General features: G+C 35.1%; 4 protein-coding genes, 1 long non-coding RNA gene and 2 pseudogenes across 6 annotated transcripts; 5 read left to right on the top strand and 2 right to left on the bottom strand.

Annotated features, from left to right (window-relative positions):
* Positions 1 to 3,550: 3,550 nt before the first annotated feature.
* On the top strand, positions 3,551 to 23,997 carry LOC138331289 (PHD finger protein 12-like). The gene is made up of 15 exons (XM_069278811.1): positions 3,551 to 4,112; positions 4,580 to 4,761; positions 10,422 to 10,500; positions 10,863 to 11,109; positions 11,550 to 11,664; positions 12,212 to 12,344; positions 13,224 to 13,394; positions 13,912 to 14,043; positions 14,343 to 15,147; positions 15,592 to 15,681; positions 16,135 to 16,269; positions 17,060 to 17,155; positions 17,697 to 17,779; positions 19,557 to 19,769; positions 20,314 to 23,997. Exons 1-15 carry the CDS (start codon positions 4,065 to 4,067, stop codon positions 20,536 to 20,538), a joined length of 2,754 nt encoding a protein of 917 aa, XP_069134912.1. The 5' UTR covers positions 3,551 to 4,064; the 3' UTR covers positions 20,539 to 23,997.
* A 3,866-nt stretch (positions 23,998 to 27,863) lies between these two features.
* Positions 27,864 to 81,342, bottom strand: LOC138331288 (uncharacterized). Of its 2 annotated transcripts, none has more exons than XM_069278808.1 (5): positions 81,171 to 81,342; positions 77,270 to 78,440; positions 39,328 to 42,513; positions 35,723 to 35,755; positions 27,864 to 34,460 (listed from the first exon to the last, which is right to left on the bottom strand). In XM_069278808.1, exons 1-5 carry the CDS (start codon positions 81,306 to 81,308, stop codon positions 34,423 to 34,425), a joined length of 4,566 nt encoding a protein of 1,521 aa, XP_069134909.1. In that variant the 5' UTR covers positions 81,309 to 81,342; the 3' UTR covers positions 27,864 to 34,422. The 2 variants fall into 2 exon arrangements, with proteins under 2 accessions (XP_069134909.1, XP_069134911.1); XM_069278810.1 differs by lacking the exon at positions 81,171 to 81,342 and adding an exon at positions 80,685 to 80,859.
* Positions 81,343 to 99,587: 18,245 nt separating this feature from the next.
* LOC138331286 (CDP-diacylglycerol--inositol 3-phosphatidyltransferase-like) lies at positions 99,588 to 108,759 on the top strand. The gene is made up of 6 exons (XM_069278806.1): positions 99,588 to 99,950; positions 105,172 to 105,306; positions 105,514 to 105,667; positions 106,159 to 106,240; positions 106,687 to 106,768; positions 107,229 to 108,759. The coding sequence occupies exons 1-6, from the start codon at positions 99,911 to 99,913 to the stop codon at positions 107,387 to 107,389; spliced, it is 654 nt and encodes a 217-aa protein (XP_069134907.1). The 5' UTR covers positions 99,588 to 99,910; the 3' UTR covers positions 107,390 to 108,759.
* Positions 108,760 to 109,203: 444 nt separating this feature from the next.
* LOC138331284 (uncharacterized) lies at positions 109,204 to 112,823 on the top strand. The gene is made up of 2 exons (XR_011209679.1): positions 109,204 to 112,134; positions 112,227 to 112,823. It is a non-coding gene; the product is annotated as an uncharacterized lncRNA (long non-coding RNA).
* Positions 112,824 to 115,868: 3,045 nt separating this feature from the next.
* Positions 115,869 to 123,025, bottom strand: LOC138331367 (protein AMN1 homolog; annotated as a pseudogene).
* Positions 123,026 to 134,819: 11,794 nt separating this feature from the next.
* On the top strand, positions 134,820 to 141,164 carry LOC138331282 (mesenchyme-specific cell surface glycoprotein-like). The gene is made up of 9 exons (XM_069278804.1): positions 134,820 to 135,041; positions 135,725 to 135,923; positions 136,522 to 136,651; positions 136,960 to 137,074; positions 137,438 to 137,620; positions 137,986 to 138,057; positions 138,540 to 138,775; positions 139,342 to 139,562; positions 140,326 to 141,164. Exons 1-9 carry the CDS (start codon positions 134,876 to 134,878, stop codon positions 140,474 to 140,476), a joined length of 1,473 nt encoding a protein of 490 aa, XP_069134905.1. The 5' UTR covers positions 134,820 to 134,875; the 3' UTR covers positions 140,477 to 141,164.
* A 2,402-nt stretch (positions 141,165 to 143,566) lies between these two features.
* Positions 143,567 to 144,179, top strand: part of LOC138331365 (mesenchyme-specific cell surface glycoprotein-like) — a 4,713-nt pseudogene continuing 4,100 nt past the window's right edge.

The following is a 144,179-nucleotide window of genomic DNA, read 5'->3' as shown; positions in this document are numbered from 1 at the left end:
CGAGATTGAACCACCAATGTAAACCTAAACTTCAATGCACCCATAAGGTACAAGGAAGGTGTCTAGGTGTTTGTAAAAGTGACGCAAGTAGTTTAACTTCTAGAGACACTGAGGGCCTTGTTTGACAACCCAATGAAACAACCGCATTGATAAATGGGGTTGAGACAAGAACCCTTTTGGACACAGGATCTACAGTGTTCACCTTTAGCCTTTAGTCACAGTTTTTATGAGATGTTTATTCAGGACCAGTCTATACAACCATTGAAGGATGTCCTACACGTAGAGTGTAGATGGAGAGACCTTGCCTCGTTATAGCTACATCGGAGCTAACATCTCTCCATCTGTCACAGGAACCCACAACAATGACTATCGGTGTTTATTCTTCGTGGTACCTGACAGCGGATACAACTCATTGGTATTCATACTAGTAGGCACTAGCACTTGAACATCATCAAGGAGGAGCTTCAATTAAGAAACTAAGGGGTATAGATTTCTTCAGGCAGCTGGTTTAAAACCCCACGGAACTCGGCGTTCCGTTGTATGCTTCTAAGGGACTGTGAGTTTGAGCATCCTAACAACAGTTAGCACTTGTTAGGTCAGCGGAGGCCAAGCGAACAACAGTCATGCCTCACATCATGATGGCCTTACAGGGATTTAATGGACAAGAAACTCCCTTACATGCCGGTCTGCGCCATACTACAGCCTACACCAGACTCGATCATTACTGAGGACTCGGACATCAAACCCGCCCTTGTACCATATATAACAAGGAGGCCAAGGCACTTGCACCAGTACAGATATCTAACCTCAGAACTTGTAGAGTGACTATATCTCCCGAGGCATGTCTATGTGAGCTGCAACCAGTGACGGTAGAGACCATCCAGAACACTTCTGAAGAACACATGGACTTGAGGTATCTAGAGGAGAACTTGAGGTATCTAGAGGAGAATTATGTATGGACAGCACAGAGGTAGCTGATGAAGGGGAAGTAACTCATCTGTAAATTCCATGATGTCTTTTCGAAAGACGATCTGGACATTAGGCATCCCAGGCTATTCATACACTTGATAGAGGTAACGGATGGATTATACATTTCAGACAGCGACACCGAAGGATACCGCCATTAATGATTGATGAGTTCGCAGTCATCTTCAGCACCTGGTAGTAACAGAAATTACACGGAAGTCCCATTCACCATGTACGTCCTATGTAGTCCTATGCTGCAAGAAGGATTGGAAACTAAGGATGTGTGTAGACTACAGACAATTGAACCAGAGAACAATCAAGGATACCTACGCACTTCCAAGAATTGACGATACCCTCGACTCATTAGCTGGAAACAAATACTTTATTTTACTTGATATGAAATCCTGGGAAGATGCCATCGGGTGGAAACAGACGACTCGGAGCGTAAGGCGATAGTACCATTCACAATTGGAGCGCTCGGGTTTAATGAATTCAACAAACTACCATTTGAACTAGCCAACTCACCAGTGACATATCATCGACTTCTGGAGGAATGTCTGGGCAACCCTCCAACTCACGTATTGTTTTATTTACTTCGACGACTTGATAATCTTTTCCGACACTTATGGGGAAGCTCCTGCTGAGAGTGGAGAAAGTACTACAGCGGATACAAGAGTCCAACTTGAAGCTATTTCCGATGAAATGTGTTTTCTCATGCCGAGAGTCAAACATGTCGGACACATTGTCTGAGCAGATTGAGTAGGGCCGGGCCCTGACAAAGTGGAAAAAGGTAAAGAATACCATGGCTACAATTATTTCCAAATGTTCCTTATTGCTCTATAGTTTTATGGTGAGCGAGGTGCCATTGATTTTTATGAAACGTATACACGAAGAGAAATCATTACGTGTAAAAAGTAGCAAGTGATACAATCTACACCATCCAATTTCGGAAAAAAATCACTATATCATTCAACTCGAGCAAATTTCTTAGCTTTAATTAAAATGGGACCGTTGCTTCGGTTTTGGCCATATGGTTTCTTTTGTTAGTTTAGGTATTTAATTAAAATAATTCCCAGTAGGTCTTAGAACAAATAATCTCGAATTTTGTTGCACATAATATCCTAAAAGATATAAAATAATATTCTCGTTTAAAACATTCAAATGCGTTGACCAAGGAGACTCTATATCAATGGTGTATGATGACGTAAGAAAAAATTCCGTCCATTATCTATGTTTACAGTAAAAATTAATTTCGCCGTTTTGCCGTCTGGTGCAGTGATATTAAACTTTCGAGCAGCAATGTTAAAACGACAGATAGGAAACTTAAAGGCCCATTACCTTTCCGGAGCAAAAAATATAAAGGTTTCTTAAAAAAAAATCATTAATAACATCAGAAAATGCGTACCGATGACCTAAAATAAGGTTACGACACACCAAAACATATGCAAGATTTCCTGCGTAATATATGAAAACAATGGAGAGTCAATTCGCTGTTTTGCCGTCTGGCGCAGTGATAGTCAATACTACCGCCCGGTATTAGGACGACGTCACGGCGGGAAACATAATACGACCCCCGCGTTATGAAAATAAACATTTTATTTATTTTAATCAAATCGTTCAGAAAGGTGATGATAAATATAGTATTAACGGTTAAGTTAATAATTCTTAAGACTCTACAAAATTATCGATTTTGTTTTACATTCCCATTTTAAAAATTTAAAGCCGTTTCGGAACGGTAGTGGGCCTTTGATAGACCGCATTATGAAAATTAACATTTAATACGTATTAATCAAATTGTTCAGAAGATAGTGATAAGTGTAGTATAATTAACGGTGAGCTAATAAGTTTTGCGACTCTACAAAATTATCAATCTCGTTTTACATTCCCATATTAAAAACTAAAAGGTACATATACATGTACATGTATAAAGCCTTTAAACTTTCGGACTCAGGTCACCAATTAAACTTGAAATAAAGGAACAGTTAAACTTAAAGTTTTGGGTTAGAGAGGAGCATATCTCCCCGATACCAATTAATTTGTGCGGAGGTCGGAGAAGTGTCAGTTTTGAAAGACTGTTGTTTGACTATGGTAAGGAAACTGAATGAGAGGGATGCTGATCAAGGGAAGCAACTCTTTCACCTGATCTCTGTTTTTTTAGCAATTAATTTCATTTAAAAATGTTGTGAGTGGAATTTTTTGGCCAAAAAGTCAAAATAAACACGACAGTTCACAAATTAAGTGCATTTTATATCCTTGTGATAAAAGAACCTGGATTATTCTGCAGGTGCAAATGGTAGAAAATTAAATTTCACTCATTTTTTTTTTTTTTTTTTTTTTTTTGAAAAAGCGTATATCTCCATTGTAATGAAAATGATGATGTTTCCATAGGTTTATAAAGAGTGAACCAGAAATATGCATAGCGTGTTCATAATTACATCAGTTACCTAGGTCTAACAGTTAAAACATGTTTCTGGTTGAACTGTTAATTATTATTTTCCTATAATATGAATGTATTAGGTAAATAACAATTGATGAGAGGCGCTCATAAATCTAGCTTAACACATATTTGGAATATAATTAACATGAAAACATTTTATGTTTTGGATATAAAGAAGTAAAATGGTTTGCTTTTCTTGTTGCTACCATGTACTTTGTGCATTGCAACTGGAGTGATGAGAAAAACTAGTTGTGTTATCGAACGCACCGACCAAATCAGCAATGGCCTTCACCTTCATGACTTCCGTTGATGCGAACTGCGCATGTGTATGTTGTACTTTCCCGGATCAACGCATGCGCATATGTAATGGCCGACATTTTGCGCCAACTTTCTGCTTTCTGAAGAAGATATATTCAAGAATTTCCTTTTTATTCCACAAAAAACGGGTTTGATGCAAATTTCTTGATAAAGAGTGTTTAGAAAATATATTTTTCAATATGAATATATATATTATGTAAATGTCTCTAATGAATTTTGTCCTTAAATCGATTGTAATTTAGCCATATTCTCTCGGTCGCCGAGAAAAGAAGAATGGTTTTCGAGTAAAATATTCGGTTTACTCCAATATCGTGCTAGTAGCAGATATCAATAACACTTCATCATGACTACGGTCGAATATGACTTAGATACATCTGGCGGATTGATGGAGGTGAGTTATTTGATGTGATGATACGTATTTTGTCGATGATTAAGTTTTGTAGCATGGTCGATTTTGGTGAACAAACCGAAGAACGAGTAAAAACTGTCATGGCTGCTGTTTAGCCGCAATCTAAACATAGTAACGCATTTAAGTAATTTGTCCATATTTCACTACTATGAGTCTTTAATGAATGCAACATTCATTGGTGTTTGACCCTGGTAATTGTAAATCCCTTACAAAAGTTGATTCTTATGGATGTACAATTTTCGCAAGTTTTGGTCTCCCTTTTTTGTCTACCTCTAAAACTGTCTTATGAAGTTAACAACAGTCTGCAATATAAGGTGTGCGTCATGTTTGTTAAATTCTTGGTGAAACATAACTTCACTATTGAATGACAAATATTTACACATTTCATATACAAAAGAACTGATTATTTTTCCCAAATTCATATGGCCATGAAATATTTTGTGTTGTAGCAAATCCAGAAGCTGGTGTCACCGCCCATCAGTGAGGAAGCTCTTCGTAGACAAAAACGTAGAGATCGTGAATACCGCCGTCCTGGACGGGCTATAAACCACGACTGTTGTGACAGCTGTAAAGAAGGCGGAGACTTGCTTTGTTGTGACCGTTGTCCAGCAGCCTTCCATCTTCAATGCCAGTAAGGATGTTAAAAATTTGAGCATCATTTGTTATCAATATTGTGCACTAACCACTTACGTGTCAGTCTTATTCCTTTCAGCCAAATGAAATGTTTAGTGGGGAATCTGCAGATTTGTCTTAGAGACATCTTGAATGAAGTATCTTGAAAACTTTTCACCTATGTGTCCGTGAAAATTTTTCAAGATTTTTTTCAAGTATTTTCATAGCTACTATTGTAGCAGAAACGATATTGCACTTCTGATGACTTTTTGGAAAGATTCCCCTTTGCTTCATGATGTAGCTTTTGAACAGCGGACGTAAGATTTCTGACAGATAGTTGTCTGCAGAGCTACAATTCTATCTAATTGACCATAGTGTTGAAAATAATACAATTGATATGTATCAACTACATTTGTAAATATATTCGAGATGCTCCACCACCGACAGTGCATAAATGATATTCATCATTTGAGCAATAATTGGTGTTTAATCTTATATAATTTTTTATATATATCTCTAATTAACACAAAAAATAATATGAAATAATGTATTTTGGTGCATGCGCAATCTGTACTTATAGGATACAGTGCCATGGAATTTTTTCGGGATGCAATTTATTATTTTTCATAATTTTAACGTGAAATAAAATAAGAAGCTCAAACATTTCAATGGTGGTAATGGTGTAAAATAAGTAACTTTTGTAACTGAAGAAAACTTGATAAATTGCCTACTCCTGTTTTTGATAGAGAAAAAATACCACTTGTCAGCGGCGGAGCACCTTTAATATCCAACATTTCTAACATAAACTGATCATTTATTTTCCCACCTTCATGTCTGAATTATGTTTGTAAACACATATCAATGGCTCAGTCACATCTCCAAAGCATCACACTTGGCTGACATGATAGTTTTCATTAGAAAGTCTCGTGCTCCAAACAACGGCAAGTTTACCATATATATACATGTTTCTAATGAATTTAGCCCTTAAATCAATTGTAATTGATCCATATTCATAAAACCATGCAGCAATGCATTTACTGGGTCTTAAATGTGTTTAGAGAATTATACCAGTATTGTTGATTGATGGAGCAAATCAGCTTGATTATATTTCAGAAACTAGCCTAATGCCATCTTGTTTATATTCAACGTCATGCAAATTTTTGAATCATTTCAACATTATACATGTAGTTACAAGCATTTGTCAAACATCGGAATCGAATGAAAACGAAACGGATAGATGGCTTCATAATATTGGAAAGGAAAATAAATACAACTTAATGGTTTTGTTTTAGTTACAGGATGTTTTAATTACGGTATTTGACCCAATAATCGCCCAGGGCGCTTTAAAAAAGTGATAAAAATGAAAAGGTGCTAATAAGTCAAAATTATTGCAAATTTATACCGTTTTATGTAGTTTTGGTCCTTATTTATGCCTGGGAAATTGAAATTGAGGCCTCAAAAAGGGGGAGGGGCGCTTATTGGGTCGAATACGCTTATTGGGTCGAATACGGTATATCTAATTACTGAAATTATGATAATAAGAAAAAATATCTTTAAAAACCGCTACAGGTAGACTGTAACAGGGTACAATATGTTTTTGTGGTGCATTGCAATACCCCAATATACTTGTTAACTGTTGAAGCCCTATTAGGCCAAAAAAAAAGGGAAAAAAATGTCTGTTTAGGGTTACATAGGCAAAAAAATAGGGTCAGTCGGTCGGGAGGATTTTTTTAGTGTCTTTCACTCTAAAATGATGGCCGGAACTGGAGTCTGAGATCAAAATCCTGACTTAATTTTTTTTCGTAATAGAGTGGGGAAAAAATTAGGGTCGGGGGTAAAAAAAAATAGGGTCAGTCGGGTAACCCTAAACAGACATTTTTTTTTTTGCCTCAGTAGATGGTGTTATTCTAGCTGTAGAAAAGAAGTTTTATCTTTGTCATCAGTATTTCATCAGATAATGCATTTGAATTTTATATCAAGACATCAGTTAATCAGATTGCTTGATCATGTCAATCCTTGCAGGTTTGACTAATGTTAAGTTGCAGAAAAATTATACAGTATTTGCTGTAATTAGCACCCAGGGTGCTTAAAAATTGTTACAAAGTGGGAGGGGGGATATAATGGAGCCTAAATTAAGTTATGGACATAAAAAAAATCTCCAAAAAAGTCAGCTGCATACCATTTATTCTGACACATTAATCTTGTCATAATAAACATGCATATGCCTTCTTTTCTTTGATTCAAGTAAAGTCAGCTGCATACTATAAGTATTTCTTTACTTAGTGTCACTAGGCCCCTGAAGTAACCTGAACATCACTAGACCCCTGGAGTAGCCTCAATGTCACTAGGCCCCTGAAGTAGCCTCAATGTCACTAGGCCCCTGAAGTAACTTCAATGTCACAAGGCCCCTAAAGTAACCTCAATGTCACTAGACCCCGGAAGTAACCTCAATGTCACTAGGCCCCTAAAGTAACCTCAATATCACTAGTCCCCTAAAGTTGCTTGATGTCACTAGACCCCTAAAGTAACCTCAATGTCACTAGGTCCCTAAAGTAACCTCAATGTCACTAGGCCCCTAAAGTAACCTCAATGTCACTAGAACCCTAAATAAGTCCCAATGTCACTAGATCCCTGAAGTAACCTGAATATCACTAGGTCCCTAAAGTAGCCTCAATGTTACTAGACCCCTAAATAAGTCCCAATGCCACTAGACCCCTGAAGTAACCTGAATATCATTAGGTCCCTAAAGTAGCCTCAATGTTACTAGACCCCTATAATGGCCTTAATGCATGGCAGGGCTTTTTCTGAAGGCTTTTTGGTGCCATGAATGGGAGAGCCCATCAAAATTATTTCATATTTTAGCCATTTTACCAAAATTGCAGTTTACTGACCATGAAAAAATTGTTCCAAATCTCAGATTTTTTTTTTCCAAAATGAGAAAAATTTAAGGTCCTATTCCAAACCAGTGAAAAAAATGTCCTGCACAGATAAATCCTAATAATAAGGAATAAGGAAGTGTACACAATATTTATCTAGACACCTAACCTAGAAATTATATGCAAATCAAGTTTATATAATAACTAAGTTAAATATTAAAATTTTGGCTGTCAATATATTGAAGCTTTGATTAAATGACGACTTTAAAAAGATTTCATATGAAATTATCACAAATGTAAGATACTTTTTATCACAAAACTACAACAACCTAGCTACATTCCAATGAAAATGTGTTATTAATAAAAATAATTTTGTCATGACATAATCAATTTCTAGCCAATGAAATGCACTCAGGCAGACATCGCACAATTTGAAAAAAATGGTCGGACATTGGGACTGGCAAGGACTGTGAGTAACCCGGACCGAACAAGATTTTGCCGGACCAAACATTAGTGTGAATTTTTTAAGTAAAGATAATTTCCTGCTATTAGTATCCAGGCAGCTGTTTTCATGATTATCTAATGAAGTTTACATTTTTGCCAGGTTCGGTACCTGCGTAATACTTCAGAGATGCCATTTTTACCGACTTCCGGTTCTCAATAATTGCCGGACAGTCAGTCCGGACCGGATTTTAAAATAGGCGGTGCGAGTCAAATTTTGCCGGACATGTCCGTCGGACCGGCAAATTTCGCAATGTCTGACTCAAGGTTATGTTACACTAGTAACATCCAAATATTATAATTTACCCTTAACTTCAAAGAAAAAGAAAACTTTTAACACAAATATTATAATTTACCCTTAACTTCAAAGAAAAAGAAAAACTTTTAACACAAACATTATAATTTACCCTTAACTTCAAAGAAAAAGAAAAACTTTTAACATAAATATTACAATTTACCCTTAACTTCAAAGAAAAAGAAAAACTTTTAACACAAATATTATAATTTACCCTTAACTTCAAAGAAAAAGAAAAACTTTTAGCACAAATATTATAATTTACCCTTAACTTCAAAGAAAAACTTTTAACACATTCAAGATGGTTTCCTTAACCTATTCTAGCTAATAACTAGGCTGTAAGATGTTTGTAGGATAGAGAAAGGAATGCTGTTGTACATGTGTAGCTCTGTTCCCACAGCTTAATCAGCATGTATCTCTGAGTTTCAAATTTTAATCCCATGTAGGACTGTTTTTAAGTACTGACTACAAGTTGATGGTTTATCCCTAGGTACTCTGGCTTTCTTTACCATCTAAACCATTCACACCTTAAAGTGATCTTCTACAACTAAGAAATAATGACAACCTGCATCTATGTCATGATATGGGTGGGTGAAATAGAAGCGGGAGTGTTGAGGTAGAGAAATTTATGGAAGATTTTTTAGGGCATTAAACCTTTGCTGTTAATTAAAGGAATGATTTTTAGGTCATCTGACATGAAGGGTCAGGATGACCTATAGTCATGTTTCGTCCGTCGTTGTCCGCTGTGCGCCATGCATTAACATTTCACATTTTGAACTTCTTCAAGTTCTACCGGTGTGATTTGGCTGAAACTTGCATGAAATGATCCTGACATGGTCCCGACAAAGTGTTGTTATTTTTCGGGTCGATCCGAAATCCAAGATGGCCCCACAGCTGCCATCTTGAAAACACATTTTGAACTTCTCAAGTTCTACCGGTGCGATTTGGCTGAAACTTGCATGGAATGATCCTGTCAAGGTCCCGACAAAGTGTTGTTATTTGTCAAGTTGATCCAAAATCCAATTTCTTTTCAATTCTTTTCAAGTATTACCAGTGCTATTTGGCTGAAACTTGCATGAAATGATCCTGATAAGATCTTAACTAAGTGTTATTACATCTCTGGTTGATCCCAAATCAAAGATGGCAATTAACCATGACACTACATACATCTAATTAATTTCCTATATGATAATTGTCAAGGTAGTCAGATGACCGCCCTTGGGCCTCTTGTTATTTTTTGTTGTGTACTTGTGTGTAAACTGCATTTGTTGCACAGATATTTTAACATGACGCGCATCAATGTTCCAATAAAATAAATAAGAATTTTCAACTTTATACGATCGCGACTGATGTAACAGTCGGTCAAATGATGAAATTCCGGAACAGCTGGCTCCAATTTGGCGGGAAATATTGTCAAGTTCATAAAGTACACAAAATATAGTTCGACAATAACACTATCATTTTCATTCTTTTGATGCAATATATCTCAAATAATTTATTTTCTGAAATATAATTTAAGATATTCATTACATTCAAATTGTTTAATTGAAGATCTAAAAAATACAGAAACAATATAAGCAAAGTCAGTGTTCCGGTGTATGTATTCATGAGCGACAACCGACTGCTTTTACACAAGTGTACATGATTTCACAGTTGGTAAGGTTACATAGCATAGAAAAAAGGAAATGTAAATATAGGGCATAAAATAAAAACAAACAAATCAACAGTTCCCATAGAAGTGGCAAAGGTGTTAAGTAAAGAGTTCAGAAAATTACAGTATATTGGCCAGTTGCTACCTTAGTTAATTTAACGACACCATCACATTAACTCATTCACCCTTGAACAAACTCTTGAACTCGTCTCACTCTATGTTTAGAACAGTTCATTATTAGATTTTAGGGGTGAATGAGTTACTTACAATAATATTTCACTGAAAATCAATGTTGGCTTCTTTCAATTTTCCTACAGAAAGTATCTACATGTAAGACTAATTTTGTGTCTTTTCAGTGATCCTCCCTTAGAGGAAGACGACATTCCACCTGGAGAGTGGATATGCCATAGGTGTAGGGTGGCTCCTACCATAGATGTAAGTGAAAATCAAGTTTTGTTAAAACCTGGTTAACTTAAGTTCAGTATAGATTTTCTGAAATAAAGTTTCATGACTAAAAAAAAAACACCAACAAATCTGCAGATAAAAGTAATCAAAAGATAAAGTTTTATGCCCAAAAAAGTCTTTTTCAACCTCTTCCATGATAACTGTTTAATTCTTCAAGCTGACATTGCAATGTAAATCATACAATTGAGATTAAAATTAAAATAAAGAAGTTCCACATTTCAAAAACTGTTCACTTTCTCCTGTTGTGTCCAAGGAAAAGGCAGCAATATTTTGCTGAGTTGATTTCTAAAGGCACTGTAGTAGCCCTGTAACTATTTGTGGTGTTCCTCCAGTCAAAGGATGATGACACAGCCTCCACAAAAAGTAGCAGCAGCAGTACAAACGGCCGTGTGGGGCCGGGTCGACCCCCAAAGACACAGTCTCTTCCCATGGCCCCTACCTTACCCCCGTTTGAGGAGATGGACTTTGATAAGGAAGATCTACAAAACCCTCTAAGGACCTTGGCCAAGGCAGCTAAGCTTATGAACCCCGTACAGTTTGAACTTCCTAAAGATATTGCCTGTACTACATCATTACCAGGTTAGTAGTAACAAATATAAGTGTGCATGGGCCTGAGACCCAAGTATTTAATTTTTTTTGGCCTAATTGAAAGGATAAAAAATTTGTAAACTACCATAAAGCCAGTTGTTTTCCTTGGTTAAAGATTTAGTGATTTTGACTCTATGGCGAGATTTTCACAAATTAATAATTTGCAATTCATGAGATTAGATCTAATAATAGTACATTCCTCTGAATATCGCAGTTGTGTCTGATGATTGGGAACATAATATTAAGAGGATTTTTCACTGTGCATGTCTATATATAACTAAATTTTATCTTATAATTTCTTTTAGTGTGCACATTGATGTTGAAATATGAAGTATGGAATGAAGGGGGTGAGGGAGGGGGATAAGGCATCAGTTGTATGCATATTGGTAAATTTTGAAGCTTAAATAAATTTTTCCTGGCGATTGGCACAGGCTCCAGTAAACGTAAATGGTGGGGTCGAGATAGAAGCTCACAGAAAAAGCTGGCTCATGAGCTGGATAATGGAATGGTACCTCTCCCTGCTAAAGTCTGCTTTTACTGCAGTAGGTAAGTATAAGATTGTGGTGTGAGGATAAAGGGCACGGAATCGGAAAGTTAAGGTAGATCTTAGAAAATGTGCAATGCACTTCCCATCATTTTCTGACCTAAGAGCTCTGACAAAGCCACTAGATTGGTATTCTGTGATTCATATTACAGAGTTAACTCCCTTGCAGGTAGGTTTCTATTGTGACGTCATTATGGATTTTCACATTAAGTTAGTATGACGTTATGCTTGCTAACAAATGACTTGACAACCAATATCTACCTGCAAGGGCAGATAACCCTGTAATATACAAATACAGAATTAACTGACAACTGTCCAACTGGCGACACGTTCAGTGACAGATATTAAGTGGTTTTCATTTTGTCTTCTATGATTGTGGAACTGTTGGAGAAAAGTTAAATCAGTTTAAAATCAGAGAAATCAGATAAAAAATGATTTATGTCTGTGGGTAGAATTGTAAAATGTTTTTGTCTAAATGGCCAGATAAATATTGAACATTAGGATGATGATTTTACTTGTTCAGCTGTAAGGCATTATTTGTGTTTGTAGGAGCTGTCGAGTTGGCCCATTGTTACAATGCGACTTTTGCCCGCTGGTGTATCATATGGACTGTCTCAACCCTCCACTGACATCTCTACCCACCGGTCGATGGATGTGTTCAAACCACCCAGAACATATCTCGGTAAGTACCAGGGATGTGATTCTTCCTCTGTTTAACAATACTTATGAGAAACAAATCCTATCAGTTGTGATTTGAAACAGCATAAAATGACACTTTTAAACACCACAGGAAGGGGTCATTTAGAAAAAAAGAGATTTCCTCCTTCTGCTCGTAGGTTCTATCACAGTTTTGTCTCTGGCTTGCTACTATTTGTTATTCCCCTCTTCACTGTATACTGTAGAACATTCTTTCGCGGTTTGGAGTTTTGGTATAATTTTGTGGAAATACAATCTGATTATAATACAGATCCTTATTATCACTCCGTTTGATAAGAGGACCTGAGAAAATCCCATTAGGGGTCATGTCCAGGTGACCTTTGAAAATGGCCAATCAAATTGCTACTTGCAAAATTTTGACAGTGAATTTCAGGGGATGAAATTGTTTGAAAAATCTGTCGGAATTATTTTGGTTTACGTAGTCATCTCGCCCAATGAGCACAACAAAGCTTATTGTGTATGTTTTCTGCGACGAAATATTGTTTTCAATTGATATAGCTAGGTGTAGAAAAAGGATTTGGTATGAATTCCACATGGTATAAAGGTCATCTGGACGTGACCCCCTATGGGATTTTGTCAGATCCTCTATTTAACGGAGTGGTTATAAGGATTTGTATTTTAATCAGATTGGTGGAAATAATTCTTTGTGGTTTGTTGTTAAAACAATAGTGACTATGTTATCTAAAACAAAATTTGTTGTTATATATGTGGTCCAACAACAACTACGTAAACAACGAAAATTTCTACAGAAGGAATATTTTGTGTCCTGCAGTATTATCTGTCTAGTTTATAGCCTGTAACACATTATCTAAGTATGTAACTTGTCTGAACAATTGTTTTACAGGACCAGAAGTTATTACAGTCAGTCAGTTTATCAGAGAGGGTGAAATTGTGGGACTCGTTTAGCGGTCACATTAACCAGCATAGTATCAAAGTCAACTTCCTTAATAAGATTCACAGACAAAGTCCGCCATTCAGGATAAAATTACGACACCCTCGCCGAAAATCCATTGCTGTAAGTATCCAACTGTGGCCCTTAATGGTTAATTTGCTTTCTAGGTAACAAAAGTTTCTCTATTTCTATAAAATGAAAGAAATAGCGAGTTTTTTAAACTAAAGCTTCAAAGTGTTTGGTTTTTGAAGTACAACAGGTATCTTTTTTTGAAGTAAAACAGGTATCAATTCTGAATTGAAACTGACTTAGAAGAAATGGTATACACCAAATAAGTTTCCATTGCTCTGTGAAAAAAAGAATTGTTGAAACTCAGAAACTAGAATCTCTGTTGTATTCCTGTTGAAACTCCAAAGAGAAGAAGGTAGACTTTTCAAAAGAGAAGTACATCATAGATGTAAACATATGAGACGTTTTGTAATCAAATTTACATTGAGATGAACTTTTAATGGAGTTGACAAAAATTTAATTTACCAGAAGCCATTAAATTCTAATGGAGTTTTAATTAATTTGACAAATCTTTTTAATTGATTTGACAAATCTTTTTAATGGAGTTTTGATTTACTTGACAAATGTGTAGATACCAGAAGCCATTAAACATCACTACAGAAACCCACCCCCTTTACTGCCACGGGTGACGGAGAGCTTATCCCAGGAAGCTCCCCTCACCATGGAGGGTAAACCAACAGCCACTCTGGAGGAACAGGAAGAAGTGAGTATAGACTCTTGAAAAAGACTAAAAAATATCCAAGTATTTTTCAAATTATAGATTTTTGTTTCATACTTTACGTCTAATGACAAAGTATTCAAGGAGTTCTCTACCCTTGTGTGGTAGGTATTGGTACAGGTTTGACTGTAGTTGTTTAGTTCGAATTTAACTCATTCACCCCTGAAATTCTGAAATGGAATGATCTAGTCTTTGATTTAGAAGAGGCTAAATATGTCTACAGGTGTGAATGAGTTAATAAGAAAATTCTTTGTTTTGAGTGCTGATATTATTGACTTTTGTAGTGGCTGACAGCAGTGGTTTCCTTGCAAACAAGTATAGCAAAACACCTGGCACAGCAACAGATCCAAAAATCATCTGATGGCAGTTCTCGTCTCAGTGAAACGTCAAAACCAGAAAAACCTACAGCCTCAGTTCAACCTGTGGTTCAGCGCGACTCATCTGAACAAGAAACTTCGTCATCAGTAGCACAGTCCTGTGATATAGACAAGTTATCTGCCCTTGATGGTGATAGGACTTTATTAAATGGCCCCGTCCCTCAGGACGGTGTATCTAACGGACCTTTAGATGTAAATAAAGGGGGCGCCATCTCATTGTTGAACCCCCCTGGTTTCTCGTCGAGTGTAGGATCTGGTTCCAATTCTTCATCACTTAATGGAGATGTAGAAATGACAGACGTTTCCAATGTAAAAACATCCGAGTCTCCATCTGTGATCAAATCTCGTAGTAACAGTACAGACAGTCCGAGTATTGTGCGTGTCAACTGGTCGTCAGGGGACAAACAGGGTGCAACCGTAACCACGGCGACAGGCGTGACAACTCCGTCAGGGAAGAATATCGTCATTAGTGCTATAAATAAATCCAATAATACGGTAGTGACTAAAGTGTTGGCGCCGAACAGTCAGAGCGCGAAACTAGCAGCAAACAATATGGCAGCAAAAAATCTGGGTGGTAGTAACCCGACGTCTATACTCTCTCCACAAGTCACAGGCAAGCAGATGGCTAAAGTGACCGGTATGACCATCGGCAAGACCACCACAACAGCATCAGGCAGCACCGCAAAGGTCATCACTGTGTCAGCTCCATCAGGTAAGGTCAAGGTCGTTAGTGTTAGAGCAAGTTCAAGTTCACTGATATTGAAAAAACCAAGGTCTTAAATGTCACAACAATGTCAATTTGAAGTCAAATATTTGAATGTCGACGCAATCCTTGGAACTTTGAATTTAATTTTGAAACCATTGTATAGTTCTGCGTCTTTTGTAAATATGTTTTTACCTTTTCCATGAAAGACTGAAGGGCTGCATATAACGTCGCCGCCGATGTCTACTCCCAATGTGTCGTTCAAATGTAGCTGGAGGTATTTTTGTTTGTCACACATTTCTTATAGTTGTTGTTGCTAATTAAATTCTGTAAACTAGATTTCAACAGTCCCTGTAAGACTTTAAGGCTATAGAAAGAAGAAGAAAAAGAGAAACATATAGTCAATTTTGAATGCTTGTAAATTGTTTTAAAATTATACATTTTGTGTTGCAGGTAAAGTGAGCACAGCTAATTCTCATGGATCTTCCAATGCAATTGTATCTCTGAATAACTCACTACAGCAATGTGTGGAGGGGGCTGGAGGTAAGGCAATAATTAATACAAGATGTGTATATGTCATAGCTGGTTGTTTATGATGTAGGGACAATATTTCACGATTACTGTTGAAATATTTGATCTAAAAGACGGATTAATTCAATAAACGCTTACTGTCAGATAAGAAATTCAGATTTGTTTAAAATTAGATTTTCATGTAAATTGCAACTTTACAGCACACTGAAATAACTGGTTATCCCTAGAAAAGTGATCATATTGATCGGGTGGCCTTAATTTACACAGAGGTGGTTTCTAAGTCAGATTTTGCCATATTCTGAAGTTGGAATTACAAAATATTTCTAATCAAGCAAAATTTTCAAGTTACGCAAGTTTGAGTTAATCAAATCAAAGTCAAATCAAACAAGGTTTAATATGAGTTAATATGGTTAAGATATTGATATTTCTTGTGATATGTTGATGGAAAACATTAATTTTCCACAGATAACGAACTCAGTAAGCTGGACGAGCGCCTCATACAGATCCTGGCCTGGCAGAGACTGCAGCAGCTGATGCCTCACAAACAGCAGTCAACAGCGTCTAAAAAGGGAGTGTTAAACGGTCTACTCACACAGCAAGGTAAACACCACTGAAGACACATTTAGGCTCTTCTAAATCAAAGACTAGACCAGTCCATTATGAAATTTCAGGGGTGATGCAGTAACATGGCCTGTAGGACACATGGATTTTATAGGTTCTTCTGAAAAATTAATATTTAAAAGGTCAGCAGTGTCATGAATCCATGCTACATTATCATGCGCATGCCTTTATATTTTCTGAGTTTTGGTTAGATAATTCCTTTAGTTCTTCTCAGGGTCATTATCTTAAACCATTAGAATTTGTCAGTTTACTTTCATGACCTTCTGACAAGGTATAACAATAAAAGTTGTTTGTCTAAGTCACCCATTCACATTGTACTTTATGGTAGGTATGTTTTGACCTTCATAATTCAGTGTTATAAAAAACCTGTATAATACGGTATCCTGGCTAATAATTCAGTGTTATAAAAACCTGTATAATCCAGTATCCTGGCTAATAATTCAGTGTTATAAAAACCTGTATAATACGGTATCCTGGCTAATAATTCAGTGTTATAAAAACCTGTATAATCCGGTATCCTGGCTAATAATTCAGTGTTATAAAAACCTGTATAATCCGGTATCCTGGCAATAACGACCAAATATGCTCAACTGGTTTAAACAAGTTATACTGTATAGGAGATGTTTGTTGATATTTTGTGAATTTTGTTGATGTGTTTTGTGAATGTTCGATTCCTAAGGTGACACTTGTATAGTTTAAATTGTGTATTTTCTCCTGCTGCTTGAAAATAATTGACTGAAAATTTATTTCGTGATGTTTCATTCCTAAGGTGCGGGTGAGATCAAGGCGCGTGCAGTGTTATGCCCCCTTACAGGGAAAGGCCAGCCGATTCCAATGTCTTATAGGACCCTGAATATTGGGACAGGTAAAGCAACAGCGTTATCCTAGGAACATCGTTTTATTATGTTCTTTCTCTATTCAAATCTTAATTGTTGTCGTCAATTACAGAGATATCAAAAGGATATATGGTCAAACCTGTCTATAAAGGCCTGATTGACCAAGACAAAATGATCTTTATAGCCAAGTGGTCTGTATACACAGGTTAAATTGTGTTATAATTGGCCATTTGGGAACCTGATAAAGTGGTGTTATTAAGCAGGTGGTCTTTATACAGAGGTGGTCGCTAAGGCAGATTTGACAGTATATTAATTATTGCACTTAGCATTGTGTTGAAAGTTTTATTTAAGAAATTTTGAAAAGTTTAAAAAAAATCGACATATGTTTTAGAAATTAATGATATTGATTTTTATGCTTTGAAGAGCTAAAAAATATCTGGTTTCAATAGATATGTATGTAAGTTTATTTATTTACTAAGCGACCTTGTGTCATAGTACAATAATGTTTATTTATTTACTAAACAACCTTGTGTTAAAGTACGATATTGTTTAAATGTTTGTTGGTTGCAGGGGCTGATATGGATGTGTGTTTATCCCAGTTTGGTCACTGTAATTTCATCTCACCAAAACATGCCTATATATTCTACGATGAGGTGAGTGGAAATGTTGTAGCTTAGGTCCAAAACAATTTAATTACTTGGTTTTCAGGCCAAGGCATTTATATTTGTGCCACAGCATTTCAAATTTTATCGCAAAAACAGTTGCACTAAAATCGTTTTGAATAAATAAATAAACTCCCTCCGGGACAAGTGGCTTGAGAACCATTTAATAGATTTTTGTGGCTTTAATGAAACAAAAACACAGCTATCCAGAATAGAGGGGAAAAAATTCAAATTTATTTTTTAGGTCATCTGACCCGAAGGGTCAGGATGACCTATAGTCGTCATGTTTCGTCCGTCATCGTGCGCCGTCCACCATGCGCCGTCCGCCGTTCGTTAACTTTTCACATTTTGAACTTCTTCTCAAGTTCTACTGGTGCGATTTGGCTGAAACTTGCATGAAATGATCCTGACATGGTCCCGACAAAGTGTTGTTATTTTTCGGGTCGATCCGAAATCCAAGATGGCCGCCACAGCCGCCATCTTGAAAACACATTTTGAACTTCTTCTCAAGTTCTACCGGTGGGATTTAACTAAAACTTGCATGAAATGATCCTGACATGGTCCCGACAAAGTGTTGTTATTTTTCGGGTCGATCCGAAATCCAAGATGGCCGCCACAGCCGCCATCTTGAAAACACATTTTGAACTTCTTCTCAAGTTCTACCGGTGGGATTTAACTAAAACTTGCATGAAATGATCCTGACATGGTCCAAACAAAGTGTTGTTATTACTCGGGTCGATCCAAAATCCAAGATGGCCGCCACAGCCGCCATCTTGAAAACACATTTTGAACTTCTTTTCAAGTTCTACCGGTGCGATTTAACTGAAACATGCATGAAATGATCCTGACATGGTCCCGACAAAGTGTGTTTTTTTTTCGGGTCGATCCGAAATCAAAGATGGCCACCACAGCCGCCATCTTGAAAACTTATTTTGAACTTCTTCTCAAGTTCTATCAGTGCGATTTGGCTGAAACTTGCATGAAATGATCCTGACATGGTCCCGACAAAGTGTTGTTATTTTTTGGGTCGATCCGAAATCCAAGATGGCCGCCACAGCCTCCATCATGAAAACACATTATGAACTTCTTCTCAAGTTCTGCTGGTGCAATTTGGCTGAAACTTGCATGAAATGATCCTGACATAGTCCCAACAAAGTGTTGCTATTTTTGGGGTCGAACCGAAATCCAAGATGGCCGCCACAGCCGCCATCTTGAAAACACATTTTGAACTTCTTCTCAAGTTCTACTGGTGCGATTTGGCTGAAACTTGCATGAAATGATCCTGACATGGTCCCGACAAAGTGTTGTTATTTTTCGGGTCGATCCGAAATCCAAGATGGCCGCCACAGCCACCATCTTGAAAACACATTTTGAACTTCTTCTCAAGTTCTACCGGTGCAATTTGGCTGAAACTTGTATGAAATGATCTATCTGGCTACCATGACACTATATCTAATTAATTTCCTATATGTTAAGGCCCTTGGGCCTCTTGTTTTAATTTGCCGAATTGAGTCATCTTATCTGTTTATTATTGATTGTGTGTTGGTCTGCATTGTAAATATTGTTAAAGCCAGTTCTTTTCACCTTTTAGTCATTTTGAAATTATCTGATGACTTTTGGCAACTAATCCATAAAATACTGTGAGTTACTGAAAGATACAAAATGATATTACAGACCAAAACAGTCATTTGATTTTCAGTTCAAGGAGAAGGAACATCAAATTTTGTTGAAGCTGAAATTTGATTTAAGTTTAAAATTTTATTTTCAGACGACAAAGCATTACGAGTTGCTGAACTACAGTGAGCATGGCAGTACTGTTGACAATGTTCTATATTCCTGTGACTTCTCTGACAAGGTAGCTACTACACCTCAGCCCACCGCTGTGGTAGCAGCGGTCCGCAACATCATCAGCAAGAGGAAGGAGACGACGGAGGAACGCATGGAGGATAGGCCGACCATGTGTTCTAAAGTCACAGATAACGTAAGTACAGTACACAGTACCTATATACCAGGTACTGACCGTTGGTCGGTGGTTTTTCTCTGGGTGCTCCCGTTTATCTTCCTCTACCAATAAACCTGGCACAACCTGACATGACTTTGGCACTTAATACGACAATCAGCCCAAAGTAAACAAAATAGAACAGGCCGATCATATGTTTTAAAGTCACAATTAACCTAAGTTCTCTGCAGTCTGTATACAGTATGGGTTTATTTTGTGTCGTCCTATTACAAGCCAGGGTCATTTAAGGATGTAACAGGTTGGAAATTAAATGATAAATGACTGAACTATGGTCAATACGGGACTAAAATTGGGAAAATAAATGGTCTTGAAAATTTTACAAGACATGTAAAGAATTTAGATTTATTATAAAAAAGGCAAAAAAGTTTATATTGTATGTTAAGGGACTGTAAACTGTTAACATAATTTCCTTGAAAAATTTACTGAACATTTGCACATAAAAAGAATTTAGATTTATAATAAAAAAGGTGAAAAAAAAATTATATTGTATGATGTTGTATTTTAGGGAAAGAAGCCATGCAATTGTAAGGCCAGTAGTTCTAGTCTAATCGGCGGTAGTGGTGCCGGCTGGGAAGGCACGGCTATACTTCATCACGGCAGTTATATCAAGGTTGGCTGTCTACAGTTTGTGTTCAGCATTGTCGACCATGCCACTAATGTTCCAGGACAGGACCGACGTAAAGAACCCATGTCACTCCTCAAGTCTACGCTCAAAGCATCTGCTCCGTAGGTTACATCACATCTCCGACAGCCTCAGGGAACAGACGGCAATAAGGGCGTGTACATCTCCATAAACTGCCCTTATGTAGTAATACATCATGATTAACGTTGTTTGGACGAGTAATTCTCATTGACCTGCCATTATCACCATAGACTTTATAACGATGATGTTCCTCAATTTATCTGAATCCTCCATCAACCTCTACCATTATAAATGCCACTTAATCCCGAACTATCAGTGAATTGTGTGCAATACTGCCAGGAATATAAAGATTGAAGCATTTATAATCAAACCTTTTGAGTTGTTAAGAAGAGTGGCTTTGCAGGAATTTCTTGCATTCAACCCTGTGAACATTATACTATTAATTTGAAAATTATCATAATTTGACGTAATGACCTTGAATTTTATATTAAAGATTGCAATCCTAAACCTGCAAAAGATTCTGTAAATGTTTCATTTTATGGTTGTCTAAAATATAAAGTTCTATAGTTTGCAGATATCGAAGTTACCAACCAGATTTTTTAACATTCTACTGTATGAAAAACCGTTTTCTATTTGTTATATTTGTACATTATTACATGTATTATAGTTGTATAGTACCACGGAGGTCAGTCGTCATACAATGTGATAGAATTGTAAGATATGTTTTATATATTTATCGTGTGTCACAAATCAACTCATTCAAAATGATTCATATATTAGAGTCCTTCTTCACAGTTAGGATCTACCAGTCAGCAGAAAACGTAGATTAGAATAGACATATGAAGAATTTTTCTCCACTCATTAGTTTCTTACTTATTTTATTTCTGATCTCCCATATTGTTACTATTAAAAGATTTTTATCTAAGGTTAAAAGGTCGAAACTCCATGATTTCTATACAGTAAACCAGCTTTCTTTGCAGCTATTAAATTTCGCGATTTTCCATTTTAAAACAAGTACGCAAAGGTAATTATTCGCGAATTTAACAATTGAATGAAACTTCCTATCAGTATGGACGATGAAGATAATTATTTTGCAGAGAAAAAACTTTTGAGAATTTACTTAGATTGGAAAATTCACGAAAGTAAATCGCACGCGAATGAAAGTTTGTTTACGGTATTTGTTTTATTCAAAAGTTGTTATAGAAAATTGTGTTTCATTGTTTTAGTGTAGAGTTCCAGTGGTCATCTAAGTTGTATTTGTTTGATGATTAATACACATTTAAGTTTTACCAAATATTGTCATGCATTGCTGTATGAATTGCTTGGAGTTAGTATAATTTTTGCAACATTTCAATCAGAAACTTTAATAAGTTAAGAATTTCTGGAAGAAAATGAGCAGTCCACATGTCCTGGTGAAAAAGCTAAATCTTTTAGTACGACATGTTGCTTTTAGTGAAAAAAAGAAATAATAATTATGCATGGTAAATTATAACAGAATTATAACCCTAAAATTCTATTAAACATTGAATCCTTGAAGGCAGGGCTGTAGTTTATTGAATGACTGACAAGTTCTATTTCTAAATTAATGGCTCTCTCTGCACAAGTTAAAGTCTTAATGTGTTTGAAATCATTCACCCCTGAAGATACATTTAGACTCTTCTAAATCAAAGACTGGACTAGTCTATCATGAAATTTCAGGGGTGAAGGAGTGAAAATAAAGTTGATAAAGATGGAACTGATATAAATGAAGATAGTGAATGTTTACTTCACCTGATTATAAATACTTTAATCATGTGATGATCGGACACTCAGAGGAGTCATAGACCATTGTTTGTTTGTTTGTTTGTTACTGTGATGATGTTGGATGACTGTGCCAAATTTCTCGTATCTTGTAGTTACCAAAATAAATGTGGTTTTATGTCATAGACACCTTCAATACTATTAGGGCGGTGATCACACGATTCTTTTATAGAGAAAGCATAATACCTTGGTATGATGACACCCACAGAGAATATGTAAAAGAAAACTGTAGCTCAACAGTTTATTTTTAACCACTAGAACAGAGACTAGAGTTTTGAATTTGCTGGGTTGATATTAGGTTACAATGATCTGTTTTGCATATGGTACACATACAAATGTAGTTATATTCTCTAAAATTTCTTCAAATTTCCCCCAAAATGATGTAGAAATCCCTGAAGATTAATATTCGTTGTAAAGCTTTCAGAATTATGTGAATAAACAAATTATTGTTCTGATAAGGTTTGATCAAAGGTGCCTGGATGCATCTTCATATTCCAGGGGTTACTATCACTGTCATTATATCCAACCCTGGACTATGTCATAGTAAAAATGAAGGCTCTGTGTTTGACAACAAATGAACAAGTAGTTTGGTCCTTTGATGTACATGAAAAGAATCAAATAACCATACACTCTGCGTGTAATCTTCAAAGGTAATCTTTGCAGACCTGTGATGGGTCAGTTTTTTTCTCCTGAATGCTTTAGGTTTTACTATCAAATGTTCTAGCAGTGGATATACTGACAGTTATAGTAACCCCTAGAGTATCGAGGATGCTCTGGATTATATTTCACATGTTAATGCTATTTTCGAGGGTGGGATATTTTATGGCTTTGTCTGTGTGTACATATCTGTTTACTCTGTTGTCGTTAAGAAATTACTAATTATTTAGTAGCTTTATAAAGATTTTTAAAGGGTTATCTACAATCATGTTGTATGTATTTTCTGTTTGTTGCAAGTCACATGTCAATGATGCCTTTTTCTGGCAGCTTGACTTAATAGGTTCTGCTGAATTGTGTTGAAAAATGATTGTACTGTAATATTGTCTAGTGGATGAAAAATCAAATATCACCAATCATGAAATAATATATACTGTATAGCCAGCTGTTGTCATGGGGAGGATTTTTTCGCAATTTTATAGACCATCACTTTGGTTGTGAAATTTTGATCCATGAAATATTAAAAACCAGTTGAATTATAATACACTTCAGCATCAATAGCGAAATTTTGATTGGCTGAAATTTAACATTCTCATTTTAAGCCTAAATAGCGAACATTTTGACCTGTGAATGTAACCGGCTGTATGGTATAAACTAAATAGTTTAATGTTAGAGTTGCAATGAAAGACTAATTATACTTGTGGTTTATACATCACAATTTGCATTTAAAAAAAATCATGGTATAAACTGACTTTTGAGAGATTCTTTTTCTATATTGTGAATACTTTTTAAGTTTTATAGATTTTTTTTAAAGCCTTCTCCAGAGACCTTATGAGAGGTTCTTGTACATTTTCGAGATTTTGACCATTATATCAAGTGGACTGGAGGAAATGTAGTGAACAAATCATGTAGCCACGTCATCTCTCACATTCTTTTGTAAATACCACGCAATGTAAATAGATTTGATACTAGTTTATACTGGCTGCAAACTGTTACACATGTATAGTTACGTCAGTGTTACAAGGACTGTACTAGACCCTATGGATATTTTAGACTGTAAAACATGGTTACAATAAATGATATAAGAATTTTTCCACCGACTTTAAGTTATTGTGTTGACTTCACAACAGAAATGCACAATCAGCATAAGATCATCTAACAACCGGCTGCCAAGTGAGTCAACGAGACTTTTCCGGAACTTTTTGTTTAAAGTTTTTTTCTCAATCACCTGGCCCGAAGGGCCGGTGAGCTTATGTCATGGCGCGGCGTCCGTCGTCCGTCCCGTCCGTCCCGTCCGTCAACATTTCCTTTAAATCGCTACTAGTCATAGAGTTCTGCATGGATTGTAACCAAATTTGGCCACAAGCATCCTTGGGGGAGGGGGAACAGAACTTGTATAAATTTTGGCTCTGACCCCCCGGGGGCAGGAGGGGCGGGGCCCAATAGGGGAAATAGAGGTAAATCCTTTAAATCGCTACTTGTCCTAGAGTTCTGCATGGATTGTAACCAAATTTGGCCACAAACATCCTTGGGGGAAGGGGAACAGAACTTGTATAAAGTTTGGCTCTGACCCCCCGGGGGAAGGAGGGGCGGGGCCCAATAGGGGAAATAGAGGTAAATCCTATAAATCGCTACTTGTCCTAGAGTTCTGCATGGATTGTAATCAAGTTTGGCCACAAACATCCTTGGGGGAAGGGGAACAGAACTTGTATAAAGTTTGGCTCTGACCCGCCGGGGGCAGGAGGGGTGGGGCCAATAGGGGAAATAGAGGTAAATCCTTTAAATCGTTACTAGTCATAGAGTTCTGAATGGAATGTAACCAAATTTGGCCATAAACATCCTTGGGGGAAGGGGAACAGAACTTTTATAAATTTTGGCTCTGGTCCCCCGGGGGCAGGAGGGGCGGGGCCCAATAGGGGAAATAGAGGTAAATCCTTTAAATCACTACTTGTCATAGAGTTCTACATGGATTTTAACCAAATTTGGCCACAAACATCCTTGGGGAAAGGGGAACAGAACTTGTATAAATTTTGGCTCTGGCCCCCCGGGGGCTGGAGGGGTGGGGCCCAATAGGGGAAATAGAGGTAAATCCTTTAAGTCGTTACTAGTCATAGAGATAGTGGAATGTAACCAAATTTGGCCAGAAATATCCTTGGGAGAATAAGAACTGAGTTTGTATAAATTTTGGCACTGGTCCCGGGGGGCAGGAGAGGCGGGGTCCAATAGGGGAATTATAGGTAAATCCTATAAATCGCTACTTGTCCTAGAGTTCTGCACGTATTGTAACCAAATTTGGCCACAAACACCCTGGGTGGAAGGGGAACAGAACTTGTATAAATTTTTGCTCTGACACCCTGGGGGCAGGAGAGGTGGGGCCCAATAGAGGAAATAGAGGTAAATCCTTTAAATCGCTACTAGTCATAGAGTTCTGCATGGAATGTAACCAAATTTGGCCACAAACATCCTTGGGGGAAGGGGAACAGAACTTTTATAAATTTTGGCTTTGGCCCCTGGGGGCAGGACGGGTGGGGCCCAATAGGGGAAATAGAGGTAAATCCTATAAATCGCTACTTGTCCTAGAGTTTTGCTTGGATTGTGACCAAATTTGGCCATAAACATCCTTGGGGAAGGAGAACAGAACTTTGGGCTCTGACCCCCTGGGGGCAGGAGGGGTGGGGCCCAATAGGGGACTTAGAGGTAGATATTAAAATTCCTTCAGAAAAGAAACAATGAACCTGTATTCAGAACATTATTTGGCATTATAAACCAGGTGAGCGATACAGGCCCTCTGGGCCTCTTGTTTTGTTAATCATTGGTGCACAATTTTGTACATGTATTCTCACTTTACAATATATGGTACCAAATTATGCTTTCTTACTTTACTACTGGATATTGATATAAGAAGTCACCCCGAGATATTCACTAAATTTCAAAGTTTGGCACATCAGGATTGTTTGAATATTTTATAAAATACAAAAGAAATGTTCATTCTTTAAGTTGTTTTAACTGTCTGCTAAGGACGTGTCTGGTTTAGGAGATTCTGTCTACCTCTTTGCTTCAAGATTCTCAACCGCCGACAGAGCATAACGATACTCATCAATTTAACAATAATTGGTGTTTAATTAAGGAATAGTTGTTTATTTTGTTGAGGTTATGAGGGTATAATGATAATGGAGCATGTAACCCCGGTGAAGCCGAGTTACATAAAATTTACAAGGGCTCCATTATCATTATACCCTCATAACCTCAACAAAATAAACATCTATACCTTATATTTACAGTTTTTCAAGTAAATGGATATTATTTTTTTCTAGCGGCAGTTGCATATTTTTTATTAGCTCACCTGGCCCGAAGGGCCAGTGAGCTTATGTCATGGCGCGCCGTCCGTCAACATTTCCTTTAAATCGCTACTAGTCATAGAGTTCTGCATGGATTGTAACAAAATTTGGTCACAAGCATCCTTGGGGGAGGGGGAACAGAACTTGTATAAATTTTGGCTCTGACCCCCCGGGGGCAGGAGGGGCGGGGCCCAATAGGGGAAATAGAGGTAAATCCTTTAAATCGCTACTTGTCATAGAGTTCTGCATGTATTGTAACCAAATTTGGCCACAAACACCCTGGTTGGAAGGGGAACAGAACTTGTATAAATTTTTGCTCTGACACCCTGGGGGCAGGAGGGGCGGGGCCCAATAGGGGAAATAGAGGTAAATCCTTTAAATCGCTACTAGTCATAGAGTTCTACATGGATTGTATCCAAATTTGACCACAAACATCCTTGGGGGAAGGAGAACAGTACTTTGGCTCTGACCCCTTGGGGGCAAGAGGGGTGGGGCCCAATAGGGGACTTAGAGGTTAATATTAAAATTCCTTCAGAAAAGAAACAATGAACCTGTATTCAGAACATTACTTGGCATTACAAACCAGGTGAGCGCTTGTTAAAATACCCATATTGTTTTCTCTCCTGTCATCGTCAACGAATTCGATTGAACAGCTGATTTTCAATCATATGTTCCTGCCAAAAGTGGGGTCATGACCTCACGTTGCTACGCCATCGACTATTCACGTAACAATAGAATAGCCGAGCGTGTTGTGCTAACATTATACGCTGATAATGATAATACTAGATAGCATGGTTATTGAGTCCATGTCAGTGCAAACTGTAAATATTCGTGTATATATATTCAAATTAACACAAAAAATAAAATAAAATAATTTAATTTGCTTTTGGTGCATGCGCAATCAATACTTCAATCTACATAGGACATAGTGCCACAGAAATTTTTTGCGATGCAATTAATTGTTTTCAATATTTTTGTCTTGGAGCAAAAATAAAAGCTCAAACTTTTCAGAGGTGGTAATAGTGTAAAGTAAGTAACTTTTGTAACTGAAGAAAAACAGTAATTTGTCTGTTTCTGTGTTTGATAACGAAACAATACCATTTGTTAGCGTTGGAGCATCTTTAAGATTTCAAAAGACACTCAACCGTATGATGCTAACAGGGATAGTTTCATATAATTCCATAGTTAACTATTTTATCTTTAGTCTATCTCGATTGGTATCCATAAAGATTAAAAAAAATTTTGACTTAAAGGCTTTTGTGGGAGGACCCATGCCTGGGATCCAACACATGGTGGTATATTTCTACTATCATGTTATTTTGGGTTGTCATGGTAACTTGATTATGTTGACAAGTCTAGTTATATAAACTTGTTCAAACACTTATATCAGTTAGTCAACTATCTCTTGAAAAGTGGACTTAAATTATTATGGGGAGATCCAGGATAGGCTGCTTCAATAATATAACTCAACTTTCCAAGATGATTATGTAAAATTTTATAACTTGACTTGCTGACAATGTTAACTCGACTTTGTTGACATGATCTAAAATAACACTATAGCAGAAATAATGTCACCACAGAAGTTTTATCAACATCACAAAATAAGAACAGGAAGACGTGTTAATTCAGTAAGCATTTTATTTCCAAGGTATACCGACTGCTGTTGACAATGACACAAAAACAGTAATAATATAAATATTGTGGGTATTTGGTTCATCAATATCAGTTTGTAAAATCTACAAACATTTTTATAAAATTAATCCAAAAGTGTTCTTTTTGAACTGTATTTTCGAACAAGGCTTATTTGACTACATCACAAATCGATGAAGGAAAAAAAAAATCAATAGTTAACAAGAAAACTAATAATTAGTGATTTTCTGGTTTTCAAAAATCATTTTATATATATCATATTCAGAATGGAAAGGTATATCCACCTTGGCACTAACTGATGATTAGCCCCTGAATCCTCACCGCTGGCAACTCCTATGGTATACATCAATATACAATACTCATCTCTCAAAAACATTAAAGCATTTTAAATTTGTAATACGAAATAATTAGGGAAACATTTCAATTGCTAGCCGTCAGCCAAAGCTAGAAAAATTTCAACTCTCAAAGAGGGACTCCTGCAGTGTAGGCGGCCAATGGGAATGTAGAGACTGGGAAAGGTATAGGGTACGATAAAATATGGCTAATAAACAACACAAAAATTATCAAGACAGAAAGTGAAAATAGTCTCTCGGACAAATCCTAGCACAGGGATTTGTCTCATCTGTTAACCCAGCTAATACATAATAGGTGTAAAAGCACAGGGATTTGTCTTATGTGTCAACCCAGTTCATAAATACTAGGTGTAAAAGCACAGGGATTTGTCTTATATGTCAACCTAGTTAATATATACTAGGTGTAAAAGCACAGGGATTTGTCTCATCTATCAACTCGGCTAAGTATCTGTATTGCTAGTTTAGACAATGGCACAATGTAACATGTTGGGACTTTAGGAAAGGCTGTCGTAGGGAAGCACCAATGATCGGTCAAAATGATAAAGGCACGTTTTATGACCCAAGTGGAGGCTATCGACAGCAAAAGATGTTCATACATATTAAAGACAATGAAATTATTCCACTTGATAAGATAATAAGTCAAATGTTAATTTAGACCTTTTACTGCAACGAAACTGTTTGACAGAGTAAATCGTTATACATAAGAGAACATGATATGAAAATGACGAGTTCTTTTCACTTTGTGGTGTAATGTCTGTGCATCTAATCGTAGAATAATAAAAAAAATGGATCACCTTCAAAATGAACCTACTTTAACTAAATGCTCCTCTATGTCCTAGGTAAATGCAATACATGTATTTTAAAATGCCCAATTTGAGACAGTATTTAAAAGTGTATGAAAAAAATATACAAAATTTTTTTCTTCCTACAAGCGCTAAAAGAATCATCATTTGGAATCACTAAACAAATTCAAATTGGGAAGTCCACAAAGTGATCTTCAGAAACAATTTTACCACCATCCAATCAGGAAATTGTATGATATACTCACTAAAATAATGATATTTTCTAGTTATAAATATTCAAAATTATACTTTATTCTGACATGGCTATTTTGTCCTTATCCTAATATAGAAATTCTAATGTATTTTCTGCTACAGTTTGAGTAGATGGAATGAAATAACAGTGAAATTTACAAGACACAAGAACTTTGTAGCTGTGATGGTTCGATTTTGTTTTAAAACCATCTTATCTAACTGAATGTATATTCCATAGAAGTAAAAATGAAACCTAAATGAAAATTGATACAGGAAATTTGGGACTTCGATATGAAGATGTCAATACCATTTGATAACTAATCCTGTGGAATTATTACAAATTCTACAAGTACCCCACAGACATAAAATATTGATTGAATAATTCGTTACTAGATGAAATAATTTGTAACTTGATAGAGAATAATTTGTAACTTGATAAACAAAGAAGAAATGTTTCAAGTCGCCTAAGCCATTTCATCACCACAGAATAAATCTATTATTGTCAGTATTACTGCACTAAAGAGATGTTAATGTTCGGGATAAATAAAACATGAAAATCTTTAACACTTGTTATAAGAGACAAGGACAGGCACCGATCACTGCAGGAGCCCACACACACTCAGTAGACCTTGCACACATCCACAGGAGGCCCAAGTGTTATTAAACAAATGTGTCCTTTTCATTTTCTTAGATATTTATTTTCACAAATATAGAATCCAAATATTTCAAATATGACCCGATTGATCGTAAAGACTTCATTAACTGATTGATAATGGCAGAAAAAAAACTGGTTATAAATTTGAAGCCAATTTTTACATGCTCTATGTAGGGCTTTGACTCATTCACCACTGAAATTTCATAATGGACTGGTCTAGTCTTTGATATAGAAGAGTCTAAATGTGCTTTCAGGGGTGAATGAGTTGTAAGGACAACCTAACTTTAAGGATATAAGCTTTTTAAAAAGGTCAATTCCATAAACTTGACATTTATATGAAATGTTATTTGAAAATTTCAAGTCATGACAATCTAATGAAGATAGAAAACAATCCATTTTTAAGCATATTATTAATATTTATGACAAAACGTCCCCAATTTTGAAAGTTTTCAGAAATAATTTATCTGGTTCTTCTAACAGATGAAAATGTTTTAGTGACCTCCTGTGGACAACATGATCATGTAACCATGGCAACATATTAAGGCCAATTTCTCAATATTAAAAGTGCTTTGATTGGTGGCATATATTTATATGTATATATCTCTAACACATATGATAAGATCTGACCAACTATTAAAAATTTGCTTGAAAAAATAATAAAATAGTTATCTAAATATTCAAATTTTCCAAAGACACATAAATAAATAACATTCAACCAAGTACTTCTTTGGTATTTATAAATTACGTTATGTTAACAGATTCATGTGTGTTTCTTCAAATCTTTTAAAAATATTTTGTTATGCTTTGTAGAAAATACATAATTAGGAGATTCAAGCCACTTTCAAAAAGAAATGCCCTTGGTGTTCTATCACCATGGTTACAATATCCAATCAGCACTTCAAGAAAAACAAAGGAACATAGCTTTTCGTATTGTTTTACCTCAAAAACAAATGTCTTTCTTGCAGATGATTTAACTAAACAAACAGAATTAGGAAAGTATAAAATGGAAAATAATTGCAAGTATCATCATAATTATATCATAATCATTTAACATTGTTCATATACACACAATCAAACACTCGTCACCGTGACCCAGCACTTGTACTGGGCGATAACACATTCATAGTTTTTCACAAATTACTACATTAACACTTGTACACTAGTTGTGGAACATCCTGTGCCCTTTCAACTTTAACCTCTGAACTTTGACCTTCTGTCATGACCTTGACCAGCACGGGCTTGTTCCACAACCCATACGAACACAAAACTTTTACACCTAGCTCCTTGCTAACCCCTAAATCCAATCGTTCAAAACGTTTTCCCATGTTTCCGATCTCAAAATAAATAAATTTCAATTATCTTCTTAAGTTGTTACCATTTTCTTTAATTAATCTTTTTTTAAAATACATTTCAAAATCATTAGAAGTTCTAATAATCACATCCATCTTACAAACATGAAACGAAAAAACAAAAAAGTTATCAAAATATTTTGTTGAGCAAATAAGACCTTTGAAGAATTACTTAGGTGAAAACAAACACAGGAGCCAGTTTATAAACAAATTATACGTTACGGATTAACAGCATTATATGCTAGTGTATATATAATATATATATTTTATCATTTAACAAATTTTAACAGATTTCTAATTAAACCAACACAAAATATTACATAGGGTAAAATAAAATTCTTCCTTTCAGATATGCGGTGCAAAAATATCAAAAACACATTTTCTGGGTATGAGGGAGTGTTTCTAGACTAAAATGCAGAAATTGTTTATTGTCTAAAAACAGACATTACAGCGATACGATGACCTATTTATGAAAACTGTGACAAGATCACAAAGGAATGTTGGTATCCATAAGAGAGAGTCGTCTCCCTTTGCCACAAGTTGTATACAATTACTTAATCCTTTGATATTGCTGAATTCCTAATAAACTCATTCACCTCTGAAATTCCATAATGGACTACTCTAGTCCTTGCTTTAGAAGAGTCTAAATGTTTATTGAGGGGTGAATGAGTTAAGATTAATCAGCGACTGGTTTATGCTGTCCGTGAAACTCTACTTCTTCTCTTACAAGCAATGTTTGTCTTCTTCATAATACATAAAGTCCTCGTTTTGCTTTATCTATTGGTAAAATCTACAAAATTACACCTGGTTGACTAGAGAGTTTGCTTACAAGTTTACTGCCGACGTAACTACACCTACTTTTAGGTTTACAGACAAAAGTCAATATTCTGCCAAATTCACATTTTCCATATTGTTGATATACTAACAAAACAATAGAATCAACAACCTACAAAATATTCTTTACTTATTACAGCATTTTAACCTACAGAAAGCTGTTTCTATGAGGCTTTTCAAATATCAATTCAGTCACCCCTGAAGTTTCATAATGGACTATGTTGGTAATAGAATTAGAAGAATTCAAATGTATCTTTAGGGGTGCTTGGGGTTAATAATTTAATGAAATTGAACTAAACATTTTTTCCCTTGATATCCCCCCATCCATTTTAATGTGTTGAGACTAAGTTATGAAAAGTGATGTCAACATCAACCCTGCTATGCGTTGTGACCAAAAACCCATCAAGGTGACCAATATATAAAAACTCAAACACAAGCTCGATTTTATGATCAGGAAAATAAAAAATATTTTTGAGTTTTAAGACGGTAAGGAAAATAACAAACATTCACTTGATAATAAACAATACATTTGATAAAGAAATAAACAAAATATAAAAAAAATCAACTTAAAACACTTTCTGTTTGTGGATTTTGATGTTACAAAGGGAGGTAATTGATATCAGTTTCACATCAACAAATGTTCTAAAACATTTAGTAACATGTGTCTCTCCGTAAACACTATACAAAGAGTTGTGCTAACCAACCGAAAACAGTTACGGAGTTCTAAATGGAACTAAATAAGAATCTTGAAGTCAACTAATACAATGGTTATGTTTAGAAACACAATCATTCTACGGAATATTTTTACGTTCCTTTTATATTTTCTTATAACCTGAGCTTTAATAACAACACAATGTTACAGAGATATTCTAAGTGGCTTGTTAATGTTATTTTGGCATTGAAGAATTTTGTTCCAAACAAAAGTCAGTCTCCATTGTAACAATCTTAACGATTGCTTATGTACATATTTATGTGCAGCACATTGGCACCACATTGCCTAGCAGTCATTTTTTTTTTTTTTTTTTTTTTTTTAAATTTTAAATTTCCATTCCTCTTTTCAATATCCATTTCCTCTTTTCAAATGTCCAACTGCAGAATTCATTTCACAGTCTATCAATAGTCATCTTCATATCCAAGTTTATATGTCTTCAAAATATAAAACCTTTGACACACATAGATATATAATGCCCTATCATCTATCTATGATAAGACAAGACAATCTAGAATATTAATTCTTCAAAACCAGATTTTGATAAATAAATTCATGGCACCATTTCTTCAACAAATATCTTATGTGGGCTTGTTTTTTGTTACATTACGAAAAAAAAAAATCTTATTTTTATTTTCTGTCATAATTAGCGAAATGCTCAATAAATACAGCTGCAAAAACATACAAAAATTTTCTGTTATAGATATGTTTCAGTAAGCTCCAAAGCTGATGAAACACACCTGCAATAATGTTACAAACACTATCAGAAGAAATTTTTCCAGGTAATTATTACAGCTGTTTCTTTCAGACCTGTATAAAAAAAAACAAAAAAACAGAAACTTTTACAAAGTAGACCATGTTAAATTACCCCTGTCTATACACTTTAAAACATTACCATATTTTTCTACCACTTGCACAAGAAATATCTGCTCATTCACTGACATTTGTATTTTTTAAAGCATTTTTTTTAATATAAATATTTTAATTTTGACTAATGGTAAAAACTGCATGGCAAGCAGTCGGTAAAAAATGAGACACATCACTAAGACATTGGTTGTATGTTTTCTCTGGTATATTATTATCTAACGCTTAAGCAAATCTTCCTATCCAAGCAAAAATTCAACAATTCAAAATATTTCTAGTAGCCTTCCTTCAGAAGTGCTAAAGCTTGAACATCCATAATCAATCAGCAATCTCCAACAATCCCTTCTGGTTATATCCCAATATGTACTACCTAAAATTCACATTTAATTCATCCGCTAATTATACTAATTTTAACATTATCTAATCAACAGATGGCAACAGGTCCATCAAAATAGCTTGGTGAACAAAAATACACATGTTTTCCACTCCATAACAAAAATACAATGCCTATATCAAATGCAAAATAGAGAACAGTGGCAAATAAATAGAAGGATTTATAAGGCTTGCACGTGGACACAGGCAGTAGGCAAACATAACAAGCTTATGTGTTTACAGATACATCGGGTGGTGTTGGGGAATGTGATGGGTTGTCTCCCCTCTTCCTATTCGCTGAACACTGTGTACTGTAACGTTGCCATGACAACTGGGTGGTGTGATGTGCTAATGCTGTGTTACTCAGAGCTGTTGTACACAACGACTGTGGCTGGATCTGTAAAGATATATGTTAAACAAACTCTATTATTCTTCCGGTAATGGCTGACCATATTATACCAGTAACACAGCTAACTGCTTGTCTTTTTAAGATGTCTGTTGATCCTCCTCAACCGAGATTAAAATACCAAGTAAATATGAAGTACATGTACATATATAGTTACATATTTGTATGGTATTTTATCTGTCTTAAAGATGCTCCACCGCCGACAGAACATAAATCATATACTCATCATTTGAACAATAATTGGTGTTTAATCATGGATATATATGTCTAATCAACACAAAAAATAGTATGAAATAATTCATTTTACTTTTGGTGCATGGTCAATCAGTGCTTCATTCCACTGAATTTTTTTGGTATGCAACTAATTATTTTTAATATTTTCATCTTTAAAATTAGAAGTTCGAACTTTTCAATGGTGGTAATGGTGTAAAGCAAGTAACTATTTTAACTAAGAAAAATACTAATTCATCTGCTCCTGTTTTCGATAGAAAAAAAAAACCCATTTGTTGGCAGTGGTGCTTCTTTAACTTATCGTAAATTCACCAATATTAGAACATTTACATATATATCCACACCAAAAGTTATAACACATATTTTTTTCATAATTATACATAAACTCAATCTACTTAGCCCTTAAAATCAGAAGACTTCAAATGTATCTTCAGGGATGAGTGAGTTAAACATGCAGATCACATGAATTCTTCAAAAAAAAATTCTTTTATCAAATCTTAAAAGTCACATTCCTGAACACCACATCACTATAAGTATAATCACATCACTTTAGGTTTGGATCACGTCAATTTGACAGATTAGCCGAGTTTCTCGATATTTTGCCAGGAAAGTACGTGAGATATCTGTGATCACCGAGTTAATGATAAAACTAAGCAGATCCCACAAGGATGATGAAATAATCAAACGTTTCCTCAGAAGGGTGACATCATGTTAGATATCACTCACTCATAGTGTTCACTCCCCTCTCCGGTGGAATAGACTGACCCATATCAAACTTTGGACAAGTCTAATCATGGAATTTAGGTATATCTAAAATTTACATGTCATATATCTCTCACTGATAGTCAAAGTGTTTACTACCCTCTTCAGTGGAATAGACTGACCCATGTCAGACTTTGGACAAGTCTAGCCATGGAATTTAGGTAACATTTCTACATACATAACAGAAACAAATTAACCAAGTTACTTTTTATCATGCAGTGATGATATAGGTATGATTGATGATTTTACTATAAACTTACTTTTCTCTTTGAACTGTAGAAATCTGTCCCAATCTGAAAAGAAAAAATTAAAGTGCTTGAATTGTGCATACATAATAAGTAAATAAAGGTTTATAAATACATGTGTCAACAAACTTCAGTCTACCATTTTCTCCACACACATGTGATACAAAGATAACACCTGATATTGAAAATTTGTCAATATATACCAAAATTATTGTCCAAGGTTATGAGGTGGAGAAAAGTAAGAGTACCAGAGAAGAAACCACCGACTTACAAGTCAGTACCTGGCACCTATCCAACATGGGATTTGAATTCACGACCCAGAGGTGAAGTAAATGCATGTAATATCTCTGGACATCTTAACCACTGCCCACTACGGTCCATATCAAAATGAAATTCATGAAACTAGATCTAGAATTGTCTGCAGAGTGAGACATGATGGGACAGGACAGGATGGATGAAATAAGATGGACGTGGGAAACATCCCTTGACTTCTGATATGTTGCTAGGATATCTTCAACCTTCACATGAATGACCTTGGCTAGCTCTACAACACATTGCCTGTGATTTGACATTACTTCATATATACAACATGGCCTCTATTTGGACAATGGATCAGCTGCCATCAAACCTATCAGACAATGTCATATCGAAAATGTCAAAACATCCTTTATCAAATACACAATACAAATCGTGCCCCGCATCACTTTCATGGAAGAAAGGGTTTAGTGCTCAAAATGATCGAAACATCAGCTCTGTTTGGACATGTTTGCCAATTACTTAATGATTTTTCTGTCTAGTGTTGTTTTTTTACGGGATGACAAGCTCCTCTTTGCTGTCTGCTGGCTCCATAAAATGAGAATTTTTATAATCAAGTGTCCCAATAGGCCTGTATTCAACATGTACTCATAATACAACAAGTGCAATTTCAAAACTGGTTTTATCACATACTTAAGAGCCACAATAGACCTGTATTTCACCTAGTAATGTTACCATAGAGCTTTCAAAGTTTCATATTGTAATTCTCAATCTAACCTGTCTATAAAGACCCCCCACAGGAAAAATTGCCATAATGGCCAGGTGGTCTTTATACACAGGTTGAATTGTGTTGAAAACTGGTCATTATGGACCCTATAAAAGTGATCTTATTAAGCAGGTGGTCTTTATACAGAGGTGGATGCTAACACAGCCAGGCTTTAGTGTTTTAATGAATATATGGATCCTTGGTCATACGATAAATTCTATCCTATTTTCAGTATGACAGCAGATGAATGTTGTTATGGTTATTTTGTAGCATAAAAAAAATTAAGCAGATAAAAAAAAACATTTGTTAACATTAGTTCCAGATTCACCCTTTGTGGATAAAACATCAGGACTCTTTTTTTTTTTTAACTTATTCACGCTTGAAAAAGCTTAAGCCAATGAAGTAGAATGGTAATCAAAATGCATCTTCAAGCATTTGGTGAGTATGTTCTCATATTGAATTGACACAGCAAATTAATTTTTATCTTGTGATAAAATGTACAAAATATCCAATAGTTATAATCAATTGCGACCCTGACTTTCCCTCTCGATAGCTTGATATATAGATTGGCTCTGTTGACCTTGGGTCATAGATTGAAGATTCTAATGTCGCGATGCCATTAATTGTTTAGTCCATTGAAGCCCTGTATAATATTTAATAGGCCACAGCGATTATTTTGGAAAAAGCCGACACCGTATGCAAATCATGACTGTTTATAATTATATACATCAAACTTTTAAGTAATTTATATTATTTAATTTAATACGGAAAAATCTAATTAAATTCTGTCATAAGCAGCAGTCATTCATACAATTAAATGGAAATTAAGAAAGAAACTAGCAAGAGCCCATTAGAATTTCTCACCTGGTAATTATGGTGCATAAGAGAGTTAAATAAGATTGTCTATGTATGTATGACTCAAGCTCAGGTAAATTTCAATTTAAACAAACTTTTTTTACGTTTCTTTGCAGCATGCTATATGGGGCCAGTATCGGGTATCTAGGCCATAGTTATTGACAAAAAGTCCTTTTAAGATCTTAGCCTATTTAGATTCCTTTGACTTTGAATGATACGTCATTCTTCAAAGGCAGTTATTTGAAGATTTTAGCCCTGTGACATTGAATGAAGGTCAAGGTTATCCATATGCATGTCAATGCATATGCATGTCACAAGCCCAATATCAGGTTGTTAGGCATCTTAGTTATTGACAAGAAGTTGTTTTAAAGATTTTAGCCTATTTGATCCCTGTGAACTTGAACAAAGGTCAAGGTCATTCCCTTGAACAAACCTGGTAACCATAATCGAAAAAATAAGAGATGCAACTCCTGAGCCAGGTGCAAAATAGTATATTCTAGGTTCATCTGGTGCTGCTGGTTGCCAACATGTTTCGGCTTTAAAGGCAGGCCGTCATCAGGGCACAGCTTACATGGTGTACAAATAGTACAGTAGGACAACAGAGGTCATGTGATAATAATGTATTATGACATCATAGATAAGTTGCCAAGGAAGTAATGGAGGAAATGATACAAAGCTAAATGGTGATTGGTCTAAAATCTAGGAATATGAATACAAAAAGTTTCATGAATTTTTAAAGATGAATGATACAATAGAAATAATAAATTACTTTTATGAGAATATGTGAGTAGGAATAAATTAAATATGTATAGTTCATAAATTTCATATAGTAAATGTGAGCTGTATGAGTATCTCATATAGGGCTATGTGAGCCAGCTTAAGGGCTAAGTCTGAAAAAGTATTGGTTATGGTATTTGAGTAGGAAAGGTCTTTGAAAGTTCAGAGAGGAATATCCCAGAAGAAGAAAGGGTCCTTGCATCAGAAAAAAACTGTTGGGATTCCTGTTGTTCCATCAATGGGTCTGTTATAATTATTGTTCATCTGAAGGACGGCATCAATATATGAGTGTTCGCATGTAGATAGAAAAGTTTGTTGGTACACTTAGTACCCTGGCAGCCCTTTATTCCATCATGCCACAGGCCAAATATCAGGTATCTAGGTCTCTTGTTTATCGAAATAGAAGTCATCTACACAATTCAAAAACCAAGTTGATCCCAGATCTGATATTTGGGCTGTAGCGTGTTGGTATGAGGGCTACAAAGCCTAATTTACTGCTAGTGAAAATGAATGTTAGGAATGATAATTGTGGTATTTTGTTTTGATTGATTGAATTAATGTCTTATTAACAGCAAGGGTCATTTAAGGATATGGTAGTCCCCCATATATGTATGTATGCAGCGTGTTATGTGTGAGGTGCATGTTTTAGAAGACTACAGCATTATTCACACGGTGTTTTCCCATAATAGAGTTCTATATCCCACTGAAGCATGGTAAGGATTAGAAATGTACCTGCTGCCCCTATTGCATGATCACAAAAGGTGACTAAATTTAAGATCTTATATTTGTTTCTTGTAACTTATAAGTGTGGTAGAGATTGGATTATAACCAGCAGAATTTCTTGATGAGCGTACTTACCTGCTGCCCCTACTACATGATTGTAAAAGGCGACTAAATTTAGGATCTTATATTTTCTCTCCAAACTAACTGTGGTAGAGATGGAATTATAACAAACAGAAGAACTTACCTCTGACAACATAGGACACTGCCTCAGCCATGTTGAAGCTTGTCTTGTTTACATCCTTCTCTGGAACAAACCGAAGCTGCCTGCTGACACAATCAACACTAGCACTGGGAATAACTAAATCTTTCAATTCACTAATAGAACCGCCATAGCTTACAGCAATACTGTTTGGTCTGAAGTTATTTCCCTTGGGTAAATCAGGGTCACTAGAGATCTTGTTTTCTATGGTAGAATTTGATGTCTGACAACTATGCACTGGCGTATTGCTTGTTTCTGATAATGAGGCAGATTGAACAATTTCACAGTTGTCTATTTTAGGTAGTACAATTCCATTTTTCCCGGACAGGGAATGGCTAATTTTAGAGATGTCTTTTGATAAATTTGTAACAACACTTTGTTTGCATTTCTTATTATCGAGGATTAAATTAGAAGACGTACACATTTCACTGGAAGTGTCTGCATGACTATGTTGATGTGAAGAACTTATCACAGAATTCGTATCCACATTGGGCACATCACTGTCACTAGACTGATGACTTAGAACGGAGGGGGTAGACACAAATGAAGCAGATGAAACACTTTTATCACCGACAACAACATTACACGGTTCGCCAGAGCTCCCAATGGGTTCATTATCTATATCTAACTCAAAGCCAAATGTAATTCCTAAGTTTTTCGGCACCTGGTTCAGTCGTTTATCTAAGAATATGACAGATTTGTTTTTGTGGACCTTCTTTCCGTTTCCAGTCTGATGTTTACTAGGAGGCACATGTGACTTAGTGGTTGGTTGGCCCCTACACATGGGGCTGGGTTCCTTCAGGGCCTGAACACACTCAACTTGGACATTGTCAACAACTGCCTCCACAGCAGGGGGAGCAGCACTCCCCATATCACCATTTCCACTGACAGGGGCAGGGACACCGATATTCCCTTGTAGCGGAGTGTTCTGAACGGTCGCGGAGGATGAAACCTGATGATCGGATAGTGAATTTGTCTTTTTATAGCTATGTGAAACATTGTCCATTGTAACGTCACCGAACATGACTTTATTACACACTGGAGCACTAGCAGACGGCACCAAAACTGTCTCCAGAGGGTCTTCTGACATGAAAGAAGCACTAGGACTAACTACTGAGGACGTCTCATCGCCTCGAACACTGGACTTGTCCTCACCCTCACCGGGCAAGGCCAGAAATTCCTCACTGCCAAACTTTTGACGGGAGGGCAGAACATTGTCTGTCTCCTTCAGGTTGTTTTCCGGACTGGAGCCTATGGAATGCCTCCTTTCTGTGGGACTGCCCTTCCAGTTGGCACATTTCCATTCCTTGTTGGCGTCCTCATACACCTCTTCCGGGTCTCCACTGCTGCTCACCAGCGACGTGTTACTAGGCTTGGGCGAGGCAGCCATCTTGGCATAAGAAATTGGAAGTAGCGGGCCACCCTGGGCAGCCGGGAGTGATTTGACAGATTCTATGTCACTGCTGTCGTCTTGAACCTTTAGGACGATCTCCTTACAAGGGACGTCCCCTGTGGAGTTCCGTCGACCCTCCCTGAATGTTTGACGGCCACAGTTGATGCTTGAGCTGGAACTGCTCAGAGCTGGGAATGAAGATGGGCTGAGATCACGCAGCCGTTCAGAGTCTATACTGTCGGTTGTGGACAGACTGTTACGTGGAGGAGGAGTTACTGATCGTGGCACCGGTTTACGTGGACGTTCTACACGTCCAGTTGTCCTTTGAGAGGCATGCACATTACTGTTTTTAATACTGTGATTACAAGGTTCTTTGATGGTCTGTGGCGTTGTGTGTCCAGGGCCGTTTACTGGTCGTTTCTTTTTCTTTCCGACTACAGTAAACTCTGGCTCTACGACGGGTATATCCAGGTCAGTGAAAATGTAGTTTTCATAATTTTCCTTAGTCAATACCACATTGTTTTTCACATTATCAGTTGTCGCAGCTGTAGACTTAGACGGTGTTGCCCTGACATTATCTGATTTTCCTTTCCCACCACTTTCCAAAGCCTCCATTTGGGCGGATTCCCCTTTCACCTTGGAATTTTTATTGTTTTGGTGTTTAACGTGATTTGTCGCTCCAGCAGCCATTTTATCCTCACTGGTAGCATTTTTAACCTTTTCTGTCTTTTTATTATTGAGCTGTACTGTGGCAGAATTTGCCACAGTAACACTTCCCATTTTCTTTTTGTTATTTTTCACCGATTTTTCCTCCTGTATCTTGTCATCTTGGTGTAAACTGTTTATTCTTACTTTACCTATACCGTGCACCACGTGGTTGTTTTGGGCAAGCTTTGAGAAGTCTTCGTTATTTTCACATGATATGTCGTTATTTAGTTTCTCGCAAGCTCCTATAACACTCTCCTCCGAACCTATCAATCCGTTCTCCTCTTTTGAGGTTCGTCCATAGGAATTTCCCATTGTATTCACAGTAACACTAGAATTTTGAATGAGTAGAGGAGAATCTTTTTCCTGAGTTGGATTTTCGACAATTACGCCTTCCAACTCAATATCCTCCTCCTGTTGTACGCTCGATGGTCCCTCCTCAACTTTCTCTTCCTCCTCCTCTTTACTACTCAGTGCACTGACACTTTCACTTCGTTCGCGTTCACTACTTTCTTCTATCACTTTGCTGCCAACAGAAGGCTTGTGCTTTTTGTCCCGACTCTTTTTAGCGTTTTTCTCTGACGTTTTGACAGAGTTCGTAACAGTGTCCGTGGTTGTGGATGGGTGGGCAGCAGTGACTTGGTTAATCTTTTTGCCAGCTTTTTTGGCCGCCGGCCCGCCATTGTCTTGTTCAATAAATTTGACAAGTTCACTAACTTCTTTATCCCCTACATAGTTCTCAACCTCCTCGGCACGAATAATTTTTTCTTTTTTCACCTTTTTCCGTGTCTTTTTGTGTGCGGTATCGGCAGAGCTCTGAGCGGTGGACAAGTCCTCGAGTTCCTTCACCTGTTGACCACCGAGAGGATAGTTTTCAAATTGATCAAGTTTGGTAGGAAAACAACCATTTTGGTTTTGACGAAATCTGTTCTTGCTTGGCCCTCTATCAGCAGGCTGGGGTGATTCTCTCATTTGCCTATAATTTTTTGGCAAAAAGTTGGAAACATGCTCGCTCAGACAAGGGTTGCCATTCTCATCAAAGTCAGCTTTCTTTCCCTTATCATCCAAATCATCTGGAAAATACAAAAGACAAGACAAAATTAGGATTGATATAACATTTATGGCTTTTACTAAACTTTAATAGCCAGTTGACAAATTCAGCATTGTAAAGTTTTATTGGCCACTGTAGACAAAAGTTCTCCTGGGAATAAACAAAATTTAACTGTTCTCATAAACATCATAATCATTCTGAAAATAAATCCTTTAAGCCATTTAAAGACACAGTCACCAAGATAGGATATTTAAACAAAATTTACCCTGAAATGAAAACTAACGATCTGTATAGGTATAGAGATGTCGGACAATACTGCACTGGAACCGGATACACTAGATACATGCACCAGGAAGCTTAACTCTTTCACCCCCCAAAAAGTGTTTAAGCTCTGCCAATTCTAACGCTGGAACAGTTCATTATAAAACTTAAGGGGAGATTGAGTTAATAATCCCAGACAAAACGGCCTTCAGACCTGAAGATTAATCACATATGATGTTCCATTCAAAAGGATACAAAAGTTGATACGTTTCTTTAGATTACATATCTTACAGTCTTCTTATCTCGATTTATCCCCAGAAATAAAAATGCACTGTTGGTATTGATCTGGCTTAGTGTGTCATGCCATTAAGAGATTCAACAGGATGCAGATATCAATATTTTATACTACTGTAACACACCTTTGAGAGATTCATATTTTATTGCAAAACTGAACTTTTTTAAGACAGTCCAATTTATATGTTTTTTTTTGGTTAAACAGTTATAACAGAGCGCATGATTTGATATAAACATAATCACTGCCTCTGCTAGGAATCGAACTTGGGACCTCTAGGTTACTAGTCTGCCGCTCAACCGATCTAGCTATAGAGAAAAGTTCTCTATATAGTCAAGGAATATATTGTTGCTAGTTCTGACCAGGATTACACCATAAAACATGTTTATAACAAACCCGCTTACAATAAATTCATGGTTCTAACTTCATAATTTTCATTCTCAGTCAAGGTTCCTATAGGATGTCTGTAATGTGTATACTGAATGCTTATAACCAAGAGATTTTGTTGGTCCCCATAGAATCAATATAACTACATGTATGTTTAATATAGCTCAATTATGCTAGTGTTTCCAACATGTTACTACTGTTGGGAATAACGATAAAAAGAAATAACTACCCTGTATTACCATATTTTAGTAGTTATTAGAGTGAAAAGTTATATCATATGTATATCGTAGATTTTAATCAAGACATTGTTAAATAGATTTCGTTAAATAAAACATCAACTTCCTGAATAACACTTTCTCTACGATACATTATGTCAACAATTCTATACAGTTATATAAGCAAAATTCTCCGTTAGTGTACAGTATAGTCACTATCTCATAATTATAACACCTGTTTGTCTTATTACTTACGATGAAATCAACTGACCCTTTACCGACCCTGAACAAAAGTTTCTCGACACCACATCCCGAGAACATGCCGTAGATTAGCACTCAGCGTTACAATATTACACTTGAATGTGTTAATTCATTCAATGTTGACATTTGAAGAAGTCGTCAATGTTGAGTTGAACCTTGTCCTAGTTTGTACTTTATCATGTTACCACACATGTGTGCATCTTTAATCCAGCATATTCAAGGACAACTTGTGATTGTGTAAGTGGGCAGCGTCAGATTTATAGCATTAGTCATAGAGACTCATCACCAAAAACAACCCCAGACGACATATATAGACGTGTTATCAAAACATGTGATCAGCATCGCAAATTTACATTACATAAAGATATAATTAACCAGGACAACCCCAGACCACATATATAGACTTGTCATCAAAACATGTGATCAACATCGCAAATTTACATAACATAAAGGCATTTTGACCCGGATTTGCTATCCTGGTGTTATAAACTAAAACTGTACACATAGATAGTTGTACACATTCACAATATGATGTACTCAAACAGCTGATATCGCCCCCAAAGACACATTTAGACTCTTCTAAATCAAAGACTAGACCAGTCCATTATGAAATTTCAGGGGTTAATGAGTTACCACAAGGCAACAGTCAGTGAAGAGGTAAAGGTATCTTTTCATTCTAAAATTTGCCCCCACCCTCTGTGTGTAAAGCTCCACATGGGGCAACCAGTGCTATGTACAGATAGTAGGTTGTTGATTTTTTTCTGAGTACTCTGGATTTCCTTCACCAAAAGGTTACATGGACAGCTTTGTACTTACCATGCCTGTCTATATTTCTAATTATAATGAAGTGATAGCGTACATATATAACCACTGTATAATAATCCCAAACTTTTATAACCTCCTATAAATAGTTATATGAAAACCTCACATATTTCCCTCGTATATTACACCACACAACAATGCTCCAGGGCCAATGAAGTAATCATACATAGAATTTTATTTGTCATCGTTATAAACCAATATGAAGTCCATACATCAAGTTTCCTTGTAAATGTAAATTCCACTACATACACTGGTAGTTATCTTGGTCTCGGAGCTGTTGTGGTCCGACATCCTGTTTAGTAAATCACAATAAATTGAGAAATACATTTAAAGTGTACGCCTAAAGGTGTTGATATAGTCATCTGAAACTCAACGGCCACTACTGAATGGATATACTGACAATTAGAACTACTGACCCATGCATTAACTAAAAGTGTCTATAAGGTACAATTCAACAACATTTTCATTGACATTACATGATGACCTGAATCAGAAATACTTAAATATTGGTCTGATGTCAGAGAAGTGAATAGGAGAAGATAAAGCTGACAGTCAGAAAATCTACAGCCTGACGTAATATGTCTGTTCCAATAAGACGGGGTTAAAATAAACATTGGTCCTTTCTGACATATCAAGATGGTCCTTTATAACATCAACAATTCACATCTTAACATGGTTTGTTCTCAGTGATCTAGATGTTCTACCCTTTATAGTTTTCCTGTCATATCACGACAGTACAGTGTCTCCCTCCTCTTGATCCCCACAATCACACTACACCCCTGACAGTGTCCCCCTCTTCTTGATCCTCACAATCACACTACACCCCTGACAGTGTCCCCCTCTTCTTGATCCTCACAATCACACTACACTCTTGACAGCTAGTGTCTCCCTCCTCTTGATCCTCACAATCACACTACACCCCTGACAGTGTCTCCCTCCTCTTGATCCTCACAATCACACTACACCCCTGACAGTGTCTCCCTCCTCTTGATCCTCACAATCACACTACACCCCTGACAGTGTCTCCCTCCTCTTGATCCCCACAATCACACTACACCCCTGACAGTGTCTCCCTCCTCTTGACTACACCCCTGACAGTGTCTCCCTCCTCTTGATCCTCACAATCACACTACACCCCTGACAGTGTCTCCCTCCTCTTGATCCTCACAATCACACTACACCCCTGACAGTGTCTCCCTCCTCTTGATCCTCACAATCACACTACACCCCTTACAGTGTCTCCCTCCTTGTCTCCCTCCTCTTGATCCCCACAATCACACTACACCCCTGACAGTGTCTCCCTCCTCTTGATCCTCACAATCACACTACACCCCTGACAGTGTCTCCCTCCTCTTGATCCTCACAATCACACTACACCCCTGACAGTGTCTCCCTCCTCTTGATCCTCACAATCACACTACACCCCTGACAGTGTCTCCCTCCTCTTGATCCTCACAATCACACTACACCCCTGACAGTGTCCCCCTCCTCTTGATCGAGTCCCCAGTTTTCTACCCCTATCAGTTCACTCTTGCTTTCCCTCCTTCCCTCCCCAAGTTGTCATCCCATCATCTCTTACCTACCCTCCCTAGTTTTCATCCCTCAACTTGCCATTAAAACTGAAGATACAGAATAAGTTAGGCGTTGTCATCCCATCAAAGTGCCCCAACCTTTATCCCCTGTAAGTTTCATCCCTCAATTCACCGCTACAGAACAGTTAGGACGTTGTCACCCCATAAACTTGTCCCAGCTTTTATCCACTCAAAGTCTCATCCCTCAAAAAGCTGTGACCACAGAATAAGTTAGGCGTTGTCACCCAATCATTAAGCCACAACCTATATCCCCTCTAGTTCTCATCCCTCAGCACATCACTAAAAACTGTGACTACAGAAAAACTTAGGCGTTGTCACCCCATCAATGTGCCCCAGTTATTCCTATCCTCTCCAGTTCCCATCCCTGAAATCACCACTAACAACTGAGGTCACAGAAAAAGTTCGGTGTTGTCATCCCCAGTTCTCATCCCTCAACTCACCACTAAAAGCCAAAGAAAAAATTGTTGATTTTGTGGAGGAATTTCTGATCGAGATCCATGTTGTTGTCCTAGCAGTAGGAGATCACATGTATCATGAATGTTGGTTTATGTACACAACAGTGCAGACCTACTGTGACTGAGTCAGTAGATTTCATAATCACCACAACATGATCACTGCAGTCACGTGAATTACCACCCAAAGGTTACTGCAGGAAAATACAACAGATCATACTCACAAAACTACGACAAGATCAATGTCTCGGAGAATATATCCCACCGCGATGATGTACAAATGGATCGGTGTCTCCGGGAGTATTGTGGAATGAAGATGTGTGATAGAGTTGTGGGAAATGTTCAGTGTAGACTGATAAATGTGCGACACCACCCACAGGTACTGAACACACACCGGTTTATCTCCCCATGGTCTAACAGCCATGTGTGTATATACCTGCTTTACATAGCTAGCATATATATATATATCTACCTACAGCCAGTGTATATATATATATTTATATACTTACCTGCTTGCTAGGTAGATAGTTGCTCACATATGTGGAAAATGTGTCGGAACACTGTCATGCTTCTTAAATGTACACTATATAATAGGATCTGTGGGCTGTACGAATATATCAAGTCATACAACTCAGATATCATTAACATCTCTCCCTAATACAACATTAAATATCAAATGACCACTGGACCAGTTAATGTTTTTTTACCTTACTGACCTGTAACGCTAGATGACCTAGACCTCAAGTGAACTTTAAGCTAGTGACCAGGAGTCAGGGTCACTTAATTAAAAACCTTCAGTCTGTAGGATACTAATGCTAGCCATGAGACCACAGTCACAAAAATTGCAAATCGTCCTATTACTGACAATCTGGGCCCAATTGTTCAAAAGGTGATTTGGCTTATCACAGTTTAATGACAATTTTGGAATCAAGATAAAATAATTTCTGGTAATACAAATTTTATAAAATTTCATAAGTATCTTAAGAACTCCATTCTTAACTTACTTGCTGAGCTAAGTGAAGATATAACCAAAAATGTTGCTGCATAAGAGAAATGAAAATTTCATTATAATCATATGATTATGGTATAATCATCCATTGAACAGGCCGCTTTCGAAAGAAGAACACGATATATTCCATATACCTCCAATACAGATGTAGAACTGTGTATGTGTGAAGCTTTCTTACATGAACTCCATACCTTAGTGTCCCTTACTTCAGACCTATTTCTACATACCCACTACTCCCATACATAGCCCCCAGCGGAATTAACACCTTCATACTAACAAGCCACTTGACACTAGCCAGGGGAGCTGCCCTGCAGTGACAACTGTCCATAGCTTATTTATATAGAAACACTTGATGTAATTGTCGATAAACAATATACATTTACACCCTACAGCATGCCACACAACTTATAATGAGAGCAGTGACTCAAAATAAAATTCAAATGGCCGTCATTAATCCTTCCATCACTAGTAAATTGTGAGGTTTTTTTTACAGGGAAACATGCGTTATGAGTTTCCGATCCACTAAACTGCTGAATTGGACCCAATAAGTTGCTTTTTATTGCCACAACCCATAAACTAATGAAACCTTCGTAAATAAAATGACTTATTTTTTTCTGTCTAACTAGTAATAATTTGGTGTTATCCATTAATTAGCTTGTTTTCATCTGCCCAGTATAACTCATTTAAACTTATTGCTATTTTTCTAAATATATAGTTATTGTCTGTCAAGGTTACAAACTTCATTGTCACATTCACACACTCTTTCACCCCTGAAATTTCATAATGGTCTGCTCTAGTCTTTGATTTAGAAGGGTTTAAATGTGTCTTCAGGGGTGAATGTTTTATTATTATTATTATTCTCTCAGTTGAACTGCTGCTGTAATATGGTAACATTTAAGGGTCATCTCCATCAGTGGACCAGGGATGCTGGTCCTCTCAGCTGGCTATATCACACATTGTGTTATCTACAACATGTGACCCACATCTCCCACACTCATTAGCAGTGATTGGTAAGTAATTGAATAAGATCATTAAGTTTAATTGAAAATCCAGCAAGTCTATTGATTCATTCTCAAACTGCCATCACAGAACAACGAAATCTTAGATACAGGCAACTGTGGGCCATTTCCTTAATAACCAGAAATTAATCATTTAATGCAATTTGTTTTTGTTTAAAATTTGTATAAATTTTTTCAAAAATAAGATATGAAAATACTTAATAACATGTGCCCAATAGCGCAATTTTTTTTTTTAATTTGCATAATTAAAAAAAAATAAAAAAATATGAAATAACTATAAAATGTGCATAATTTAAAAAAAAAAATAAAATATGAAATAACTATAAAATGTGTCCGATAGCGGCCCTGTGAATGGCCAGAGTTCCCCAGACTTTAGTTTATCTACATTGGTTGTATTATAATGTATCAACACTGCCTTATCAGTACAGTTTATGTCGAAGTGTGCATGTGTATTATACAGCTAATCTGATAATGTACTCTTACCCCTACCCCAAACAATATCCTACTCCAGCTGACTGAGGTTTAAAGGACGATTACAGGTCTATTTACCCTCAGTCGAGGCCGATAATGTTAGGCCTATAAGTTAGTCATGGTAATATGAATCATAGAATCATATTCTCAACTGACCACACTTAACTGTCTGCGATTTCAACATCTAACTCACTCCCCCCCCCTCCCCCCAGTAAAATGTTTAAAAAAAATATATTTCAACAGTTCTTGCTGTATATGGACCAATGCACATCAAATGGTTTGTATACATGATACATGTAGTATTTTCTACTCGGTTTACCTCACTTAACTATCTTCAGTGACCTTGAAATATACGCCAGTCTCACAAACTATGTAGCGTGTCTGTCAGCTGATATAAAGAAGAGAAATCACTAACCATGTGAAATAGTCGGGTCCAGTGTAAACCGAGTATCCATTATCAATGTGGCATGCTGGGAGATATTGAAGGAAAGATGACAACCTGTTACAATGTAAGACCTGCCTGTATAACACTAGTGTATGAGTGTGTCAGAAAAGTGTGAATAAATCCCGCCGTGTAAGGAGAATTCCGATCAATGAATCAATGAGTACTGTGCAGTTTTCTTCTTTAGAAAACAGACCGAGCCAATGGGGTCAAATGATCAAGAAAACAGTATTTTTTAGTCATCTGATCAAGGAATTGATCGAAGCACCCCCTTCTTTAATAAAACAGAGTCAAACGATCAAGAATTTCTTATATTTTTTTTTTTGAAGAATTTTTCAGGGTCATCTGAATGGATTGAAGTACCCCTGGGTTATCCACCTTGATTTCTGATCAATCGAAACATACAATAAGCAAAAACCCCTATCGGGGACAAAAGGGATCCTACAAATCAAATTTGAGAAAGATTCCTTCAGTACTTTCCAAGGAATTGCCATAACAAATATTGTTTATGGACAGATAGAGCATGGACTGCAGACGAAAAGCAATTTAAATAGCCTGCATGATGATGTTGAGCTAATAAAGGCCATGCGTTAGGCTAGACTAAATTCACTGACCTTCTGATCCCCATTTCCTGACAAATTCACACCTAAAATACCATAATGAACTTTTTCAGTCTCAGAATAATAAGAATTTGTCTTCAGGGTGAATAAACTGTCATGAACTGTCCACGTCTAATGGTCCAAGTTATTATATACCGTATTCATCATGATAAGTAATCTATGAAGAAAGAGTTGAAATTATATTAATAACCCCTTCCCCATCACATCATTGCTACCCAAGTGTATAGGTGTCAGCAATGTTTCAGAACAGAGTCCCCAGAGTAAAATCTGCAGGAGACTAATGTGAGAACTGCTCGAATAGCAACAACAACAATACCTGCCATGCAGAATTTTGTTCAGACAGTAAGGTTCTGCACTCTAACGCTACAATACGAATTCCTAGGGACCAATACAGTCACTAAATTATGGACCAGAACTGGGTACAGTTGAAGGCATAATCAGGCATATACATGTCCCTACCGTATTGTCCATGATAAATGGTGTCAGGGGATATACTAAAACATGGTAAAAGAGACCAGGCTAAACTCAATGCTGAGTTATAGATGATAGAACTTAAGATATGCCAACGTAAACTGATAAAATTGGCCCTCCCGACAGTTGAAACAATTGGCATCCTTTGAAGGGAAATTGGAGTTTGAACAATAAAGTAAAGCTGTTCTTTTGTCGAGCGTATCTGCCTGTAGAGTGTCTGCTGAATGATCAGATTATGTTAACTGTTCCTCTGATGAACATGTACAATGCTAATGGATGTTTTTAATCAAAGACCTGGGTTCAGAATCGTCTACATTTAGCTGTACATGTATTTTAGTCCTTTACTACCAGTAGTTTTTCCCATCTATAAATAAAGCAGTTTTGAATACAAAAACTTACTGATTATGTGTTAAAGTTATCCATTCAAGGTTTAAAACCAACAGGTATAAAGGGCCTGTATCACTTGGATTTACAGAATACATCTTGCGTACATCTATACACACATATGAAACTAGGCTTCTTCAAATAAATTCACATTGGATGAGTCTGTGCTTTTTCAATAAATAACCATATATATACAAATTGTAGGTCAAAATTGAATATTCTAGATTTCATGGAATGTGAAAACACTCAACTAGAAATTATTTCTCTTCTAATAGGTACAGCAACACTGAAAAAAAATCTATTTAGATTGTTCAGATACTTCAGCTAGATAGTCATCAGCTTCTATAAATGATCTTATTGGATTTTCAAAAACAATCAACAAGCTTGGCTGACATACGTATAAACATATCAACTTTTACATCTATTGTAAAGATGCCTGCAGTCAAACTATTTTTTACATGATTTGAGTTGATTTTTAGCAATTTAATTCACATGGGCAGTCAACCAGTTGCTTATAGCTAGGCTGCAAGTGCAGAAATTGACTCTATACAATTCATGAGAATTTAAAGACATTCACCCCTGAAATTTCATAATGGACCGTCCAAGCCTTTGATTTAGGAGAGTCTAAATGTGTCTTCAGGGATGAATGAGCTGAATGAAATTATTCCTACTGAGATTTTACCATCAATCAGATTTAAAGGGTTTTCTCAAAGTCTATAGCTTTATGAAAGACTTCTCCAAAAGTCCATATATCTGTATGGGCCATTACATAAGTGGGACACAGGGGAAATGGCTGGAATCCAGTAACTAGTCTGATGTATCCAACCATTGATTTGTTAACCCTGGTGACCTGAAATAGCCGTTGACTTCATCAGAAATTTAAACATGAACTAGAGAGGTAAAACTAGAAATGTCTGAGCCAATTATTTGTCTATTGGCATAAAACATGATGTCATCATCTCATTATAAAATCAGGTCTGTCAGGACATTGTAGGATATGGACATAGGAAACAATGTACCACCCCAATTAATGAATTGTATCTTACAAGTATTTAACATGGCCTGGCCTCATTATACAGGTAAGGAGATGAGGTTGGAAATAGATTTAACATGGCCTGACCTAATATTTTTACAATGTTAAGTCTTATACAGGCAGAGATTTACATGGCCTAGCCTCCTTGTACAGGTAAGAAGGTTAAGATGTAGATATTTCACTTGGTCTAGCCTTCATATCAATGCTCAGGTACGAAGATGAAGATGTATAATATATATTTCACATGGCCTGGCCTCGTTATACAGGTACCAGGTGAGAATGCAGAATAGATATTTTACATGGCCTGGCCTCTGAAGGCACATGTAAGGTGAGAATGCAGAATAGATATTTTACATGGCCTAGCCTGGCCTTGATGCACAGGTAAAGAAGGTGAGGATGTGTGTCTTTGAGTGAGGTGCGGTATTGATTTCTAGGCAACATGTGTAAGCCTGCCCACATCCAAGTCAGCCCAGCATATCAATTAAAGATAAAACCAATCCGGATCATCGACTCATGAACCAAGTATATAGTTCATTACAACACGATACATAGTGAATAAATCTTGTGACATTTCATTCAAGTTACAGTATTAAACATCAGCATCTGTCATAGTAATCTTGCTTTAATGTCCGTGAAAACAGCAAAATGATTTTCAATTAAAAACAGATTGGAAGGATAATGGAGTATTTAACACCTTACTATATAATAGGTAAAGCAACACTTGTCAATGGTTTTACTGGGTGATCCTGTCACCATACGGGTGTCACTCACGTACCGTGGTCTATGTGGAGGGGAGATGTGCGCCCACGTACCTTGGTATGTGTGAAGGGGAATGAAAAATTGTGGTGCCAGTTGACTTGTATGAAACCACATGGTCCTGACTCTACCCCACCACGATGTCCTTCTTAGTCACGTGACTGGACAGCCCCTACCAGCACGACAGTAGCTCCAACATGACACTTATAGCACCGAGATATAGGACGGAGACAGCTGTGTACAAAGTACATATACAATATCTACCTCTGTATGCAGCCACCTGTGTACCGTAAATATCCTACAGAGACGTTGTTTGTATAAACCATGTACGGTAAAGATACTAAAGAAATGTTATAATCTGTGTACCGTAAATATCCTAGAGAAACGTTCTCAGTCTAATGCATGTACCGTAAATATCACACAGATTTGTTCCCTGTCTAATCCGAAAGAAACATGTGCTCTAAATATCCAACCGAAATATTCTCAGTGTAATACATATGATGTACCGTAAATATCCCAAAGAAATCTTCTCTGTCCAATACATGTGCCTTAAATATCCTACAGAAATGTTCTCTGTCTAATCAGTGTACAGTACATATCCCACAGAAATGTTCTCCATCTTATCTATGTACCGTAAATATCCTAAAGAAATGAGCAAATATATATCATTCAGAAATTACTAAAACTGTCTAAACGTGTACCGTTTATCTTTCAAAAATGTCTCATATTTTCTTTTTTACCATGTATGCATGTATCTGCTAAGAGATTCATGTAGCCAATCGATAATCCATGTACCATACATATTCTAAGCACACAGTATTATGATATATCCATCATAATTGTAGACTAATGAATTCACTAAAACTGATCCAATGGTCCCAACATAGCACAAGTTCCGTACACAGTAGAACTATCCTTTAGAAGTAATCCTTGCTAAGAAATAATGTCAAGATATTTTCCGTTGGAAGAAACACAATAAAAGTATTTGCACATCAGAGATCTTCGATCATGTCGAAGTTCACTGTGGCAATATTAAGCTGTATTAGCTGGTAACATGTTTTAAGGATGAGAATGTGTGTAGAACAAACAGATTTTTACCAACAGCCCAACAGCACACATACCGATGACACATATTCTGTTTGACATTTCCTATAGATAACAGTCGTCTGAGGGTCAGTCCGGGTTCAAGGGTCAAAGACCATGACCCTCAGCAACATTGCCATTTGTGAGACAGAGGTCAGAAATAATCAAAAAATTAAATAATCCAACGAGTGCATGGGATCGCCGTTTTCATTATGGTGCAATCCAGAATTTAACTGTAACACAAAGTCTGCCGGTCCCTGGTCACTGCTGTTTGTCCAACACCATTAAATACCTGCTCGCATTTTTCAACTATATTCCCAAATATTTCGGCCACATCATCAACTCAAGATATTGCCAAGAGAGATATAGTAGTTAATTTACTATTTCAAAATTTCAAGTGTGAATTTCAAAAACTTCAAAAGTGTAAGTTGTATGGGGAGCTTAAGTGCATGCTTATAAATTATGTATTTGAAACTTCTATGATGCACTGAAATCAGTAGAAGTGAAGTGACTGCCATGCTCGGTACATATTTGATGCGTTTGACTTCTGAAATATTTAGCAATTATGAAGTGCAATTCGTTAAAATAGAAATTGATGACTACATGGAGAAAATAGGGTTGAGAGAAGGTTGATAATATCTGAACCTAATGACCTATGAAGGATCACATATGCCACAGAACCAGGGACCAGCTTCATAAATATTCCTTTTAACTTTGAGGAATGCCTTAACTTAAACCTTTACATAGAAAAGCATTACATAAGTTAAGGTACATACCATAACTTAAGGAGTTTTCCTTAACTTCTTAAATGCTTTCCTATGTAAAATTTTAAGTTAAGGAAAGTTGATGAAACTGAGCCCAGCTCCAGTCAGCTATGATCCTTATAACATCATAGATTCAAATATTATCGTATTTGACCTGAAGCACCCAGGGCCCTTAAAATTGAAGCAAATAAGGGGGTGCTTAGAAACAAATCTGGACTAGCCCTCACAAAATTATTCTACAAAGCAAGCCATAAATCAATTTGTTAAAGAAATTGGTTGGAATATTAACCAACACAGTTTTTATATTTTCGGCTTGTATTAATTTTAAGTACCATATTCGACCCAATAAGCGCCCAGGGCGTTTAAAAAATAGAAAAAAAAATATGAAAAGGTGCTAAGACGAAATTATTGCAAATCTAGACAGTATTTTGTAGTTTTGGTCTTTATTTATGCGAGGACAATTGAAATCGAGGCCTCAAAAAGGGGGAGGGCGCTTATAGGGACACGGGCGCATATTGGGTCGAATACGGTAAGTGAAATTAAAGCCTAAATATGGTGGAAGGGCACTTACAGGGATGGGGGCTCTTATTGAGTTGAATATGATATGCTATATCATATAATGTTATGTTGTAACAATTAATTGAGCTTCTGTATAATGTTTACATAATCTAGCATTAGAATGAAAACTGCTGCTTGAGTTTCCATACAATGATTAGAGTTTATGGAATCTAGCACTAGAATGAACATTTTTTATCTTCCATTAACTAAAACTAAACAGCTAGAAACCCTTTACATTTATTTATTTAGTACGAACCAAGTTGTTAGCATTATCCTTAAAATTCTAGCTTTTGTAGACACGCCATGTTATAACAGAAGTGACAGAAGCACTATTGAAGTGATGCTGAACAGAACATAAATTTGTGTCTATGTAAATCTTATTGGCAAAGCTACACAAACTTGAGCTTGGTATGTCGAAGTTATATACTTTAAGCCATTATTTGCTTGATATGCCAAAGGAGACATCAAAATTGTACATGCTAATTTAGACACTAGAAAATTGCCCAGAAACTTGTGTTTAATGTACCTGCTGATATAGACGCATTGTGATCAATATTAAGTTTATGTGCCGCCGGGTTCCTGTATTGCTGTTTATTTTCGTGGGTCATAATTTTTGCGATTTGGATTAAAAGTGATTTGATCTAAATTAATTTCAGTGGATTTAAAAAAAACCATTATTTGGTTATAAGAGTATTTATAATTCATTATTTCTCAATGTTTCCCTAATCAAATTTTGGTGGCCATAGAAATGTTTCGTGAAAACATTTTCCCCGCAAATGAACACCTTCACCAAAATTTTTCAAATCAATGGAAAAGTATAAATATGCTTTCTTACTCTTGAAAGAAAACTTGTAAACTGTGAAAGAAAATAACTGCAATTTCGAGGAATTTGGCTAAACATGAAGACACTTCCATGGTTTTGTAATGGGGCTCCATTATTAGGTGATTCATTATCACAGTGGCTGTATTCTGAAAATAAGCTTAGCTGTATCTATGTAAATGCTGTATCTATGTTAGAGAGAGTATGGTAATACGTGACTGTAATTCATCTCCGCGTCCAGCACCAGTGGCCAGGCCTGATGATGAATGAACAGTTGTCATAATTACACCACCAGGACATTCAACGACCAACATTTGATAAACTCCATAACTTGTGTTAATGTCACACAACCCAAAACATCCATTTACTTTCTGTCCTCGATTTACATATATTGGCTTACACAGTTTATACATGAAACTGTAGAAAATATACTGGGATGATGGGTTCATGTTACAGACTGTTGACTATTATGGAGATCACATGCAACAAACAAATAACAAGAGGCCCAAAGGGCCTATGTTTCTCATTTAGACAAAGAGCTGCCATAGAAAACATGTTCATTGGAATATGAAATAAAGTATTTTTTTATGAGAGAACTTACAGTACAGCTAACCATTACAGATATAGGTTTGTATATAAATCTATAATGACAAACATTATGCCTCAAGTTTTATTGCTGAAAATGTTGTTCTAGATATTCTGTGATGAAAATATGCAGAAATGGAGCAAACTTAATAGTAGATATTTTTATACTCTATACAACTCCCATTATCTTGAATGAAGTTTAAGGTCATCGATTTGAACAAACTTTTTAGTCTTTTATCCATACCTGCTACTGGCCAAATATCACAATCCTGGGCCTTTCTGTTGTTGAAAAGAAGCCGATTGAATGAAAAGCTTACGAATGACATGATATGAAAACAGGACTGATCAAGATGGCTATGTCATCTTGACCCTTCCAAAGTCAAATGGACACAAAACATATATCTAAATTTTGATATAATGGAAAAATGACATAAGTATAACGCTTTCATCCATAAAGACACAAAAAGACTCTTCTAAATCAAAGACTAGACCAGTCCAATATGAAGTTCCAGGGGTGAATGAGTTAATACGACTCTGTATTTATCAGTTTACTATAGGGTTATGCTATCCTGTCCTCACTGTTCTGATAGAGACACCATCACCCCATACCTCCAGCATCACTATTGATCTGCTTCAAAACGAACATGCAAATCGACCTAGAACACATACTGCTGCATAATACTTGGAACATAGATCTACGACTCACTCCCCAGCTGAGGTTCTGAATATGTCTGCAAGGTTTTCTTATAAATCAATGCTACATAAACTTTTAAACAAACCTTCAATTTTTATTGGACAATTAATTGGCATCAATGATACCCCTTGGGCAACGCCATCATTATTTATAAATAAAATAAATATTATTTGAATGGTAACATTATTGATTCATAGACTTATGAACTAATTAATGAGCCTGCATAAAATATAGACATGTACCTAGGTGGAGATTCCTATGTTTATTGTTTCAATTCAAACAAATCTTGAAGGTCATGGATAATTTGAGGACAAATTACCTCTAGAAGATCTTTACCATGGTCCAATATCTTGAAGCAAACTGAAGAAAGACCTTACATTAAGACTATTCCACACAAGTTACATAATGAGTCTTATTATCGTTTATAGATAGAAAACAAGGCCTAGTATGTATGTCAGTGACTTTTTTTAGCTAAATTTGGGGCCAAATAAAGGCCCTTTCCCTCGAGAAATTTTGATGTATTATGTTTTATTTAAACATTTTCCAAAATACAGTAAAACTATCTAAAAACAGTAAAAAACAATCATCTGTAAAATGACTGTTTAATGAATCTAAACTCATTCACCCCTCCAATTTCATAATGGACTGATCTAGTCTTTGATTTGGTGGAGTCTAATATGTCTTCAAAGGTGAATGAGTTAAAAAGTCACTGTAGCAGCACAACTGCTGAGATATCCATGTGGTATAGCACTTTCATGAAAATATTTTAAGTAGACTTATTGAAATATTTGATGCAAGATGATGACTTTAGGTGATAAAATATCAAACATTGCGACTTAAATTTTATAATTCTACATTGTGTGATAGGTAATTTCTCTGAATATTTGACCACTAAATCCTAGCCAAGCAAGCATATGAACTGAATTCAAAATCAGTACTTCAATTCATAACCAATAATCACAAGTAAAGATATAGTGTCTAATTTTACTGGCAACAATATTAAATCTATAAGGCGACTTTGCCAAGATAACATTATTATTTTCATACCAATGAATCCATTTTAAAAAGCTGCGTAAATTTCAACCTTGAAGGAAAGTGTTATCCGAATACACCTTTTTATTTAAATTTCTTCATATATCTAAAGATTATTGATGAGCTTCATTATTATGGACATTTCAAAATGGTACATTTACACTTTCGAACAAATGAATTTTGTATTGGACAGAATTATCTTAACGACTTTTTGGCAGTTTTAATTAAGAATTTTATCTGTGCTTAACACAAAATAATTACCACCTGAAATGAAAAGAACCCATCATGTAAATTGATTGCAGAGTTTACAAGGGTTTACAAGATTGGTTATATAATGGTATGTAGCCTTGATAAACCCGTTTTACGAAAATTGCAATCACTCCATTACTCAAATGGCAGCCAATACATTCCCTTTGTGTGGTAAACAAGCTATCATTTACATAAATACCACATTTGAAATTTAAGATAATACTCAAGCTGAATCGGTGTCCTTGACAACATTTGACATTAAATATGAAAATAACGTACAGGATCTTTCCTAATGAAAGGAAGGTGTTTGGGTAGATTTTTAACTTATTCATCCCTGAAATTTTATAATGGACTGGTCCAGTCTTTGATTTAGAAGGTTCTAAATTTGTCTTCGGGGGTGAATGTGTTAGTCTATGATAAAGATATCCTCCACAGTAGTGTAAGAGCATGTGTAGATCTGTAGTATGTATAGTACAGACTGATGACAGCTGGTTCTAATCTTAGATGGTATGTATAGGATGGTATTGTTGGACCAAGATCTCAGCTACTCATAACATCAGAAACTTCAGTTTCTCATAATATCATCAAATTCAGCTACTCATAACATCAGCAACTTCAATTTCTCATAATATCATGAAATTCAGCTACTCGTAATATCATTAAATTCAGTTTCTCATAATATCATCAAACCTCAACTTCTCATAATATCATCAAACCTCTACTTCTCATAATATCATTAAATTCTGCTACTCGTAATATTTTCGACCTCAATTTCTCATAATATTATCAACCTTAATTTTTTCCATAGAGCAAAACAACAATTTATTTTTACATAGACATTGTATTCAAATAACAATTGGATAATTCTTATTAATTTTTACCCAACAAACACTGAAATTTTCAAAATTGATTTGAGATCCTGATATGAATGATCATCCATATCATATTTTCTGCTTAAAAACTTATCTCTTGATTTCTAATAAGCATAATGTGAATCTAAGATGATGAATTAAAATATGTAAGTTCTGCACATTCTGTAAGTATTTTTTATCACTAGAACCTATGATTATCAGAAGCTGTGACAAAACAAAGACTACAAATAAGAGAAAATCTGTGTCTCTCCAACATGCTATTAACAACTATAATAGCATCCAGTACTTGTATCCAGAAATGAGCGCACTATTCAGATGAAATTTTCAAGTTTTGCTGAATGATACAATATGTTTCCCAAATAATAAAAAATCTGTGTCTATTTCATACGATTCACAACTGCAACAACATCCTATATACTTATATTCACAAATTCCAAGCAATTTCCACAGATTCAAGTTTTGCTGAATGATGCAATATGTTACTTACGCCATTATGTACACAGATACATCTGTAATGCATAATTTCAAATCATTGATACATGCTGGCACATAAAAAGTCGATTCAGCAGTTACAAACACTTACCCAGACATACAAAACACCAACACTTGTTTTAAATGTTACATACAATTGATGCTGGACATGTGGCCTTTTTGTCTGACATAGCTGTCAATATTAGCCTGTCAAACAATGGATTTTTCCTGCATATATGTATGAAACCCTCACTGATAACATGGGTTGTACATGTTCAGACCTTCAGTGTAGGGAATCTATAGTGTCAGCTGGTAGAATCAGACCATCCCTGGGATGATAAAAACAACTCCTCTATTATAATCAGATTTGAGTGATTAAATGTGTGATACTGATCTATCATCCTGTACAATATGGTAGCCTGAGCAACTAGGGCTGTCAGTGTTATAGCGACTGTTACAAGGACAAACAGATGGCAATACTCAAGCAGAAATCTAAATCTGGTGGGAGGGACCTATATCATTATAATAAACACTTGCACATAACTGTTGGAGGTATTACCATTAAGTTTAACTAAAACCTATTATTCTAGAATATTTGGATTGCACTTTGACAGCTCAAATGTAGTTTAATTACTGCAAAATTTGGTTTATGACAAAAAAAACCCATTTAGTTAACACAATACACCTGCACAGAATATTACAAATTGCAAAGCGTTACCAACCCATTTGTTTTTTCTCTCCAAAATTTAATGCTTCAAAAACCCTTCTCTCACCCCTTAAAACCCATCAATAATCAAATCTTGATTTCCAATTATTATTTGACATAAATATAGCTCCACTTCCCCTGAACTCTTTCACCCCTGGAGACACATTTGAACTCTTCCAGTTCAAAGCCTCGCACAGTTCATTATTAATTTCCAGGTATGAATGAGTTCAGAATTACATACATTTACTGTCGAATTATTAACATAAATGTAGATATAACTGATGTATAGTAATCAGAAATGTCAATACATTGGTTCATGACATTTTCTCCAGGTGTAAGTCAGATTGTCAAAGAAACAGATCTTAATTTCAGATTCTGTCTGCACAATTCCTCCCTAAAGAATACCAATAACTTATATAACAAGGGCCAAGAATACAGTACCAATTCTTTGAGAATCTCTTTTTAAATGTTGGTTGCAATTCACCTGTAGCCAGCTCTCCATCACATTTATAACTATATAAAGCACCTTCAGTTTGTACTTGTTGTGTAAAACACTTTCAGTTTGTATTTGTTGTGTTAAAAAAACCTTCAGTTTGTAAATGTATAAAACACCTTCAATTTTGTACAACCGTGTGTAAACACTTTCAGGTCTTCAATTTGTACAACTGTGTAGGGCATCTTCAATTTGTACAACTGTGAAAAAAAACCTTCAGTTTGTACAACTGTATAAAACACCTTCAATTTGTACAACCGTGTAAAACACTTTCAGTTTGTACAACTGTGTAGGGCATCTTCAATTTGTACAACCGTGGAAAAAAAACTTCAGTTTGTACAACTGTGTAAAACACCTTCAGTTTGTACAACTGTGTAAAACACTTTCAGTTTGTACAACTGTGTAAGGCATCTTCAGTTTGTACAACTGTGTAAAACACCTTCAGTTTGTACAACTGTGTAAAACACCTTCAGTTTGTACAACTGTGTAAAACACTTTCAGTTGTACAACTGTGTAAGCATCTTCAGTTTGTACAGTGTAACATCTCAGTTTGTACAACTGTGTAAACATCTTCAGTTTGTACAACTGTGTAAAACACCTTCAGTTTGTACAACTGTGTAAAACACCTTCAGTTTGTACAACTGTGTAAAACACCTTCAATTTGTACAACCGTGTAAAACACTTTCAGTTTGTACAACTGTGTAGGGCATCTTCAATTTGTACAACCGTGGAAAAAAAACTTCAGTTTGTACAACTGTGTAAAACACCTTCAGTTTGTACAACTGTGTAAAACACTTTGAGTTTGTTTTGTACAACTGTGTAAGGCATCTTCAGTTTGTACAACTGTGTAAAACACCTTCAGTTTGTACAACTGTGTAAAACACCTTCAGTTTGTACAACTGTGTAAAACACCTTCAGTTTGTACAACTGTGTAAGGCATCTTCAGTTTGTACAACTGTGTAAAACACCTTCAGTTTGTACAACTGTGTAAAACACCTTCAGTTTGTACAACTGTGTAAAACACCTTCAGTTTGTACAACTGTGTAAGGCATCTTCAGTTTGTACAACTGTGTAAAACACCTTCAGTTTGTACAACCGTGTAAAACATCTTCAGTTTGTACAACCGTGTAAAACACCTTCAGTTTGTACAACCGTGTAAAACACTTTCATTTGTGTGTAAGCATCTTCAGTTTGTACAACGTGTAAAACACATTCAGTTTGTACAACTGTGTAAAACACTTCAGTTTGTACAACTGTAAACATTCAGTTTGTACAGACTTCAGTTTGTACAACCGTGTTAAAACACCTTCAGTTTGTACAACCGTGTAAAACACCTTCAGTTTGTACAACCGTGTAAAACACTTTCAATTTGTACAATCGTGTAAAACACATTCAGTTTGTACAACTGTGTAAGGTATCTTCAGTTTGTACAACCATGTAAAACACCTTCAGTTTATACAACTGTATCAAACACCTTCAGTTTGTACAACTGTATCAAACACCTTCAATTTGTACAACTGTGTCAAACACCTTCAGTTTGTACAACTGTGTAAAACATCTTTCTTCAGTTTGTACAACTGTGTAAAACACCTTGTGTTTGTACAACTGTTTAAAATACTTTCAGTTTGTACAACTGTATAAAACACCTTGAGTTTGCACAACTGTGTAAAACATCTTCAGTTTGTACAACTGTGATAAAGCACCTACAGTTTGTACAAATATGCAAAGCACCTTCAATTTGTACAACCATGTAAATCACCTTCAGTTTCTACCTTTGAGGTGGTGTGTTTATTCACCTTGACCTTCACACACAACACACGCCTGGAATAGCCATACATACCTCTAGATTTCATGAAAATCCTTCCACGGTTTGTGACCGGACCTGGACGTTTCTGGTCCAGGGGGTTTTGTATGGTAGTGGGAGTCACTTAGTCGTCAGATCGTCACATTCCTACTAGTCCAATATGGATAGTAGTCTATCAACATGGCAGAACAACAGCTTAGCTCTACTCAACACACAACCATGTGTGTACATCCGAAACAATCCACACACGCACCAACACACGACGACACCACGGCATGTACTATGCAATCCTCACAAGAATCACCCAGTGCAATGAGATGCAGTGTAATAGTCTCCAGTCTATAGTGGTCTGGTACTATGTATACCGGGGAGAAATGTCTACCCAGCCTAACGGCACTGATGTACAGAAATGGCTGGTGCCTGTAGCTCTCTGATCAATCTGACACACACTCTCTCTGTTATTCTGAGATGATCAATAGCCACACGGCATGGGTAATACCACCTATAACAATGTTCTGGAATTAAATCTACCATTCCTCAACACTCACAGATCTGTCAAATGACCATTCAGCATAGCCACATATCTGTCAAATAACCATTCAGAATAGCCACAGATCTGTCAATTGACCATTCAGAATAGACATATACTGTCAAACGTTTATTCACGATAAACTCATATCTTTCAAATGACCATTCAAAATAGCCACAGATCTGTCAAATGACCATTTTAAATAGACACATATCTGTCAAATGACCATTCAGCATAGCCACATATCTGTCAAATAACCATTTAGAATAGTCACAGATCTGTCAATTGAGCATTCAGAATAGACATATATCTGTCAAATGACCATTCAGAATAGACATATATCTGTCAAATGACTATTCAGCATATAGCCAAAGATCTGTCAAATGATCATTCTGAATAGACACATATCTGTCAAATGACCATTCTAAATTGACACAGATCTGTGAAATTACTATTCAGATTTAGTTTTGGTTTTATTATATATAATTAGTATTAAAGATGTGCCAGGTACTCGGAGAAAAACCATCTAACAAGCAGTCAGTACCTGGCAACTGCCCGACATGGGATTTGAACCAGCATCCCGGAGGGCTTGTGGTAATATGTCGGGACATCTTACCACTCAGCCACTGCAGCCCACTGCCTGGTGCTATTCAGAATAGCCACATGCATATCTGTCAAATGACTATTCAGAATAGCTGCAAGTTTATCAAATGACAATTAATGATATTGGCAAACATCTAAAGTTCAAAACCACGAAAAGAAGATCCCATGAATATTTTGAGTTCTACAAGATTGAAGAAAATGGAGACGTACCAGAACAGTAAGCAGGTGTACTTGTACTTTTGTACCACAGACTACTTAAGGATTCGGAGTCCTATGATGGTACCTTGAGGAACCGTACAGGGACCTGTAAAGGCTGTGAGCTGAGAGTCTAGCAGGCTGAGGACAGCCAAGAGACACGGGAGACAGGCGCGCTGCAGGAATATTCTCTGTATCCTATTGATTTTCTACTACCAGTTTCCTAAGATAAACACCAAGCTTTAAATTGCCTTTTACTCCAAAATATTAATGTGATTACATAATTGAAATCCCCCATCAAATATTTATCAATTTCTACCAATTAATGCATGAATGAAAATATTAGCAGACTAATAGTTATAGAAGTATGCTGCACAAAAACAACAAATTCTATAAAATCCTGTAGAAATGCCAGTTGCAGTTTCACTGATGAGGCTGTGATGACAGAATATTTCTTGTATGCAGAATGAACAACTGATCCAACCCTATTGCACTCCCTGAAAGATGCTGAGCAAGCAAAACAGATCTTTGCCACTCCAAACAGACTAGGGCAAGTCTAAGGAAGCAAATTATACACCAGAGAAGTTAGTGCTAAAGCTGTCCCAGTGCCAAAAGGATTCCTACTTGAAATCTGCATAATCAATACGGTCCTTTACAGACGGTTAACATTTGGTGTTGACTCCGCCACCAGGGGGCAGCAATGTCACACCTACGTCGCAATTATCGTCTGTGGCCCTACAACAGAGTTATCTCCCCTTTTTAGTGAAAATGGCGTAAATTGATTTTCATCAGCAATATTGACATTTTCAATAGTAAATCTTTGTCCAATCTATCATGGAATGTAATTCACAGCTATAACATTGATACCAGGGATAAAATTGACCTTTGTTATTTTTTAACATGCTTGCATGGTTTTAAAAATTTCTTAGCGATTCTCTCGTATATATATATATGGCTATTAGTGGCTTATTATATTAGGTCGCAATAGGTTTATCAGCTTAACACATATACATCAGTATCATTTGATATTATCCAAAATTGAACATAAAAGAGATTTGAAATATTGGCTACAAATAAAACCTAACCTGAAATCCAGAGTTTTTCCTGCATGTAATTAACTGTGTTATATTGCTAGTGGCATGTGTGTGCGGGAAATCTGCGCCAAATCAATACAAAGTCTGCTGCCGTGTTTTTCTTCCTGCATCAAGGTTAATTAATGCGTGTTTTATTGTACAAACCAGTAAACTTTTTGTTTCCTAAATAACCTCGGTCATAAACTGGTCATGGCATAGTATTTTATCATTGTTTTGATTAATCATGATTAATTAATTAGTGTGTCTTGCAGTCTTGTTTTGTTTGTGTTTTAACTTGACCTCCAAAGTGCAACAGAACATTTTCCGACCATTGTCAGGCCAGGTCCTGCATATTTCACTACCATGTGTAGATTCGTCATCTCATGATTGGACGATAATAAGAATAGCCATGCCAATATTTACTATGAACAACTTGATAAATCTATCTTGATTTATGCAAAATTTCAACAACCTCAAAGTCTATAATTTAAAATTTTTGCATTTTGATAAAGTAAAGGATACTTTGGCTTTCTCCACAAACAAACCTTGCCGGACCTTAAAGAAGTTTGGATGTTAATGGGACGTTAAAAACTGAAATACTAACTTAGTGTCAAAAAACATGTACAAATATATCAGAAATAAAACTCTTGGGTTCATGGGTAAGTATGATAGATCACAATGACCTAATTATATATTGTGTATTGTGTAGAAGGTATAGCTAGCCCCACTAATCAAGTTTATGTGGAAAAAAATTAAAGCCAAAGTGTGGGATATACTGATTGAGGCCAGAAACTTGTTAGTACCAGTAATACTATAAGACTCTTTCATATGTAGATTCTATATGAGTAAAACCAACATGTATCTAAAAATAATGTTAAAATCTGAGAAACCTGTCATGAGGTTGCCATATAATACAGTCTCATACGACAGGATATGTGTTGCATGGGATAAGTCAGTATTACACCCGTAGGTAAGAAATTATAGTACTATGAGTTCACCAGACCTGATGAACTGTGAACAAAACACGAGAGTACCTAACCAGCTACATCAGCACCTTACAATGTCAACAAAAGTTCATCTTCAGGTACATAACACGAATACCACAGACTCACTGAACCTAAACAGGTTAACACAAAATACTAACAACCATATATATATATATCAGTCTGTCAGCCGGTCACACACTTAACAGTTAGGAAGCTAGTTAAGCTAACTATCAAATTGTATACATTTTAACTATCTATCTACTGTTGGTTGTATATCTACTATTATATAACCTTTATAGTTATCTAGTTATGAATTTCTAGTCATATAAGTGCGTTTTCACTTTAAAAGTTGTCCTGTATGATGTCTACTTTATGTAATCATAAATGTTTTGTATGTAAATGCCCCATGTGGGACCTTGATTGGTTTAATAAACATTGTCTATTGTCTATAGGCTTGTTCTAAACTGAAACATCATTATCTATGTATAGTAAAACCTATCTAAAATGGTCTTTATAGCCAAGTGGTTTTCATCTTTTTTTTTTTTAAATATTTGATTAAATCAGATAAATTTAACATAAGACTAGGCAGCTGGATTGGGATGACTGGTTCTCGCCTGTTTTCAGTATAATGTGACCAGGTGGGGTGTATGTGATCGATGTCCTGTGTCTCTGTCCGTATGTTTCAGTTGGATAGCACTATAAAATGGACCACAGTTTCCACTGTTGTAAGGAGACACAGCACGATTATACCACAGCCTCCCAAAAACATAGACATTCACATACAATGTACTACCATACAGCCTAAAGGCTGTCCTTACATGACCATAGCTGTTACCAAATGTAAGATGTTACAACTAATTAAGTACAAACATTATAACGGCGTTTTGTTTGATTCAAGGTCACAATCACCTCTTTGAAACCTTCAGTCTCTAGTTCCGGTCATCAGAATAGTCTTAAAACAATCCTCAGAGATTGTACGAATCTCAGCTCAGGCCCTGATTTCTCACACAAGCTTAAGTCACAAACTTTAACATAAGTTTCATAAGGAGAAAAACATAAATTTTGTCTGCACTTTTTTGTTGTTGAAATCAAGGCCTGATCCTACAGGGCAGGTGGGGCTAACAAGAGGAAATAAAGGTAACTCATTTAAATTGCTACTACTCAAAGAGTTCTGCATTAAAATGTAACAATGGGCGTTAGAATCATCACCGGGTATAGGTAAACAGAATATGGCAACATTTCATTTAAATTCTTAATGTTACAATACCTTACTACATGATACATATAATAAACAACATTTTGTTTGTGTTGTTTACGTCACCCTAAATCAACAACATATAAAAGCCTCATAAACAACAATAGAGACAATACTGTAGTGTATATATATATGCACCAACAAGAAATGTCAATATGATAATCATATACATATATAAACTCCCATAGATTTACCAATTAAAACTTACCTCAAATTACCACAGATTCCACAAACCAAACAAATCTAATCTCTTAGATATCCACCAGATATATATACGGCCTAAAGGAAGTTGGAAAAACCACCCACTGGTTTGCCTAGAGCTGCCTGTGTCTCTTGTACACAATCAAGACAGATCGGTGGTGGACCGACAGTGGAATCGGTACATGTCTATCTATTATTGATGGGGCTTGCAAACAAATTTCTGCCGTCACTTTATGGTAACTTCTGACTACAGTCATGCATATAAATTGGCCTGATTATTGCGAATAACTGGGACCCCCCTCATCTATGTACTCTGTATTCAAACAGACATGCATGCAGTTCAACACCGAAATGACAAATGCAATCAAAAAAATAAAATAAGGATTTTAATAAATTTGAATTCATCTGTCTGATTTTTTTTTTCAATATTCATAAATAATCTTGAATATTTTTTGAGAAAAAAAACCTAATCAAAATTCAAATTTTTTTCATCATTTCTAAAGCATCTTTTTTTGTATGTAATGACTGAATGTGTGGGTACTGAAGGTAGCCAGATATGGGTAACCACATATATAGGCAACAGGTTATGTGTAACGGGATATAGGTAACAGGATATATGGGTAACCGGATATGAGTAGCCAGATATGCTCCTGACCTCCCCTCAACTTCCCCATTCAATTACATGTCGCGGGTGTGAACAGGAAAAAACACTCCAAAATAAATCAATGAATATTTTCCCAATATATTTCCAATTCATCACTGGCTAATTCTGCCACGTCATATGGTCATGTAGTAAATATTGTATGACATACATGTGATAATGCTATAGTGAGGTCATAGTTGATATCACTTAAATTACATTATAATCAATATACTGGAATATTCAGCATGTTTTCCAATGTAACTTATATCATTCATTCCTGAAGCCATATTCAGGTTCTCTAAGTCCAGAAATTTAAATTCCAAGACCAGACCTGCAGTTCACATAATATGTAATTTCCACTTCTGGCAACTGCCCCACGTGTGATTCAAACTAGAAACCCAGAGGGGGAGGTCTCATGGTAATGTGTCGGGACATGTTAACCACTCAGCCACTGCGACCCAATATATCATTAACCCTCAAAATATATTTGATAATCAAGTACAAATTAACCCACATTCCCTCAATTTTGCAAAACAGACACATCACAGTGTTGTGGATATCTGGAGGCAAAGTAAGTATGTTCCATATTGAATGACTCCCATTGTATGTTACATATTGAAGGCCTTGTGTTGTATGTTACATATTGAAGGCCTTGTGTTGTATTTTACATATTGAAGGCTTCATGTTGTATGTTACATGTTGAAGGCCTCTATACTATGTGTTGTATGTTACATATTGAAGGCCTCATGTTGTATGTTACATATTGAAGGCCTTGTGTTATATATTGAAGGCCTCATGTTGTATGTTACATATTAAAGGCCTTGTGTTATGTTATATACTGAAGGCCCTGCGTTGTATGTTACATATTGAAGGCCTCGTGTTGTATGTTACATATTGAAGGCCTTGTGTTGTATTTACATATTGAAGGCCTTGTGTTGTATGTTACATATTGAAGGCCTTGTGTTGTATGTTACATATTGAAGGCCTCTGTTGTATGTTACATATTGAAGGCCTTGTGTTATATGTTACATATGAAGGCCTGTTGTATGTTACATATTGAAGGCCTCGTGTTGTATGTTACATATTGAAGGCCTTGTGTTGTATGTTACATATTGAAGGCCTTGTGTTGTATGTTACATATTGAAGGCCTCGTGTTGTATGTTACATATTGAAGGCCTTGTGTTATATGTTATATACTGAAGGCCCTGCGTTGTAAGTTACATATTGAAGGCCTCGTGTTGTATGTTACATATTGAAGGCCTTGTGTTATATGTTATATATTGAAGGCTTCATGTTGTATGTTACATATATGAAGGCCTTGTGTTTATGTTACATATTGAAGGCCTTGTGTTGTATGTTACATATTGAAGGCCTTGTGTTGTATGTTACATATTGAAGGCTTTGTGTTGTATGTTACATATTGAAGGCCTCGTGTGTTGTATGTTACATATTGAAGGCCTTGTGTTGTATGTTACATATTGAAGGCCTTGTGTTGTATGTTACATATTGAAGGCTTCATGTTGTATGTTACATATTGAAGGCCTTGTGTTGTATGTTACATATTGAAGGCCTCATGTTGTATGTTACATATTGAAGGCCTTGTGTTGTATGTTACATATTGAAGGCCTTGTGTTGTATGTTACATATTGAAGGCCTCGTGTTGTATGTTATATATTGAAGGCCTTGTGTTTTATGTTACATATTGAAGGCCTTGTGTTGTATGTTACATATTGAAGGCCTTGTGTTGTATGTTACATATTGAAGGCCTCATGTTGTATGTTACATATTGAAGGCTTTGTGTTGTATGTTACATATTGAAGGCCTTCATGTTGTATGTTACATATTGAAGGCCTTGTGTTGTATGTTACATATTGAAGGCCTCATGTTGTATGTTACATATTGAAGGCCTTGTGTTGTATGTTACATATTGAAGGCCTCATGTTGTATGTTATATATTGAAGGCCTTGTGTTGTATGTTACATATTGAAGGCCTTGTGTTGTATGTTACATATTGAAGGCCTCTTGTTGTATGTTACATATTGAAGGCCTCGTGTTGTATGTTACATATTGAAGTCCTCGTGTTGTATGTTACATATTGAAGGCCTTGTGTTGTATGTTACATATTGAAGGCCTTGTGTTGTATGTTACATATTGAAGGCCTTGTGTTGTATGTTACATATTGAAGGCCTCATGTTGTATGTTATATATTGAAGGCCTCTTGTTGTATGTTACATATTGAAGGCCTCATGTTGTTTGTTATATATTGAAGGCCTTGTGTTTTATGTTACATATTGAAGGCCTTGTGTTGTATGTTACATATTGAAGGCCTTGTGTTGTATGTTACATATTGAAGGCCTTGTGTTGTATGTTACATATTGAAGGCCTCATGTTGTATGTTACATATTGAAGGCCTCATGTTGTATGTTACATATTGAAGGCCTTGTGTTGTATGTTACATATTGAAGGCCTCGTGTTGTATGTTACATATTGAAGGCCTTGTGTTGTATGTTACATATTGAAGGCCTTGTGTTGTATGTTACATATTGAAGGCCTCATGTTGTATGTTACATATTGAAGGCCTTGTGTTGTATGTTACATATTGAAGGCTTGTGTTGTATGTTACATATTGAAGGCCTCATGTTGTATGTTATATATATTGAAGGCCTTGTGTTTTATGTTACATATTGAAGGCCTTGTGTTGTATGTTACATATTGAAGGCCTCTTGTTGTATGTTATATATTGAAGGCCTTGTGTTGTATGTTACATATTGAAGGCCTTGTGTTGTATGTTACATATTGAAGGCCTCATGTTGTTTGTTATATATTGAAGGCCTCTTGTTGTATGTTACATATCGAAGGTCTTGTGTTGTATGTTACACATTGAAGGTCTTGTGTTGTATGTTACATACTGAAGTCCTCGTGTTGTATGTTACATATTGAAGGCCTCTTGTTGTATGTTACATACTGAAGGCCTTGTGTTTTGTGTTACATATTGAAGGCCTTGTGTTGTATGCTACATATTGAAGGCCTTGTGTTGTATGTTACATATTGAAGGCCTTGTGTTGTATGTTACATATTGAAGGCCTCGTGTTGTAAGATACATATTGAAGGCCTCGTGTTGTAAGTTACATATTGAAGGCCTTGTGTTGTAAGTTACATATAGAAGGCCTCGTGTTGTAAGTTACATATTGAAGGCCTCGTGTTGTAAGTTACATATTGAAGGCCTCACGATTGAAGCCCTCGCGCTGTCAGTTATATATATAATGTACCAGTTTAGATGACTTACTCTTGCATTCAGTTACTGAATGCGGAAAAACAACAACAAGGAAATTAAACATAGCTGTCTGTTTTTTCACTATGAATGATTAACATCTGTACATGCATAGAAAGTGTTTTTGCTAAAATCACACAAAATTATGCAATATTCCTACCAATTCAATTCATCTAGCTACATGCATCTTAAAAATTCATCTTATTCAAATCTGATGTTCAATGTGAAGATTGTGAAAATTCAAGTAAAATGTACCTGGTAACATCAAAATTTCCATTTTCCCCCCAGACATTCAAGTGACAAAAAAAGACTTCTGACAAAAATGCTCTGAAACCTATACATGATCTTGAACTTGCCCCAGTGTGTCCATGATAATTATCGTTTTACCAGCTATCTAGCCAAATGACTGCTAATTATCACCTTGGACTTTTACTCACCTGATGAGGTTTCCATGGAAACATCATTAACAACGTTGTTTTGTAACTTGAACCTCATCATCAGGTTTCTAGTTATTGCACTCCATCGGAATCTTTCAGCTGTCCACACCACGGCTGTATACCCAAGCACATGTATAATCCACAGGTATCAGACTTGGAGTAGTCTAAATGCCAGCGATGCACATATGCAAAGTTAGGTCAACCCCGGAACAGATAGCATTATCTGTGTAGGAGAAGCTGTAGTGTATTGTCTAAGCTGATCTTACAAGACCTCCTGTGTGTTGTACTTCCTTATGCTAGAGAGTGTATATATATATGATTGAAAGCCTGATCTGAGGCCTGTTGTAGAACACTTCCTGTGTCTTTTGATTCGAGCTGATTATAATAGCCACTATACAATGTTAGTTACATGGCGACAGCTAACTCATGTACCATAGCTAGTCACATAAACATCCCTAATGTCATGATAATTTTAATTTTGAGGCATATTTTATTATGAAGTAAAAGTAAATTCATTGTAAAATCACAAAATCCTAAGAATGAGAAAAACACCTACATTCATAAAAATGTAAGTGTAAGTATAGTGCACATCTTTCCCAAGGAAGCAATGATGAAGTTTTAAAACAATCAACTGTTTATGATATAAAGAGAAAATTCATCTATCAATTGAATTTCTGGCTAGAAATAAAACACTGGTATCCTACCCAGACCTATTGATACTGGCTATCTTACAAGATATACCGTCACACGAATGTATCATGATCTTAAATCTAATTATAATATATATTATTGATTAATTAAGAGTTAATTAGCAAATCATTGAGAAAAAGTGCAGTTGTAACAATTCATGGACAGATTATAGAATTTATTTCAATGACTCAAACTTTTTGCAAACAAAGGGAGGCAACTCCACTATCCTGTGGTATACAAATATAGCTTATCAAATCTTTCCTAAGATGATAATAAGAACTTGGATTGTTCATCATGTTTGTTCTGTATCAGACTGGGATAGATTACATGAGTAGACATGTAAGTTTGGATACTTATCAACACTAGTCTACCACACTGGCCATACACAACTCTAGGACCGTCTGCCAACATACACCAATCTACAACAACATCCGCAAACAAAAATTGGCAGGACTTTTCTGCAGGTTTTTTGGTCGGGACGTTTTCTGACATATGTAAGGTAGTTTACTGAATCACAACCACAAACACAAATTGGCAGGATTTTTTGTAGGCTTTTTGGTCGGGACGTTCTCTGACATGTGTATGGTACTCCCTTACTGAATAACTGCAAACGAAAATAAACTGGATTTTTCTTTAGGTTTTTTGGTCGGAGCGTTTTCTAACATATATATATGAAACCTTTACTGAATTTACTGAATAACAACAGCAAATTAGAACTGGCAGGATTTTTCTAAATACACTGTAGGTTATTTGGTCCGGACGTTATTTTACATGTGTATGGTAAAATTTACCGATCGCTACAGCGACAAAAACTGTACGTACAAACCGACCAGAAATGATCCACTTCCTGTTCCAGGGATTCGTACAGGAAGTGATATATGTGTTGTGTACCGACGTTGACTTGACACATCTATACACTAGATAGTTGTGTGATCACAGCATGAGCAACCAAAACAACACCTGTATCTTATAAATTCTGATCTACAATTATAAACCTCCAATGAATAGTTCAAAACAGAAATAACATGATATGGCAAATTGTAACTACCATATTCACCATAATTTGTGCCCCCTCTCTTGTGAGCGCCCCTCTCCTTTCCTGCAGTAGAAGTTGAAGTTGTATAAACGTCTCTATCCCATAGATTTTACAATGTTTTACAACATTTGAATCACGACAAAATAATGCATCTTAAAAGTTAAAAGGCATATGAATGTTTACTGTAACAGATAATGTGTCATGAGTTCAGAAAGAGTTATAATATGGCCGACATTTTTCGTCTACAACTTACATTTCGGTACACTAATATCCCATCCCTTTGTAATAAACTTTTAAGTGCCCTGGGCGATAATTACAGCGAACACGGTATTACTCATTTATGACATGTATGGAGGTACCCATAATACCAATAATGTGAACAGTTTACCTGATCATTTCGAAGTTTTGTTAACCAAACCCAGATTTGTTAATGCATTATTTGGATTATTAATATTATCCAAATCTAGGATTGAATATTCAAACTTGTATATATAAATTAGACAATTAAAAAAAAATTGTTTTATAACTAGCATTATGTCAGTATGACATGAAAGACGTCCTTTAATTGCAATTAATTGCAAAATGATTCTGAATCCAAACATGTTTCACACCATTTGGATATATATCTAAACCTCCGTAGTAATCATAGTTTCAATGGGTCAATTGATATCATTTTGTTGTTACTTGAATACCATAGTAACACATTATGGCCATGACAGAATTCATATAGTCCCCAATGGACATACATACAGGTAATATATATAATCTATATATTAATTTTATACATTCAATCTATATAATAATGATTAAATCTTACTTCAATTTACATTACATTTAGGAATTTAATCATTTAGGAATGATTAATCTCACTGTCTGGAATTTTGAATTATTGGTCATTTGAGGCTCCATTTCAAAACAAACACTTTGAATAAAAAATATGGATTTTGAATATAATATAAAACTGATGCATGTGTGTTTAAGAGTTTGAGATGAATATCATTTTGGTTTCAACTGTATTGATAAACGCAACAGCAGGTATTTAAGTGATCAAGTGAAGAAAGTTTCTGTGCCTTAATTGTCCAGTTCTCTCACATGATCAAAGTCACAATTCATCCACAGCACCTATTCACCAAGAACTTATATCCAGTTATAAATTTACATGTGCATCTGAGTCCTGTACGTACCCATAGTTTTTTTAAACGACCTGTACAATTTCAAGAAATTGGTCACTTTGTCATTGTGGGACCTATTGTTCAGAGACACATTCCGTCTTTGCATATTACAGAGTTAGCTCCCTTGCGGGTAGGTATCGATTGTTACGTCATTATTTTGTGAGTACAATTCACGTCGTTTTCTCCGAAACGTATGACATTACGCTCCCAAACACATGACGTCACAATTCATACCTACCCGCAAGGGCAGATAACTCTGTAATATGCAAATTAGGAATAGATGAAAGGGACACACAGAAAATAGCTGTTGATAATTAATAAATCACTGTAATACCATATTAGCCATATGCAGGTCTCTGAAAAGAACATTTCAGTTATGCAACAAGATAAACTTATGCTCAATTCACATCCATACTATCATGACAACACCTTATTTTCATGATCAGGAATTGGTAAATATTTTGCGATAGATTTTTGATATTAAAGATCAAGTAATTTTTATTACCCTGCAAACAAAAGAGGATGGAGTTCTTATACAACTGTATACTGTAAACGCTTAAGTTTATTTTAGTGCTGTCAAATTTTAGTGCAAACATTAAAAAAATTTTAAATTATGATATTAACGTGGATATAAATCAGTGGAATGTGGTGGTTCAAAACAGGAATAATACCTTTTTACAAAATTAAGTGCTTTAAATGAAAATGCACTTAAAAGACACTGCAGAAAGCGCTAAAATAAAACTACCACTAAAAGTACATTCACAGTTTTATGCTCAAGTTAATCTGCTTCAGCCAATTTTGTGTACACCATCTTAAGCTGACTACCGTATTTGACCTAATAAGCGCCCATGTCCGTATTAGCGCCCTTCCCCTTTTGATTCCTCAATTTCAATTGCCCAGCTGGCATAAATAAGGACTAAAAATATCAAAACTATATAGGTTTGTTCTTTGATTTGCAAATATTTTAGTCTTACTAAGCATATTTTCATTTTTCAATTTTGAAACGCCCTGGGTACGTATAAGATCGAATACAGTATTTGAAAATCTGAAATAAAAAGTCTGTGCATTTGCTGAGCACCAAAGCAAGTTATGTGACAGCTTAATTTCTTCAGCAACTTCACCAATGGGACTAATTCATGTACCAGGTGATACTGTGTGGGACTAGTATTTCCAGTGGTGATGGAATGAAACTATTTATAATTTTCCCGCTGAAATGACGTTAGCGCGGGATATCATCTTTTGACGTCATTCCATCACCAATAATAGAAACAATAGTCATGCACAAACTTTATCAGGTATCACATATAGTACATGAATTATTCCCATTCTGATTGGTCAATTCATCCGATTTGTCCTTCGAAATAGAACAGGTTCTGTTAGGTCTGCTTTGCACATCTGCCTGCAGATATCTATTCTACACAACATACAGTTGTTGATTGGACCTCGGCAACAGTTTGTCTTCAGGTCCAAAAAATCATCTGTTGCCCGAAAATCAAGTTAACAAATGTTTTGTTATACCCATTGACTCAAAACAATGCATTGACATCATGAATTGTAGGTGTGATGTCACATCGGTCCAACAGCACATTTAAACAATCCATTTTAAGAGTTCTTTGGACCGCTCGATGGAACAATTAATTTATTGGCATTTTTGTCAATAGAGTTAATATAGAAACTATTTTATAAGGGTATAACTACATGTTTTACCGCATATGGTTGAGCCACATATATGGAAAAACAAACTGTGTAAACTGGCCTTTACAGAGGTAAGGAATTTGAAAACTTCAACCATTATTAACATATTCACCCCTGAAATTTCATAGTGGACTGTTCTAGTCCCAGATTTAGGAGTCTAAATGTAACCTCAGGGACAAATGAGCATTCACCTCTGAAGACACATCTAGATCTGTTTTGTTTATATATAGTGGATCAGTCCATCATGATATTTCAAAGGTGAATGAGATAAAACAGGTGATTTTCCATATCCAACCACTACAATACAATTCATTTCATCAGACTTTCACCAGAAATGTAACAGATTTAACAGATCATGTGATACAACCGCTTACCTTTTGTTCCTTTTTTCTTTTTCTTGCGTTTCTTGCTGCTGTCTGCCCCCAGGTCCGGGCCGGACATGAGGATGGGTCTGCCCTCGGGTAGGTTAGAGATGTGTGCACTCTGAGAGTTAGAAATCAGTGTACTGATTGAACTGCCGACCTTACCTAACTGGTCCTGACCCTGACCAAACGGCGGTCCCCGATCAGCGAGGTCTTTTGATTTGTGATAACGTGAATAGGTTGTCTCAACCTTCACGCCGTGACTACTTGTACTACCGTATGATTTGGGGCATGAACTTGTAAGTGGAAAGTTTATATTTTCGTCGACACCACTTGTTCTGAGAGAGGATGCGGTCGTGTTGTGCAGGGCTTTTTTACTGCGATCGAATGTGAATGTAGACTGGGGGAAAGAGCCATACTCCTCTTTACTCTCTTGTGTCATTGGAGTATAGTAGTTTCCAACACCCGTGTTGCGACCTGCGGCACATTTTCTTTGATAAAGTTTTCTGTGGGGAGTAAATTTTTCATTATCACTGTCATCATCAGTCATGAAATCGTCACTTTCAGATCGAACCGTACGGAATGTTTTCATTTCAGTACCAAAGTCAGCATCGTCCAGCTTACTGAGACTGTGGTCATACCTTGGCGAATTATCATCGTACCGTGGCGAGTCTTTGTCAGAGTCCTCGACTTCATGAGCTTCGTCATAATCTAACGAACATCCAACACGTGGTTTATGTACCTTGACTGTCGCCTGCTGTGATGGGAAATAATCAAACATTCCATGTCTCTCTTCTCCTTCACTTTCATACTCTTGGTCTGAGTAGCTCCCAATACTAGCCGTGGCTTTACTAGAATTATAAATCCCTGAATCATTGTCAGTGCGTTTCCCATTCAAGTCAACATCGTCACCGCAATGGTCTTTGAGACAGTTATTAAAAGCTACACTTGGAGGTATTATACCAGAGAATTTGTCATTTAGTTCGAATTCATCGTCTTCATCACTGCTGAATTCCTCTCCTCGCCTGGCCCTCGCTGACCCTTGCCCAAACCCTCCGCGGTTTGTGTGGGTCATTTTTCGTTCTGGGGCCAAGCTGTAATCCTTGGCGTTAAGAAACAACTGATTAAATTCTTCTTCTGGAAGTTCAGATATTTCCCTGGCTTTGTCTTTTATACATTCAACCTGTAAAATAAAATGTTGAAAACGCTTAAAATCAAGTTCTGCAAATAATTTCATCTTTAAAGTTGATTACTGGTAGAGCTGTAACAGTGTTATTGAGGAAAAAACATGCATCGCAATATCGTCCTGAGTATATTTACAATACACAAATGGAATTTATGGAAATATAGGTCGTTTACACAAGGTGACACAACCACACTACATTGTATAACAATGTTTCTATTTTTTTTATAAACTAATTGAACCAACATTCGACTAAAGGACTTTAGTGTTGGGAATCGATTGCAAATTCATGATCGATCACCAGTTTTGTGAAACCAATCGATGATCGATTAAAATCAATTATATTTGTCTTTGGTCGCACTGAAGACCGTGTACGTTTTCCAGGAAAATCATACAAACTTTCTTCTACACATGTTGCCATGTTCTCAGGTGGTTTAATTATGTTTTCACAAATATAAGCATACCCCTCTGAACGTTTACATTATTACGTATGCGTATGTGCTCTTCAATTTGTTTAGACGCTTGATATTTGAAATGAGCGACAACACAGACAAGCGATTGATTACGACAAGTGTTCTATGACATGTCTTGCGTGTTTTACTGATTGGCTTATTACACACTTTTGTTCATCATGATGTTGGACAATTCCGACGAAGCTGGATTACACATTTCTTACTTGATTAATTGGTCAAACACCCAAAACCAACAATACTCAACGAACTCGATCAATCGGAACACCACCAGAGGACTTTAAACATTGTTCAATTATTTTGTCAATATGACACTACCAGGAGTCAGTTTCTTTTTCAGCTAGTTAGTTACATATAAATATATGGGTAAGGACCTTGATATCATATATTAAAATTTTCTATGATATTGTCGTCTCCTCTCTACAATGATATATTGTTTTAGTTATCGGTGAATTTTAAAAACAAAATTACTGGGAAAACTTAAGATATATCCAAAGGTGTAACACGAATGCTTTCAAACTGTTATTTATCAATATGTCGGCAATCAAAAATATTTTTTTTAAAGAATAATAGCCAGGAGAAATTGACACAGATGTTGGAGCTATGAAATAAGGACAGATCTAGATAAAATAAGGAGCAACATTAGATTTTAAATTTTCAAAAACCACCCCAAATTTTCTTGTTCAAAGCATTGCATATCAGTGCTTCAGCAGATTTATTTTACTGGTTTTTAAAACACAGGAAATTTTAAGAAAATATGGTAGAATCTAGATTGAAGTGTTTTTATCTCTAGTTGCTTCACTTATTTGCATTCATGGTTTACAAATACAAATTTCAAAATGAGAATGATCTCCAAGGTATAAGATTGGATTTAGTTCTGTTAAATCTTGCATTCCTTGGACCCTCATAATGATGATCATTGTCTAATCAACATGTATTAATTACCCTAATTTCATTTAAAACAATTTAATAGCTAACTTCCCTTTTGGCTTGATATACCAATAGTATCGGGGTTGTATCATACATTTTAAAAACTTAAAAGTGGTATTTTGTTGGGACATAGAAGTTCATCGTCCTCAATAAATCAAGCATTTATCTGTGGAAGCTTCACTGTAGTAACTATAATTGGGAACAAAGTTAAGTTGAGGGGTTTAACTATTAAACTACAGAAATGAGGGAAGATATATATAAAACCCCTGCAATAGCATTAGGAAAGGAAAACATGTTTATTATTGCTACAGCATGTCAGTCGTCTTTGGGATAAATTTCATCATTTTGTAATATCTTATATACAAATATGTAAACTGTTAATATCTAATTATATTTAGCCTGTTGTCCCCACAAATACAGCTAGCCCACTTCCTGTCAAAACTTTGGTGTAATTACCAAAGAGTCAAATATGAAACATTTGCAACACTAAAATACTGAATAAATTCAAAATTAAATTGTAAGTGGGTCGGTTAGAGAGCATCTTGGCTGACTACACAGTTAGTAACGTGTGTGAGAGGTGAAGGTTTGATATGTCAGAGCAGGGTCATGATCACCAGCCATGAATTTACCTGTACAACTTGGTCAAAGTAATAAAACTCACTCATACAGAACATTCAACCTTCAAAACCTGTGGTTAAGGCATCAATTTGTAGAAAGTGTGGGGACTATTAGTTTTTAACTTTCGTTTGAGATATCAATTCTTGTAAAATCGCACGAAACATAACTCCTCCATATTTGAGCAAGGCAACATGGGTGCAGACATGTTGGATACGCTGCCGCCTACCTGCCTGTCCTAGCGAGAAAACCACACGTAATTGACAGTCATTCTCACAACAGAAATAGCATCGGGGTCATTTTCGTTGGTCCTTTGGGGAACGTTTTCGACTGCATTCAAAGCCCTGCCGAGGCAGACACGTCATAAAGGACAAGCGACACTGCCATCAGACGACCGCTGGATCATGAATATTTAGTAATGCAAATCACAAGGGTCAACTCAGGCCCACGCATTTGTTTAGATCACGATAAAAGGGAGATAACCGCTACTAAATGAAATGACCAATCTGTCATTTTTATTTTAGAAAAAAACTTTGTCATGCCTGTTTTTAGAATTATTTGCGCTTCAGAAGTAATAGAAATAAAATGTCAACGCCACTAGTAATTATGTTTCAAACAACAAAATTCAAAGTGGCAACTTAAAAGAGCACAAGCATGAAAAACGGCAAAAATGTGAAGAAAATATTCAAAACAAACGTGTTTCTTTCGTCCGCACCTGACTGACAGGGAGATCCTTTGGGATTATTGCGTCGTAAATGTCAAAAAATTGATTTGGGTCCTCGTTCCTAATAGCAGAGCCCAGTAAAAAGCAATACTTCCTGTAGTCTGCTACATTTTCGGCGTCTCTATCCATTTTAACATGAGGCCATCTTGGAAATATTCACCTGAATTTTTCGTCTCTAAGAAGAGTTCTCGTTTCGAACGAGATCAAATCAAAACGCGAGATTTGAATTTGAAAGCAAAAACATATGCGGAAGCGGAATGAAAGAATTGGAAAAAATCCGTACATTATCAAATGTATGTTCACATGTTTCTGATGTTGCCATTTTGATGGTGTTAATATTTTGAGCTGGCCATTTAGAATACATGTAGTCTCAGAGCAAGAAGGACTGAAATTATCATGCTTGACTTTCCGGTGATCATTCAGTCTCTTGACTTTAATTTGGTTAAAGGGTCATTGCAACCTTTCCGAAATTTTAAAAATGGGAATCGAAAACGTAATTTATAATTTTGTAGAGTTGCAAAAGTAACTATGTGGTATATTGTTAATACTGCACTTATTATACCCTTCTGAGCAATTTTATTAAAATAGGTTAAATGCTAATTTTCATAACGCGGGTCGTCTTATTATTTCCCGTCGCCCTATTCTATATTTGCATATTTCAGAGTTATCCACATTATTAATTGGGACGTCATGTGTTTTCGAGCTCACAAAATAATGACGTAAAAATCGATACCTAGCCGCAAGGGAGATAACTCTGAAATATGCAAAGGCGGAATAAAATTACTGGGCGTGTCCCATATTTTTTCATTTTTTTCGTGATTTAAAAGAATGTTGAAAACAAAACCCTGATATGGAGACATAGTAAGCCGCCATCCTCGATACTCCTCGATTACTATCACTGACCTTATATACACCCCTGGACTATCTCATAATAAAACTAGAAGCAGTTCAGGAGAAAAAAAAATCATACCAATCACAAGGAACTTCATTTGAAGATTACGTCCGCATACGTTTTTAGTTCACTTTTACTGTAATTTGCACTTTAACAATACATTACTTTATACCATCCATAGACTTTCATCTTCTCGCTTCGAGATCCGGTCCCCCGATGCTGTATTTTCAATGGGACGTACACGGCAGCCATATGCATTGTTTTCCCCAGATCAGACTCACTTGTCGATGTCCGCTTGTGTTTCGGTATCATCCAAGGACGAAGGTGAGGTTTATAAATCTTTGGTATCACCACAGCTACACGTATGGTCCACTCCAATATCACGCACTATCAGCTATTTTTATTATATATTTTTTAAATGGTTCAAATTTGATAATATTATTTGATGTTTTGTTTTTATTTTCATGACACTTGGTGACACTTAGATAAATATATATATCTTATCTTCTTGTATATATGGGACAAAGAAGTAATTCTAACCGTGTGGACAAAAAAAATGTCAAATTTTCTAGGCGATCTGACTCTTTATCAAGGCACACAAAACGAAAACGATTACAATAATTGTAATCGTGTTCGTTTTGTGTGTCTTGATAAAGTGGCAGATCGCCTCGAAAATTTGACATTTTGTTTTGTCCACATGGCTGAAATTACTTTTTGTCCCATATTTACCATTTGAAGTAATTCATATCCTACAAACTTACGTTTGATAGGATCCCGTGTCATCTGGAAAATCCTGTAGATAACTTCATTGACCCTTATCTTCTCATGTATAGATAGAGAAGTATAATGTACATTTGTACTTATACAAATTATACATGTTTTTAATTATTTAATACAAGTATTTAGCTTCCTTAAAAAACTAAGAAAGCTACTATACATCATTATTTATTAGTCAACGTGCACTAATAGGAAAGTTTGATCGATATTTCGGTACATAGACGCCGAGATAGATCTTATGACAATTAATTTTTGAAGAAAAAACATTTAAGTGTTCACGATAATTCTTTCACAGTCAAAGTCAAAGATAATCAACGTTATGCTGATACGGCCAAAAAATATGTCTGTTTAGGGTTACATTGGCAAAAAAAAAAAAAAAATAGGCTCGGTAGGTCGGGAGGATTTTTTTTCAATGTCTTTCACTCTAAAATAATGTTTAGTCCTCTAAGTCTTCACATGATAATATATGTAATAGGTATAAAAGAAAGAAATCAGAGTTATCGAGATTGTCTTTACAATAAGATAAATAGGATGAAATGAAAATAAATAACCACGTTTGAAGTAACTATATAATTCCAAGTTAATTTATGAATTTTTAAACATACTGAAATGTTTTTTTTAAATGATACTCATCATTTGAACAGTTATTGGTGTTTAAAAATGTATATATATGTCTAATTAACACAAAAGATAATATGATATAATTTATTTTACCTTTGGTGCATTCGCAACCTGTACTTCATTCCTTATAGGATATAGTGCCACAGGATTTTTTCGGGATGCAATTAATTATTTTTCATCAGAAGCTTAAACTTTTCAATGGTGGTAATGGTGTAAAGTAAGTAATTTTTGTAACTGAAGAAAATTACAAAATCGTCTGCTCCTGTTTTTGATAGTGAAAAATTACCATTTGTCAGCGGTGGAGCATCTTTAAATTATGGTGGCTGATTACAGCCATCTCGTGTTGTTGTGTTGTCGCCTTGTCGCCTTGTCGTGTTGTCGCCTTGTCGTGTTGTCGCGGTCTCAAACTGCGACAACCCGAGATTTAACAGTTAAAATGTCGACTAGTCGCGTTTTCGAGCCGCTACAAGTCGACAACACGACAACACGACAAGTCGACAACACGACAAGTCGACATTTCAAACACGCTAATTAGCGCGTACAGAATCTCGTGTTGTCGCGGTAAAATGTCTACTTATCGTGTTGTAGTCCGCTAAACCTGCCTATATTATTAGGCTTTTTTTAATTTTTTTTTTTTGCCTAATATATAGTCTATATAGGCAAAAAAAAAAAAATAAAAAAGCCTAATAATATAGGCAGGTTTAGCGGACTAATCGTGTTGTCGAGTTGTCGACTTGTCGTGTTGTCGAGTTGTCGAGTTGTCGACTTGTCGCCTTCCTGTTACACATGCGCAAACAATGGATAACACTCGCCATATTGGATTGCTAATGAAAATAATTGTGTGCATGTGTTTGTAGCTATATGAAGATATTTGATAGCAATTTCTTTACCGAGAGTTGTCAAAGTATTTTTCTCTGAACTATGAATTTCAATAATTTGTTTATTATATGATAATCGTGTAATAATGGTCTGGTCACGCCGTCTGATTAGTACGCAGTAATCGTCATCTGTTAATTTTAAGGTCACTTGAACCGCTAAGGCCTAATAGTTCGAAGGCCCGTTAATCCGAAAATTAGAAAATATTGCAATTTTATGGTGGCATATTTCTGCCATCGAGTTGCCGACTTACGACTTAATGATGTCGACATAATTAAGGCATTAAGTCGACATCATATTGGAAGATGTCGACATGAACAGAATAATATGTCGACTGACACCGACTTGTCAGTTATTAATGTTGACTAAACTTAAAGATGTCGACATCTGGTCTTGAAAGTGGAATTCAAAGGCCACCCTTTCATAGGGCACTGTGTATATGCAGCAAGGCACCATACAGCAGAGTTCGACGTTGATTTTGTTAATTCAGAAAAGTTTTTATTTATTTGATTTCAAAATTAAAAATTGTGATCCTGCACATCCCGGCCATGCAGCTGTAGCCTGCGTGTATGTACACATTGTAACTGTTAGTCCGAGCTGAGGAAGTTAGAGTGCAAAAGGACTCTGCTTTGTACAACAAATTTCCATCTTCTTGGCCATAATCATTTATTAATATTTATTATATGACTGGTGCTTTTGCTGTATTCTGATTGGCCAATACTTTTCTCAGAAGTATTCATCAACTGCGATATCAACCCCGAAATCGGCGGCAAAAAGCACGCGAGGTTACTGGACTCAGTCCAGATACCTCTCGCGAGTCCAGTAACCTGTGTCAAAAATAGATCGAGGAAAACTCCCTTGAAATGTGACGTCATAATCACTTTTGACGTTGATTCGTACCCAAATATAGCGTAACAGGAGTTTCCCTCATTCAATGACTTCGAGATAATCTATTGTGACGTCATTATTATAGTCGGCAACATATATGGCGGAAGGCTGCAAGTTTACTGCGATCAACGGTGATCAACTACAAACTTCAATTTATGGAAAACGACAAGAATGCCAGACGAAAATTGAAAATTCGTTTAAAAGCTGTTGTCTTTTGGATAGCCGGTTAATATCTTGTAAATTTCATATAATAAAACAGTTATCGACCTATTTTCAGGTGGATACGGTGATTTATCAACCCTCGAAAATGATATAACCCTCGGCCTCCGGCCTCGGGATATATCATTTACTCGGGTTGATAACTCACCGTATCCACCTGAAAATAGGTCGATAATTGTATAATATAACCGTGGGTTGAAAATTCGTTTAAAAGCTGTGTTTGTGCTTTGTGGATTAGCATTCGTACCAAGTCCATGTGGTACATACCGTACTATACTATATTACAATGATTTTTTCAAGATTTCATTTTTTTGCGAATCACGAAAACTACCAGTTACGTAATTTAAAAGCCAAAAAGGTCACAGTACAGATATACAATACCCATTTGGAAACCAGCTTTACTTGTTAGCTTGCCCTGTCCATATATACATGTATACATAAATATTTACATCCCTCGATACACTTAAATAAAGGCACAACGAATTTTTGTTACGGTCTTAATGGCCAGATTCAACCTTTGGGCTAAAAATCCTCCCGCGGGACGCGGTTTTAGCTCCAAACTCGGGATATACATTGTATCTGCATCTATTTTTTGTAGTAAAAACGTAGTAAAAAAAGTCACATGCTTATACCTCATTCATGCCATTGGCCAGAATATACAATTGTATTATGGGTAACTAGTGATCACGTGATTTTGTGTTTACTTCCAAATATGGTGATAGTTTGCTTGCCATTTCTTCGGAGAAATTTATTTATTTGAAAATATTTAGACTCCAAAATGTTATTAATATTGCATGCATATCATTTTGACTTGCACATATGTATTATTTTACTATAAATAATGAACTGAAATGAGTTATAAAACTGTCATTTCCACGTTTTGTAAATAAATGATATAATGCGAATTGACCAATTCAATAGGTCTAACCGTATAATCTAGGATCAGCGAAGATCGGCTACTCCCGGCTAAATTCGTAGAATTCTAAATTTATATTTATATGCATTATTACCTGCTTTAGGGTTCAGAACATATACATATAACACAGAGAAAATAAGATCTTCTTCAAAAGGCCTAATTATGTATAAATACCAGATCAGAGAAATCACTCTATTTGGAAGTAAACACACACTCATGTGATCACTAGTTACCCACTAATACAATTCCATATTTATTTCGGCCAATGGCATGAATGAGGTATAATCACGTGACTTGTTTTACTACGTTTTACTACAAAGAACGCGTGTTTTGTACCATTATGGGGGAAATCCTCCGCGGATCGTGGTTTCATTTCCACCATTTGAAACAGAAGGCTTAGAGTAGACTTTGATTGTGAAACATTGATAAATTGAAGATTACATGTTGTGCCATGGCAGATGTCAAAGTTCATGTATATATACTCGACAATTACTTCATCTAATAAATTTGTGTTAATGTACCAGGCTAAATTTTGCTTGGATAATGCATGGGAAGTGAATTAATCCAGAGATTTAAAAAGCAAATCTCTGATTAATCTTAACTTTTCCACTTTGTGGAAAATCCTTCAAAACGGATTTATCTCCCTTGATTAAAACTTGAATTTTTTTCATTTTTTTTTTAAATTCAATAATGAATGCAGATCAAATATATTAATCAAATATGTGTATTAATTTAATTTGAAACATGTTTGTTTTGCTGAAAATTTGCAAAAAAATTAATATCAATACAAAATATTCATGATTGTAATTTGATTGTTGTTGTTTTTGTACTTGCTGTAAAATGAGAAAAACCGTGTTGTGGAGAAGAAGTTTGTTAAAATTTGAATTGTTTACAAATGGATGAGAGTTGAGAATGAGCAGAAGGCAATAAGGATATATATGTCTAACAGTCACCTGAATTCCGATATGCACAGTTATAAATAATGTTTTGCTTTTAAACAAACAAATAAATATGTCTCAGCCCTGTGACTTGGCACATAGGTCAAGATCATTGATTTGAACAAACTTTGTATTCCTTCATCCCAGCATGCTATGGCCCAATAACATGTCCATGTATGAGGTTCTTGGTTATTAAGAAGATTGTAAATTGTTTACAACAGACACTGGATGTTGCCGGCCAAAAGACAATTGCAATAGGTCACACAGGGGGAGATTAATTCAACACACAACCATATATACTTTATATACTTTTTCTCATAAATCATTACATATAATCCTTGTACACATCCATATCAATGGCGACGCTAACAGGAAATTAATGAATATACAAAATGGCGTGCGAGCGTCGAAGGGTCGAGATTTTGGTGTTTGGAGGTCCGGGGGTCTCTCCTGGAAAAAAATATTACGATTTAGAATGGCTGAGATAATTTTTACGATGTATTTTGATGATTTTGATGATTTTGCGAACGCCGAATGCGCCAGACTTTGGTGTTCTGGGGGTCCGGGGGTCTCCCCCGCGAAAAATATTACGATTTAGAATGGCCAATATGAGTTTTACGGTGTATTTTGAGGATTTTAATGCGTTCTTAACGTGGTAATTTTTCGATTTACATTTACCTGCATTTAGAAATTATAATTGTGAATGTCGTCATATCATTATGCAACCCTGCTCGATCTGAACATACGACTTCACACCATCAGCACATTGTTGTTTAACTAAAAAAAATAATGAATTGATTTAATTGTCTTGCTTAGACATATAAACAATATAATATTTTAAGAAACATTTTTGAAATAGTAGAATCCCTTGATGGACATTTTTAGTCTAGTTCATGTGTATTTAATTTTTATTATTAAAGGTTTGAACATTACGTGCTTGAACTTTTAGGAAATGCGCCGCAAAGCGGCAAAATTTTCTAAAATGAAGTACGAAAAATGTGCAGGAGGACCCTTTTCTTCCTACGCCCCTGCAGTTGCACATTTAAAAAGTTTAATGAACTTGGTACCCACTACTGACTGATGTAAATCATGCCAATAAAAGATGGATCTTTTCTCTATTTCTGTTATTCTTTACCTTTTTCTTTCCTCTTGGAAATGTTTTATAACATGGGAAAACTAAAAATGAAGTCTATATAGCAGGAATAACAAAACACATAGCCACCTGTCAGCCATGCATGTTTTTTTCCTGATTGGTCACCCGAGTTCGGATAAAGAATGAAATAAATACATACACTGTATATAAGCACAATATATTTGGCCTATCAGGCCCATGAAATCAGCCAGTGATGATACCCATTTAACCTTTTAATATATGAAGAGTATTTGATTCAATTGCATCTTTTTCCTATGAAAATTGAGCAAATAATGCTCATAAATGTGTTTCCCTATATAAACTATGGTACAGACCCTATCCCCTGGGGAAAATTCCGAGACCCCAGGGCCATGAAATTCACAATATTGGTAGAGGGCCTTGAGACCTTTCAATCTATGAAGAGTTATTCTGACAAACAAAATGATACATTTTCGTACGGAACCTACCGAAGCATAATGAGTTAGGTCCTAGGTCCCAATTTACCACCCTAAACCCGTGTTTCTTAGTATATGTGTACATACATGTATGTATTAGATTCCCAAAAAGCTAAGTGGGCTATGCGGAAGCTTATACTATTTGTTTGGAAATAATATGGAAAATAAACTATGATATGATAGTATTGCTAACAATTTCAAATCAGGTGGAAATGAAACCACGATCCGCGGAAGATTTCCCCCATAATGGTACAAAACACGCGTTCTTTGTAGTAAAACGTAGTAAAACAAGTCACGTGATTATACCTCATTCATGCCATTGGCTGAAATAAATATGGAATTGTATTAGTGGGTAACTAGTGATCACATGAGTGTGTGTTTACTTCCAAATAGAGTGATTTCTCTGACCTGGTATTTATACATAATTAGGCCTTTTGAAGAAGATCTTATTTTCTCTGTGTTATATGTATATGTTCTGAACCCTAAAGCAGGTAATAATATATATAAATATAAATTTAGAATTCTACGAATTTAGCCGGGAGTAGCCGATCTTCGCTGATTTTAGATTAGACGGTTAGACCTATTGAATTGGTCAATTCGTATTGTATCATTTATTTACAAAACGGGAAAATGGCAGTTTTACAACTCATTTCAGTTCATTATTTATAGTAAAACAGTGCATATGTGCAAGTCAAAATGATATGCATGCAATATTAATAGCATTTTGGAGTCTAAATATTTTCAAATAAATCAATTTCCCCGAAGAAATGGCAAGCAAACTATCACCATATTTGGAAGTAAACACAAAATCACGTGATCACTAGTTACCCATAATACAATTGTATATTCCGGCCAATGGCATGAATGTGGTATAAGCACGTGACTTTTTTTTACTACGTTTGACTACAAAGAATGCATGTTTTTACTACGAAAAATAGATGCAGATGTATCGCGAGTTGGGAGTTTAAAACCGCGTCCCTGGAGGATTTTTAGCCCAAAGGTTGTATCTGACCATTGAGACCGTAACAAAAATTCGTTGTGCCTTTATAATATAAGTGTATCGAGGGATGTCAATATGTATGTATATTATATATATATATGGACAGGCCAAGCTAACAAGTAAAGCTGGTTTCCCAATGTGTATTGTGTACCTGTACTGTGACCTTTATGGCTTTTAAATTACGTAACTGGTATTTTTCGGGATTCACAAGAAAATACAACATAAAAAAATCTTCTTTTTTTTTCATTCAATCTTTTAATAGTATAGTACGGTATGTACTACATGGACTTGGTACGAATGGCAATCAACAAAACACACACACAGCTTTAAAACGAATTTTCAACACACGGTTATATATATTAATAATTCGTTGTATACTTCCTTAGCTCGAGCTAACAGCTACGTACACGCAGGCTACAGTTTCATTTGTCTTGTCGTGTTGTCGATTTGTCGCGGTTCGAAAACGCGACAAGTCGACATTTTAACTGTAAAATCTCGGGTTGTCGCAGTTTGAGACCGCGACAACTCGACAATGCGACAACACGACAAGGCGACAACACGAGATGGCCGTAATCAGCCACCATATCAAATAGTTAAATAGGTGAAATATCAATCTTGATTAAAAATTCATAATAATGTGTAATAAAAATATTAATCGTTCGCAAGATCGATGTTTAGTTCTCATACGGTATGATGTATAGTTTAGACGATGTCTTTATTTGTTCTTTCAAACACAGGTGCTCGATGTACCAATGTGTAATCAAATCTCCCCTAAACCCTAATTATTGAAGCGTGCATTCTCGGCTCCAACTTGACAGAGTGAAAGGAGGGGAAGTAACTCTGATGGATGAGAATGTAATTGACGTATGATATCTCATTAAGTACATGTATAAATATATAATCTTTCGTTGTTTTCCTTGTATATGTTACTATAATTGATTGGTATGAATGAATTGTACTGGTACACTTAAATGTATACACCCAAAAAAAAAAAAAAAGAAAAACATGTATGTGTACGTATACGTACAGTATGGCAGCCGAAATCTCGAAAAAATAAAAATAGTGAAATCACGATATCAATTACAATAGTTTTATATTTTTATTTTTTAATCTCTTTTATTCCATGTGCCGTTATGTGAAGTCCCAGAATTTAATGGTGATATTACTTTTAAATAACTTTAATAACAAGTTATATTAGACTACCATTTAGATTTATGAATATAGCCTACAATGTAGATCGTAAATATAATACAATGAATAAATGCCGACCAGCCGACACCATTGCGCACGGCTTTGGAGGTATTCTTAAAATTATCATCGAAGTTAATTGTTTTAACAAAATATGATAAAAAAGTAACTATATAAATGACCTCATTTTAATGGATTATAAACTAAATTCCAAAATTACTAACGAAAAAAGTTTAACCAGAAATACCATAATTTTGTTGACTATGAAAAAATGTCAGAAAATTCGGGATCTCAGGCAGTATCTGTACGTAATGGCAAGCCTGCAGTGCGCTTGTGGTGGTTCTCATTCGAAGGCAAAATTTTAATTTGGTCAAAAACACCACATCGTACGTGGTTTTACCAATTAAGACTTAGAAAACAGTAATTGCTTAGTTAAAATATCAGTATTAATAGATTGAGGGGGAAACTTGGACATTTTTATTGGTAGTTTCTTCAATTTTGTAAAATTCTGTCAATGTTTATTACGCAGGTCTAATGGCGACCGGTGTTTTTATATCTCGTGGCGGTAGATTAATGGTTTAGTATATATGGAGGGGTAAAATATATTTAATACCAGACTGGTTTTATATCTATATATTATTGTTAATTATTTTTTATTTACCCATTTCTTATAAATTCATAAATAATGCATATTATGTTCTCGGATATCGATCGTATTATTTATTAGAATAAAATGTAAATCAAAACATCGCAAGCGGCTGTTTTTCCATCCTATGTTTTATGTGTTGATATAACGGAGTTGTACCTTTGAGCGCCCCCGGATGTACCTTTGTGTGACGTAAAATCTTCTATTGAAGGTGCATTCTCGGCTCCAACTGCTGAGTGAATGGAGGGGAAGTGCAGATGGATGAGGGAAGTGTAATAGACGTAACACGGAACATTACATGTACTAATTATATATAAAGATGCTAAATGGGAAAACGGAACGAAGAAATAAACGCGCGAGGGGGATTTGATGGGGACATTACGGACGGGAAATCCGCACATTTTTATATTTAGTTTATAAATCCAAATTGTTGCGGCCAGAACTCCTTGTGCCTTAAACTTTTATTTATATTAAATGTTAAGAAAAAGAAATTGGACTGTCACAGAACATGCCTATGTCTTACAATGTACATTTACCTACATAATCTATATTTACCCTAACAACAACCTGCAAGTTACTCCTGTGGTGAATTTGACAATAAGACTTCCTCTTTTCGAATACTACTATCGGAGGATCTTATTAATTAACGTACATGGCTTGACACTGACGCGTACACCGGACCCCGGATTGACTCCCTTTTCCGAGGACAGGCCTCCCATTACAATCCTTACCATGAATAATATCCAATACCCGAGTTCTAAGACAGCTTTATCCATGACAGAAGAAAAACAGACATCAAATGTATAACAAAACTCACGAGGAATAAAGTATAGAGCCATACAAAGGTTTTACACATGGTAACACTTAACTTGTTAGTCTTGCCCCTGGGTTTTTTTTTTCCATAATGTGCATAAATATTTTACATTTCCTCGATATATTTGTTATAAAAGCACAAACGACAATTTTAGCGCGATCTTAATTGGGCAAGGTATACCTTTGGGCTAAAATAGCCTCACCGGACCGTGGTTTGTACACTCCAAACACAGATATATTTCTGCATCTATTTTTTGTAGTTAAAAACGTAGTAAAACAAGTCACATGCTTATAACCTCATTTCATGCCATTGTCGAGATTTAAAATAGTATTATGTGTGTAGTATGATCACGTGATTTTTGTGTTTACTTCCAAAAGTATAGTGATTGGCTTGCTTAAACCATCTTCTTCGGAAAAATTGATTTATTTGAAAACTGTACAATGTTATTTTATTGCAATGCCTATCATTTCGACTTGCAAATAGATACTAAAATGTACGTGGTATTACTACAGTGTCATAAATAATGAAACTGAAATGAGTTTATAAAACTGTCATTTCAACTTTTTAATATAAACAATATGATCTAATGACGAATTGACCAATTCAATTGTCCTAACCGTCTAATCTTGGGATCAGCGAAAGATCGGCTTATTCCCGGCTAAATTTCGACTGAATTTTATATTTTACCGGTACCCCGTTTAGGTTTTCAGAACAGATACAATTGATCACAGAGAAAATATGATCTTCGTCCCGAAAAAGGTCAAACCTAAATATATACTAAATACCAGGTCAGATATATCAATATATTTGGAAGTAAACACAAACTCATGTGATCGCTATTTACCCACAATACAATTCCATATTTATTTCGGCCAATGGCATGAATGGGGTATAAGCACGTGACTCTGTTTTACTACGTGTTTGACTACAAGGACGCGTGTTTTGGGGTACAATTATTGGAGAAAATTCCCCGTGGATCATGTTTCATTTTCCAACATTTTCCAATCGCGGCGCATTTCCTAAAACGTTCAGCACATAATGTTTCAACACCTTTAATAGTAGATATTCAATACACATGAAACTAAACTAAAAAAATGTCCAATAAGTATTTCTACGCACTACATTGTATTCAAAATAGTCTCTTAAAAAATTACTTTTATTATATGTCTTAGCAAGACAATTAATTCATTAATTATTTGGATTACAAAAACATTATGCCGAGGTGTGAAGCCGTAGTTCCAATCGAGCTGTGTTTGCATAATGATATGACGACACAATTATCACAATTACATTTCTAAATGCAGTTTTCTTTAAAATCCGAAAAAATCACCATGTAAGAACGCTTTTAAAAATAATTAAAATACATCGTAAAACTCATCATTGCCAGATCTAAAATCGAAAAATATTTTTCCCCGATGACGACCCCCGAAACCCCCCAAACCACCAAAATCTCGCGCTTTCGGGCGCTTGCAAAATCATCAAAGATAACATTGTAAAACTTATCGCAGCCATTTTCTAAATCGTAAAATTTTTCCTGTGGAACCCCCCCCCCACCCCCACAAACATCAAAATCATCAAAATCCATATATTCTTTCCCGGGGTCGACTCGCCACAGACCCAACCAAAATCTCGCGCCTATCGGCGCGTCACATCTAACCTAATAGGGCCAATTTGCGTATTCGTTTAATTTCCTTTAAGGCGACCCCACGGTGGGGGGGGGGGGGGGTGTTTTACAAATCTTTGAGACCGTTGCCCCCATTACTTTCATCGTCCTACGCCACTAACGAAGGGAGTAACTAAATCCGGTATGTCGAAATCATTCGGATCCCCTCGGAGAAATTGCCGGTAATCGTCGAAAATATATTTCCGAAGATACGAAGGGATTAACACTTAAGATGTCCGGTATTGTACAGAAATATAATTATAATCTACGTTTCGCGGAATCCCCTAATGTTCTCTTCTTCTTGGTGAAATTTAAAGTTTGTGAATGGTTGCCGTTCCAAATTTTTTTATTTCTCAAATCATTGCAAGGGCAATTCATTCGATAAAGAGTAACAAAGGAAAATAATTAGAATGTAAATGTATATATTTTTATTTAGTTTGGTTAAAACACACAAATATTCAAAATGTGAAATTGATAATAAAGTATGATAACATTAAATTGATTCGAAGTATCAAATAATTTAATCCATTCAATGACCTACTTATAGTTTAAAGTTTTAATTATTAAAATTTGACTGTCAGTATAATCATTTTCGCGCGCATAAATAAGGTACAGTATGTATTGTTTTACTATTGGATAACATGGACTATTTAATGCAGTCATAAAACTGTTATTTCCATTTTATATCTATAATCGATATAATGCGAATATACTATTTCAATTCGGTCTAACCGTCTCAATCAATTGCAAGTTCTACTAAAGATCGGCTACTCCCGGCTAAAATCGTAGAATTTGTTTGTACAATGGCCAGAGGGTAATCTATCTAAATCTTCTAGTAATGTATTGGTTTGAAGTTACAAAATTACTGCAAGTAACCTAAGTCTATACATATATTAAGATTTAATTCTGAACCAAATTGAAAACAGACTTTCATTCAGATGAAAGAAATCAAATTTACCATGGTACATTATTGTTTTCTATTATTTTTGAAAATTAGGTAGTAATTACACTTGCATGGCGATTCAAAGTACGAATTAAAAATCATAACTGATTCCAAAGTTATATTATCTGAAATATGTTTCAACCTGATATATATATATATATACTGATATAAATCGCTTGTGTGGGTACGTTCATTGATACATGTTTTTGGTATCTTCTTGAAGAATCTAGAGGCACAAGATAGTAATAACTATCTATTTGTATGTAAGTTTTTTCTTTCAGACTGTGCCGAAGCCAATCAGGTGTTTAGAAAATTATTTTGCTAACGTCTCAAACTCTATCCATAAAGGGTACAAGTGCATCAGAATTAAAACAAGTATATATCATAAACCAGAGTTTTAGATAGCATCAATCTCTGATAAAAAGTGAAATAATTTCAATGATATAAGCGCCATTCAACAATTAATTATCATTATATGTATGTACAAAATATGATAATATATTTACCATGTAATATATATTTTTGTATATATTACATATAATATCGCGAGTATATGGATGAGAATGTAATTGACGTAACACGGAACATACATGTACTAATTATATATAAAATGCTAAATGAAAACGGAACGTAGAAAAACGCGGAGGGGGATTTGATGGGGACATTACGGGAGGGAATTCCGCAATTTTATATTTATTTATAATTCCAAATTGTTGGGCCAGAACTATTGTGCCTTAAACTTATATATAATTAAATGTTAAGAAAAAAAAATTGGACTGTCACAGAAATGCCTATGTCTACAATGTACATTACCCTACCTTATCTATATTTACCTAACAAAACCTGCAAGCTACTCTGTGGCGACTTGCAATAAGACTTCTCTTTTCGAATACTATCAGAGGATCTTATTTCATTAACGTACATGGCTTGACTGACCGTACACCGGACCCCGGATTGACGTCCTTTCCGAAGGACAGCCTGCCCAGTATACAATCCTTACCATGAATATATCCAATACCCGAGTATAGACAGCCAATCATGACAGAGGAAAAACAGACACATATGTAGGACAAAACTCACGAGGAATAAAGTATAGAGCCATACAAAGGTTTAACACTACATCCCTCGATATATTTGTATAAAAGCACAACGAATTTTTAGCACGATCTTAATGGCCAGGTTAAACCTTTGGGCTAAAAATCCTCCCGGACTTGGTTTTACCTCCAAACACAGAATATACCTGCATCTATTTTTTGTAGTAAAAACGTAGTAAAACAAGTCACATGCTTATACCTCATTCATGCCATTGGTCGAGATTTAAGCAGTATTATTGGGTAACTAGTGATCACGTGATTTTGTGTTTACTTCCAAATATAGTGATAGTTTGCTTACCATTTCTTCGGAAAAATTGATTTATTTGAAAACTGCAAAATGTTATTTTTATTGCATGCATATCATATTGACTTGCACATGATAAATATATGTAGTTTATTTCTGCAGTGTATAAATAATGAACTTAAATGAGTTATAAAACTGTCATTTCTACTATTAATATAAAAATGATCTAATGCGAATTGACCAATTCAATAGGTCTAACCATCTAATCTAGGATCAGCGAAGATCGGCTATTCCCGGCTAAATTCGCAGAATTTATATATTACCGGTACCCGCTTTAGGTTTCAGAACAGATACATTTAACACAGAGAAAATAAGATCTTCGTCCGAAAAGGCCAAATTATATATACTAAATACCAGGTCAGATAAATCAATATATTTGGAAGTAAACACATACTCATGTGATCGCTATTTACCCATAATACAATTCCATATTTATTTCGGCCAATGGCCAATGGCATGAATGGGGTATAAGCATGTGACTTGTTTTTAACGTATGACTACAAAGAACACGTGTTTTGTGTTTCAAAATATTTCTACAAATCATTAAGTATGCAGTATTGCATGAATGGATTCTCATCTACCATCCAGTAAACGCTTTACATAATTTATATTCTCGTTTCCACTTCGTCCAATCTCCCGACCAACCCCCCCCCCCCCCCCAAGACACCAAAATCTCGCGCTTTCGGGCGCTTGCAAAATCATCAAAATACATTGTAAAACTTTGATAAGCCATTTTCTAAATCGTAATATTTTTCCCGGGGACCCCCGACCCCCCCCTCCCACAAACACCAAATCTCAAAATATGGCCAATATTCGTTTAATTTCCTTTTAGCGACCCCACTGGGGGGGGGGGGGGGGAGGGTGTTACAAAATATTGAGGACCTTTGCCGCCCCCCCCCCCCCCCCCCCCCCCATTACGTTTCATCTTCCTACGCCACTGCATACACTTCGTCAACTGACGGACAGTGAACGGAGTGAAACGAAGGGAGTAACTAAATCCGGTATGTCAGAAATCAATCGGATCCCCTCGGAGAAATTTCCGGTAATCTTCGGAAAATATATTTCCGAAGATTCATGGGAATTACTCCGAGATGTCGCGATTGGTCAGAAATATAATGCAATCTACGTTTCCGCGGAACCGAATGTTCTCTTCTTCTTGGTGAAATTTAAAGTTTGTAAGTGCCTTCCAAATTTTTATTTCTCAATCATTGCAAGGGCGAATTCAATAGATAAAGAGTAACAAAGGAAAATAATTAACTGAAAATGTATATATTTTATTTATTTGGTTAAACACATAAATTTCTAAATGTGAAATTGATTATAAGTATGATAACATTAATTATTCGAAGTATCAAATAATGTAATCATTCAATGACCTACTTATATTTAAAATGTTATTAAAACTGCAGGTATATCATTTTCGCGCGCATATATATGTACAAATGTACTGTTTTACTATGGACAATGGACTAAAGGCAGTCATAAAACTGTTATATCCATTTTATATCTATAAATGATATAATGCGAATACACTATTTCAATCGGTCTAACCGTCTCAATCAATTGCAAGTTCTACTAAGATCGGCTACTCCCGGCTAAAATCGTAGAATTTGTTTCTACAAGGGCCAGAGGGTAATCTATCTAAATCTCTGCTAATGAATTGTTGGAAGTGCAAATTACTGCAAGTAACCGAGAATTTTTAGATTTAATTCTGTACCAAATTAAATACAGATTTTCATTCACATAAAAGAATCATATTTACCATGGTACATCATTGTTTTCTATTATTTTTGAAAAGTGTGTAGTAGTTACACTTGCATGGCGATTCAAAGTAGAATTATGAATCATAACTGATTCAAAGTATATTATCAATGATATATATATATAAATCGCTTGTCAGGTACTTCATGATGCATGTTTTTGGTACTTGAAGAATCTAGAGGCATAGATAGTATACTATCTAAATCTCTGAAAAATCGCAGCGCAATGAAAATTGTCATTCTAATATTTTATGTATAAAGGTCTTCTTTTCCACAGATTTGGAAAAAAATATCTATTTGCATGTATAAAGTTCTTTCAGAACTATGCCGAATCAGGTGTTTAGAATTATTTGCTAACGTCTCAAACTTATCCATAAGGTTACAGTGCATCAGAATAAAACAAGTATATATCATAAACCAGAGTTTTAGATAGTACCTAATCTCTGAAAAAACGTGCATATAGACTGCATAATTTCAATGATATAAGCGCCATTCAACAATTAATTATTATTATATGTATGTACAAAATATGATATATATTTAATGTGTAATATATATTTTGTATATATTACATACACTTGTATATACGCGAGTGTTTGATACAAAAAATTGCATTGTATGAAAAATATTTTGTACTGCTACAAAAAGTTAACGTAATTTCTCTATTATAAATTATATCATTGTAAAATTGTAATCCTGATGTATTGTTCAATTTTACTTTATTTTCTTTTGCAATCTACTACATCCATGTAGATAAAACTGTGTAAGCCTGGGTAATAATAATTTGTGGGCGGTGATGTTTTTGTACATGTATATCCATGGGTTACACAGTCTAAGGGAGATAATCACAACCCTTAATTAATGCGTCTTGGGAGAATAGTTTTATCACTTGAGAATAATTTTGAAAAGAAAATATCGCTCTTTCCAACGATTGTAATCATTTTTTGTGAAGCCCCACAAGAAATATGATCCCGCTGAAGTTTGGTTGTGCATATTTTTTGTCAAGAGGAAAAGACTACATTTACAAGTAGAACCAGATCTAGGCATGTAAGAACTGCTAAAGCCTAATATAGCTGGTTTAAATATCTTTAGACGCTGTTTTCACATATATAAATTATAATTCCAATACAAGTATTGTAATTATTAAAACAAATTTCATCAGAATGTACCGCAACGTGTTTTCGAAGACGTGTATTATGAGTCATATATATATATATATACAATCCGTTGCAAAATCTAGATCTCTGTCAATCCGCGTCCGTGTTATTTTGTTAGGTTATCAGGTAAAACTTGTACGTAGAGACATATGAACACTTTCTCTGTTTAATGTGCCTGGTGTTAACGTTTTAAAATATAGATAAGCTTTTCTAAACTGGTTGTGAATCTTAAACTATTATTTGTGTAATGTTTCAATGAGAAGATTTATTCCGGAAGTCAGAATTTGCCCTGATCTTCATCTACATTGTGCTTGGCAGAGTTGAACAGTCGTCCGTAGATTTCAAGCGCCCGAGTGATGTTTTGTTGATCAAGCGTCTGCACAAACATATCAAGGTTCAGCTGTCCATCACGTTGCAGGTTTTTATTGACGGATACAGAAAAATCACAATGACGGAAAACGTATTTTTGTTCGTTCCTAACATCGTTGGTAAGTATGAAAACTCATAATTATTCTTGCCAGTCGTTTAAATAGCGCTAAACGAAATCAATCGGATTTGATCACTCAAGTTGCTGGCACGCTACAGGTCTACAATGTATGCCTGTATGCATACTGCAGTGCAGGCGATGTTTCAGTGTTTCGGATCGTAAATTGCTTATCGATTTATCACATGTACACCAGCTGATGTAATCAGCTTTCATAGTGACAGAACTAGGATAAGTTTATAAGCAGTCATGTACATATATACGCCTACATATTGTCCATCAGCACCATACTATTTTAGTGTATACTATAGTACGGTATAGGCTAGGAATGTAAGCTTGATAGGAAAATACATGTTAGCCTAGCTTTTATATCAATCTTACATCTAATTAACCTTTTAAGTTCTTTGTCAGGTGATTATTACTGCTGTTAAACTGATAGTTCAACAAGTGAATAAAGTAAAACGCTGCATTTGCATGCCTTAATATATCAAATCAAAGCTTTAATTTTTCAATGGAAGATAAGTAGATACTGTACCACATTACTACTTTTGTAGCAGTAGAAGATATCATTATTACACATCTGATGACAAGTGGAATATAATATTTTCCACTACTACATGTGTTACAGATGTTAATTTTAGTTATTGTTTATAGGAGTAAATGAAGAATATTTTCAATTACTTGAACAAATGAGACACTGTAATCTTTTAATGCTCCCAAATGACTTTAATCAAAGTAGTACTTATAGACATTTAATGCAAACCAAGAATTAATCATTTTTAAGATGCTCCACTGCTGACAAATGGTATTTTTTCAGTATCAAAAACAAGAGCAGACAATTTAGTATTTTTCTGCAGTTACAAAAGTTACTTACTTTACGCCATTACCACCATTGAAAAGTTTGAGCTTCTAATTTTACTTCAAGTTGAAATATGAAAAATAATTAATTGCATCCTGAAAAAATTCTGTGGCACTATATCTTATATATGGAATGAAGTACTGATTGTGCATGCACCAAAGGCAAAATGAATTATTTTATATTATTTGTTGTGTTACTGAGACATATATACACAATTAAACACCAATTATTGTTCAAATGATGAATATCATTTATGCTCTGTCGGCGGTGGAGCATCTTTGAGACTTGACAAATATTCAAATAATAGGAAATAAATACATATTTATCATTAGATTTACTGTCCAATGAAATAAAATTTAAAGGAAAGAAAGAACCAAACTTATATATTTTATATTTTGAATTTGGTAATTGTATAATTAATGGTTTCTTCACAAAAATTATCACTTTACAAGCTATTGTAAAAAAAAGTAATATATATATATGAAACGTATAGAAGAAATACTTTTCATGTATTATATATGTTACACAATGATTGTAAATGTTTATGCTATATATGTTTATACAATTTAGTCATCATTCATCCCTGGGGTCAAGATTTTGAGAGCACTCAATGTATTTCTTTGTACTGGCACTCCAGTAGACCCCTCAAAATATGTTTTGATTCCCAAAAATCAGATTTAACTCTTGAGTTTGGAGCACTTAACTATTTGTCATATATGTTGACTCCGAAAAATTTCTGAGACATTGTTGTTTGACTCCTGAATCTGCTAAAGGTCAATGCAAGCTTATTTATTATAATTAAGGGTCAACTGGGTGTCCTGGCACTCATCACAATTAGTGTTCTAGGTCTGTACTCACTTTAAAAATTTATAAAAAAAAATTGCTGATTAGGTATCAAATTTAAGCCTCATTAATATTACATGTTATTGCATATGATTAAAGCAAGTCAACTGTTACAAGGCTTGTTGTTGCCAGAGGATATATCTTTTGTACCACTTGTTGTGGTTTGTTTGTATCTGATTCTCGATACATAACTACAGTCTTGTAAACACTGACTGCAGGCTATATAGGATGCTATAATGTTAGGTAATTGTATAGATTGAGTCACACTTATGATGATGTACATGAGATCAGACGTTGATGTCTTACTTACCTACTAATTGATCAATAAACATCCTTCTCTGCAATTTAGTATGCATGATTTAAAATACTTTTGTATTATAAGTTTAGTGGAAGCACTTATAGCCACACAAAAAAACTAAAATTATCACATAATGCATGATTGAATAATGATATGTACATAAATATGGTATTTCTACACAAATTTAAAAGCGTGACATTATTTTCGTGCGTGCACAAACTAATGACATAACAATCAAAATAATATTTTCACTGTCAATTCTGCATTCCAATTGGTCGAAAGCGAGTGAAAATATCAAAATTGATATGTTGTGTGTAAAACCTTATATTTCACTTCCAAAAATGTAATAAATATTAATTTTTTTTCTGAATTATTATGTGTCATAATCATAAGCTAGTAATGTCTCTAATGAGACTAATTTAGTAATACTGTTATCAAGATTAAAAAGTATACCATATTGAACCAAATAAGTACCCAGAGTGCTTAAAAAAATGTGAAAATTGGGTGCTTAAAAATGTGAAAATTGGGTGTTTAAAAATGTGAAAATAAGGCTTAATAGAACCAAATTTGGATTAGCATAACATTAAATTATTGCACATAGCAAGCCATAAATCAATTTGCAAAAGAAAGAAAATAATGGAATCAGTGATTTTAATTTTTTTGCAACTGTATTTAGTTTGATATTAGTGCAAATAAGGGCCTCAAAAATGGTGAGGGATGTTTATAAGGATGGGTCGATTATTGTGTCATATACATACACAGGTGGTTTTTTTCAGGCTGATTTGGTGCCAAATTTTTGCCCCATTCCCCATGGCAAATCCTCTTAATTTTTCCTAATTGAAGCCTTAAATTTCCCAAAATCAAAGTTTATTGAAGACTATCAAAAAACATTGTATGAACTTAGTTGGCTAAGGCTTTAAACATTTGTGAATTGGCTTCAAAAAACTACACTGGAAATAAAAAGTCTTATTTGTTATGCTTTATTTCATATTTCATAATTTTTCCCAAATTTTGATTTTGTCGCACACTTTCCCAAATTAAAAGCTACGGGCCCCATTCCCAAAGAAGTGAGAAAAAGCTCTGATATAGTAGTTATTGAATTGGCTATGCTAGCAATCAAAAGCTGTGAAAGACCGTTGGTTGACAGCATGGTACATAATGTATACGGTATTCGACCCAATAAGCGCCCATGTCCCTATAAGCGCCCCTCCCCATTTTTGAGGCCTCAATTTCAATTGCCCAGGCATAAATAAGGACCAAAACTACATAAAATGGTATAAATTTGCAATAATTTTGACTTATTAGCACCTTTTCATTTTTATCAATTTTTTAAGCGCCCTGGGTGCTTTTTGGGTTGAATACGGTATACTGATATCATGGATAGTACACATGTACTTTTGGACTACCATATGTTATGCCTACAGCTGCCTGTCATACAATCAATCTACCAATCAATAACATAAATCAAAATGACAAAATACATCATATCAGCACCTAGCTACCATCTGTTGGTTGTGCCAAGGCCATTGGGTTTGCTTTTCTTAGTTTAACATCCTATTAACAGCCAGGGTCATGTAAGGACTTGCCAGGTTTGTTGGTGGAGGAAAACCGGAGTACCCGGAGAAAAACCACTGACCAGCGGTCAGTACCTGGCAACTGCCCCACATGGGATTCAAACCTGCATCCCAGAGGTGGAGGGTCCTTGGTAATATGTCGGGACATCTTGACCACTCGGCCACTGCGGCCCCTGCCAAGGCAATTGGCAAGGATCAATACTACAATCTAGGTTTTAGGGGAAACTACCCTTTTTCAAAAATGGGGAAAAGTTTTGTGACAGTTAGGGGAATTTGACTGTTTGTGTTTTGGTCCAAAAATATATTCATTTTGAAGTGAAACCTATTTCATTGTTAGAGTTAGTAAAATAGAGATTTTAAGCTCAATAGTTACAAGTTTTAACTAATCATAAAATATGCAATAGTTATAAATATATAGTTATTTAGCTCCAGAAGTTTTAAAATTTGAAGAAAAATATGTCACAGGGACAAATTTGGCTACAGAAACGGTGATATATTAACTTCAATGGGGGATTTTTCCATTCTAAAGAGGAATTTTGGTACGGTGGGGAATTAATTATATATATAATTCCATAAACGGTAGTAAATCAGAGCTAGATTGATCTCTGAGCGGATTGTCAGCTGTCAATCAAACAGTCATTTTAAGTTACCAGTATGCTTCATTTCCAATTTATCTTACAGTTTACAATTATTGTATTATATTGTAATTGGATAATGATAATACAGTTTTAAAATGATTAAAAACACTTTTTATAATTACAATATGAGAGATTCAGTTAGAATGGTTACACTAAATCTCTGACAACATATATGTTGAAATGGTGGGATAAGTACAAAAGTAGTTTTGACAATCCATCAATACCTTGCAGGTATCAATTTACACAATGGTTATACCCTCATCATTGGAATTTATAGTCAAATGTTTCAACATAAAGATAGCAACAATTTTGGTCTTTTTTGTATTAAGTTGTTTATCATTAAAAATCATTTCCGATACAAATAAAAATTGTCAATTGTCAATAGTAATTATCATGGATTCTCACAATCATTGTCGTCATCATCAACAATATCGTCATCATCATATCTGACATTGTCGTCATCATCATCAACATCGTCGTCATCATCTTTATCAACATCACAGAAATCACTTGTGTTATTATCCATCAATCTTGTTAACACTTAAATCACCCCTGACATTTCATAATGGACTGGTCTTGTCTTTGATCTGGAAGAGTCTAATTTTGTCTTCAGGGGTGAATGAGTTGATAAGTGTATGTCTAAACCATATACCAATAGATTAGATTACAGTATTCCAACTTATTTACTACCTTAATGTGTCTTTTTAGGAGTAAATAAGTTAAATCATCATTTTGGTCTTTAAAATACTACATGTAATTCTTAAAATGAACCAAATGAAAAGAAAATGAGACAAATACATGTATTTGTGTATGGAAAGATTGCTTAGGTTGAACCACTCAGGGGACATAACTCGTCAAAACACTGACCTCTATATAAAGGACACCTCTCTATAAAGGACACTTTAGCCTTGTCCCCAGGTTTCCTTTATACACAGGTTTGACTGTAATTACAATATTGAAAACAGAAGAGACATGGAGCTACTTAACTACCTAATTTCTTTTTTTGTCCATAGATTACCTACGAGTGATCACAGCTTTTGTGTCATTTTACTACATGCCCTTTGACCCTTGGCGAGCCTCTTTCTGGTATTTACTCAGCGGCTTCCTGGATGCTATTGATGGTCATCTTGCAAGGATGCTCAACCAATGTAAGTGAACTTCAGGCTACTACTGAATGACTTAATAAAATAAATGCAAAATTTAAATCAATATTCAATGATCATGTTTCCTAAGAACTAGACATGGCCAGCAATGGCGATACATGTACAGCTATCATGAGAACTAGATATGGCCAGTTGAAGGTCTGAAAGTAATACAAACAATATTTGATTAATTAATTTTGCCCTCTGTTACAGCCAGTAAACTTGGAGCGTTACTTGACCAGCTGATTGACCGCTGTGCCACCATGTGTCTGTGTGGAGCCCTCTGTTACTTCTACCCCGACTACCTGATGTTCTTCCAGTTCTATATGGCTCTCGATATCACCAGCCACTGGTTCCATCTGCAGAGGTATCTTATTTATTGAGAGAAAAAAAGAAAAGAAATAGGTTACTGTTACTATTTATAGAAACACTCTCAATATCACCAGCCACTGGTTCCATCTACAGAAGTATATTACTTATTGAGAGAGAAGAAAAGAAAAAGAAATAGGTCACTGTTACTATTTATAGGAAACATTACCCTGGTAGTCTTCAATAAGGATCTTTATTGAAAAAATTATCCAATTATAGGTTTTTGCGGGATGTATTGTACTGTACAACATGAAATATTTGTTGTGTAAAATTTTTGTGGTTTCTCTTGAACCACCAATATAAAAAAAAATTTTTTGGTTTTATACATTATTGAACTGCAGTCTCGAGGACCAACCACAAAAAATTCTACCACAAATTATTTTGGAAGCTTTAAACCATGAAAGAAAGTAGTCAAAAGTACCAATGAATATTACATGAATATAGTGCATATTTTGACATAGGAATTTATTTAATGTCTCTGGTTTGCAGCACACTGATGAAGGGCGCAGGCAGTCACAAAGTTCTGGATCTATCAGCTAACCCCCTGCTACGGCATTACTACCATAACCGGGTATGTATATATTAAAAAAGTTACATTAACACTGCACATTTACTCATTATTTGACTCATTCAGCGCATAGGACGCTTAAAAAATTGAAAAAAAAAAGAGAGAAAAAAAAAAGAAAAAAAATTAGGGGAACTCTTAACATAACCAAATTCTGACTAATCTTACATAAAACATATTGTACAAAGTAAGCCATAAATCAATTTTCAAATGAAATCAATATAGAAACCTACAGTGTTTCATATTTTTCAGTCTGCATTTAATTTGAAGTAAGTAAAATTGAGGCTTCAAAAATGAGAGAGGGGTTCTGTTGTTTTTAGGGATGGGGCATGGTTTGGGTTGAAACGGTATTAGTTGAAACAGTATGTTAAGTCCATCGAAAATGACTTTGGAGTATAATGTTAATTACTTTGGAGTATAATGTTAATTAGAGAAAATCTTTTCCCCCACAGAGTATCCTGTTTGTGATGTGCTCAGCCAACGAAACATTCTTCTGTATGCTGTATCTGACACACTTCACTGCCGGACCTTCATGTAAGAGTTATCTCCCTGAAATCAGTGCTATCAAATTTTAAACATCTTGCAACTTCAGTCTTCATTTATGTCAACCTGTTGTAAAACTATGATTACATATATGGTATAATTTAACCTCTGACCTATTGTAAAAATTAACCTCTGACCCTATGGTATATATTAACCTCTGACTTATGGTATAAATTAACCTCTGACCTTTGGTATATATTAACCTCTGACGTATGGTATAAATTTACCTCTGACCTATTGTAAAAATTTACCTCAAAACTATTGTAAAAATTAACCTCTGACCTATGGTATAAATTTACCTCTGACCTATGGTATAAATTAACCCCTGACCTATGTTATAAATTAACCCCTGACCTATGTTATAAATTAACCTCTGACCAATGTTATAAATTAACCTCTGACCTATTGTATAGATTAACCTTTGACCTATGGTATAAACTTTGTGTTGTAGTGCTATTTGGCCTCGGCCTGTGGCAGGTGCTGATGTACCTAACTGCACCTCTGGCCGCCATCAAGACAATCATCAGCGGTGTCCAGCTCTGGGCGGCTTGTAAAAACATCGCAGCTATAGATGTGGCGGACAGGGAAGCGGCGAGACAAAAACAACAGTGAGGAATCCGCCCAGTGTCTCGGTTACAGATTCACTTATTGTTAGATGTGATGAGATTTAATGGAGTTTCGGAGTAAGACCTGTCAGCATTTACCAAATATTCACTTTAGATGGTATGTGTAGTAATTGTCAGTGTGATTTTGGCTGTGGTAGTCAAGTAGTAGTTAACTCATATTCACCCCTGAAAATTCATAATGAACTGTTCCAACCATTGAATTAGAAGAGTTCAAATGTATCTACAGGGGTGATTGAGTTAAAGTATACTGATAGTCATCCACTACTTCTGATCTGTAAGTTCATAACCCATGTGGGATAGTTGCCAGATGCTTGTCGTAGGTTAATGATTTTCTCGTGGTACTCTGGATCCCTCCAAAACCTGAATCGTATGACTCTGGAAAAGGTAATCTGTAACTGCCGAATCAATCTGGTATAGTTGAAGATTTCAGTATCAAAGAAATCCTTGAAAGTTTTATAAGGAAACTTTTCTAGATCATTATGTGTTTTCAAATCCAGCTGCATCGTGTTCAGTTTTTGATAATGGTTGTAGCCTTGTATGATAAATCTATTAATTTGAAATTAAATTGTTCATCATCAGCAAATCCCTGATGGCAAGACATGTTTACTTTGCTCAGCTAAGATTTTTAACTCTCATTCTGTACTAGCCAGACAAGAGCCAGGGTCTAGATTTGATTTCAATCAGATATTTAGTCAAATATTAATTATAATTTCTTCATTATCATAGTGATCATAAAAACTGAAATTTCAGTAAGGACATGTTTCAGATTAGGAAATGAAATATTGATTAATTTAATACTGCATAAGTTATTTACCCTTCTTTTTATGAAGCTGTTTATTAACTGTAGATAGGTCACAATTTTTCTTTTGCATGTTTTAAAGGTTTTCATTGAAATATTGAATTTCCAGAAGGCAATATATTAATACTAATGATATATTGGTGGTGCTTTTTGAAGATATTACTAACAATAATATTGTGTGATTAAAGGCCCACTACTTTTCCTTAACGGTTTTTGATTTTTAAAATGGGAATGTAAAAAGAGATTAATAATTTTGTCGAGTGGCAAAAATTATTAACTTAACCGTTAATACTACACTTATTATCAATTTCTAAACAATTTAATCAAAATAAATAAAATGTTAATTTTCATAACGCGGGTCGTCTTATGTTTTCCCCCGTCGTCCTAAATACCGCGGGGTAGTTGACTATCACTGCGGCAGACGGTAAAACAGCGAGAATGACTCTCTATTGTTATTATGTATTACGCAGGAAATCTTGCATATGTTTGGTGTTGTAACCTCATCTTAGGCCATCGGTATATATTTTCTGAGGTAATTGATGTTTTTAAGAAATCTTTATATTTTGCTACGGAAAGGTAGTGAGCCTTTAAGTTGAACTCGTCGAGTTATGATTAATGCTGGGTTTTTTTTGTCTGATATGTAGTAAGTTGACTGATGTGTAATTTGTTTTTAAGACATTGTTAAGTATTTTCTGGTTTTATGTTATAAATGGTAGCAAAAAAAATATTTGTTGTAATTCTAACTTTTACAGAAAACTTTTTTTTCTAATTTAATTTTAAATGAGAACTGAACATAGGATTATAAATATGTATAGAAATACAGAAATACAGATTCTTTCAAAACTAAAATAATGAAATAATTATGTTGTTAATTTTTTTTTCTTCTTTATTTTGGGTGGGGGGTTATTTTTAATTTTTAATTTTTCTTCTGGTCATTCCGCCATTCAAATAATATATCCAATAGATAAATCTTCGTAATATTTTTTGTGGTCAAATGAATATATCTAGAAGTATTCATCTTAAGTACAATATTTTAAAGTAGGAATGCCAAGACTTACAATTTATCATGTCAGAAAAAAAGTTTATGAAATCAACAATCAAACAAAAATGTTGTCTAATTAAACAACAAAAGTAATCATGTCTTAGCATGTATGTGTGTAATTAGATATATGAGATTTTGTTTGTTATTCAATATGTAAATCTCGGACAAGAGGGATAGATGGATAAATAAATATCAATTTGGGATACCTGTACCAAAACGATGTGGGTAGAGTTCAATTGACTGTTGGTCAATGGCACCCTTCGGATCTGGTGACTTTGATGTCATATTTTGAATTTTTTGATGTCACAATCACCAGAAGGTGGGACTAATCCACTACTTTGTAAATCATAATTTGCCCACTATGTTTAGGTGTCTTGTAACATTTTGTTATATCATGACCTCTTGTGATGCGATACGAATTTGGCATAATTGACATTCCAATGATATTACTTTCAATAACTGTATACTGGTAGTGAGTAAAATTTGTGGGTGGATTATTTTCGTTATATACACATTTTCTTTTAAATCTGCAAATTCTTAAAGATGCTCCACCGCCGACATAGCATAAATGATATTCATTATTTGAACAATATAATTGGTGTTTAATCGTGTATATTTATGTCTAATTAACACAACAAATAATATGAAATAATTCATTTTGCCTTTGGTGCAGGCGTAATCAGTACTTCATTCCATAAAGGATATAGTGCCATGGATTTTTTTGCGGGATGCAATTAATTATTTTTCATATCTTTAACTTGAAGTAAAATTAGAAGCTGAAACTTCTCAATGTTGGTAATGGTGTAAAGTAAGTAACTTTTGTAACTGAAAAAAAATACTAAATCGTCTGCTGCTGTTTTTGATAGTGAAAAAATACTATTTGTCAGCGGTGGAGCATCTTTAACAGCAGTGAAATATTAAGAAATTTATTTAGATGTACCTAAGAAGAACAGATAAAAAAATTATAGGAACTGATGAACCACATATAGGTAACTACGAAATATCGACACTGCAAAATTATAGCACAATACAATATCAGATGTCATTAATGGTTAGAGGTTGTATTTGGGTCTAAATGAATACCTATATCATCATCTTAGTGAATACCATTTCTTTGACTTTCATTTCTATAAACAATCTCAGCAGAGCATTTCAAACAAAGTGTTTGCATAAATGTATATAATCATGCTCTGTTTTGAGAATATGTGAAGATTAGATATAATTAACAATTAAAAAAAAAATTTAAAGAAAAAAATTAATTCAGATTCATGTAGTATAAATATGAATAATTTAGTATTAGAGAGGAATACGTGTTTTGTATGTACATGTATATGTGTGTAAGTTAAAGTTTTGTATTTATTAGAAGTTAATCTAAACATATAAATATTTAGTTTGTTGATGTAGTCTGTATGTACCGTGTGGTAATAAATGATGTGAACAATTAGAACAATATTTGAGATAACTGAACAACCAAATGATTGGTACAATACCTTGATTTCCAGATTTCAAAACGACGTTGGGAGAAGTACGATTTACTGTCGAATAGTCCCACCTTCCACTGATTATGACATCATATATGAAGGTGGAAGGTGGGACTAATCAATCGTAAATCGTACTCAACCCAAGTTGTGACACAGGGACCTGGCACGAAAATTTTTAACCAAAATAATATATATAATGTTAGATTAAAAAAATCGTGCCAGGTCCCTGTGAGTTGTGATGGTATCTTAAAACCATTGTATTGTTGAATCATTTTTCAAATTTAGGTGTTTAATACGTTTGCAGTGTGTAGACATATTCTTAGTTATGTTTGTGTTATTTAAAGAGTGAATGAAGGATATTTTATTTATTTTGAATGATTATAATCTTTTGTCAGAAAAATCATCCAGTTAGAGTTTATGAATAAGTTAATGCCATATATAGATTGTTACTATAAATAGTATAATATGAAAATGTCATTGTTACTATAAATAGTATAATACGAAAATGTCATTGTTACTATAAATAGTATAATATGAAAATGTCATTGTTACTATAAATAGTATAATATGAAAATGTCATGAAAGAGATCGCTCTTCTCTTTCTTGTTTCTCCTTTCTTCTGTCTGTATGTTAAGATTTGTTGTTGATTACAAGTCATATATGTTTTATTCTTTTTACATTATGATTCATCTAAAATACTCTTTTGAACATTTCATTTGAAGATTTGTTTCATGTCAAAATAATAGTGAAATCAGTTGATTTGTACAGAAGTTCACTGGTAATAGGATTATACCAAATTTCTAACCAGGTTGTCTTTAAGAATTTCCTAAATACTTCAGATTAATTTAAGAAAGATCTTGTTGTCAATAAATTCTAATGTAAGTCTTAAAATTACGGAAATACAGTTGATGAAGGGTGTTAAAAAAATGATAGTACAAGATTTTGGAGACGGCCATTCAGACTTAAAACGAGGGCAACTACAAAATATAACATGTACAATGAATCCTTGATAATACGAATGCCAATAGTACGGAAAGCTCACAACTCGTATATGTAATTAGGTAATATAATAATTATGTTAAAAAAATAGTTTTATATAACTGATCAATTGTAAATACTTTTTAATTGTCACTTTCATAAAAAACGGGGATATCTCTTTGGGTTCGTGTATCTAGTGCTTTTGTTTCAGCTTTCTAAAAACCCTTTTTGATAAAAAAAAAGAACAACCAAATTTGGTCGGAAGATGTATCCCATGATACTTGAAGTAAAGATGTCACCTTTGCATAATTACGCAAATTAATTAAGAACCTTCAAATTTGATTGGCAGAATCTTTTCCTCATTGGTAAATTTTTACCAATTTCAATGGAATATGGTCTGTGAAAGCTTTATGGGATATCCGAAACTTGAGGCCAAGTTTGCATACCATCAATTATTGAAGTACTGCAGTATTCAATAATACATCCCATCGGAAAATGCGAAAAGCAGTGGACAAAACTTGAGGCCAAGTTTGCATACCATCAATTATTGAAGTACTGCAGTATTCAATAATACATCCCATACATAAAATGCGAAAAGCAGTGGACAAAAAATGTATGTTTCAGAATGCAAAATATTCTAAAATTTAAAACAGGCATTAGCTTGCTAAGTTTAAAAAAATGATACTTTTGCCATATTTTTAGATTTTTAACTTTCTTCCGTTTTAGTGCTGTCTGTAATGCAGACATTTTGTGCCAACTTGTTTTCTATTAAAATAGTACTTTGGCTATCAAGAATTTTATCTCTAATATAAAACTTATTTTTTATTTATAAGATGAATATAATACACACTTAACTGCCAAGATTTTCGAATCATGATTTAAATTTAAACTATTTCAGTTTTTTGTGAGTTATGAGCTTTAATGGTTTTTTTTAAATCATAGTTATCGTGCAATACTATGTGTATTAATTGTCTTATTTTGTAGAATTGTAAATATTTCTTTTTATTCATGATTTGATATCAGAGTTCACATTTATAACCAGGTAGATAGTATTTGTTATGTTGTATAATTGTAACGATGATAATGATGTCTATAGCCATTAAAATCTATTTAGCAATAATCTGCTTTGTTCTCTTGTTGTACTTGTAACCAAAATGTTTTGCTCTTTTGTAAATTATCTTCAATTTCCATTGGATACGATTTATAGATCTACGCCCTTTAAATATCATAGCAAAACTGAAGTCGGTTCAGGAGGAAAAAAAATGACCAATCACATGCCTGCAGAGACAATCTTTGAAGATCTTTAGAGAGCAATACGAATCTTCAAATCCAAACAATTTACCGTTATTCAATTCTTTTGATGTACATCAAAGGACCGAATTACCTGCTTATCAGTGTCTTATTTGCTGTGACATAGTCTAGTCCAGGGGTGTAGAGATTGACCGATCGCCAGGTGTAATATAGCCACGCCTTGTGCTCACAAACGTACGTGTTCTATTCAATGTCGGAGCAAACATCGTAGCACACACAATACAAAATACACAGCCACGTGCAGTTTGATTGACAGCTGGCGATCCGTCAATTGTAAGTGATCGTAACCCCTAGAAAATTGAGGTTGTTTATAAAGATATTTTGTCACAGAAGTTTGAAGAGAATCCTTTTATTGTATGTTATAAAGATATACTTCAATCTAGCTTGTAACTTGCATTTTCATTGGTTGAATTGTATAACCCCATCTTGCTTGTAACTTGCATTATCATTGGCTGAAAAATCCCATAAAGTGAAAATGACGTCACAAAATCTGTGTAAGTGCACTCTTATGAAAAATGCACAGTAGTTTATATAGTTCAGATGGCAAGTGGTGACAAAAAATAAAAGATTACATCAACTGTGTGATCACCGGGAGAAGTTAAAAAGGGTATTAAGCCAGAATATGTAAGGGGGGGGGGGAAGAGATGGCAAGGGAAATTGAGTCGTTAATCAATGTCTCTTATGCCTTTACTTGGTATTATTTGCATATTGGTGAGGAGAATGACATTGCACCCAATGAGATATGGGTAAATAGACACATCAGTCCAGTAAGGGGGTCTAAAGCTTGTCTGGATGTGTGGAGCATACAAGTGTGCTAAGCCAGCTCATAAAGAGAGGCCAAGTCCAGCTGAGGGAACATGATAGGTGTGTGGCTAAATCCTGCGAACTCTTATGGACTGATATCCCATCGGCTCATTGAAGCACAGGGACTAGTAATGTAGATTGGGAAAAAGTCTATTTTGATATACTATATAAAAGCAGACTATTTTCCCAATCTACGTTACTAGTCCCTGTGATTGGAGTAGCCCCACAACACCAGTACTCTATCCCAGACCACATGCGGTGAATGGTACAAAACTACATGTATTTCTACAGTATCCAGATAGGCTTTATTGTTACCTGACTCTCTATATAAATGTAAATGAAGTAATTTCGCCTATTGACCGGTCAATAGTTTGACTGTTGACCGGGGCGGAACGTCAGCATGCGTTTATTGTTGACGTCATAATTAATTGTTGATGTCATAAACACTGGCAGGCTGGATCAACCCAAATACCGTTATTCTTTCGGCGAAAGTCTTTCTCACAAGAAGCTCAGTGATACGTTTAAGATTGCGGTTCAGGTAACAAAACAGTTGTTTCATGCCTTTTCAGTCAACAGACAAAAACTCTTTCCCTCTGTGTTGGGACCAACCCGATGAACTGTTTCCTGGAGCCAGATTACCATTGTAATCTCCTTTGACTTTAAGAATTTTTGTGAAAGAATTGTTCAGTATTAGAAATTAAAGATGTTTCACCGGCAAACAAGCAGACAAACTTTTCTTCAGTGACAAAAGTTGACACCATTGAGAAGTTTGAGCTGCTTATTTCAATTCAAGATATTAAAAATAATTAATTGTGTCCCAAGAAAACTCCATGGCACTATGTCCTATATGGAATTAAGCACTGATTGTGGTTCAGGTAACAAAACAGTTGTTTCATGCCTTTTCAGTCAACAGACAAAAAATCTTTCCCTCGTGTTGGGACCAAAACCTGATGAACTGTTTCCCGAGGCCTCCGGCTCTGGGAAACAGTTTAAAGGGTTGGTCCCCAACAACGAGGGAAAGAGTTTTGACTGTTTGACTGAAAAGGCATGAAACAACTGTATACTGTTGGAGAAGTTACTTCAGCTTGGCAAAACTTGGAGAAACGAGTAGTGACAGGATGCACCATATCTGTCATTCTTTTTGTTATGGACTGCATTTGATAATTGAAGCTGCAGGATGGGGAACTAGGGAGCTCAACACTGAGTCAGGGATCTAATCAAGATTTATAGAAGTTTCATAGATAACATGAATGTTTCTACAGATGTACATACTACCACATACGTCCAAGAAAATTCGGCTCTACCAACAATGGCCAAAATGGAGGTAGGTAGTTTTCCAGGGCAAGGAATCATTCAAGGCAAGAAAGTTTAGATTCATAATGCTTAGGGAAGGGAAAGTGACTCAAGAGTTCATATTGGTGTTCAAAACACATAAAATACCTTTCCATTGTGGGGAATCCTATCGAGTACCTTGGAGATGTTTTGACGCAGCTTCACTAAAAGCCACAAGTCAACAGCCAACCTTGCTAAAACAAGCTAAAAATGGATGAGGAAAATGAACTTCTCATGACTAACAGACAAGTTCCGGACATTGATCTTCCGGCATGGATAGTGACCTTTGATGCTGTACCAAGTCCCTATGAAAACAATGGAAGGACTGGAGATATCCATCAGGTAGTGAGAAATTCCAGCCAATAAAGTTCTCCAATAGCCCGCTTTAGTTGTTCACGAGTCCTACATCTCCCGCTGTCACCAGTTATGGAATAGTTTAAGGCCACTATGGCAATGCTGATGACGACACGGCGAGACTCAAGGGAAAAAAGGGTGTATGAAATTTTCAACTGTGTCTGAGCATGGGAGCAGATTACGAAATCTGGAGTGGCCTACTTAGTATGGCTGGAGATTGGCAGTAGCAAACAGATCAAGGAGGCTGAATGTAGTTTCCATCAGAGATCAGATATTGTTATGTGGTCTTTGTTTACCAAACAGGTTATCTTGGTGGAGTTGACTTTACCGTGTGAAAAAATATTAAAACATATGTATTTTTTTTTCATGGTATTTAATTAAAACAAGTATAAATAAAACAATTAATATATTGATATTATAATTGTTGAGTAAATAAACAATTTATACCATATGAAGCATCACATAAATGTACATTAATATCACAAACACTTTTTTGGTAACACATCAATTAGTGATACTTTTTGCCAAAAAACGGAAGTTTTGCACAAGGATTTTCTGGGGCTACTTTAGCGTCTGTCAGCCCCTTCAGCACTATTGTGAGGTTTCGATCTATGGCTAAACTCGTCAACGTTTCCCGTCCTTCTGGAGACACTTTATGATCATAAATATCCAAATGTTCAAGTTTGGGACAATTCCTCACCAAATTAATTATGGCACTTTCTGATATTGTTTTTATCCATGAAAGGTTGAGTTCTTTTAGATTTTTCAATGACCGGCTCAAGGCGTTCATGGATCTGTCCGTTAAGTGTTTACAGGCACACAGGTTTAAGCATTCAAGGTGCGGCAGTTTCTGAAATTAAAGAGTTGACAACCATTAACCATTTAATAATCCGTGAAAATTCATCATTCTATAGATTATGATCTGGTGTATACATTTCAGTTCCTGTTAATGAAAATGGAAGTCCTGAGTAAGCAAGACAAAATATTCATGTTATTAATTTACAACATTGTTCCATTATTAACCAACTTTCTTTTGCGGCTACAAAATTTTGCTATTTTAGTTTGAAGACAAGAAGTTTGCAGAGAATAATTTTATTCAAAAAAAAAAAAAAAAGGTCTTTGTTAAAATTTACATTCAATATATATTTGGTAATTATTTATTTGCAAAGAACTTTCGGGAATTTGCGGGTATGGTAAAAGTACTGTAAAGCACAAAATATTTGTGTGAACTTTCTTTACTGGCATAGAGCTTTGATTTTGTGGATAAAGATATTTGTGGTAAGTCGATGGAGCAATAGTGACAATAATGTGAATTTTTTTCAGTTTTTTTTATTTGTGGGTTCACGCAAAAACAACAAATTTCTACAGAATGAACATTTTTCATTTTAAACAGTATATGACAGTTTGCATGTATAGACCACTAATTTTCCTTCAGGTTTTACTACAATGTAAAATTAATTTTTACAATGAAAATACATTTCTATATTACATAGAAACAATAAGGACTAATGGGCTCACCTTGACTAACTGCTCCATGAGATTATCCGTCATCAGGTACCCACAATCCTTCAGACTGAGGTGGCGGAGATGTGGACATGATTTCCAAACACTTCGTAGCGTACTTTCCGTCAGATAAACGTTATCGAGGTTCAGATGTTGTAGAGTTGGTACAAGGAGCTGACGAAATGATGAACTGTTTAATTTTTTCTTCTTTTTCAATCTGTGAATCATATTACTGCAAAAAAAAAAACAAAAAAAAATTAATAAATAAAGAAAAATCACAATATAATACAATTTATCAATACATAACTCTGGAGACTTTTTCTGTGCTCACATATCACTAATATTTAACTCATTCACCCTTGAAGACACATTTAGACTCTTCTAAATCAAAGACTAGACCAGTCCATTATGGAATTCCAGGGGTGAATGAGTTAAGAATAGTTGTGGATCCAGAAGGGATCCTTATATCATCCCAATACCTAGATACAGATGGAACGAAAGGGCACTTACAGCAGGGAAGGTTGGTACTTATAATGGCTAGATGCAGTATGTGAAGAGGTTTAGCCTATTTGGTGAAGGGTTTTATGTGCCGGGGATAGGGATGCATTTAGGGGGAGGGGCACTTATAGGGGAAGGGCAGTTACAGTTTACAATAAGTGGGAGGGGCAGTTACGGCGGGAAGGGGCACACAAATACAGTTTTTCATTATCATGGTATTTTGATATATTCTAAAAATTTGAATAAATATTTAGCTACTGATTTGTAATTAAATACATTAAGAACTACACACAACATGTGACACTTCTATGTTATACTGTAAACCAACTTTCGTTTCGCTGGTAATTTACTTTCACAAATTTCGCAATCTAAGTAAATTCGCGAAAGTTTTAAAATCGCAAACAAGTATCCACATCATCTATATTGATAGGATTTAGCATTCAATTGTTAATTCCGCGAATATTAATCTTCATGAACATGTTTTAAAGTGGAAATCGTGAAATTTAATAGCAGCGAAAGAATGTCAGTTTACAGTAAATGGGACGCGGTGTTTGACTGATGGAAGAACGGTCCCTGTAGCATACTTACTTTATGAGATACTCATCCGGGAAGTCTTCCAGATCATACAACTCTAAATTATCTGATACGTAGTCTAAACAAGTGGACAGTAGTGTAGTCACACCAGTACCACTGTGGTAAGGGTTCTACAAAATAACGATTAATGACAATAATTAAGTATTATTTTTTTTTAAAAAAATCATCTCTAGTTAAAGTGAATAGTCGAGCAGCAAGAAAACAAGCTTTAAGTCTAAATGGGTTCATTGGCCTCCTAAAAGTCCTTTACATATCAATATGACGATCCATTTATACTTACGTTGTCCAGTTTTGACCACTGAAGATATGGAAAAGCCTCGTGTAAATTTAGCACATTTCAAAAATAACTCTTTGAAAGCGAGGCAGGGTGGAAATGCCAATATGGACATATCCAGCCAGGACTGGACATGTTATGATTTCTTTATATAAAATAACTTCTTCACATGCAGAGCGATTTTGATATGAATTGATATATTTTTCTAGTTCATAAGAAATTATACCTATATATTAACAACGACATTTTTAAACATTTAGCCTTTCCTATGCCTGACTAATCACTTTAAAACACTAGTATCTAATACTTTAAAAAACGACTTTAGCCTTCCTTTGCCTGACTATTCACTTTAAACACTAGTATTTATACTTTAAACGACTTTAGCCTTCCTTTGCCTGACTATTCACTTTAAACACTAGTATTTATACTTTAAACGACTTAAGCCTTCCTTTGCCTGACTATTCACTTCAAACACTAGTATTCATACATGTGCTTCATACATTTTATCCAATAAACAGCAGAAGCTGCTCCTCTTCTGTAAGTACTTCTCATTGATAGCAAAATGTAGTTGGATAATAAACTATCTATGCCAGAAATAGTAAATGTTTATAAATATTCATTTGTTTTTATTGTTTTCACTGTCTAATTCTGTTTAGAACAACAACATTGTCGCTTCCTTGGTTTGGTTTGATTTTATTAGTTTAATGTCTTTTAACTTAAGAAATTATTTGAGACATGCCAGATAAGCTGGTAGGGAAAAAAATAATTCCAGAGAAAAACATGACCAGAAGTTGCCAGGTACTGACTGCTGTGTCGGTGGATTTTTTCCAGTACTCTGGCTTTCCTTCATCAACAATAAGTGGCAAAAAAATGAACTTGTTTGTTTATGATATTAAACTAACACAAGAATTCCACGAAGTGGGATGTGTCGCCTGCACAGCATCACAAAAAAAAATATTATTTACAGTTTTGAAAATATTGTTAAAAACAATTTAGATGAAGTAATCAAGTTCCATATCTTCTTGCAAATAATGATGGATTTATGAAAAGTAAGGAACCCATCTAAGATCTCATTGATTATAAAGCAATATACCAAATTATCCAAAAGACAATAAATACTAAAAGTTTTTCAATCGAATCCAGCGACTATTTAAGTCCCCGTAGGTTCGCAAATGATTGGCAATTTTGACCAGTATCGAACCCATATAAAGATCTCATTAATATATAAGCAAGCCAAATTGGTTGGTCGGTTATTTTTTGATGAAACCAGGATTTTTCTGGATTTTTAAAGTCCCGTAACCCAAAATATTGACAGATTTTGACCATTATTGAACATCATCCAAATCTAATTGAATAAAACAATTTATGAAATTTGTGAAATATGATATTAAATATTTAAGTATCGAGTGGAAATCATTGGATTTTTCTGTTTTGACAATTTTTAAAGTACCCGTAACTCTTGCAATATTGACGGATTTTGACCCCATAGGCGCGAGAACTCATCCGAGATCTCATTGATAGTATATACCAAATGTGGTGTGAAATCGACATACTTTCATTATCGCACAGAAACCAATTTTTCGGACGCCGACGCCGCCGACACCGGACGACGCCGACATAGTGATACCTAAATGTTGCCCTTAGGCAATTGCAGGCGTTCAAAAAAACAGAAGTCAAGCCCGAACAATAACTAAATTTCTTTAGCCGTTTTCCAATCATCTTCCAGTACGAAGCGTTCAAAGCCCACAGAAGCAACCCTGATGGTTTTGCCGTTTTTCCTCCTTCCCGTTCGAATGCGTTTGGCCCCTCAATTGGGAAGTGAGTTTGTCTATCTCTTCAAGGATTTCCTCCTTTGTGTCATGTCGCATCATAATTGAGGCTGGCTAGCTGGTCAATGTCTACAAAACCTACAAAATAATAAATTGGTCATTGTCATCATAACATACAAAATAATGAATTGGTCATTGCTTAAATATCTGGAGGTACAAAATAATTAATTTGTCAATGATTACATATCTTACATAATAGAAAACTGCAGCAGAGAGTGATGCCCAACTTCAAAGTAATACAATGTACTTTTATTCCATTCTTTTGATATACATGTATATCAAAGGACCAAATTACCTGTCTCATCTGTTTTCATACACAGAACCCTTCAGTATTGTTCCAGGAGTGGATACAGCAAATTAACAGTAATATTAACCTCCTGGAATATCATTAATAGCTTAAATATATCGTCAGATATAACATCAAATCCTTTGAATTATTCAGTCAGTAAAGTGGTGAGTGGATCAGTGGTCATGAGATTGATCCTGGTCACGGCACCAAATGGTCCAGCACTCTACCGACTGAGCTAAAGAAATTGAATTCAAAGCTAGAAGTGACTTATCACTAGTCACATTTGAAATAGGAGAGGAGAAAATGTAGCGACTGGACCAGAATTCTAACCTGGGACCTTTGAACACTAGCCAAATGCTTTTTTTATGAATGTTGCTTCCTGGTTCACTGATGATTGACTCAGCCCAATTCTACTACATGCAACATATATATAATCCTCCCTCCTTTCCAATTCTTCGTACTCAAAGATACAACAACTCACAAGTTCACATATCCCTACTAACCATATTCTCAATGCTTTAAACATTGATGGTATCATAAATATAGGTAAAAACGGTATAAAGCTAGTATCATTAATAATCCGAAATAAAAGCCAAAATAAATTCAAAGTAAAATCAAAGCTCATGTCTATGGAATATATATTCTATATATGATGGTAATTGATGGTAATCTTGTCAATTTGTGTAACAGGGGAGGAAAAAAATGTAGTGGCCAGACTGAGGCTTTGATTCTAACTCTGAGACCCCTCTGAACACTAGCCGAATGCTCTACCGACTTATCATGAACTAGGTCCTACTGGTCATCGATGATAGACCCCAGTCCAATCCAGCATTATTTTAAACAGCTTTTACAATGCATATCAAGATATCAAAGTTAAATTTAGATTGTTAATGAGAGAAATATGCACAATTATGTACGTACCTCTGTCATACACTTGGAGACCCTCCTTAAGAGCCCCGTATCGTCGAGAACATAACATAGACGTTTAGTTAATACGTAGTCTTGTCGTGTCATACACTTCGAGACCCTCCTAAGAGCCCCGTATCGTAGAACATAACATAGACGTTTAGCCAGACGAGAGTCTTCCTGATCATCCCACTTCGGTTCATCTTGTGCTTTCGAAAATCCTTTGGTGAACTTGACATCTAAAGAATTTGTCTATTTTTAATTTCTTAAATTGTTATTTTTTCTATCTTGATTTATAAAACAAAAAAAAAAAACAATCGTAATTACATTTAAAGTACAGACTTATTTTCAAACATTACAATTTTCTGTGAATACTGATACATGTGAAAATTCACATACACTATCCTGCTTATAAATGAGATATTTCACCACGAGTGAAAACACAACCGGAAATAAGCTTAAACTCTGCCAATCAGACGAAACGTTGTGCAATGTTTCTGCTACTATGGCCTAGTATTAATTGCTAGGCACATGTTTACAAATCAGTAGCGCTACTGTTAAAATGTCTTTCATCTATATTTGTAAGTAAATAAATCAATAAATTTCAGATTATTACACTGTCACCATCAAAAACAACAACGTTGATCGTGCTCAAAATTGTTTGACAGCACTACCATTTCCGGATATGTAAACAAAAAGGGTGGTAACTCTAATTGATTTTAAAATTTCGTGATTGCGCAATCAGTCAATGCTTGCAATAGCCTTATTCACAAACGTTAACACGTGTTCATACAAAGTTGTTTTTTTTTTTTAATTTTTTTTTTAATTTATTTTTTGTATGTTTTTAGTGTTTAACAAAGTTGACGAAGTGAAAAATAAAGATACAGACGTTTCATTGGAAGACAAAATTTAATGGCAATGTTTCTTGGTTTTCATTTGAATATATTATCACTGGCTCAAAATCATTCCCGAAACATAATAAATATTTTGCGTACATGCACGTTATTTTATACTGGGGTTCAATTCAAAGTTAATATTCCCATAAAACCGGTTTATCATGGCAATGGATCTTCCTTAAAAAAGTTCCACCAACCAGAAATTGTACATCTTTGTGTACAACATACATATGCAGTACATGTACATGTATGGACATATTGGCCTTACACTCCTTCAAAAGGACAAATAAACCCACGAGTCGTTTAACATAAATTATTAATAATAAAAGATAGTCGGTATAAACATAATGATTATAACTTTTAAAACAAAAATGTTAAAAAAAAAAAAAAAAAAAAAAAGTCTCATAAAAGGGAGAAACGTATACTGAAGACTTAATAAAGGCTTCAAACTTTATTTTTAAGCTACAACATTATTTTATGGAAAAATAGTAAAATGGTAAAGTTAGATGAGTTAACCATTAGCAATATATACAATTTATGTATTAATATTACATTGATGGATAATTCAGTAACCTAGTCCGCTATATATAAGGTAAAATAAATAAATAAATAAATAAGGCCTACTTATATAGACAGGTTTAGCGGATTCAATAGAATAAACCGATTCACGAATTACCTAAATCTCTGTTTAAACCTAACAATGTTGTCCGTTTATTCACCAGCGGGTAGCATTTTTAATTGTATTTACCAGCTGATCTGCAGGTTATGATGCAAATTAATTTCTCTAGATGTTTGGAAATATTAATTGCACTGGCTCATACATTCTGTTAAAAGTAAAGTGCATTTTTCTGAATCGAAAAGTTTTAATATATTATTGCCGTATTACAATTTACAATAAAGGGACTTCACTCAGGCTAAAACTTTTACATAACCACGAAGCAAAAGAGCTTTTGAACCATAATAAGATATTGACATTTACCATACCAAATACCGTTGTACCATCACACGATTTTAGGTAATTACTGTACATGCTCCGACCAAAGTACACTTTTACAATGAACTCATCGGATCTTTGAACTTTTTTCCGAACAATTCATTTTAATGTGTAGAGCTAAAAATGATTTTAGCAGTACTGCGTTTAGCGGCAAAAAATCATTATAATTTTACATCTGCAGTTTTCCGCAGTGAGATGAGTACATAATGTCAGAACATGAAGCCAAACTTGAAATCTACAATTTCATATTTTTACAGTTTTTATTGTAAAATGACTTCGGAGGTATGCTTCCATCTAAACATAGCCGTAAGGAATACAAACAAAAATTTTACAGTGCATAAATTTTATGTGTCGTAACTAATGTTTATAAGAAATCGTGCATCTTTGTCCACTTGAATGATTTTCATGAGTTACGGTAATTCATCAAACTTTGTGTTATTCGATAGATTACCGTAGAATATATATCCTGTCAAAATTTTCGCAGACATAATTTGAAATTCCCACCTTACTAACAAACTAAAAATCTTCTGTCCATTTACATTAATATTCGATATAACAAAGTTATTTAAAGATCCAACCGCCAAGTTTAAAATAGACCAAACATTAAACGTTCTCAGCGCTGCAATGTGCACTTTTATAGCCACAACTTCAGTGTTCTATTGCATTTTGAACAAAGTGTATCTATATATATATTTACAATAGATCAGACATTTAGGTTGTAATTGTAACTGTCACCCATTTTCTTTTTTTCAATCATCATCAAATATCATAGCTAGCTATTGTAATGTGCTGAGGCCAGGACCCGAACATACAAGAACAAGGACGACGCCCTGAACGTTTTAAAGCCACAAAAGCTAAATTAGCTGATGGACTATATGTGGCTGAAATGTCCCTATCCATGTATCGTCACATCGTCACTTTACTGATAATTTTGTCTCAATTTGAAGCATCCATGTATACTAATTAATATTTGTAAAAAAAATAAACACTAGTATTATTAAAATTAAAAAAATTGAAAAAAAAAAAAAAAATAAAAAAATGAAAATAAAATTTATAGAAATCTATATACAATACCAGAAAATAAACCATGCGAGCTAAAATTTGATACTGGTCCCACATGCCCCCCCCCCCCCCCCCCCCCCAAAACCTCCGAACCAATATTTTTTCTGAACCCTTATGACCCCACTGATCACAAATCCAAATGTTAACATTGCATAAGTTGGGATGAACTTCCGGTTATGACGTCATCCAGATGGCCGCCATCTCGAATTTCACTAAAAATTGAAAATAGTCATAACATTAAACATTTTTCAACCGAAGTAGACAAATGAGGTATCAAAATGACCACAATAGAACAACAAATACATATCAGGACCAAAAAAAATCCAATATATGTAGTGATTTCTACGCAGGAAATGAAAAAAATCGGATTTAAAGCTTAAAAATGGTGATTTTTTTCAGCAAATTTTTCATATTTTGTTTGACGCAGCAAAAAATGTTTCCCAACAACAATCTATTATTTCAAAAAAAGTTTTTTGACCACTTATCAATCAGTTTAAACAACAAAAACCAATGTTAACATTGTATAGGTTCCGGTTATGACGTCATCAAGATGGCCACCATCTCGAATTTCACTTAAAATGAAGAATAGTCATAACACTGATATTTTTCAACTAAAGTAGACAAATGTGGTATCAAAATGACCACAATAGAACGACAAATACATATCAGGACCAAATAATCCAATATGTGTAGTGATTGTACGGAAAAAAAAATAAAAAAAATAAGCTTTTAAGCTCAAAAATGGTGATTTTTTTAGCAAATTTTTCATACTTGGCTTGACGCAGCAGAAATGTTTTCCCAACAACAAATTATTACTCGTATTCAGTTATTTAAACTCCTATCAATCAGTAAAAACAAAAACAACAAAAACAATATATAGAAATGCAAAAAAAAAAAAACTTATTGTTATACCCTCAATTTTGTAGATTAGCAGCGTCTCAAAAGTAACACAACACCTACTGACAAAATGTAACCTAAGCTAAGCCTGTGTTTCCGTTAAATCATTAACAGTTCCCAAAGCGTTTGTGTCTTCGAAAATGAGCACATTCATTGTTTATTTCCTATGCATAGCATAAGCAAAATGTCAGATGGTTACTACAATGTCACTTATATGTCTTTCACTGGTTCTCAATGATAACCATTATTATTGTGCGTGCTTTCTCGCCTCACTGACCTATCCATTGAAGAGACACACGCGAAATCTGGTAGCTGGTACATGCAGTCCGAATCAGAATACTACTCGAGATATCAGTATCCAATTCGTCGAAAGCCAGATCGACGTCTTCGATGTCGATGAGCTCATGTGACACTGCATTACCAGTGTTTTTTTACCTAGCCTTTTATGACCCATCCACGGCCAGAGTTCATATCAGGAACAACAGGTTCAGGGATGTGGGATCTCTTTCAGATTCTAACATATCGTACGTATATGCTGTATCAGACTTCTACGGCATAATGGAAATTACACCAAATGCACATTCTTCCAATGGTGGATTGGTTCTCCTTAGCACATAACTCCATAATTCGTATGAAGAACTATTCACCAATCTTGTTGACCCTCGTGCGACCATAAATGGCACAGGTGATATCATCGAGGTCATTAATGAGGGCATAAATGTTAAATGTTTTTCATTGGTCTGACTTTTCCCCACTCCCTTGAAGGTGCTGGTTGTATCACATCTGGTGTATGCACAAAGAGGACCATTGAAGACTCTCCAGTAGAAAGTTCTCTAAAGTGCTTTCCAGACTTGGCAAAGAGTGAAACTTCACTGCAGACCCTCATTTATGACCTCAAAGAATCCACCTGTGCCACTTATGGTCACTGAGGTTCACAAGAATGAGGAATTGTGCTTCACACGAATTAAGGAGAACCAACTCAACCCCCCGCAGAATGTTGATCTGGTGTCTTTTCCATCATGCCAGGGAAGTCTGGAACATCATATACGATATGTGAATCTAGGTGAAACTAGGTTGGAAAAAGGAAGAGCTCCCACATCCCTGAAGCCGATGTTTTCTGATCTTAACTCTGACCATGGATAGTTGACAAGTTAGAACCACGATGGTAACCCGGTAATGTAATGTCACATCAGGTCACCGAGGTCGAAGACGACACTCTGGCGAAAGCACGCACAACGAAAATGATTACCATTAAGAAATAATGAAAGAAATATGTGACACTGTAGTAACCATCTTATATTTCCTTGCGTTATACACAGGAAATAAACAATGGATGTGCTCATTCTAAAAGACACAATTTGTTTCGAAAAGTGTCATGATATTTACGGAACTTTAATTTGATACCCTATAGCTATTAGTTAGCGTTTTGCTGTAATAATTCATTTTGAGAGGCTACTAGTCTACAAAATTTTCGAATATGAAAATGGATTATTTTGAAGTCCCACTTAGATATTCAGCCAACTTTAAATTCAAATTTGTTAAGATATAAAATCGTCAATAGCCAATGTTATATTCAGGAAATTCCAAGACACCAGGAAAATGTAGTGTTAGCGGTTTGGAAAAAAATAACAATCATATGCCGCATCCGGTGATGTTTTCTAAACCAAATGATGGTATAACAATTCTCTTTTGCATTTCTATATATTTTTGTTGTTGTTGTTTTAACCGATTGATAAGAGGTCAAATAACTGATTGTGAATAATAATTTTGTTGTTGAGAAACAATTTTTGCTGCGTCAAGCCAAATATGAAAAAAATGCTGAAAAATTACTATTTTTGAGCTGAAAATATTATTTTTTTCATTTCCTGCGTTCAAATCACTACATATATTGGATTATTTGGTCCTGATATGTATTTGTTGTTCTATTGTGGTCATTTTGATGCCTCATTTGTCTACTTCAGTTGAAAAATGTCAATGTTTTGACTATTTTTCATTTTTTCAGTGAAATTCGAGATGGTGGCCATCTTGATGACGTCATAACCGGAACTTATACGATGTTAACATTGGTTTTGGTTGTTTTCGTTGCTTACACTGATTGATAAGTGGTCAAAAAACCTATTAGAAATAATAGATTGCTGTTGGGAAACATTTTTGCTGCGTCAAACAAAATATGAAAAATTTGCTGAAAAATCACCATTTTTGAGCTTTAAATCCGATTTTTTTCATTTCCTGCGTAGAAATCACTACATATATTGGGTTTTTTTGTTGTTCTATTGTGGGTATGTATTTGTTGTTCTATTGTGGTCATTTTGATACCTCATTTGTCTACTTCGGTTGAAAAATGTTAATGTTATGACTATTTTTCAATATTTAGTGAAATTCGAGATGGCGGCCATCTTGATGACGTCATAACCGGAAGTTCATCCCAACTTATGCAATGTTAACATTTGGATTTGTGATCAGTGAGTCATAAGGGTTCAGAAAAATATTGGTTCGGAGGTTTGGGGGGGGGGGGTGCATGTGGGACCCTCCTAGCCCATGGCCTAAGGGTAGTGTGCCGCCAGCCGGGCTCGAACCCTCTCCCGCCCTGTTACAATACCAATGTTATTGGGTATCCCCGAAAGCCTTGACCGGTACGAACTAAGCCGCCATGTTATATAATGAAGATACATAGATACCCCTGTAAGTGTGATACGGTCGGCCTATATCAACTAGTGCACTATACTAGGTCACCTGGCCTCAGATTGACAGTCACTGAATGATACAAGGGGATGTCAGACGCAGCATGATAAATTAAAGTTGTAAGGTAAACTAAGAAGCGATCATGTGATCATTTGATACGTACACCGATTTAGGCTCCTGCATACTCAATTCTGTTTTTTTTATACTAATATTGATTCAAATGAAAATCAACACCCCATGTATTAAAAAAACAAGCAAAAACAAACAAACAAACAAAAAGAAAAAAACCCACAAAAAGCAACAAAAACAACATCAATACACAAAATTTATATTGTGGAAAACGTTTGCCCTTTCAGGAGCCTATCACGGGATTATCCTCCCCTAGTATCATTTTGATATACTCATATACTAAAATGGCTTTATCTTTATTTGGCCCAGTTCAAATCTCTCGCAGTCCTAATCTCTCGAGACAAAAAGCACTAATTAAGTCAATACTTAGGTGAGACAAATCTTATCCGCCAATATAATTTGTGCGGAGTCCCATTGTCGTTGGGAGGTATTTTTCATTTCAACAAATTTTATTGCAAATAATATGCAAATGGATTTGGCAGCAGGCAAAGCTTATTTAAGCCATCTCCAAACAAATCCGGTATAGTACAATCATCAACGAAATATTTTAACATTTAACATTACATTATAAATGAATATTATTATTAGTGTACGTATCTCCCCAACCTATCATAGAAGAAAAATCTAAACATGTATATTCTGATATGCATTGCAATAAATATGTGGTATCAATAATAATATATACATGTAAAGCTTATGTTCAAAGACACTAAAAAGTATCAAGATTACATATGGTTGTATGATGAATGGATATTCTCCTGTGCGAGGACAATTATGTAATTGTAATTTATTTTTCAAAATAAAATTTTATTTTGGAATAAAGTCAATATTTATGACACATACCTCACTCATTATTTAACTTAAGTCAAAATGACTTGAGTTTGTTAGTAGAAATTGAAGCATTTGACTAGTCTAAACTTTTGGTGCATTTGGGCAATTTGCATAGAAATCTATGACGGTTGTTATGGTTTGACATGCACTGGTGTGTTACATACATTTCGGTATGTAACTCAATGTATGTGAACAAATACTTCTATTTACATTTCAATAATTAATTTTTCTTTGTTTCATACCAAATCTGGCTTTCTGATTGGCCAATATTTTTTTTTGCATACCACTATGAAAAAAAATCGAGAATGGCGCGAAACCCCGACGTTATCGTGACGTCACAATAGAGATGTTGACGTTGCGTATTGATTCGGGAAAAAGAATCCCTTGAAAAACCATTTTAATGTTACATTTAAACATACTTCATTTTATCAAATAGAGTATAAAATTAATTATAAGTTTTGATCTCACTCTTTTTTTAAATTTTATCGGGTTATGAAAAAAAAATTGTTTGCAAACTTTTATGAGAATCCGCTACGCGGATTCACACAGTTTGCAAACAATTTTTTTCATACCCCAATAAAATTAAAAAATAGTGACATCAATGCTTAAAGTAGATAAAAATATTGGTTAACAAACAAAGATATAAGATTAGTTTTCTAAGACAATACATTGTGTTGATTCACTCTCAGACAATTGTATAAATGTGCTGGGTGTTGGATAACGCTGGTGTCTTTTGTTACTTTTAAAAAGTAACTCACTCGTGTGAAATAAATTCCATATCAAACGTGTCATCTCTATATAAATTAACGTCAGTGTAACAGTCGCCAGCTGACAACAGAGACGTACTAGTTCACTGTATGTGATGGTCAATATTATAAGAATCTATGTAAGGATCACAAATTGTTGTAAAATCCTAGACTTGTCGAGGGTTTCACATTTTGCCATCCTATTCCTTCATATCTATATATAATAGGGTATTTTTTCTCTCAAACCTCGTCGTTTTATTGCAATTTTACAACAACTTGTATGATATCCAGTCATTTTGAAATTAGTTCTGAGAAAATCACGTCTGCAAGTCAATTATCCATATATGAAATTTGCGTGATATTTTCTGACGCAAATCCCGTTGTTTGCATCTTTTATGATAAAATCAGTCTAGTTTCAGGAAAAAAATGTTAAAATTTTACCGACAAAATAGTATTTTTTGACGCAGTTACGACACCAATGTACACCCATAAAAGAGAAAGGTTATGTATTGAACAGCGTATTAAAAGAAGACATAAAAACAAAAAAATAATTATACATTAAATATTTGCGCGTGCATTCTGATCAAAATTGTTCCAATTCATGTTTTGTTATTATCCTACCCACCCATGAGTTTTTATCCCCAGTCTTGGTTTTATTTCACTGTATTCTATTTTCCTGCTTGAACATGTCCACCTATCTGAGGTGAAAACTGCCGTCGACAAATCTGTTTTTCAGTGTTATCTTCTAAAAATACGATAAAACCAGTCTAACTACGATTAAGTAACTTTTGTACTGTACTGGATCGTGGACACAATTGAAGGAACGCCCACTGTCAATCAAACCACCTGGATAATGCGCGTGATTTTGTATTTTGTATAGTTGCACACAATTATGCAGTCAATATTTTGTGTACGCTACGTCATATGCTGCGACATTGAATAGGTACACGTGCAATTGCGAGCACGAGCTAAGCTTTGCTACATATTGCCTGGCGATCGGTCACATAGGCCGAATAGGTTGTAGAGCTGCTAGATAGACTTAAGCACAAAGAACACGAGAAAAACAACTTATCCACTGTAATACTTTTCCAATCGAAACAATTAATTTATGGTCTTTCCATAAGTTACAGAATGTTTGTGAAACAGAATCCTATCGTAAATCATAAAAGCCTGAACAATATGTTTCGTGAATTCGATGGAACCGTTTTACAAGTCTCAACATTTTGATTTCGGGGTATAGGCTACCTGATACTTCAGACAGGGCAATGTTGACAGATATGTTTGATGCAACTTAAATGTAGAAGACGCTCACTCCCACGGACACATGGAACTATTGCCCGTGTGTTTTTCAGGGTCTCCGTAAAGTTAATATATTTAAGCAATTTAAATTGGCCAAATGCAAAATCTCCCCATGTTACAAATTAAAGTTATATGTGCCGTATTTTTCATATTCACGAATGAAGAAGAGCTTTAAATATGTTATTGTTACCAATATTTTGAGAATTGTAGTACTTTCAATGCATATCTTTTATTTTATTAAGAGGTGATTTATTTTTGCCAAAAATCATTACGTTTACATTTATAGTGAAGTGAAACGAGTACATGAAGTCAAATTGTGGTGTACAATTTAATTTCACATTTTTACAATGTTATTAGTAAAGGTAAAGGGATTTCTACAGGTATGTTTTCATCTAAACATACATAAGGCATAAAAACAACGATTGTACAGTACATAATTTATGTTTTGTAACTAACGTTACTAAGAAATCTGAAGCCATTTGAATGAGTTCCACAGCTTAATTTATCAAACCTTATGGTTTTCAATAGAATGTTGAAGAAACAATAACATGTCAAAATATTTGCCCTATTATGACACATAAAACTTTAAGCTGCCACGTGGATTAAGGGAACATCAATGTATCCTCTATCGTAAATGGGCATGAGATTATCACTTTAACGGGCTACGGTGATAGAGCTAGGGTCAAGGTGTCCAACATTCAAACAGTAGTTCTCACCCGTAAATTGCACGTGAAACCAACGTGTCCTCGTTAAACAGCTGTACAAAAATGTTAAATGATGGACACAATAAAATGAGAGGAAAATAAATCAGTATCAAATACAAGATTTAAGGATATGCACAACAATAGTATTTTTGGTTGATCGTAGGTCTGTGGTTTTTCTCCTACTACCTCCAAACTTGACACATCCTGGTATTACTATAGTCGTTAAGAAAACATCACACGAAAGAAAGCTGATCTCTTTATGTCCCAAAATTTGAAAATTATATTTTAAAAATGATAAAGTCTGAATGTTATGTTTTGTTATATCAAATCAATAAATGACAAATCAATAAATGAAAATTCAAAAAGGAATAAAAGTAGAAATTTCGAGCTATGGATAGAATTCTTTGGTCAACACGTTTGGTTTTGGTTTCTGAATATAGATAGCAAACGAAGACTTTATGTTTTCTATATAAATCATTTATTTATTTATTTATTTATTTTTAAAGAAACAAACATTTAATATTTTTTTTTATTTTTGCAGTTGGATATGTTTATTCTTGTTAGGTTAACCCCCACGCACATCCTACCGCCAAAACAAGAGCAAACAACAAAACTAAAATAATAATGAAAATAACAATAATAACAAACAACCTAGAGCTACTCCTTGATGTATGCTTATTCATGGACAAATTTCAGATAAAAACTAAATGAAAGCGAGTCATCTTAACATGAAACAGAAGGAACCACGATGTTCATTACATCACAAAACAAGATAATGCCACACAGAAATACAAGATTGTCCTTTGGTATTGAAAAAAAAACAAAAAAAAACAACAACAACAACAACAAAAAACAAATAATACATGTAATAACAATAATTATTGATTTTATTCAGACTTGGAAGTCTGGTCAAAAGAACTAGTTTCTGTGTTGGTCATAACATATCCCAGACGAGCACATAACTATTTTTTCATGTTTTATTTTTGCAAAAAAATTAAGATAATAGGCTTTTACACTTTTGATGGCGAATGCCACATTCAAAACTCTTCTTGGTAAGTGAGTGTGAACATCACTTTAATATATACTGTAGTGTGTTTTTACAGTACTATTGTTTCACATAAAGTGTCTGTCTCTCCAATAGTGATCTTGGTAAGAGCAATGAATGATTGAAAATATTTGTTCTAACATGACATATAAAGCACGTATTATGTAACGGATGATCTCGGATTAAGGTATGAAGTCAAAGTGTTTAATATAGTGATATAATAGGGTAGAAATCACGCGATCTCCATCAGTGGAGACATCAGTGTACTTACAGTGTACCGCGCACTTTGTATTGACACTTCCAGGCTGTCACTCGACGCTCTGGATCAAGGGTAGGTCATGGTACGGCTATATAATGGACCACACTCCGGCTCTGTGACGTATTGTTCTGGGACCCCGGAGACCCACATTACCAAACACCATCGCTTCATTAGACATCATAATGGAACTCCGAAGTATTGCCGTTTTCTGTATTTTTTCCATTACATTGGTAACGTCGGTACCCATTGAAAAAATTTATCTGGAGGAGTTGTCAACCATTTATCTTCCCAATAACTACATCGACGGCGTCGTCAACTCCCAGTCGGCAACAGTACATTTACGTTATAGGTAAGTTTGAAATCTCGAACTACCAACGGTAATTGTCGGCCAACAGTTTGTTGTTGGCTAATTGTCAACCTTTGTTGTGACTTACATTGTCAACCAGTTTGTTGTTGCTACATTGTCAACCAGTTTGTTGTTGGCTTACATTGTCAGTTTTTGTTGGCTTACATTGTCAACCAGTGTCGTTGGCTTACGTCAACCAGTTTGTTGTTTGCTTACATTGTAACCAGTTTGTTGTTTGCTTACATTGTCAACCAGTTTGTTGTTTGCTTACAGTCACCAGCCTACATTGTCAACCAGTTATTGTCACATTGTCAACCAGTTTTTGTTGGCTTACATTGTCAACTACATTGTCGTTGTTGTTACATTGTCAACCAGTTTTTGTTGACTCGGTCTTGTTGTTGACTTACATTGTCAACCAGTTTGTGTTGGCAACATTGTCAACCAGTTTGTTGTCGGTTTGTTGTTGCTTACATTGTCAACCAGTTTGTTGTTGACTTACATTGTCAACCAGTTAATTGTTACATGTTGTTTTGTCGGCCTACGTCATGAATCAGTTTGTTGTCAATAGGTTTATACTCTCAGTCAATTAACGTCGTACGTCGTCAACTAATTTGTCGACCCCGTTAAATGTTAAAAGTGTTTAGTTACATACCGACAATTATAGATAGATAGTAATCTTCCAAGGGCGATCAACATTGTCGTTTATTTAGTCTCAATTCCGTTCATGGTAAGCATTGATTTTTTTCTTTGTATTTTCCTTGAGCTAAATGACTTGTGTTTAACCTCTTTCTTATGTGACCTCCTGTATAAATAATTGTATATTTATCAATTATTTTGCATTTATTATGGCCGTTGGGTTGAAAATAATTCGGAAATAATTCTGAAAAAACCCCCACGAGTGACACTAAGTACAACACTGGAAAAAATTACAAATATACTCTCTTTTTTATAGGATTGGTAACACGCTTAATGTTTGTGTGCCTTATAATAAGTATTCAATGTCAATAAATATTTGAGCTTGGTACGCTGATTAGGGTTTGTTATCTTAAGCTCTCCAAGATATAAAAGAATAATTTAATTGCTGATGTGTTAATTGGAAGTTAAATGTAAACCAAAACAAAGTAAAAGGTGTTTCAGAAGGGGAAAATATAACCTCTAAGGCTATACTTGTCTCGTACAATGAAAACAAAACCGGAGCGGTTTTCAAACTAAACTTGTCTCGTACAATGAAAACAAAACCGGAGCGGTTTTCAAACTAAACGTTTACTAAATATTTGGCTTTTCCTTTCTCTTGATTTGCTTGTAGAGTAACGATTGATTATATAACGGTATCAGGTAAAACAAAAATTACCGTAAAAACATTTTCACAAAATAGCGGCTGATGATAGTTTTCGAAATTTTGCGTGTAAATCAAACTTATGAATCATCACGGAATGTCTTCAGCTAGGGAAACCCGAAGTTAGGTGGCATTGAAAGTCAGCTAGTTTACAATATTTCAGCTTTTGTTTTATATGTTAGATGTGCTTTTTTAGGTGGCAATCTTCTACATGCGTATTACGTCCACGACCTGGCGAATCCAGTTTTGATCATGAAGACGCGAATTAATGACGTAGAACTCACAGACGTAGAATTTTGTGGCGAACATTTGCTCGTGCCGATGGACAACCTCAAAGACAAGGAGAACGGAATGGTGAAAGTTTATAGAAGATATGACACAGGAAAACAAACGCTGGATCTGGTTCACACAATTACAGGTACCTTTTTGTTAATTTTGATATTATTACAGAATAATTTTGATTAACAGATTACAATGTGAATCTTCTAAAATTTGCTGACGCGATTTTACACTAATTTCAATACGTTAAGTAAAATGATATTACGAAAAAAGTACTATTAAATTATAAAAAGGATTTTCGAAGAATACATAGACAGTGATGTTCTTGCACCATGCTACTATTTGGGTTGAAATTTAATTTAAAGTGAGACGAGAGATAATTAATAAAACACATAAATATTCGAAAATGATTTTTTCTTTTCTATATCAAAATTTCCAATTTCCAATAAAAATACTGAACCTTGTTTGCTGCATATCAAACATTTTAAGATTTCGGAAATGTTAAAAAAACAAGAACAAACATATGAGAAATGGATACAGTTTCTATATACACATACTGTATAGTTGTAAAATTTTGCGGGTGTAAAAATTAGCGATTTACTGTTTGTAATTCTTCGCGGGGAATTATTTTCGCAGATCGTCTTTGTAGAACTTGAAGGGGTCATTCACAAGATAGAGTTAAACACGTAAAACAATGTTTTTTGGAAAAAAAAAACATTCGCAAGGTAATAAGTTGCGAGATTATAGGTGAATTCACGAATTTAATGAACATTAAACCCTCGCAAATATTAGCAACTAAACTGTATAACAATTTCACTACAGTTGGATCCTTACCGGATATGATCCTGCCCACTTCCGACTGTCAGACCATTGTGGTTGCCGTGGAGGCCGAGGCGTATAACAATGGCACCCACTTTGTCGATCCAGAGGGCGCTATCGGGATCATTAACTTCCAACCTCTTCAGGGCGCCGAGAGTGACTTCCGGTACACAAGGCTTGACTTCAAAAAGTATAATACGCAGTAAGTTAATAAAACTTAATAATTGAAGATATTTTTAGATAAAAGTGTTGTATTTCAGAAGATTAAGATACTAAAGGACAACTACCTTTCCGACGCAAATATTACAAAATTTCAACAATTGTGATATAATAATAGAATTGATTTTGATGGTATAAGCTGAGGTCACAGCATCAAACAAAAGCAAAATTTCCTGAATTTTCTATGTTAACACTGAACATTCATTACGCTCTTTTACCGTCGGGCGCAGTGATAGACAACTGCCGCGCAGAAATTAGGACGCTGTAGATTAACAGAAAATTTGTTTGTTAGGAATGTATAAAGTCGTAGTCAAAAAATTGTCAAAGAGACTTCAATGATTATGTTTAAATTTCATTTGAATATAATTTTGTTTGTTGAATGCTTTCATCGCGGCCGAGGTAACAAAATATTAGAGTGCGTCATACAATTATGATGTTTGTTTAAGTTGTGATATTGGAATGCTTGGAACATTAGATGTTTCTTTCTTCTACCTAGATTGTTTTGTTATGCTTATTGCTAATTCAAACGAAAATTCAAAAATCATTGATGGCCTTCTTTATAATTGTATTATATATTATAGTTGGCAGGACCTAGTATCTCGTGGAGCCAGATTTGTATACAGAGAGAACAACAATTCTTTCTCTAACGATGTAGAACCAGAATTCATCACCTTCAGTCGGGACGAAAAAATAGCCTACGTAGGATTACAGGTAAGTAAGAAAAACAAAAAAGAAAATACAATCAATCTATCACAGAGTTTATAGAGCGAAAAGCGCGAGAATAAAATTACCACTAAAATATGTACATAGATATGTACATATATAATTCTATGTACATATATATGTAAATTTAATGTTAACCACATATATTTCGATTTGTTTACAATAAGAGTAGGTCAGTCTGATAAAAAGTTCCATAAATTTGTACAAAACACACAAGCCGCATCTATGACGACACAAATGACACAGATTAAAAAAATCGTTGACAATTGATATTGATAAATGCATTTCTTATAAAGGAAAATAACGCCATTGCGGAAGTGGACATCATCAACGAGGAAATTCTTGCTATCCACCCACTTGGTTACAAGAACTGGACTCAATTCAAGTTTGATGCTAGCGACAAAGATCACGGTAAAATATCTTTTCTATGTTCCAAGATAAATATCAAATTATTTTTAGGACAGGAAATAATAAAAATATGATCGTGTTTTCGTTTTTTCTGACTGATATCTGATATTGTGAATTTTCCGATGTAAAATCATTCTTAAAATCACTTAAGATTGAGATTTTCATTTGAACTTGTTCTTTTGTAACATGGTATTTGATCGGCAGAGAATAGGTGCGTAATGTTTTTATGAAGACATACCTCATCACCAAAAGTTCTTTTTAAAAATGTTGGTAGAAGATTAAATTATAAGTATTAAGCTTTATATATTTTCACATCGATACTACAGATTGATATCCTAGCACATCCAAGCTGTTTGATTTTTGTAGCTATAAACATGCAGTCATGGCCCGTCATGGGGATGTACCTCTGTGATTCTATAAAGAGGATCACTGTTGGTGAAAAGTCTTACCTTCTGACGGCCAACGAGGGGGACCTCAAGGACTACTCTGCTATCCCCGGGGCTGGGGGATTTAACGAGGCATCACGTGTGTCCAGTCTTAACATTGCTGGTTAGTTTGACATCTCGTTGTATGCTGTTAATAAATTGTGAATAAAAACAAATTATTACGCATAAAATTGTGTTTAGCCGACAAAATACCATGACATCTTTAAAAAAGTATAGTATAAGTTCACTTATTAGACAAAAGACACCAATAGTCTATAATGCAGAAACAGCAAAATACTTATATGGTAATATTGTATACTTTACAAAAGACTGTTACGAGATAAACACCATCAGTAAAGATATGATGAAAATTTTTGCCTCGCATGTATTTTAACAGTAAATAACATAGCATTTCCCAAATGATGGCATATGTAACTCTTTACCCTAACCTTTACGTTTTGACAACTGTTACACACTTTGCTTTGTTAGATTCCTCTGATATAGCCAAATGGGCGTCTCTGAATGGCTTCAGTGGAACTCTACAAAATAAACAGAATCTCGGTGAGTTGTACAAAGTAGTTTTTGTATTATGACTATAATTGCAAATAAACAAGAGCATTTGTTTGCGTACAACTACAAATGTAATATTTAAATATTCTTGCCAACATTCTAGCTTAGCTCTTTCCAATCCATAAAAGCAGTTTCCAAGCCTACATTGATGACGAGAAACGATAAGATCATGCATTATCGATACTAGGGGTTCCGATCACTTACGACAGTTCAAGGACGGAGAGATCGTAAGTGGTCGGACCCCCTGAAGTGTCGAGAATGAGGCCATGATGAGTTTTACATGTATGGTGCTCTTAAAGATGCCTAAAAGTAACTCTTCCTTTTATAAAAGCATCTCGAGTTTGTCCATGGAATTTGCCTTTTCATAACCAAACATCATTTAATCATAAATGCTTATATCTTTTGCCATACTGTACAACCTATTGAGATGTCAATATAACAATATTACCAAAGTGTCACTTTTTGATTGACAGGGCGTTTGCAGGTCAGTAATTTGGAGGGTAAAGTAGGGGATGAGTATGAAACACTTTACGCATTTGGAGGAAGAGGCATGTCCATATTTGATCTAACGACTCACGATATAGTTTATGATACCGGAAGTGACGTCGAGGAACAAATCGCAAAGCAACATCCGATGATGTTTAATGCTGACGGAAAAAAGAACAATGACGTAGTCTCATCAACAATGGATTCACGATCTGATAACAAAGTATGGATTATATACTAATTAAATCTTTAAAGTAGAATTTAAAAAAAATGCTACGTAAAGTATATCGGTCTACTCCTGATTGCTACGTCATCAGTTTTTGTGATGACAGGTGACGTCAAACTACAAACCTGTTCACAGATAAAACACTACTTTTCACATATGATATATTATATTCCATTCTGGCATAATACAAAGTAACCTCATCTACGTGTAGGTATTCCATTGTGTTATTATTTTTGAGTGAAATTCGTCGCGTCGTTTTCTCTGAAATGTATGACGTTACGCTCGCAAACAAATGATGTTGCAATCAATACCTACCCACAAGGACAGATAACTCTATAATATACAAATACAGAATGCAATCAAAATACATAATATTTTAAATGGGAAAGCATTGCACCAACCTATAAATTTTGATAAATAATAACAGAACAATTAAGTACTATAAATAGGAAATAGTAGCATTGCCTAATAAGCTGTTTTTAGTCTGCTTTGTAAGTATATTGTATGTATTTCAAACTAGATTCACTTCTGGTAATACATTGAAACTTCAAATGTTTTAACAGGGACCGGAAGTAGAGGGTTTAGAAGCCGCGCAGATTGGAGACACAACGGTCGTATTCCTCGGGATTGAACGACCAGGGCTCATAGCAGTGTACACAATAACTGATGACGTCACTAATTTGAAATTTGAAAGTTTATGGACCGGTATTCCAAGGACCGATGCAACCTTCAGTGATCTGTACAACACACGTTCCATTAGCGCTGTAGACCCAGAGGATCTCAGGCAAGTGTGGAAATACTAAACAATGCTTCAAAATAATCTTGTATTACATTTGGGCTTTCATTATAAGGCCAAAAAAATAATTGTCTGTTTAGGATTACATTGGCAAAAAAAATAATAATAATAAAATAGGGTCGGTAGGTCGGGAGTTTTTTAGTGTCTTTCACTCTAAAATAATGGCCGGAACCAGAGTCTGAAATCAAAATTCCGACTTCTATTTTTTTCGTAGAATAGAGGGAAAAAATAAGGGTCGGTCGGGTAACCCTAGACGGACATATCTTTTTGGCCCAAGATAAAATATACGATACCACGTATTAGTAAAAACATAATCAGTTTTTATAAGCAAACTCTACGTATAAAGAAATTATGGTAAAAATCAGATAAAAGAAGGATTGGCCTATCAGATGCTCAGCTCTCCCCCGCCTAATTAATTTAAGTTATTAAAATGAATTTCTTTAAAATGACGTTAGCGCGGGATATTATCTTTTGACGTCATTCCATCACCAATATAAACAATACATTTTATATGTAGTCACTCACAAACGTTATCAGATATCAGGTGGTACATGAATTAGTCACATTTGAAATTTAAGTTATTTTGACCCTGTTTTGACCCGCCCCTCTGGTCCCCCAGGGGGTCAGCGAGGACTCATATGGATATTAAACTTCTATATTTCAGGATAATAAAATGTTTTTCTCATTCGTTTTACCATTTTAAGACAACAACTGTAGTGCATCCGTGTAATATTTATTTCACATTTTCTAGGTATATATCCCCTGTGGACAGTCCTAACGGTAAACCGCTACTGCTGGTTACTGGGACGGTTAGTGGTACGGTGTCCTTGCTGGAAATTAGGGGAATCAACAGTGACGGGAGCCGTGTCTTACAACACATCGACAAACCGGCGTTCGGCTGAATATCGACAGTAATGGAGGTCGATAACTAATCAATCACCCGATATATTATTTATAGTGACCCAATATGGAAAAAATATTGAGTCTAAAAAAATTATCGGAATTTGGTATTGGATAAGGGCGGATTAGTATTGATATTGAAGTGAAAAGATAAATTCTGTCTGCCAATGTTAAAATTTATGCATTTTGTCGATCATCAATTTTGTCATTTAAAGATGCTCCACCGCTGACAAATGGTATTTTTTCACTATCAAAAACAGGAGCAGACGATTTAGTATTTTTCTTCAATTACAAAAGTTACCTACTTTACACCATTGGAATGTTAAAGCTTCTAATTTTACTTCAAGTTAGAATTACAAAAAACAATTAATTGCATCCCGAAAAAAATCCGTGGCACTATATCCTGTATGGACTGAAGTACTGATTGCGCATGCATATGCAACAAAGGCAAAATAAATTATTTCATATTATTTTTTGTGTTAATTAGACATATATATACACGATTAAACACCAATTATTGTTCAAGTGATGAATATCATTTATGCTCTGTCGGAGATGGAGCATCTTTAACTTACAAAAGCAATATTCTGTTTTTATGTAGTTATTTATTCCATATTTGTTTTTGTTTTGAAAAAGTTGTATTATATTGAATATCTGTCATTGTATCACCACTGTACAATTATGGAAATGATTTTTACACACGTTTTATATTGATTTGTTTTAAAAATAAAAAGACATTTGTACGTAATTTTTTGTCGTGTAATTTGTATCTTATTTTTCTTTTTGATACAAGGGAATGTACATGAATCATTTCAGATTAAAAATTGCTATAAAAACTAATTCATAATAAAACAAAATAAAACAAAATAAATAAAAAAGCGCGAAGGAGACTCACTGACTAATTTTAAGATGGATCACTTCTAATGCAGAGATAATAATACCGGTATAAGAATGCACAACACATATGAAGTGTACTTTATATCTAGTAATCAACCGATGATTTATATAGGAATAACACCTCTACAGCTTCATGAGAAAACTGGTTCCAAATAGATTGCATCATTGGCGATTTTCCCTCCCCGAGGCAGTTTTATGAGCTTGTTTAAATGACCATAATCCAGAAGAATTCCCCCAAACTTAACATTATCCAAAGGAAAGCATTACACACGTGAAGAAAAATATGTTATTGAATCTGTCTTAAATGTTTTACTATAAAAACTGATTTAAGTTTAATGTTGATTTCCGTGCTCCATTTTGCATCCCCGCAAACATGTTTCACTTTTTGTATGTTGTTTGGGTTGTATAGGTTGTGAGCGGTAGGATAAATAATTCTGAAAAAGAGACATTGATCTCTTTTTTCAAAATTATTTCAAACCAATGATCAAATTAAAAATAATACATTAACAGTTGATTACTTAAACTTTATACATTTTGGATTCACAAACAAGATAGGGAACATAAGAATACTTGTTTTATTTTCAAAGAATGCCTGATAAAAATACATGATATACATTAAACAGTATAGATGCTAATTGTCGCAGGTGTAAATTTACCGGTTGGAACTTGTATTCGCGGGGGTTTGTTTTCTCGAATTTTCTTTGAAGCCTTTGAACATTTCATGCAACAGATTATAATATGTAAAACCATAATTTTGATAAATTTCGCGAAGTACGAATTTGGATGGATCAGCGAATTTAGCGAAATTAAAACCACACGAATATTATCGTGGTGTACATTAGTCATTACGTCAGCTAACGTCTAGTGCACGGTCATCTGCACAAGTAGTGCACGGCGTACATTTTATAAATACTTGCAAACAAGAATGCGTCACTTACCAGGCAGCATAGATTAGGGATAGGTCATGTCGTACCTATAAAAAGGGCCACATACAGGCTTGGGGTGTATCGTTGCGTTACCAGCAGGGGTAACTAGTCATTACAAACATCAGCTATTCATAAATCGATCACCATAATGAATTTTCATCAGAATAGTATTGCATTTTGTGCTTTTTTAATCATTTCATTAGTGATATCTGCTCCTGTTGAAAGGATTTATCCGAAGGAGTTGTCAACTATTTATTTACCTCATTACAACGTCGGCGGCGTCGGTCAATTTATTTACAACTCCCAGGGGGCCGCGGTGGCCGAGTGGTTAAGATGTCCCGACATATTACCACAAGCCCTCCACCTCTGGGAAGCGGGTTCGAATCCCATGTGGGGCAGTTGCCAGGTACTGACCGCTGGTCGGTGGTTTTTCTCCGGGTACTCCGGCTTTCCTCCACCAACAAACCTGGCACGTCCTTACATGACCCTGGCTGTTAATAGGACGTAAAAATAAACAAACCAAACAACTCCCAGTCACCGACTCTGTTGGCCTACGACGCCAAACAACATGTCGTTTATGTAATTGGTAAGTCACAGACTTGACTGATGGTTCGTGATTTTTTGCACATCTTTGAAAATATGACATCACTGTTGTCCTAAACATCGTGGGTGCCAATAGTATTTAATGCCTTAGAAGAATGGATATAAGAAATGCAATAAAATTCATTCACGATTTTAGTGCAAATGAAAAAAAAGAAAAAACACGGGGAGAGCAAAAAGTTAGTCTTTTCATGCTTGCAATAACAACACCTGGACATATAACATTGTAGGTAACCCTAGCAAATATTTTTCATAATCATGCTTGAGAAACTTAAGAGCACAAGTATCGGGGACTGTTTTCTTATTTTCTAGTCTAATGGATGGGTTGTTATATAAATCTGTTTGGTGATTACGTACTGCTATTCTGGTAATTATTACACGGATAAAAGTTATCTTATTTATAATTGTAGAATTAGAAGAGAGACCAGAACGACTGTGGGTTAAAATAATGAATCATTTCAGTGTCTTAATTATGTCCTCTGTTTGACGCACAAACATAAAAAAGTGGTTACAATAATTTATAGCAGGATCATTGTATTCCTGTATCATTTCGCACAAAAAAACTTTAGGAAGTGTGTCTTAATCATTCAAAATATCTTTAGAAGGTGTAAGATAATTTACGGGACATCCTGTATATGCTTACCACTTACAAGGTCATCATATGCAGAAATGAGCTTTATTTTAGGTGGAGACCTTCTGCCTGCGTATGACGTAAGCGACCTGGCGAATCCAGATATGATTCTGACGACGCGAATTGATGACGTAGAACACACAAACGTAGAATTTTGTGGCGAACATTTGCTCGTGGCGATGGACAACCTCAAAGACAAGGAGAACGGAATGGTGAAAGTTTATAGAAGATATGACACAGTAAAACAAACGCTGCATCTGGTTCACACAATTACAGATAGAATCTATACAGAATGGAAAATAAATATATAAATAAATAAAGTCAGAACAACCAAGCCATACTCAGAAGTGTAAAAATGTAATTGTATTAGATGTAGCTCACGAAAAAAATAATAATAAAACCGTACAATGCAATTTTGAAACTTTAGATGCGGTATATTTTACTTCTATTCGCTTGGAACAAAACGATACATAAACTTTTATATCTTTGCATTGCAGAACCTTCTAGACTTGTTTAAACGTTTTGGAGCAATTACACCATAGTTTGTCATTGTTTGTTTTACGGATCCTGAAAGATAAGGATTCTGCGGCTTATAATGTATACCAAAAAATAGTGATATGTTTTGCATTAAAACACCATAAATCAATACGA

This window comes from Argopecten irradians, chromosome 9, assembly GCF_041381155.1.
Source record: "Argopecten irradians isolate NY chromosome 9, Ai_NY, whole genome shotgun sequence".
Classification (NCBI taxonomy): domain Eukaryota; kingdom Metazoa; phylum Mollusca; class Bivalvia; order Pectinida; family Pectinidae; genus Argopecten; species Argopecten irradians.
This window is presented reverse-complemented; position numbering and strand designations above follow the sequence as displayed.

What these genes read in the sequence shown, in the direction of transcription:
- LOC138331286 (XM_069278806.1), top strand. Translation starts at nt 99,911, where the DNA reads ATGACGGAAAACGTATTTTTGTTCGTTCCTAACATCGTTG. An exon ending in GGCATTACTACCATAACCGG is followed by an intron (nt 106,241 to 106,686) that starts GTATGTATATAT and finishes TTTCCCCCACAG; the next exon opens with AGTATCCTGTTTGTGATGTG. An exon ending in CTTCACTGCCGGACCTTCAT is followed by an intron (nt 106,769 to 107,228) that starts GTAAGAGTTATC and finishes TTTGTGTTGTAG; the next exon opens with TGCTATTTGGCCTCGGCCTG.
- LOC138331288 (XM_069278808.1), bottom strand. Translation starts at nt 81,308, where the DNA reads ATGGATAGAGACGCCGAAAATGTAGCAGACTACAGGAAGTATTGCTTT. An exon ending in AGGATCTCCCTGTCAGTCAG is followed by an intron (nt 78,441 to 81,170) that starts GTGCGGACGAAA and finishes TTTATTTTACAG; the next exon opens with GTTGAATGTATAAAAGACAA. An exon ending in AGTGTCCTATGTTGTCAGAG is followed by an intron (nt 35,756 to 39,327) that starts GTAAGTTCTTCT and finishes TTTTCTTTTCAG; the next exon opens with ATTGGGACAGATTTCTACAG.
- LOC138331282 (XM_069278804.1), top strand. Translation starts at nt 134,876, where the DNA reads ATGAAGACGCGAATTAATGACGTAGAACTCACAGACGTAGAATTTTGT. An exon ending in TCTGGTTCACACAATTACAG is followed by an intron (nt 135,042 to 135,724) that starts GTACCTTTTTGT and finishes ATTTCACTACAG; the next exon opens with TTGGATCCTTACCGGATATG. An exon ending in ATTCACGATCTGATAACAAA is followed by an intron (nt 138,776 to 139,341) that starts GTATGGATTATA and finishes ATGTTTTAACAG; the next exon opens with GGACCGGAAGTAGAGGGTTT.
- LOC138331289 (XM_069278811.1), top strand. Translation starts at nt 4,065, where the DNA reads ATGACTACGGTCGAATATGACTTAGATACATCTGGCGGATTGATGGAG. An exon ending in ACCACCCAGAACATATCTCG is followed by an intron (nt 12,345 to 13,223) that starts GTAAGTACCAGG and finishes ATTGTTTTACAG; the next exon opens with GACCAGAAGTTATTACAGTC. An exon ending in CTCTGGAGGAACAGGAAGAA is followed by an intron (nt 14,044 to 14,342) that starts GTGAGTATAGAC and finishes TGACTTTTGTAG; the next exon opens with TGGCTGACAGCAGTGGTTTC.